The following is a 143,125-nucleotide window of genomic DNA, read 5'->3' as shown; positions in this document are numbered from 1 at the left end:
TGGTACAAACCCCCTGACACTCGGCCAGTGAACGCACACATTCAACATGTATGTTTATATATATAAGAGAGCTAAACCAAGTCGCCGCTCGCGGGCAATGCATCCTGGTACATGTAGGCACAGCTGCCACGGCTCTACAAGCAGAGGAACTTGCTTTCTCAGTCAAAATAGCACACACTGGGGAATGTATTTCTTCAGTGGACTACATATACCATTAGACTGATTGTACATTCACAGTAAAGGTGCCGAATGTTCCCTTTAAAGCTCTTTTGTGGTTTAGTTTAATGTCTATTATTACTGAGAATATTATTCAAACAGGATTATATTTCAAGAGAACATCTTTATTTATAGATCTTAAAAATAAAAAGGACCTCTTAACTGCTGTGAAGTGCATAAACATTCAGCACTGTACACTGGAATTTTGTTTCCCCCAAACAATTGCTGTATGTATCCTAAAATTATTATATATAATTTTTTTCCCTCTGCAGCTCCTGTGGCATCTAAATCACAGATTAATGTAGATGCAATCTTTCTTTTGCTTATGCCAAGGTACAATAATGTTAACTTTTTCCAAAACCGATATTTACATCATCCTTAATTACATAGTTGTGCATTTTTGTACCGTACACAAACTCAGACACCCGGCCCAGGTACGACCGCATCCCCCAAACCCCCTGACACTCGGCCAGTGAATGCACACATTCAACATGTATGTTTATTTTCCACGGTTTCAGCTGAGTGCAGACTGTTACACTCAGATGGAGCTCAGCGCTTCTGCAGCAGCAGATGCTCCAGCAGCAGCAGACGCTCCAGCAGCCGCAGCAGAGAAGTAGCTGCTGGTGTGTCTGTGGCCTTTGGCTCCTTTCTTCTAGCCCTTTGCTGTTCATCATTACTTTTTTATGTGACTTATTTTGTCACTCCATAACGGATGCAACTTTAAAGGTAGCGTACAATACTCAAATAAAAACCTGTGTGCAGAGGACTGAAAAATAACACCCATGTGTTCTTTTTCCCAGACATTTGAATGTGTCAGATCAACATGGACTCCCCAGTGATGGCTCAGAAGGCGAGGGTAGTTGTGGCACCAGCGGCAGCCCTTGATGGTGGCTACGCCAGGTTCATCCTGCTCTCCTGCTTCCTGGTCTTTGGCCTGACCTATGGGGTCATTAAGGCCTTTGGTGTATTCTACGTTGAGATACACAGACACTTTGAAACCACAGCAACAGGAACATCTTGGATTACCTCTATTGCCGTAGCTACCCTTCACTTCTTGGGTAATTATCACAATCTTTTTTTACTACAAGTGCTTATTGATTTGAAATCTCTGTGTACATTGTAGGATTTCAAGATTCCATCCTCTTTTTGACCTTGATGCCAAATATTTTAGATGACTGAATAAACACAGACTTTATAAGGTTCTGACCACTAGTAACTAATAGGAAAATACAATAAGATAGCTTTTTGGTTTTCAAAATAAGTGTGTGTGTGTGTGTGTCAAATACATTTATAGTAGGTCAATTTATTTGCTGCAAAAAAATCTTAAAGGGAAGGTTTAGCAATTTTCAAACTTATCTCTATCTATCTGAATATGGGAGATGTTTTTTGAAAAAAGCATGCTGTTATTTTCGATGGTCTCTGTGTCTCTGGGGCTCAGCTGGTCGCAGCCACAAAATCTCCTCTACTTCCGTCCTCCAATTATGTCACTGGAGGACAGAAAAACTACAAGATGCCACTCAGAAACAGAAGCTTCTTGTTGTCTTCAAGCATCTTGTATTGCAAACTTGCTACAGTTGCTAAAAGTGGAAAATGGCATCCCAAAATATGAGTGCAAGGATATTGTGGGCAAGGATACATTTTACAGCATTCAGATTCAGATATTCAGCTGCATTTATGCGAACCAGAGTACATGGCCAAAGAAATGCAGCAGAGAAAGGCCGAGGCTGCTGCATCTGCCCTGCAAGAGGATGGAACCTGCGGAACCTGAGCCACACAGAGCAAACACAGACTGGTGGTGCCATTGCTCAAACTGCCCTTCGAACCAACAGACACGGAATAATTCTGCAATGAAAGTCAGCGTGGGCAGTTTTCGCCATGTTTTGCTGGATACTGTTGCCATGATCATGTGGATGTATGCGTTATTGCATGTTTACTTGGACAGACAGATGTTTTGCTGGATACCTTCTTTAGGATCCCAAAGATAAACTGAAAACAACAACCAAGGCCAATAGGGCGATTTTGGAAGGCTTTTGTCTTCCTCCGAAGAAGAAGTAATGACAGCCACCAACGAGCCACTGTTAACCGGGCGGCTGCAGCCAGGACAGCAGAGAGAGAAACGGGGAAATACAGCGTACGGAACATATTTTTTAGTCTTTGAATTAATTAGGATTTATTTAGACAAAAGTGAACAGGTAATTAATCTTGTCTTGGTTTGGTAAAAGAGACAAACTTGAAGTCAAAAAGTGAACAGTTGTATTTTTCTGTTTAGGTGTAAAAAAATATTACCTTTTATGACATTTTGTGAATTTATTTTGTCAATTAAAAAGCTAAGAGAGCTAAACCAAGTTGCCGCTCGCGGGCAATGCATCCTGGTACATGTAGGCACAGCTGCCATGGCTCCGCAAGCAGAGGAACTTGCTTTCTCAGTCAAAATAGCACACACTGGGGAATTTATTTCTTCAGTGGACTACATATACCATTAGACTGATTGTACATTCACAGCAAAGGTGCGGAATGTTCCCTTTAAAGCTCTTTTGTGGTTTAGTTTAATGTCTATTTTCACTGAGAATATTATTCAAACAGGATTATATTTCAAGAGAACATCTTTATTTATAGATCTTAAAAATAAAAAGGACCTTTTACCTGCTGTGAAGTGCATAAACATTCAGTACTGTACACTGTAATGGGATTCCCCCAAACAATTACTGTATGTATCGTAAAATTATTATATATAATTGTTCCTGTTTCCCTCTGCAGCTCCTGTAGCATCTGCTTTGAGTGCTCGCTACAGCCATCGCTCTGTAGTAATAATGGGAGGACTGATGTGCTGTGTAGGAGTCGTGTTTGGGTCTTTTGCCCGTAACCTGAATGAACTCTACTTGACAGTGGGGTTCCTGAATGGTTAGTGATTTGATGCAAATACACACATACAACGCAAACTCAAAAAAACACACAAAACATGATATTCACTGGTATCTTTTGCTGCAGGTTGTGGCTATGCAATGACTTGGCCTCCCACAGTGACCATGCTGGGCTTGTACTTTGAGAAGAGGCGCCCAGTGGCAAACGCCTTGGCCAGCTCTGGAGAGTGCGTCCTTACCTTTGTCCTCACACCCTTATTACAGCTGTTGATTGACAGCTACTCCTGGAGGGGTGCTTTGCTAATCCTGGGGGGTCTGCAGCTTAACCTCTGTGTGTGTGGGATGCTGCTGAGGCCCCTAAAGGCCACCAGATACGTGATTTGTGAGGTCAAAGCAGAGGAGGAAGGCTTGTCCCAGGAATTGCTACCAAAAGACGACTCGGAGCAGAGCAAACCAAGCTTTCTAGATGCAGAGGAGCTGAGAGTATCTGATGGTTCTGATCACGGGACAATCAAGGCATTTCTTGAGGACCCTGAAGAAATACCTAATTCAACCATGAAAATACAAGACTCAAACAACAGGACTAAGAGGGCTGAACTAAGGACCAAAATCCTTCGCTACGTAGACTATACCCTCATCACCAATGCAAAATTCATGGTTTACTCAATGTTTGGGGTGTTTGCTGCACTGGGTTTCTTTGCCCCAGGTCTGTTCCTGATTCCATATGCTCGTAGTAAGGGGATTGAGGAGTACCAGGCAGCTGCACTCATGTCCATCTCTGCAGTGTTGGACCTGTTTGGAAGGGTGTTCTTTGGCTGGTTGGCAAACTTGAGACTGGTGGAGATGGTACGCTCAGTCTGGTAGTTAACCAGAGTAATAACATTTTTAAAATCACACATTTGAAAGCAACGGTATGGCCAAGCATGTAGCATCATACATGTGAAAATATTAAAGAAAAAGTTTGACATTTTGGGGAATAAGCTTTATCTGCTTTCTTGGCGTGAGTTAGATGAGAAGATTAATACCACAACCATGTCTGTACAGTAAATATGAAGCTACAGCCAACTGCCAATTAGCTTAGCTTGGCATAAAGACCGGAAGCAGGGGGGTCACTAATTAACTAAGTTATATCTTATTTGTTTAATCTGTTCAAAAGTTAAAAATGACCATTTGTAGTTTCACATGGGGTTATGTTGGAGTAATTCCTGGCCTGCAGCAGTAACTTCCGAGAGACTCTGCCTGGCGACCTTACAGTGATGACAAAACGGGGACTGCCCATTTCTCCTGCTCCTTTTTTTCCGACCTCTCAATAACCCGAAAAATTCCCTTCGGTCCTACAGCCCACTAGTCCAACGTCCCTTTGTTTCGAAAAAATAAACCCTCTGCTCCAACGTCCCATTGTTCCGACCATATTGGCTCTTGTGGATCACCTCCCATAACAGAGGGCAGGGGCAGCGGTCGTGGCCTCAAAACACTACCGGCCCACCGACTCTCCCGATTGCCACTCTGCTACTGGGTTGGGGTTAGGCATTGACCTCGAGTGGTTAAGGTTAGGATGGTCGATTGGTCAGAAGATAGGACCTGTACAAATGGGGTTACGTTACGGGAGGTGATCCACAAAAGCCTATATGGTTGGAACAATAGGATGTCGGAGCAGAGGGTTTATTTTTTTCTAAACAAAGAGACGTCGGACTAGTGGGCTGTAGGACCAAAGGGAATTTTTTGGATTATTGAGAGGTCGGAGAAATGACATGGCACTGACAAAACTCCAGGACTCCAAGAAATAGTCCAGTACATATGCAGTAGGCTGATTTTTTTTTTTTTTTTTTTTACTTTGGAACGAGCCAGGCTAGCTGCTTTCCCTGCTTCCAGTTCTTTTGCTTAGCTAAGCTAACCAGCTGCTGGTTGTAGCATCATATTTAGCATAAACACATGAGAGTGGTATCAATCTTATAATCTAACTCTAGAAAGCAAAAGAGTTTCCCAAAATGTTGAACTATTCCTGTAAAGAAGCAATGTCCTGCCTTTATGAAAAAAGTGCATAATGTGGAGGCCACTGTACGTGCAAACGCTGATGCACATATCTGTCTTCTGTGTCTCTGTTCCTACCAGGTGCTGCAGCTGACAGCAACTATGATTCTGCTGGGTACTGTGGTGCTCCTCTGCCCGCTGGCCTCTTCTTACTTAGAGCTGGCTGCTTTCAGCGCAGCATATGGCCTGATGTACGGTGCTGCAGTCGCCATCCACATCACCATGCTGGCTGAGATTGTGGGCGTCAATAGGCTCGGAAGTGCGCTGGGCTTCTTCTTGCTCATACGCAGTAGCGGAGGCCTGCTTGGACCGCCCATTGCTGGTGAGTGAAAAATATGCTTTAATAGATAACTGCAAGTTATTGTTGTTGCTGTAAAATTCCCTGTGATCTGTTCCACCATGCTAACTGGCTTCCAGCTCGATATAAACAAGAAGCTGCACAGAGTAGAATAGAATTGTACTTCATTCACTGTATGTTAACATTTCTGTTAGCTCAGGAAAAAACTCTAACCATTAATTCAAGGTTACAGTGTCTGTCATTTTCCTGAGCCTATTCTTCCAACACATTAAATCTCACACAATGGATGTGCTTATACACCATTCTGCATTGTAACCACAGCCCAGTGAGCCTATTCATCCAAAATGAGATTTTTATACCTTCATGACATGCAGCACCACCCTTCAGGTAATCAGCAATTTTGTCATCCGGTCCATCCCAAAGGACCTGAGGTTTTCATTCAGAGAGCAACTGTGCACAAATTACAATATCATGATACTTTATGGTTGTGTTAATTTCGTGGCTGATTGCTTCTCAAAGATTCTTTTTTACCCCTTTAAATGGAGTTTCTTCCCCATTGACTTTCCATTCTGTTACTTGTGACATTTGTCTAGATTCATACACTGTGTCCTACAGAACATGAGAACAGCTGTAATAGTGAAATGGCATAACAAGGAGTAGAGAAAACCAAAACTTCTTCTTGTTATTGCCAAAAAGGATTATTTTTTTTTATCAGACTTGTTCAAAACTGTGACTAAAGCAATAACTGACGCATATAACAATATTTGTAATCCAAACTAACAAACAGCACAGCAGCAGACAGCAGGCATTCATTTGAAAACGTGTTTCTGGCCACAGGTCTAATATTCACTCTCCTTTTAGCTCCGTTTTGGTTTCCACCTACCCTTGAAGGAAATATCTGGCTCTTCAGCTGCTTAGTACTCCACTATGTTCATCAGCTTGTTGCTAAGTTTTACAGTCTGTCTTTGGGTGCTGGGCAGGTATAGCGATCAGTAGGTATATCAAGGCTTACTCACTGAAAACAGTTGGCTGATGCGGCCGAAAACGACACTGATAAGAGCAGTGAGAGTATACTAGAACAGAAAAGTGGCAGGCTGTGAAACCAAAACAATGACCTGAAAGGAGAGCTGAGGGAAACTACGGAGTCAAGTGATAATTCTCTTTGGTTTCATCACTATGAGCAACCACTTCCACATACAGTAGTCATGTGATCCATATTGTAGGTAATATTAAATCAAATTAACTACTGTATAGCAGCTTTAAGCTGTGGGAAGATACATAAAACATCCAAATGTTTAATATTATCTTCCTGATATGGTGTTGTTGGATACACTACTTAAAGCTACATTGTGTAAGAATTTCTCCCATCTAGCGGTAAAATTGTATATGACAACCAACTGAATATTACTTTCTAGCTGTAGCTAGTCTGTGTTATAACTCCATTACTTGTGTTGTCTGCCAGGGAAATCACGACACATATGATTACGTTTATGTTACAAGGTAAACAATCATTTTTCATCATTGACGCGAGGAAAAGTATCCTAGATGTTGTTCTAGCGTTGTCCACAACCATGCTATAGTTAGCCAAGCAAGTAGGAACTATAAAACTTTGAATTTACACAAATACGCAGAATTACCTTTCGAGAAGAAAGCAGGCAACTTCGGTGTCCCTTTTAATGTTCCTTGCTCCTTATGAGCTCTTTCCATCTTGGAAAAAGCCACTCCAATATTAACTTTGGTCTTGTTGCTTTGCCTGTCGCGTTGTCGTTTTAATTCTCTTTTTAACTTCCTTCAAATCTGCCAGCAGTCACAAGTAATCTTCTCCCCCTCCCTCCCTGGCATTCGTCACAGTCAGTGCCACTGAGTGTAAAAGCGCTTTGGCTAATGTATTTTAAAGATGGAGGCGCTACATGGCGGCCGTCATTCGAGCGACTCGCTCGTATGTATTCTGAATGATTCTGAATGTCAGATTCTACGCTTACGAGAATACTTTGATTAGTTGGTGGAAGTAATTACACATGAATGAGCACAGATTTGTGAAAGAACAAAGTTTTTTTTTTTAACTTTTTCTCACAGTATAAAAATCTTTGTCTGCTTTTCATGTTGTACATTCCTCTTTTGTGATTAGCATGGATTTAGTAAGAAAAATGAACTAAGTATACATGTAGCACCTCCTATCCCCTTACCTGTGCATAACACTACCCCTCCAAAATACATTTAAATACATTTCAAAGTAAATACATTGTTTGGCAGCAACTGTAAAGCTTCTCAAATCTGTCAGGTACTTTGGCAATATGTTTGCAATTATCTTCATTAATCTATTCTGTTATGAAAATATCTATTACAGTAAACTGAAATGACCCTGGCGCTCACATCAAGTATGATACATCTTGTTTTACAGTTCTCTCTCTGTGCAAACTAACACGTACTGCAGCCCACCCACAATGCTGTCCTACAAACCAGTGAGCATTTGAACCAGATTACTGAGCTTATTATCCATTTTCACACACAACTCTAAACAATAGCAGTTAATACGGCCTGAAAAACACCCTGCTTGGCTTTGGCACCCAGGCACAGCAACCCCTGCCAGAAAGTGTCCTGCCTCTGAGCACAGCCAGCAGTAAATCAGATGGGGGAAACCTCTCAAACAGAGTGGAAAAAACACAGTCACATAATTGTATTTTGGATTCATCTGATGGTATTTATGGATTTTCAAGAAGGTTGTTAGTGTAGCAAAAACAGGGATTGAGAGTGATTTGATAATTAAAGTGAGACAGGCTGCTATTATTTCATTCAGGATGTAGGTGTAGAAGAACTTGGACTTTCAATTTTGCACAGTATATATTTGTAATTATAAATTAAGTGTGTCCATTTTCACTGGCCCGATGTGTGAGGAAAATGCTGAAAAACAACAAATACTTCTCATTACCCCAAGTCTCGGCGAAAGGTCACCACAGCTCCCGACATATCGATGGAAATCGACGGAGGCACGGAGGCCACTCAGTTCACCGTCCGATGCCTGCACACTGGCTAGCAGGATGCCCAGCAGAGAAGATCACAGCCGGTGTTCAATTCCTCCATGCTTTCCTCAGTGCCCCCTCTCTGTGCAAATGGATCCAGAAATGGTCTTGCTTGTCCACGTAGTCAGGATTGTAGCCATAGGTCCTTTTACTCTGGTGTTTACTCTGATGTTTACCTTTGAAAAACTGGAGACTGCTGAGTTGGTTTCCCTCATCCTGATGAGCGACTTATAGTCATGAGTAGAACGCAGATATGGTCTCCACCTTTTCCTCAGTGTTTACCTGATGTTTACATTTGTAAACTTGGCCTGCCAGCTGTCTAGCTAACCCAGGCTAGCAGAATCGGCATTAGGTTAGCAGAGCCGGCAGAAGACTGGAAAGTTGATTTCCCGAACCTGATGAGCGACTAATAGCCACATGCTATAACCTTCTAACGTCAAGCACATAAAGCACATAGAGGATAACTTATATTTATGAAGTAGACAATTCAGCATACATTTTATTCCTTATAGCCTTCTAGGAAACCACATGTAAATGTTAAATTTAAGATAATGCTAAAGGCTGACACTAACCTCAAATAAAGTAAAAGAGCTAATTAAAGTGAAGGTGGTGTCCTATTTTTAACTTAACATGGTCCTTCTGTCACAGAGGCTATTTCTAACTTATTTACTGCACCGTTCAGTACTTTGAGCACTTTGAAGACCAGGGAGTTGATGGATGATGAGGATTCATCAAAGCGCTCTATTTATAAAAGTTTCCTTCACGGGATGAAGGCGCTGGCATTGCCGCCTTAGGATAACATGAATCTTCATGCAATCCTCTCTTCCTTATCTCTGTTTCAGTCTTTTGACCCTTTCAGAACTATCTGTCATTAAATAAAGCCAAAATGATTCCATAATTAGTGTTTGGCCAGCATGGGTGCATTCCAATCAGGAATGAATGTTGACATTTGACAAAAATATTATGATAAAAAAAAAAATGGCTGTGTGAAAGCTGCAAATCACTCACACACACTTCTTCCTTTAGGGTTCTTTATTGACAAGATGAGTGATTACGGAACAGGTTTCCTCATGGCAGGAGTGTCTCTCATCGTCTCTGCTCTGTTCCTGCTCCTCCTCCATCAGATGAACCGCAGGGGTCAGGGCTCGTCTACCAACAACCACCATATGCATACAGACAATATGGGACAAAGCGACAGAGCTGAAGCCAAAGAGCTAAACATGACATGAATAAAGGCAAAATGGTTTCTGTCGCTGATAGGCTGAGGGCAGAATGGTCCTGTTTATTATCAATGGCCAAGCACTGAAGAGAAAAGAAATGTTGCGTGTCTCACATTTTACAAGCCTAAGGGACTGTACAAAAATTATTAGAGGCTGGTGGAAGGGGGGGGGGGGGGGGCAAAGCAGGCATTACTATTAGTATTTTAAATGTTACTGATGGGATCACTTTTGCAGACACGTTTTCAGTCCATGGGCGATTTGACACTTTATCATGAACCGTACTTCAACCAGGAAACCTAAAGCTTCCTTAATGTATTTCACATTGCATTTAAAAGCAACTTCCCTTATTCGTAAAACAAGAGCTCACTGTGGGGTAGCAGTCTTGTTTTAAACGTAAAGAGTGGCTGGAACACTCTCTACATTGTTTCTGAACTTTAAACTTAAAGAAGTTTTAAGTTACGAAATTCCTCCTTAAGAGAATCACAGCAGTTCCCACCTCCCTGTTCTTTCATACAAAATGTACATTATTGCATATGTAATGTATCATTTTTTTCCCCACAAATATGACTATTAGGGACTGTTCGTTATTTAATTAAGGGGTCACCGGAGGAGTTTTGTGGCCTCTAACCTAAAAAGACGTGACCCTCCCCTCATCAGTAATAATTTTCCTATGACCCTCCAAAACGATTTGAAAAAAAGGCATGACCCTCCCCTCGCGTGCAAGTTTGCACTTAGCAAAGAAGTACAGACACCAGTTGATTTTTACGGCCATGACGTACAGGAGTTAACCTCTGCATTCTCATCTTACACATCACACTCCTCTGTTATGGTGTGGTGGCCATTTCAGTAGATTTACTCACTAACATTGTTGTGGAAACACAATAAGCATGGAAACTAAATGCACACTTCATGCATTACTGCATTACTTCAAATACTAAGTTACTCCTCTAGTAAACTAGTATTCACATGAAATAAAACAATAAAACATTGAGACCATTCAGCAAAGGACGTTGGGATATAACCAATTCAACACTGGTTGCTATGGACTTGTCACTATCGTCATTGTATATTTTAGCACATAGGTAAAGCTGCCGAAGCTGAACATTATATTCCAAAACACATATGTTTATTTTTAAAGTTTTTAAGTTACATTGTAACAATTTAACAATTCGCCCTTATGAAATCCAATAGCGGCACGGCTGTTTTGGAACGCAATAGACAGACGCTTAAATTCAACTAAAATGTAACAGTGAACAATCAGTGTTGGACCTCCAGTCTGTTGAGATGCCTCTCCAAACTCACCATAAAATGTTAAGACGCGTTGAGAAAAAAAGATCCGTATTTTGCCGTAATCCAACGACACGAAAAAAAAGTAATCCACAGAGATAAGTAGATCCACAAAAAGGTAAATGACACAGTGTATCCAGCAAGGCCGATATGAGCGTCACATACGAGGCCTCTCCACTTCGCCGTTTAAACAAAGTGGAATAAACGTATAAAAGTCCAAATCTACACAAAACCCGCAATCAATTAGTAAGCTGACATCACATTCATATACATGGCATTTAGGAAACCGTTATTGCAAGGTTGGCACGGCAAGATGTCCGACTAGTGCAACAGTAACTTTCGTTTTTTTGCGTCCTGCTGCTCCCATCGTCAGCCAGGTAATATTTTTTTACTAAAGCAGTATATGAAATCAGATGTATTACCTATCACCATTTAGTTGTTTTGTGTTATTTAAGATATTTATTTAATATCTGGTCATGCCAGATGTAATTATTCCACTAATTTTTAAACAATGCAATTACCCGTTTGAGCCACCAGGGGGGCAGTGCTCCTCCTGCCCCCCCCGCAAACTCCGCGTATGGGGTCAGACCATCTGCTAGGGGGCCGAGACTGAGAGCTACATGGATAAATATGCACCAAACAAGCCACTTTGAAATTTTGCTCTTTTCATGAATAAAAAAGTTGGGTGACCCCCCCACCCAGACTAAAAAATGTTGGATGACCCTCCCCTCAGCAGAAAATAAAAAGACATGACCCTCCCCTATTTTCCTCCGGTGGTCCATTCCATAAATACCGAACGGTCCCTTACTCATTTTATGTTTAATGTGTGTATTGGTTGGTTTTACACTGTGAAAATCAATGTTTTATTAAGATATTCAAAGTATTAGGGTACTTCATCTTAAATTCTTTATTCCTCTTTAAGTTTTTGTTGTTGAAAGAGATTTACTGTTGTATTGTTAAGATTTTGGTGGTTTTGGTGGTTTTGCAGTATTTCCTAAGTGAAAGGGCAAATAATAATAATAATAATGCAGGTGAAGGGTCTTGCTTTTTTTAAAACGTGAAACATAAAGTTTAAGGCCTCCTCCCTTTACCTTGCACAGCAGCTGGATTCTCAAATATCACACGAAATTCCTAGCCTGACGACGTCATACTCAGATTCTGGTCAGAATAGGAGTCTGATACTGCTCCATTGGGCTGTGATTATGGGGCGTGTTTCAACCGAACCAAGAAAGAAAATGCCTCTGCACTCAATTGGATAGACCCCCAACCAATCAGAGCGCCCCATCTTCTTAGTGACTATCGGGACCAGCTGATAAATTAAACTTTTGCTGAATCCCGTAGGAAGGACGGCAAAAACATCTTTCCGATCGACAAATGCCATGATCGCAGTTCTCTGTTCTTCTTTTAAAATTAATGCGCTGTCGATATCTTCTATAACAGACGCGATGGCTTAATCTATACATCGCAATTCTCCAGCGGCAGCCATCTTTGTTGTAAACAAATTCAACCCAAGCGCTCTTTGGTGACATGGTTGATTACGTTACTGTTGATCATCTGTCCATCATCTTATAAAGCCCGCCCTGACAATTTGATTGGTTCGAACAGCTCTGTTTCGAGCATAGTTGATCCACAACGGATCAAGTCCAGACCTCAAATGTTGTGGGCGGGGCTAAGTTCGGCTGGCATCCAGGCTATGAAAATCCATCTTGTCAGGCCTCAAATCAAGTGTTTGTGTCTGAACTATCAGCTCCTCCTGTGTGACAGCCCCAACGCAAATTTGCGCGAACATGATAGACAGATGGTTCATCCAATCACCTGCCAGGTTTTATGTTTTTTAAAGTGCCTGCCTTTTTCCAATAACGGCTTCTAATGACGCTTTTCCATGACATGGTACCTGCTCGACTCGCCTCGACTCTACTCGCCTTTTTTGGTTTTCCATTACGAAAAAAAGTACCTGGTACCTACTAACAGGTACTTTTTTTAGTACCACCTCAGTCAAGGTTCCAAGCGAGCTGAGCCGATACCAAAAGGTGACGTGAAAGCGACAGACGGGGGTGTCCTGAACAAACCCGCCATTTTTAAATAGTTTAGCCAGCTGTTTTTTTTTTTGCTGCCTCCAGCATCATTTGAATCAAAATGTGTCTTCTGGCTGTGGCAACAACAACACATCCCTTCCACGTTCTGTGTGTGTGTCGCGTTAGGTCACAGCAGTTTACTGCGGTGCCGCTATGACGACCAGCCACACTGAGGCGGTACTAAAATCTGCAATGGAAAACGGACGCACAGTGCGTCGAGTCGAGTCGAGTCGAGTTGAGCAGGTACCATGTAATGGAAAAACGCCATAAGATGCTTCTGTGTAACAAACCATCTGGCGCGTCAGGTTATTCCTCCCTACCCCAGTAATTTCTGTACAGTCCCTACAGTGTTCATATTGAATATTGAATTCACTTTCTGAAATGCACTAAACTGTAGTAACATAACAAACTGCAGATACAGTTTATTTATGTCAGGAATGTGTCAATCATAGATTCTTATGAATTTTAATTGATTTCGAACAAGTTCACAAGTTGATTCAGAAAGCAAAAGCATGTGTTTTGCATACATTATACTGTCTTAAAGTCATACTTTGTTATTGAATGTGTTTGTCCTTTATTGCAGTAGTGTCATATATGGATGAATGCCGGGTTGCAGAGTGAAAATGTGACTGTGGCACCCTCCAGTGAGAAACTACTGATATTGCATTTGCAACCTTCACAACTGAAGAACTTAACTGAAAAGTGCAGATATACCCAGACATTACAATACAGGGGAAATTGTGGGATTTTACAGATTTAGACCAACCAACCAAATTACAATAAATTGCATCAGTTTTTCGGTTCAGTGCTCAACTGAATGTAGTATCATTTGCTGCTGCAAGTAAAATATGTGAAGCATGCTCCCATTAACTTACAAGCAAGCAATTGCTAAATTGCATTGGTGGAAAAAAACAAAAAGTTCCAAATTCTTCAATGAATTTCTTTCCAAGTTTAATCCCAATGCAGCCTGAAACCAGATGAGAAAAGCTTTTCTTTATTTTCTTCCACTGCTGCAGAATGTTTGGTATGTGCAACCATCAAGAAAACTAGCTTTCATAACCCAAAACCAACCAAGAGGCACCAGATAAACATCTTCAACCTGGTATACTGCAATATAACACATAAATAAACATGTCACTTTACATAAACCTGCAATAACAAACTCCAAACCAAGGTTTACAAACAGTGGCCCACACTGGAATCTCTCACACACACACACACACACACACACACACACACACCAGAGGAAAGAGACTGCAGAAACTGCCACAACAAGAGAGCTGGTCACAAAATACCACAAGCCTTTGATCTGCCAGACAGGAACAAAGCCATAATCCATGTTTCATAGAAACTCTACACGAAAACCAAACACAAAGACACTCACACACACACACACACACACACACACACACACACACACACACACTGTATGCCATGGTTGACTGCCAAGAGAGAGAGGCCACCTATTATCAGGGAAAGTTAGACTCTCGGTTGAAAACGATCAGTTATTATCCAGTGAACCTAAAATATCTTTAATATAATCTTTCAATTGCAAAACCCCCACAAACCTGATGATGTCACTGTGATGTCATCAAGGTCTTATCAATTTTAACAGAAAGCCTGAATTACAAACTGGATGTGCAGATTTTGAAAGAAGTGGCCATTTAGGACGCCAGAAGGGTCTTATAAAAGCTGCTATCGAGTTGCATCATGAGAAATTTTTACCTTGCACAGCAGCTGGATTCTTGCGATATCACTAGATCACGCGAGAATGGAGGATCACATATCACACGAAAATCCACCTTGTCAGGCTTCAAGTAATGCGCTTGTGCCTGAACAGCAGTGAACCAAAACAATCAGAGGAACTACTGGCAGCTGTGGGTGTGGTTTACACTAGGTGTGTGTGACGGCCGCGACTGTTAGTTCAAAACAACAATGGCGACGTTCGTGGTGATTGGATGAACCATCTGTCTATCAACGTGATAGACAGATGGTTCATCCAATCAGCCAGATTTTTTTTTTAAAGTGCCTGCCCTTTCACAGTTTCTGATTCAGGCTTCTGAGATGGTTCTGTGTAACAAACCATCTAGCGCACATGTGTCAAACTCAAGGCCCGCGGGCCAATTCCGGCCCCTTGCTAATTTTGATCCGGCCCCTATACATTTAGGTTCACAATACAACTGAGTTTGACACCCCTGATCTAGCGCGTCAGGGTTAGGGAAATGTAGGATTCAGCATATTTGGAGCTTGACCTACACAAGGGACTAAGGGGGGCTTTCACACCTGAAAGTCCGAACCAAGGTCCGGACCAAGGTTCATGTTTTTGTTACATTGTATACATTTGATCCAGTAAGTCTTGGTTTCACACTGCAGTTATGCAAGCGCACTAAAGATCTATACGTGCCGTCATCACATACGTGAGCTGCGTTTCCAGATACTTACAATTGATTGGTTTGTAGATGGGCTTCCTCTCGAATCCTCCTCTCATATCCTCTCTCTGTGTCGGAGTTTTTTCAACTGACTGCTGCTCTCCCCTACTGCCACGGCTCTTTTTGTTTTGTTGTGATGTTGAGAAGCAAGACACGGGAACTTTCTTTCTGGAGCATTTATTCAGAGACAAATGGAAACCTACACTGTACATTTACGAGGCCTGCCACTTAACAAGTAATCTGCTGATTTATATTCTGCTCTGATAGCCGACAGCTGTCTGCACTCTCTCTCTCTCTCTCACGTAGGCTATAAACTAAGCACTGAGCTGTTCCTTAAAGGAGCTTCCCCAGTCTTATAACACCACGATATCCTGCCAGAGCTTCCTGTATTTGGTCAGAAAGTCCGAACCATCCAAAAAATGCTTTCATACTATAAACGAACCGGACCATGGTTCAGTTTGATCCGGCCCGAGACCACCTCATTTGGTCGGACCAAATTTCAGCCTCTTGGTCCTGACCGTGGACAAGTGTGAAACCCCCGGGGAGGTTTCACACTTGTAATTTTGGTTCGGATCAAACTGAAAAGTCCGAAAGTCCGGACCAAATAAGGTAGGTGTGAAAGCCCCCTAAAAGTCAAGATATATTGGCCTCTGCTTTGATTTTGACCATTTTTTTCCCTTTCTGTTGTGAGCCCCCCTGAGCCTACTTTCTACTTGTGTGTTCAAGACTGTCTTCATTTGATCCTTTCAACATCAACTCCAATAAAGCAAAAAACACAGAGAGCTTTGAAGTCTAACTGGACTTATATAAGCGCCTCCCGGTCACTTTGACCCCGCACTGGAACCCCTGGGCTCAGGGTCGCTATAGAAACAGCTGAAACAGTTTTTTTGTTCTTTTTTTTTTTTTCTTTAGCCAACCTTGCTCCTGGGGGTCATATTGAGGAATGCTGCACAGCTACCTGTGTTAAAAGCGCTCAGAAGTGGGACGAGAAAGAGGACAAATGTGTGGCTGGAAGAAAGTTGGAGATGGTTGAAAAACATGAAAAGGAAGGAACAGCAGGCAAGCTCCAGCTGAAAAAAGTATATAAAATATATACTATATAAAATAGTCATGGGGGGCAAACAGTCAAGCTCGGGCATGGCTCTTACCTTCTCACTGATTAGAAGAAGAGACAGATGTGGTGGTAATGACTAATGATTATCTACAGGGCGTTTAGCTTAATGAGCTTTTTTTAGCGACCAGACCCCCACACCACCTCCACCGAAGATAGAAATGCATGCTGAAACATGTTACTGCTAGCCTGACGTCATCATACTCAGATTCTAGTCAGAATGTGAGTCTGATACTGCTGCATTGGGCTGTGATTATGGGGCGTGTTTCAACCAAACCAGGAAAGAAAATGCCTCTGCACTCAGTTGGATAGACCTACAACCAATCAGAGCAACGGAGTATGTGACGTATGTTGAGCGGCGCATAGTTGTCAACAGAACTCAACTGCACGCATGCTGGAAGAAGTAGAAGAAGAAGATGAGTGTAAACGATCTTTGCCGGTGTTTTAAAAATAATTTAAGGATACACGGAGTACTTACCAACACGATCATAATTTTTGAGAGAAATAGTAAAGGTGAATGCATATACCAACAAGTTTTCCGTTTAGGATTAGAACTCGATGACGTGATTGATTACGTTACTGTTGATCATCTGTCCATCATCATATAAAGCCCGCCCTGACAATTTGATTGGTCCAAACAGCTCTGGTTCGAGCATAGTTGCTCCACGACCAGACCGAACTTCCCGACCTCAAATGTTGTGGGCGGGGCTAAGTTCGGCTGGCATCCAGGCTAGGTTACTGCATCACACATGGACAGTTTGGTGGCCTGTTGCTGATCTGAGATGTCCTGAGGTGATCCTCATTTTGAAAAATATGTTTTAGATGACTTTACAGATTGGAATTCATAATCAAAAAGTCCACAGCTTCAGCGTCCAAAACATTGCCACTAAATAATGTGCAGAGATGAATATTTCACAGGTTTACTGTTCTTTATTTGGGGTGGCTCCCCATCTAAGTTCAACTACTGTAATATTTTCAGTTTGCAAGATGTTGGCAATTTAAGCCATACAAGCTTAAAAAGACTCCAGACGTGAGAGGCAAAGAGACGGTATCAATCACGTGAACTCCTCTTTGTCTGTTGTCAATCATTCCTTATACCCCTCTTTCTCCTTTTATCGACCCATCTGCATTACTTCTGTTCTCCAGCTTTTTTTTTGATTCCCTTTCCCCCTTGATCTTCTCTTATTTTTCCATCAGCTGGTGCCAGCCCGCATCTTTAAACAGCTGTCCCACTTTACCTCATCTAGGTCATTGTGTTGAGAAATGGCAGCATACAAAAGTATGAAAAAGCAACAACATATCCTATTTCAGACATCACAAATATGTGTTTTAAAAATCATAGATGCAGTGGTACATTATCGTATTACATGACCAGTTAAGAAACTTTTACATTTCTGTGTTGATATATCTTGTTGATAGTCTAGTAAAGTGGAGCGGATGGCCCCGGTTATACTCTCGTCTCTTTATAGTCAAATAAATCCACAACACAATCTTGTTCTTTGCATGAATCCATACTGTATATATATATGTGTGTGTGTGTGTGTGTGTGTGTGTGTGTGTGTGTGTGTGTGTGTGTGTGTGTGTGTGTGTGTGTGTGTGTGTGTGTGTGTGTGTGTGTGTGTTTTCAGTTGTATCACATCACCCAAACTCAAACTACGACAAACACACATCCCATTACTGACTAAAACAGTCATTAAGTCAGAGATTTATCTGCCCAAATGCCGGGATACAGCTGTTGCTCGGTGAACTTATTAAATGTGAGACAGTAAAACACAGCAAAGTAGATTTTTATTGGTATTGATATACTGCACATCAAAGGGACACAATCAGTTTTGATCGAACTGCGTGAGCCAAAGTGCTGTAAAGACTTGGCACAACAGTGCAGGATGAAATCACATAGGAGAATAAATACAGATGTAGTATCAACAACTGCATCCTGGCATTTGGGCAGATAAATCTCTGACTTAATGACTGATTGTATTCAGTATTTTAAATGTATCATACTGCATGTGTTGAGAGGTTACAACCTGTAAATCCTCTCCAAATCCAGCAGCCTAGTTCAGCCAACCAATCACAGACAACGCCTGACCCCTCAGACTGACCTCTGACCCTGTCTGACAGCCCTGATTTGGAATGAATGGCTTTGACAGGATTCTGCTTCATGCTTCAGCATCACAGCCCACCAGAGTAGCGTGGCCATAAACATTAAAGTGACATGAAAATGACAAATGCCCCGTTCACCTTGTTAGCTTGCTTTGTTGCATAGACTTACTTGAAAATGCCAAGACAATAATATTTTATTGTTAGCCAAACCAACGTCTCTGTGGAGGGCAACTGGTGGTCTGTTGGTCCTAACTGAACTATTGAATGAACCATAATGGCACTCGGAGAACGCAGACCTAGGCATGCACTCACAATGTTAATGCAGTGTGAATCTTTCTAGTCGGGAACTCAACACCCTATCTCGCAATGTTAACGAAATAAAAAAATATTTGGGTATCGGATTAGGATCCACTCCACACCCACATTGTATGGGTTCTTCTTCCATGGCCCATGTATCACACTTCTACCAAGTTTCATGAAAATCGGCAAACAAACCAACAATCTGACAAACTGAACTGAAAACACAACCTTCTTGGCGGAGGTAATAACATCTTGTACAGACAATCAGTGTCCCCAGAGGAGGAATTCTATTTACTTTGTTGATCCCCTGACTTTTCCTTGAGCGCCATCATGAGGTTTACTTTTTTTTGGTGAAATGTCTCCATCACTATCAGATGGATTGCCGTGAAATTTTGTGGACATGCATGATCCCCAGAGGATAAATCCTAACGTCTTTGGTTATCACCTGACGTTTCATTGAGCACCATCATCAACATTTTTAATTTCTCCAATACTTTGCTTTATGACCAAATACTTGCAAAAATAATGACATTCACATCTGCTTCAGCTGTACTTGGTGTTTAGTGTGAATTATATCAGCATGCTAACACGCTACACTAAACATGACCTGGTAAACATTAGCATGTTTGCAGGCTGACATTAGCATTTAGATCAAAGCATCGCTGTGCATAAGTACAACCTGACAGTGCTGCTTGCAGGACTGTAGAGTCTGCTACTTCACCCTAACAAAAACCTTCTCCATGACAAAATATGTATTCATAGGAAATAGTCCACAATTAATATAGCTGAGGATTTCTATGAAGCATGAATGAATTTGAAAGCTTTCAGCCAAAAAGGTGGTGAATAACAGAAGCAATCATTATCAATCCCAGGTGTATACACTCAGACATACAGTAGATACAATAAATGCATACTGTATATACATATTACACCTTGTAAATGTTTCAAGTACACAGACACAGAAACCACACACTACCAACGCATGTGCCTAAACCTCTGTTAATCCACAAAGCTCACATATTCCATCCAGATGCACAAACTGGACTTCATTATGTGACATATGCCCCACAAATTCCCATTTGGTTTGTATAAAATCATACATACTGTTCGTATAATCGTCACATGTGGCTGAGGAGCTGCCCTGAACTCTGAGCCAGATTCATCTCTGGACAGCTACCAACTATTACGCCATGAATCAGACTGGAATGAATCCTTACGATCGGAGAGTAGAAGCATGTGATGTGAAGCCCCCTGAGACTCGCAGACGCTCCACCCTGCAGAAACTGAGCAATAATGCGTCTTTGCCTCCAGAGAAGGCCTCTAAGATGAAAGGAATTCTCTCTGTCTCTGAACACACTGATCGTCCATCAGCAGACTCTATCTCTTCCTTCCTCTCTATCTCATTTCTGTCATTCATCTTTCCGAATTTGCATTCTGCTCTCATTCACAACTGTACTAATGGATGCCCTGTCCAGACTGAATGCCATGTCTGGGTTAGTTGTGGGAAAGGTTATGTGTATGGAGTTACAGTACAGTATGTGTGTGTGTGTGTGTGTGTGTGTGTGTGTGTGTGTGCGCACTTAAAGTTGTTGTATCCGTAGGCTGGAATGTGTGAATGTTTCACCCCTTATCCTGTCCATGAATGTAATTGTTTAGTTTACTTAATATTCATGTATACATTCCAGAATTAGGAAGGAGGCAGGATATGGATGATGTACGTGAGAACATGTCTGGGAATATTAGCACGCTGTCTACTACTGGAAACTGTGCAGCTGCAGTTTTTCCCTATTAATTGTGGAAGAACTGAAGATAACTGATAGTGTGGTACAGTACAGTACAGTTTTACAAAATCATGACAAGATAATACAATACAGAGCTGAATTTCATTCCACTCCACCAGGCCTATCTAAAATCGAACACACATTTTTGCCTCTGTAGACAATATAGTTGGTAGTACAAATGCTTTAAAATGATCTTCCACGTTTGTTCTTTCGTTTTGAAGCAATTCAGCTTAAAACATCAACATCCGATGGAGACAACGTTTTAGCCAACTCACTGAGCTAACGTTAGCTTAATTCGCAATCTGCTGGCTACAGTTGTAACTTTGGCAGTCGGCAGCTAGAAAGGAAAAGCCTGCTGTTGTCTACCTCTGTCAAAATTATTGAGGATTTTGAATGGTTCACAATTATCATGGTAATTTGCATTATTTCTCGTGCAAGAACAGAAGCAAGACAGGGACAGATCTTAGCAAACATTTCCAAAATATCTTAAATGCACCTCTGCACCATAATAATGTTGCTACCGATGGACAGGCTCACCTCTCTGGCTGTCTCACATATTTATTCATGAGGTCTTTCCACTATCTCTATATCTCCCCCTTTTCTGTTCTCTCGTTTTGCTCTCACTCTAACTCTTTACTCAGTCTTTTGTGTAAGTGAAGCCGGGGCCTCCCAGTGACATGAGCCCCGCTCCTGTAAAACTAATAAAGACTGAGATTTGTGCGGGCTTAGCATTCTTTCTCCCTTTCAGTGCAAGACACTGAGAATGGAGTGAGGGGAGGGGGCGACAAGGGGAGAAAGGTCTAGTGGTAAGGTGGGGGGTGAGATAAGGGGGAGATGTCCTAGTTTGAGAGGGTGCAACTTGGGAATTTGTGTAAAAAGGAAGACAGAGAGGCCCCTTTCCCTGAATCACACCACATCCTTTCATTATTTTTATGGGTCAATGCCACTAAAATCACACTTCATCCTCTCCAAACATATTACAGCAGTGTACACACATGGATATATTCATATACATTTAGGTGTGTTCAAGTAGTCCCTCCCACACATATATATCATATTAATCATGCATATCCTGTCCTGTAAGTAAAAAATCAGGAACGTAAACACGGATGTTGGACAGTTAATAGTTACGATTCATGCTTGAACTCTAAGCTAGCAGTCAACAAGTATTTTCAAACCCTAACCCTAACCCCCATACTTAGCAAAGCAATTTATTCCCCCTCCTACAATACCGCAAGCGAGAAAAACATGTGAAGCACAACCACAGAATATAAAATATGCCCAACCGCACATTGACACAACTCTGTCAAACTTGCATAAAGATCACCAGATGTGCAGTGAGATGCAACTAGGGGGCAAAGGGGGAGGTCTCAAACACACTACCCTATCTAATGCTCTCCCCTCCCACCTCCCTACTTCACCCCTCCTCTTTCCCAGAGACATGTGCGCAAGCTGTGCCAGCAGACAGTTTCAGCTCTCAACAACTGATGCACAGACAGCTGCTGTTTCTCCCTTCCCCTGCTCCCCTAACTATTCTCCTTCTTTCGTTTCTTCCCTACACTACCTTCATTCATCCCCTCTGTACTTTCCCCTTCCTTCCCTCTACTTTGTCATTCTGCCCTGCACTTTTCCTCAGGCGGACATAAAGGCAGGTCTCGTTGGAGGGAGAGGGCTTGTGTAATCTCTGGCTGCACATGAGCACCAATGAGTTATTGCTTCAGCTGAAAAGGCACCACGGACGTGTAAAGGACAAACTTTGGAATAAGGAGAGGAAGAAGGAATACCTCTGAGACAGGAAGGGAGGAGAAGGGAGGGAGACGCAGAAAGAGTTTGGAGCTGGGGTGCAGGATGCAGACCATGCCGGGCTCTGTGGTGCTGCTACTGCTGTCCCTGTTGGTCCTGGCCACAGGAAGTGATGCCAGGAGAATCAGGAAAAGAGGACTCAACCATAAGGTGGGACTGCTAACCTCACCTTTGACTTTTGTATTTGTGCACGTATGAGTGTGATGCTTTTTTGCTACCTCTATCTTTTGACTTCTTTCAGAATATACTCCAAAGTGGAAGTAGGTGAAAGCTCACGGCATTACAGCACAATACCAGCTCTGTTGCAGAGAGCTGGTTTCACACAGTCACAGCAGTTTTGTGGTGGAGGTGAGAGGTGGTCAAGTTGACCCGAGTGCTATAATCCAGTAGTGAAAAGAGCAGTGGTGTTCATGAACTAATTCCCTTTAATCAAGTACTGTACTTAAAGAAATAATTTGACATTTAGGGAAATATTATTATTCGTTGCATATATGAGAAGATCAGTACCACTCTCATGTCTGTCTAAATATAAAGTCCGTTTTACAGTAGCCACATCCAAGCTTGCACACGCCAATGTGACGTCAAAATGACGTAGATCTCGCTGGCACGCCAGGATTTTAAGTGCATGAGCAGAGGGCGCGCACCACTCTATTTTTTTCAGCGGTGCGCGACAAAGCAGAAACGGGAGGCCAGAATGAGTTTGCTGACAACCGGATGCCAGGACTCTCAGAGTGACTGCAAGTCTCTCTTGTAAACTTACTAGGTTAAGATTAGTTATTTTATGGTGAATGAAAGGCTTGATCCGACGAAGTAGGTCATCAAATCAAATCGAAGCATTGACGGCATGCTGCTGCCAGATCTGCTGTTGTTTACCTTTTTCTTCTTCTTCTAGTCCGTAGAAAGAGCAAAGTCGGTAGTGTTTCCTCATTAGTGCCACCTCTGTTCAGGAGAAGACTGCAACTAGTGTCGCGACCACCACGCGTGAGTATAAACAGTTACGGCGATCCTATGACGTCACATTTGCGCACGCCAGGTTGGGAACGACCAGTGTACTCTGCGTTTAAGGCTCCAGCCAACAGCTGACTAGCTAAGCTTAGCATAAAGACTGGAAGTAAAACAGCACGCAAAACAGCTAGCTGGCTCGAGTTTACTAATTAATAGGATTGTCACATTTAAACCTGGAATTCGGTAGCGATATGCAATGGTAGTCCTTTTTTTGTACTTCAATGTCTCTGTAATAACAAAAATGTAATTTCAGTTGTAAAAGAAATTCTCAATTTCAACACTTAAAATTTCTGATTTTGTTGTTTAATATTTTGCTGGACTCTGCAGTGACATCCAGAACATAACTGCAACTTTTTGGTTTATACGTGGATTAAACAAACAAGATAAAATGTACATGTCTTATTGCTACTTTGGTATTTGTATGGATTAAAAAAAAAACAGGCTAGCTGTTTTCCACTGTTTCAAGTCTTTAAGCTAAGTGGCTGCTGGCTTTAGCCTTAATTTACTGAACAGATATGTGTAATTAAGTGTGATATTGAATAGCGTGCACTTTACATCCACTTTATGATAATGTTAACTTTTTATAGGGAAAAATATTATTTTTTTCAGCTTTGTGTATTTGACAGCTCTAGCTGGTTTAAAGATTAAGATTCAACAAACAAAGTATATGGTCATCTTTTAAGGTATGATGCATAGCTAGAGACCACACCACCTTAAACTATATAAAGTATGCAAAATGAACACCATTTCAGCTACAAAATAAAAACGCTGACCACATGTTAATGCATCCCTAATAATGATGAAACACTTTGAAGAGGATATTCTGCTGAGTCCTTTTGATGCTATAATACATTTTACTGGCAATGTTTCTGTGGTTTTATGTCAAATTTGAAGGCAGGACCTTAACTTGTAGTGGAGCATTACTTCATTGTGATATTTCTTCTAGTAGAGGATCTGAAAATGTCTTCCACCACTGGGAAAAAAAACAGTTTGGACATGCATCAGTTTTGATGAGGAGCAGAAAGTGGAGAGTGCAGCAGGTTGGTGTAGTTGCTGATTTTCAAGTTTCCATATGAGTAATTGAAGGGCACACCGGATGTTTAACGTCTGTCTCTGTGTGTGTGTGTGTGTGGGTGTGTGTGTGTGTGTGTGTGTGTGTGTGTGTGTGTGTGTGTGTGTGTTTCTAGTGGATTATTAGGGCAGGAACTGAATTTGCAGACTGGGCCCCTGCTTGTTAACTCAGCTCAGTGTAACTGATTGATCATCTCTAACAAGGGCTCACTGTAGCGTGCTGCCTTCTCTTTCTTTTTCCCTCTCGTGCTTCAATGTTCTCACTTTCTAACTGGTTTATGCCCTCGTTGGCCCTTTTCTCTCTCTCTCGTTCTCTGTCTTTATCTCTTTTCCCTTCTCATATGAATCAGTTACCCTTTCGCCCTCTCTCTGCCCAGCTTTCTCATTCCCCTCGCCCATATGCATCTCTCAGCAAACCACCCCCTGTTTTCCCTCTTTCAAGTCTCTTTCTCTCGTCTCTTCGTGCTCTCAGGATGGGCCAAAAGCACTGTCTTGCTGGACTCTGCTTCAAAGCTGCTGTAATTGGAACATGCTGAGACGGCTGAGCAGACCGAGTTTGTCTCTTTCCCTCTGAACCTTTTCATCTCTATATCTTTCAATCTTTCATTTTTTTTAACCACCTCCCCCGCTCTCACACACACACACACACACACACATACACACACACACACACACACACACACTCACAGCCCGCCTCATTCATAACACCGGGACTGTGCAGAAAGACAAATTATAGTCACTGAGTATTTCACGTAGGCACTGTGCTATGGAATGGTGTGTCTTGAAAGGCAAATTGGTAAAAATGTTTAACAAACCCAAGACCACCAGCAGGCTCAGTACTTGTCATACATTCATCTGAATGATTTATTTATCCCAAAATGCATGTCTTATTTTATGTCTTGTTATTTTCAAATAGAACAGGTAAACAGATTTCGCGCTGTAGAATGTAAATGTATTATCAAAACATAAGCAGCCAATCTTTACATTTCATTATGCACGCTTCATCTCAATTCAATTCAATTCATATCAAAATGATTTAAAATTATGTTTTCTATGCTTCTTTATCTTACTGTCTGTTACTGCTTGCAGGCTGGGCCTTGACTTCATTTATCTGACTTACATATGTAAAGCTCTGACCAGAAAGTTGTCTGTTTGACCTGTGGGTGAGACGGTCTTGGAGATCAGAGTCATGTCCACCCTCTTTTAAGTAGACCTCCCCCTGGTACAAGGTTCAAAGGTCACCAGTAGCACTTTCCTAATTTCCTCTTTGTGTTTAACAGGGGGAATGCCTGCCTAATAATACATGGCATGTAATAAGGGTGTAGAGGTAACTTACAATCAAGAGAAAAGTGTTTGATGGGTAGATGGGAAAACAGGTGGAATGGGCAGCAGAAGTCGCACTCACACACACACACACACACACACACACACACACACACAGGTTTGTGGCACTATCTTTGTGGGGACCCGTCATTGACATAATGCATTCCCTAGCCCCTTACCCTAACCTTAACCATCACAACTAAATGCCTAACCTTAACCCTTACCCTAACCCTAACCATAATCTACCCCACACACACACACACACACACACACACACACACACACACACACACACACACACACAGACGAGATTATTTAGTCTCATACAGCCATCACAGTCTGGCTCAGACACCTGCCTGGGCATGTCAGTGAGCATGTCTGAGGCTACCACCATAAATCTTTACAGTTTCATTTATTTGATGTGATGTGGCCCATTCTGACAGCACCTGGTATTACTGTAAGCCAGGGGCCCTGCAGATACAATGTGAAACATGTGTACTTTCTGGCTGGCCGGCTGTTTGACTTGGCCTGGGGCTGCTTTGTAAAACAAAACAGATCCACACACTGCTTTTTCACTAATGGACATTTGTAGATTTTAAGGAAGTGATATTTTGTAAAGATAAGATAACTTTACCAAATGTAATTTACTGTGATGGCCACTCATGCTATCAAGTGAGAGTAAAGCAAGAGGTTCCTATCATAGATTGACTTAAAAGGAACATTTTCATTTTAATGGTTGAGAATCAGCGTGTATTTAATATAACTGAATTGCAGAATTACTTACTGACACACAGCCCTGCCTCAATGTCCTGCGTTATCTCTATCAAGAAAAAGTATGGTCAAGTTTACTCTTTTCAATGTTAAAGTTTGTCTGTGGTGATTTAACTTATTAGTAGAACACGATCACACAAGTTAATGTTACGTAATGCACTACGTCATGAAACATTATTTCTTTTTCTGGATTAATCAGACTGGCTTGCCAAATAATGTTTCATCAAATAATGTGTGATCGCATTCTACTAATACAGTAAGTTAAACATGGCAAACATAATATAAGTATTTGTTTAGTTGGCTGTACATTTCTGTTATGGCTCTACCTCTAATGTTAGAGATAAGGGTACATTGCGTAACCACATATCCCTACAACGGAACGGATGAGAGACACTTATATAGTCCTTTATTTACGGTGATGTCTTGCGCTACAATGCATATTTTATCGCGCTCGTGATATATGACATAATCCTGACGCCATAGTTATTGTAGTTAGTCAGTCAGCCGTCTTACAAGTAGTTATCCTGGACTGGTGTGTGTGGCTGTAAACAGGACTCATCCCAGTCAGAGGATGTGAGCCTGCTGGTCAGAAGCACATTACTGGACGGTGGAGACAGTGGAGCAGATCACCGATCAGTACAACAGACGCACACACAAACCAAAAAGACAAACAATTTTCACATCAACTACTGCTTAACTTTTTTTCACATGGGGCCTCTGATGTTCCAGACATTTCTTTTATTTGGCAACAGAGTTTTTGGATCATCACCAACAACAGAGAGAACAATCATAGCAAATCTGAGTCTGAGAATGTGAGCCCACAGACGTGTTCGTATCCATAACTCTGCATACAGCTGCACTACAAATGGAGTATAGAGGAGTAAGACAGTAAATGAGTTTAGGGGGACCTCTATCATGGCCATCCCTACTACCTCAGACTTTGACTGACAGTTAGCAGACGCTATTTCAGACTGTTTTACCAACACTAATTAGCTGCAGTCACAGTTGGTTTACCTCCCTCCTGTCAAGTAAACCAGGCCTCAAAAAGTTGCAGTCTGTTCGTCTGCATTTCAGGGTTAGAAATCCCCACTCTGCCAGTCTGTTCAAAGTTGAAGGACTGCTTTGCCCAGCTGTACATCAACCTGTTTGACTATCAGCATGTCTTCCCCATCATTAAAACTCTCATCTCTGACTGATTTACAGGCTGTGTGTTTGCCTCACAGTTTAGCCTGATGTGTCTCTATCTATTTGCACGTCTGTGTATCTTTATGTTAAACTGACTGCTGGTATAGAGACAGGAAATGAGTCCTGACAACCCAAAAGCTAACCAGATGTGTGCTGTGGGCTACTTCATTTAGTAGACATGGGAGATCTGGCACATTTGAGTTGACACTACGAAATAACACAGCTTTTCCTTGTGCACAACCTTGACCTACAACCTTGTGTGTGTGTGTGTGTGTGTGTGTGTGTGTGTGTGTGTGTGTGTGTGTGTATGCTTCCTTGCAGAAAACTCTCAGTATCTGTCTGAGATCTCTGTGTGGAACCATGAATGGCCTGATCTCAGTACAGTTATGGAGCCAGACAAGGTCTCCAGTGGCTTCTCTACGGTGGCCGACAGGGGCAGACGCCCTGCAACTTAAGAAAACACACGCAAATAGACAAAACACAAGCAAATTAAGAAAACAACTTCATTAATTTGACAACATATGTGCAGCATTCAGCAAACGCACTGCAAATACCACAACACAACCAAATACATAAACGCACTGCAAATAAAAAACGATGCAAAAAGAAAAACACGCAAACCCCGAAAAAAGAAGCGATGCAAAAAGAAAAACAACTTCATTAATTTGACAACACATGCGCAGCATTCAGCAAACGCACTGCAAATATCACAACACAACCAAATACATAAACACACTGCAAATACACACAACACAACCAAATACATAAACGTGCTGCAAATATGAAACGATGCAAAAAGAAAAGCACACCAACCCAGAAAACAAATGCAACAAAAAAACGCTGCATCCAGATTACACAACAGAAGTTCTCCAGGCCTCTAGAGGGAGCAGCTAGTGGAACAGCTGGATTTTCGACTGTTATTAACCAATATTAAATTCATATTATTATTATTATTATTAATAACATAATATATTATTAATATACAGTCTATGCTCCCGTCTCATGCCCTCCCGGCTGGTGCCGTCCCCAAGCTTCGGCTTTTCAAAATAAAAGCTCGCGTCTGGTCCGCTATGTGTTTGTACTTTGGTGTGTTGGATGTTTGTGAACTAAACAGTACGACAATCATACTAATGAATACAATAACTTTTTCAGCAGATGTCTTACTTACAACACGATGGAGTTAGCAAAGCAGTTTTGTGTTTATATGTGCGGGCGGGATTTATTCAGTTTGATAAATCCCACGGTAAATTGGCTGGTTTACTAAACAGGGAGGGACTAGAAATCCTGTCTGTTTTTTGTATTTCAAGAGCGAATTGTTCCACAATATGAATACAGATTGATCACTTATTTTGTTGGTAACCGTTGTTGTATAATCACAATATTACACTTGAGGAGGCCTACACTTCAGTAATTTCGGACCTCGAAATTAAACCCTCTCATGTAATATGGCTTAAACAAACGTCAACGTTAAACGCTGATGCAGTTTTAAATGTTTTATCACCACGAGTTTACAGACGTCTCTGCTGATTGAGTATCAGCTGACCTGAGCCGAGACACACCCACCAAACCAGAGAAAACATATCTCAAACATAGATTTAATATTTACAGTCTATGCAGTGTTTCTCTCTCTCTCTCTCTCTCTCTCTCTCTCTTTGGTTGTGTTGTGTGTATTTGCAGTGCGTTTGCTGAATGCTGCGCATGTGTTGTCAAATTAATGAAGTTGTTTTTCTTTTTGCATCGCTTCTTTTTTCAGGGTTTGCGTGCTTTTCTTTTTGCATCGTTTTTTATTTGCAGTGCGTTTATGTATTTGGTTGTGTTGTGGTATTTGCAGTGCGTTTGCTGAATGCTGCGCATATGTTGTCAAATTAATGAAGTTGTTTTCTTAATTTGCTTGTGTTTTGTCTATTTGCGTGTGTTTTCTTAAGTTGCAGCGCGTCTGCCCCTGTCGGCCACCGTACTTCTCCCCACAAACACCCCATAAACCACAGAGCAAGAGCACTAAAAAGAGAGACAGGGAAAGACAGATGGAACGACAGCCATCGTTTGAGATCAATCATTACAGCCACCATCATGCTTTTCAACACAAAAGAGATAGACATGAACATCCCACACAGGCCCGCTGGCAGTGTCTCTATAGGAGAGCAGCAAAGCAGACAGGAGTGTAAATAAACATTGTGGAACATCAGAGAGATGTGCCCAGGATTGTGTGAAAGAGCACAGGATGTAGACCATGACGGCTCTTCTGGCACATAAAGATATGAAGGCAGGGGAGAAGACACAAGAGGAGCCCTGAGAGTGAAGCCGTTACAGTAAGAGCTGAATGACATGCAAGGCAATAGTACAGTAAAAAAAAAAAAAAAATGTATGTAAGAAGTAGCACCTTCAATGTTGGCAAGTCTGAGGCTCAGGGATCAATACAGTGAACAAATATTAAGGCCCTGACACACCAATCCGACAGCCGACGTCAGGAGGAAAGGCAGTCAAACTGATCAGTCTCCCCGAGTTGGTCCAAAAAGTGCCTCGGAACACACTGATGCGACGCCGACTTGAGCGTAAGTTCTGCATGTGCGTGAGACGTAATACATCTCCATAACAGCAGGCGGCGCTGATCTGTATTGTTTCCCAAAAAATTTAAACCGCCAACTGATTGGACGAACACGTCACGTGGGTCTGGCTCCTCCCGGATTTTACAACCGAGCATAATGGCGGCTCGTTCGGAATACGATCTCATATTTTACGACGTTCACCAAAATGTGTTTCTGAAAACATTTTAAGCGAGAAATAGGCCGTGCAGTTGCTGAATCTGTCATAATTTCAGATCGACAAAGGTCAGTTTAAAAGATTTTCATCAGATTTTGAGAGACGTTTGTCACGCTACCATAAGTGCACTGCAGTGTTGGGGAAGTTAGTCAAGCGCGGGTTGAATGTACATCAGCAGGTCATCGGCATTACACGTTGTTAGTGTATACTATGTAATGTCTGTATCAACTTGTACCGGTCGCGCAGCCACGATGGTCTGTGCATTGTCCTAGACACATGCACGGACACTCTTTTCTGAAAAGTAACGTTGCGCCGAATTGAAAAAGGAACTACGTTTTGTTACCAAATTTTCAGTAGTAGCGTGTTACACTACTTTTTACATGAAAAAAGTAGTTACGTTACTGTAACGCATTACACCCAACACTGGTGCACTGATTCACTAGTCAAGGGCTAGAACTGTCAGATTGGTCATTGAGTATGACTGCCCGCCCTCCGACCCAGCAAGTCAGGTCGGCCAAAATGAAGGCCAACGGCCCCTCTGACGGACGACAGCACGGAACACACCAAACAGACTCGAGTCACTGACCTCGCCAGACTGTCCAACGGCCGATTATCGGGTTGGTGTGTCAGCGCCTTTAAAGAATGAATGGCTTCTGTAGTGTACAGCAGTGGTTTCCAGACTTTTTGGTCTGAGGTACCCCCACAGCCTTGCCAGATGAACTCATGTTCAACTCATCACTTCCCAATGTATCTCCCAAATACAAACAACACTTTTCATTATATTGTTAATGTTTTCAATCTTGTTGAACTGTCAGTATTTAGGCTGGTTTGGTTTGATCAGCAATCATGCTATTAGTAGGCTACTACTGGCAGTGAACCTGAATGTTTCAGCCATTTAGCCATTACTTTTAGCCATTTATTTATACCATTTATTCATTGCTTTAAGCTATCTGTTTAAAACTTCTGTGCTCACTTGCTAACTCATTTGCACGCACTGTTACATAGCTACAACATGTAGTGTTCAGGTGTTACAGCATATATGTTATATATTCATTTAATTCAATCATAATTTTGATTCATTCAATTTCGATTTTCAAATAAATTGAGCTGCTCCACAATGTTTCCACGTACCCCCCTAAAGTACCCCTGGTTGGGAATCACTGGTGTACAGTATTCATGTGTACAAGCAAACTCACCCTTAAACTACACACGCAGTCATATAAACAGGAAGGGCACACTTGACCTTTTGTAGGAGACGTACGCAGGAGACTTTAGGAGCAGATCGGATATGAGACAAGTGGGATAAGGGCAGTAGCCATTATGTCATTATCCAATCACAGCAGACTTGGTAGTCCTCATTCATAGATCTAATTGTACCATGGCTCCACTTCCCTCCTGAGAGCCATGAATGATGAGTCTGAGGACCCGTAGAGTACAGTGTGACCATGTACAAGCAGAAGTAACTGTAAAAATGGCATATAAGCCATAAGGGCTGGGTATTGTTTGAAGGTTTTGGAGACTGGTGTCAATACGACAACAATACACTTTTTCAATAACTCACTAAAGAAAATATTTTTTAAAACATCTAAACAGTACACTAAAATGTGTTTCTGCTAAACGACGCTTAAAAGCTATGTAGAGCTGAGAGGAACTGTAGTGTCTGTCAGGTGATAATTCTTTGTAGATTTCTCACTTTGAGTGGCACCTTTTACTTTACACATAGTAATTTGATCAATTTTTAATAAAAATATATTGATTAGGAAGTATCTAATCAAAGAATAAGTAAACAAGACTAAGAGTCTGACCAAGGCTTCAATGCCAACTTTCTGCCAATACAGTTTTCAAGACACATTTCAGCCAGGATCCAAAAAGTATTGAAATTTGAAAACCAGTCCTAGAAGTGATGTACAATCAAATCTGTAACTACTTACAGTAATATGCAGGAGAATTCCTGCTCCCTCCACGGTGTGAATTCCCCCCCCCAAAGAACCATCCACCAACTAAGCTCTCAGCTGCCAGAATAAATTAATGTGTGTTTAAAGTGAACACAGATACTGTGTGTGTGATACCACCGTCAGCGCCAAACATTTGCTTTCGTTTTTCCGGTTGGTTTGTAAGAGCGTTCAGTAAGCCTGCCAAACAAACAGCACAGTTTTAATGACCATGTGCAACCCACAAGCTGATTATCTAATTACTAATCTAGTGTAGAGAAATTTCTCTCTCTCTCTCTCTCTCTCTCTCTCTCTCTCTCTCTCTCTCTCTCTCTCTCGAACACCCTCCCAAATGAATGGCTGAGGCTGGAAAGTCAGAGGAATTCACCCACACAACTGAAAAGACATAAATTCTGAAAAACTGAAATTTGTGCCTGCTTTTCATTTACACATGCATGTGTTATGACAAACAACTCTGGGAATGTAAATTTTGAGGCACAGCCATAATGACAGTGTAACAAAGAATTAGATAACCAACCAGCTACATAACTTCCTGTGCAGTTCAGAGAGTTCAAAGGTAACACCTTGCACCCCACCAATGGCCTAATATCATTTAATTGTTCCTTGTTATGTTCTTCAGTGGGTACTTTAACAGTGATGTTAGACCAGCCAGTAAACAGCACATTGTTGCTCATTGCTTTTCACAGCAGTAAGAAGAAAGGAGTGGAATGAACTGTACACTTGATTCACTGGAGTTTGTTATAATATATAAACTTATACATTTTAATGAGAGTTAATATTTAGTCAAGGGCAGGAGTGCTTCTTGGGATATTGTTGTAATATTTCCCATGTGTAGATAACCCAGAACAAAAAATAGCTGCTTATATTGTCGCACAAAACTTGTGATATTTAATACCAGCAGTGTGAAAGCATATAAACCCACAAATTCTGTCCTGGACATGTCCAAACCAATGAGCAGGAATCAAGAGTAGCAGCTTTGTAAAAAACTATTTAACTAAAACCACAGAGACCATGGCTGTGTTACAGATCTCGTAATGTTAGCCTCTGTGATGCATGCATCTTCACAGCAACAGTGGATTGTGCCTTGCTGTTTGGGTACACACGCATGTGTGCTCGCAGGCCCACACTGTACGTTGCCAAAGCCGTCGAAGTGTGTGAAGTGTGTCTTTGCTTGGCTCAGGATCCTGTGGCCTACTTTCTCCCTCTTAGAATCAAGTGTTTGTTCCCACAGTGACTCACCTCCCAAGCCAGGTCAAGACAGACGCTAGCAGGCAGGCATGCATCCTGAAGCCAAAACCTCCTGTCTTTACTGTAGCTCTGAAAAGTGCTCACTCAGACCCGTGGCTGCCCTCTGGTGGCTAGAAAGTACAATGTATGTGCAATTTTACAACCACACTGTGTGAACATCCAATGAAGAGTCTTAGTTCGGAACTAAATGAGAAGTTTTATTTCTTATCAAGTGGCATTCACAAAAATCATTCATGACGTTTAACAAAACACTAACATTTTATGTTGTTGCCTTCCAAAATGACCCATGCTTATATGTGCACCTATGACATCGCCTAGTCAGGAAGCAACAGTTGTAACTATGTATAGATTTGGATTTTTAGCCATGCTGGTTCTACAATTGATGCTAAATTGTCCACGGATCCAGTCAAATATCTTTAACGTCTACCAGAACAAACCACATCTACATTTTTATTTATTTATTTCTCGTTTTCTGTCCCTCAGGACTACGAGTACCCCAACCACCCCCAGTCCACACAGCACCAGAAGAATGACCGTTGTCCACCGCCACCCCAGATGTTGCCAGAGAGAGCCTGTGAGGTGCCGGGCTGCCGCTCAGACTCAGAGTGTGAGCGCCATAAACGCTGCTGCTACAATGGATGCATCTACGCCTGCCTGGAGTCTGTCCAGCCGCCACCAGGTCAGCAGCACCAAAGGACAGACACACAGTAGTGTTTGGGTTTTAAGGTTGCATAGCAGAGAGAGTCAAATTGGGCCTTAAACTACTTGGAAGTTAGACTTTTTTGTTTTTCTCTTTAAAATATTTTGATGGCTGTGGTTCTGTGTGTGTTCCGAACAGTGTTGGACTGGCTGGTGCAGCCCAAGCCTCGGTGGTTGGGTGGCAACGGCTGGCTGTTAGACGGCCCTGAGGAGGTTCTGCAGGGTGGGTACACACACACACACACGAACGCACGCATGCACACACACACACACACACACACACACACACACACACACACCTGACCAGTCACTGAGGACAGATAAAACACTTGTAGTGCCAGATGGTCAGCTTGCATAAAAATACCTCTCACCTAACTCTAATCCTCCATCATCTTAGCCTTCAAAAATCCCTAAAATGCTAATGCAATCCAGCCTTTGCTCAGTGAGACCAAACAATTTTATTCAGCACATGTTGGTTTGATTTCACCATAGCTCTACCCTCCTGTCATGTGTGTACTCCTGATGTGATTTTCTGGGTCATTTTTTTGCCGTTGATTTAACTTTTGCAGTACATAAACCAGGAGATGTTGTCAGTGCAGCAGCAGTAAAAGTCACATTTTGGAGTCCATCCTTTAGAAATAAAGCAAGCCATCATACAAAAGGGGAAAAGATATTTCATAAGAAGAGGTAAAGAGACCAATGTCTCCACTGTCGGTAGTGTCTAATAAAACGCATCCACAAGATGAATTACAGCTGGGCATAATTTTTGTGTTCCCCTTGACTGAAAAAAACATCATCAGTCATCTGCTATTCCTCAGTGAATATAGAAGGTTCTTGCAGGTTTTTCTGAAGTTTGCACAATTGGCATGCTGGCATTCTGAGCGGGAAATGTAGACGTAGACATGACTTTGAGGTTAAGGGAGGATAAGTAAACAAAACAAAAAAACACGTACTAATCACATAACCACAAAATGACCCTGGTGTATTTCATGTTTGCAATTTCTTCTGATGCACATGGTGTATTTTCTGCCCACTAGCTGAGGCCTGCAGCACAACTGAGGATGGAGACGAGCCTCTTCATTGTCCTACGGGCTACGAGTGCCACATCATCAATCCAGGAAACCCTGCCGCTGGCATTCCTAACAGGGGACAATGCATCAAGCAACGTGGCAACTCCGGTATGGCTAGAGTACTTCTGATAACTAAAATAGCTGCAATGATTGGCCATGTGATTGGGATTTGGCTTTGAAGCCACGCCTTGACACACATCATATCCAACCTAATCTTATTTTTACAACTAATCTCCTGTTTATCTGATCTAATGGAACTTTTCTAATGGAAGTTTGTGCTCCTTTAAAGCACTAAAGGACAGGGGCAGTGTGCCAGCACTCTTTGAGTCTGGGCTGGTATCTTTTGGCAGATTACATGCTGTTAGGTGCCAAGTTTCTCCTATTAAATAGATCTAAAAATACACAAATTGGAATGACCTGGCAACTCACTAGATGGCCTCAATTTATGATCTATGGCTTAAGATGTGGGCAGAAATATTATTGTTATGATTTAATCAAAATAATATTAACTCTTTACTTTATAAGCAAGAACTCACAGTGCCATGTGTATGATATTGATATCAGATGTCAATCTTTTATTTTTTTTTTATTTTTTCATTCTGGCTCATTTTGTTTTTGAAAGATGGGCGTGGTCTGAGGCACAAATACTTCAAGGACTACAAGGACTACTTAGGTAAGTGAGGTAATGTGGACAACCTGAAAAAAATCACTATCACTGAATGAGAAATCAGCAGCAATCTGCCTGACACGGCTCTGTCACTGACAGGTACCAGTACGAACAATGCAGTGGGCTACGAAAAACATCATCACAAGCACCTGGGATGAAGTAGGTTTTCAGCCACTTTGAACCATGTAAAACCAAAGACCTGTGCACCTTTATCTCACTTTAGACAAAGCCTTATGTTTTCTGATGTATCTGCTCTCAGATCAACCAGAACTCCGCCTCAGCTACGACCACGACACAACTCCAGACATCAGTCCAGTCCTGATCGATCTGCTCTCATCACACCTGAACCAGGATCAGATCTGCCCTTTTCACCAAAACTACAGCTGCTAACTCCTCTTTGCAAAGCCCCGTATTGCAGCCTGTCCTCAGTCACAAAGTCCTTTTCGGAGACAAGTCTGACGTACATACTACATTCACAGCCAAAGAAATAAGTGGGGTTTTTTTTGTCTCTCTGTCTGATGTCTGTAAGAAAAGATGGAGCAGAGGGCGTTGATGGTGAAGCAGAGGAGAGGAGAGCAGGGCGTGCACCAAAGCTGTTCATCAAATGTCTCAAAAAGGAAATAAGAAACCCCAGCCAATTTTTTTCTTTTTTCTTTACAACCCCTCTCCCTCCCTGCAACTCATTACTATTCTCACCAACACATCTTTTAACCTTAAGGCTGGTCAGTGGAGAAAATCCAGACCATGTGTTACTTATTCTGTCTCTCTTGTTCTCAGAAAGGATGGTGCTCACATTTCCTGATCTAAAATCTGGAAAGTTTCATAGACAAATAGAAAAAAAAATCCAGCTGCAGTGGTCTCTGAATTAAATCCACATGATTAAAATAAGAAATGCCATACTGTATGAGTGTGTGGATTGTGTCAGTTTTAAAGGATTTGGAACAGCTGTAGATTAGTTCCAGCCAACAGATGCTGACCATGACTTCATTGCTGTGAAAATCAAAAGCAAAATAAGGAAAAAATATTTAATTTGAGAGAGATGAAGATTTAAAGAGATACTCCACCTGTGACAAAATAACAATTTTCACACTGAAATGTTGTCCCTTCAATATTAAACTCTGTATATATTATATATGTGATTACTTTCCTAGTCATACAACAACTATCTACTAGTGCAGTATGGTTGTGCACACATCTCCTAATTTTCAATAATCATACTGCGTTATTTCAAAATACTGGTCCTTCTATTAAACTTCCCACTATGCAGTGCAGCCATGATAATAAAAAGGGCTTTTTCACTGAACAGATATGTGTTATTCTAGAGCATAACTTGCTGCAGTCAGTTGTTTAAACTTAGGTTGTGTCTGTTATCAATTCAAATGGTGCTCAGCTTCATTGCTGCCTATAATAACAGGAGAATAAACTGTTCACATAATAAGCTGAAGGTGTCAAACAGAGAGCTGTAATCATTCTCTATGTGCAGAGCTAAAGTGATGTCTGAATATTGCAATCTGACCGGTGCTGTAACATTGCCTTGTTTATTCTGAATAAACCACATTGTTGAAGTCGGTCGTTTACGTTGTTTTTCTGTTTTCTGCAAGTGATTTTAGGATTCAACTTACAGATCGTGAAAGGAGTAACATGAGAAATCATAATGCTATTACTATTTATGAGTACACCACAAACTTCTCTTTGGGTCGTGTTAAGTGTTTTAATAGTGTTCCTGATCCTATCAGTATGCCATTATTCTTCATAATGCTTTATCAGTAGATTTAGGTGAAAAATAAATTAGATAAGTACAGTGTTTTCGTTTCCAATTACAGTAGCTTCTAAAATAATACCTAGATACATACATTATTCCACTGCCTAGAAATAAGCACAAAGCAAAATGTGCAAGAATGACTCTTTTAATCAATATTGTCCTTTTTCATGAATATTTACCACCACCATCAATTTCAAGTATTCCTTTTGGCTTGAAATATTACATTTGCATTTGTATGAACTGGGGTAGACCATAGACAGTATATAAACTAGACCAACAGATCTCGTTGCTCTGGACGGAGACCAGTGAAGGATATTAGAAGCACTTTTCCGGTGAGCACTGAGTATTACTGCGCAGCCTCCAACTGAGAGAGACGACGTAAATGTGACATGAGCAACCTGTCTGAAAGTTGGAAGTCTTCTGGTAGCTGTGCCAAGAGAAATCTCAATCATTCCCAATCTTGCAACGACGAAGAGCGTAGGTATATGTAAGGAGATAACATAGGCACAGGCTAATTATTGCTAACTAAAATGCTAGTTAACATTAGTAATTAAACTTAAACAGCTAATGTAAGTCAAAACTGCCTGCGAGCTTCTCCTGTACTATACGGTACTTCCTCTACTATGAGACAGTAAGTCGCGTGGTTATTACACAATCATTAGCCTATTTTTACAAAACTGCCTGCAACGGAGCCATAACGTGAGATACAAGGTAATGGAGGTAATTGTCGTGTTTCTTTAGAAATAAACAATGGACAAATAAAGTCTTTAAATGCTTCAGATGTAAAGTTATTCGCTGTCAAAGTGACGTCAAAATGAATGGCAGTCAATGGGATGCTAACGGCGGGTGAGTGCTTGTTAGCATCAAAATGGCGCCATAGGATCTACGGGTTGTTGACAGACGCTTACCCCCTTGGGGTAGACGCTCCATATTTATGCGCCATCTTGAAATACGTTAGCCAGTAAGGGACATACAGGACATACTGCTCCGCCTTTTGCGTTTTCGCTGTCACATGATAAACTCACAGGTGCTGCTAATGCTGCTAATGGGTATCGTAGCTTCCCGGCCCCGGCAAGTTTGAAGAAGGAAACATGGAGGACAACACGTATTCAAAATCCAAATGTCAGGAACAGGAGTCTTCTTCTTCTTCGCACAGAAAAAGAAAAAGGATATTGAAAAGAGCAAGAGACCGTCTTTTTGAAGCGTGAAGGCTACCGTAGCTGTAATACGTACTTTGAACTACGTGGTGCGAGAGAGTTGATTGTGATATATGATCTCAACGCTAGAAGGGACAAATTCCTACACATTGGACCTTTAAGAAATATATGATACATTTATGTGTACCCAATCATAAATTCAGTATCCCAGCACTGAGCATATCAGACATGCAAGTTTTGGTCAACCGCACTGAAGTAAAAGACAATGGGACACAGATGGTTCACATTATAGGGCTAGAGTTAGGTTTTTACAAAGCCACTGTAATAAACTTTGTCGAGCTTATTAAAGTTTATCAAAACAATATGTTGTTACAGTTGATTCTGGGGAGTTGCAGCTTTTCCCTTTCTATGGAATCTTCCTATGTTTAATGTCACATCCAGTTCTCGCTCTCAGTTCACATCCAGTTATCGCTCTCAGTTCATGTTTTGTTTGTTTCCCTGACTTCCTGTTTTATTTTGTTAACTTACCGTCTGTCTCTGTTTCAGGTCACTTGTCTTCCCGTCTTTGTCTGCCTTCCTGCCTGTGTGATTACCCTCCCTTCCCTAATGTGCGTCACCTGTGTGTAATCGTCTTCCCCTGTCCCAGTGTATATATATATATATATATATACACTCACCTTGTGTCATTTATCAGTTGCCAGATTGTTGTAGTACCTTGTATGTGTCACACTCTCCAGCGTTACCCCTAGTGTTTGTTTCACAGTGTTTTTGTAGACCTCTAGCTTGTATTTTTGACCATGTCTTTTGCCTGCCGATTTTGTACCTTCACCTGGATTGTACTCTTACTCTTACCTTTTACTCTCTGCTCTGAGTTGTGCATTTGGGTCCACTGTTGCTCCGTGACATTTAAACTATGAGTGCAAGTTGTGTATCTCCAAAGCTCGATGGTGTTTTAAGCCGCCAACGTCTCCTTCCAGGCAGCGCTGCGACCGCTGACTTCAAGGCACCTAACCCTAACCTTAACCCTAACCATAACAATTGCCTAATCCTAGTGCCTTCCAGGCAGCGCTGCCTGGAAGTAGACGTTGGGGGCTTAAAACACAGACAAAAGAGTCCAAACTGTGTAGAGAACTCTGCCCCCCTACTTTACAAGGACCAACAGTTCTGGTTTACATCAGACTGTGGTTCAATTTAACAATTTATCAGAGATACATCATTATAGAACTATAGGCCTTTCTCGTTTTGACATGTCACAGTAGCAAAAGCACAGGTAAATTAATGATTGCTGAATTCTATTTAACTGATTCAGATTCATTGTTAAAGATTATTTTTTGGGTTTTTCCGCCTTTATTGATAGGACAGCTAGGTGAGAAAGGGGAGAGAGAGAGAGGGGGGGGAAGACATGCAGGAAATGGTCACAGGTCGGATTTAAACCCTGGACCTCTGCGTCGAGGCATAAACCTCTCCTCTCAGTATATGTGCACCTGCTCTACCCACTGAGCCAACCCAGCCACATTCAGTTTCATTGTTAATGTTATTAGTAACACCATCTTTTTTACTGTGACAAGTCAAAATGCCTACTGTGAAAAAAAGATCTATAGGTGAAATATAAGGTTTAGGCTGTGAGGCAATAACTGCTGTTCTTTGATTGTTTGATTTAAGATTGTGAGGCTTGCACCAATTAGGAACACAACATCAAATGAGCTAGTCTTGTGGATGCTACATGAAAACTTGCAGTATAGACTAGCTCATTTCGAGATGATCATTTACCTAGACAGTGTCAGTCACAGTATGTAGTATCCTCTGAGTCATTAGAAGAGCTCTGTTTTGCCTTATAGCTTCCCAAGGATAAAGCAGCGTTTTATTTCACAATACAGAAGAGACAAATGCCTTATTAAAGATGCACACTGTATCCATTACAGGTGTTTGACTGAGTGCTTTCCCATCTAATGTTTTTTTTTTTTTTTTTAGCTTCAAATCACAGGCAGACTGGGAGAATGAATCCATACCTTTGTCGTTTTTAATTAGTCTTTTTAACATATATTTTCCCACTTTGTAGCATTTATGTTTGGCTAGATATATCCAATAGACAGAGAAAACGTGACATACCCTTTCCATTCCATTTCCTTAAAGGTCCTATGACATGCTGCTCTTTGGATGCTTTTATATAGACCTTAGTGGTCCCCTAATACTGTATCTGAAGTCTCTTTTAGTTTTTATTATACTAATAAAGTCTTTTTAAAAAAAAACAAAGATACATTTTTACGTGTAAGTAAGTATTAGCCTCACGCTAATTTATCAAGACTAGGCCTACCGGCTAAACTAACGCTAGCTTCATGGCAACCTCTACACCTGGCGAGTCCCCACTCCCCCTCAGGATTTCCTCGTTGTTCAATAATACAAACAAAGAAATTGCTGACCTCAGGGAAGATGTTCGTCGGCTTTCCGAGGACTTAAAAACCAAAGATGCTTTGTTAACCGCCTGCTTGGACGTGGCTCATAATCAGTCGCTCCGGATCTCATCTCTCTCGGCGGCCTTCCAGGATACCGCGCCATGGGACCCAGCTGCCTGCCCACGCCCATCGTCCTGCTCGACACCGGTTATCAAGCCACCCTGGACTGAGGTGGTTTGCGGCCGAAAGAGAGCCTCGGGTAGGGCTCCATCGCCTCCTGCCCTCAGCCTCTCCAACCGCTTCAATGCCTTGTCGGAGTCGGAGCCGGTGGCGGCCAATGCGGCTCACCGGGCTCGCTCCGCTTCAAAGCAGACTGACCAGCCGTCGTCACGGAAGACGATTGCTACCGCGCGGCGAAAGCTTCTGAGGGATGCGGTAGTCAGATGGTCCGGTGGCCTACACTGCCTGGATCGGCCAAATGACAACGTTCCTCAAAAACAATCCCCACAACCGAACGGTAAGCAATCTTCCTCTTCTTTTCCCTGCCCATCTGAAACCGACACTGACTGTTTTGCTCCCGTCACCGGCTATCCACACCCCCCCACTCCTCGTCCGCTCTTCCCCCTAACCACAGTAATTATTGGGGACTCCATCACTAGAGACCTACGGTTTCATAATGCTGTCACACACTGTTTTCCCGGAGCCAAAGTTGCAGACATCCTGGCTAAAGTTATGGACCTGATACCCTCATTTCCGACCTCTATCAAACGCATCGTGGTCCATTGTGGACATAACGACATGTCCACTCGGATTCAGGAGTGTGAGCGCACAAGGCGAGACTTTACCACTCTCATTGAGGCTTTAAAAAGCACTGGGAAGTCGGTTTTTATTTCGGGCCCACTTCCATCTCTAGGTCGCGGATCATGCCTCTTTAGTAGACTACTCTCCCTTAACACCTGGCTCCAGCTCACATGCAACATTCACAAGATAGGTTTTATTGACAACTTCAATCTGTTTTGGGAACGTGGCTCCCTGTTCAGCAGGGATGGGATTCATCCCAATACATGCGGAAGCCAGATGCTACGTGGAAATTTGCACCATGCCCTGCATACCCAGACCTCTGATTGACTGTTTACATCCCACTCCCACAAGCACACTGACCAGACACACTCTCCCAAAGTCAATAATCCGAGATACAGCGCTACACGCCCCTCTGTGCTCCCTTCAGAGCAATCACCCATTCATAATCCCATAACCACCGTGTCTGTCCCCCGACTGAGACCGTTTAAACCAAACGCTAACAAAAGAGGTGCTATACTAAACAACCTAATTGGAATTAAAACAACCACTGCAACGATAGAACAGAATAGGAAAATCAAATGTGGACTATTAAATATTAGATCTCTGTCATCGAAAGCATTATTGGTAAACGAATTGATATCAGATAACCACATTGATTTATTCTGCCTCACCGAAACCTGGCTGGGCCATGACGAATATGTTAGTTTAAACGAAGCCACTCCTCCCAGTCATAATAATACCCAAATTCCACGAGGCTCAGGCCGAGGAGGGGGAGTTGCAGCCATATTTGACTCGAGCCTGTTAATTAATCCTAAACCTAAACTAAATTATAACTCGTTTGAAAGCCTTGTTCTTAATCTTCAACACCCAACATGGAAAACAGTACAGCCAATTATATTCGTTGTTGTTTACCGAGCACCAGGTCCATATTCTGAGTTTTTATCTGAATTCTCAGAGTTTTTATCATGCGTAGTCCTTCAATCAGACAAAGTACTTATTGTAGGTGATTTTAATATCCATGTGGACGTTGACAGCAATAGCCTTAGTACTGCTTTCAATTCACTGCTAGATTCTATTGGTTTCAGTCAGAGGGTGCATAAGGCCACGCACTGTTTTAACCACACTCTTGACCTTGTGCTAGAATATGGCATCAAAATTGACGATTTAATAGTATTTCCGCAGAATCCTTTATTATCAGACCATTTTTTAATAACTTTCGAATTCCTACTACCAGACTATACGAAATTAAATAAAAGTTTCTACACTAGATGCTTATCTGACAGTGCTATAGCTAAATTTAAGGAAGATATTCCAACAGCACTTAACTCAATGTCATGCCTTAATATAACAGAGGACCGTTATGTTAACTTTAGTCCCTCCCAACTTGATAACTTTGTAGACGCTGCTACGGCCTGCCTACGGACTACTTTAGACTTGGTTGCTCCTATCAAAAAGAAGATGATGAAGGAAAGGAAACTAGCACCTTGGTATAACTCCCAAACTCGCAAATTAAAACAAATCTCACGAAAACTTGAAAGTAAATGGCGTTCCACCAAACTGGAAGAATCTCGTGTGGATTGGCAAGATAGTCTAAAAAATTATAGGAGGGCCCTCAGAAATGCCAGATCAGACTACTACTCAATACTAATAGAAGAAAATAAGAACAACCCAAGGTTTCTTTTCAGCACTGTAGCCAGGCTGACAAAGAGTCATAGCTCTGTTGAGCCATCTATTCCTATAGCTCTGAGCAGTGATGACTTCATGACCTTTTTTAATGATAAAATTATAACAATTAGAGAAAAAATTCATCACCTTCTGCCCACAGCTTCTAACGACTCACCATTGGGCACAGGAGGGCTAGAGAGAACGATAAGACCTGATACTTATTTAGACGGCTTTTATCCTTTAGACCTCCAACAATTAATGTTAAGGGTCTCTTCAGCTAAGCCAACTACCTGTCTCTTAGACCCCATTCCAACGAGGCTACTTAAAGAAGCACTACCCGTGGTCAATACCACATTACTAGATACGATCAATATGTCCTTATTAACGGGTCACGTACCGCAGTCTTTTAAAGTAGCTGTGATAAAACCTATTCTGAAAAAACCCACCCTCGACCCTGAGGTCTTAGCCAACTATAGACCTATATCTAACCTCCCGTTTCTCTCCAAAATCCTTGAGAAGGTAGTCGCTAATCAATTCTGTGACTTTCTGCATAGAAATAGTCTATTTGAAGACTTTCAGTCAGGATTTAGAATGCATCATAGCACAGAGACGGCACTGGTGAAAATCACTAACGACCTTCTAATTGCTGCTGACAAAGGACTTGTCTCCATACTTGTCTTATTAGATCTTAGTGCTGCATTCAACACTATTGACCATACCATCCTCTTACAGAGACTGGAACATTTAGTTGGCATTAAAGGAATCGCACTAAGCTGGTTTAAGTCCTATTTTTCTGAGCGATCCCAATTTGTTAATATTAACGATAAACCATCCAAATACGCTAAAGTTAGCCATGGCGTTCCTCAAGGCTCAGTGCTTGGACCAATTCTATTCTCCTTATATATGCTTCCTCTAGGCAATATTATGAGGAAACACTCAATTAACTTTCACTGTTACGCAGACGACACCCAATTATATCTGTCAATTAAGCCAGACGAAAGCGGTCAGTTAACTAAACTTCAAGCGTGCATTAAAGATATAAAATCCTGGATGAGCCACAATTTTCTGATGTTAAACTCAAACAAAACGGAAGTTATTGTGCTGGGACCCAAGCACCACCGAACTTCATTATCTAAAGATATAGCTACCCTAGATGGTATTGCCCTGGCCTCCAGCACTACTGTCAGAAATCTAGGAGTTATTTTTGACCAGGATCTATCCTTTAACGCCCACTTAAAACAAACCTCAAGAACAGCCTTTTTCCATCTTCGTTACATTGCCAAAATCAGGAACATCCTCTCGCAAAACGATGCTGAAAAACTAATCCATGCATTCGTTACTTCTCGGCTGGACTACTGTAATTCTTTACTATCAGGCTGCTCAAATAAGTCCCTCAAGACCCTCCAGCTGATCCAGAATGCTGCAGCACGTGTTCTGACAAGAACTAACAAAAGAGATCACATTTCTCCTGTATTAGCTTCTCTGCATTGGCTTCCTGTAAAATCCAGGATTGAATTTAAAATCCTTCTCCTGACCTACAAAGCACTAAATGGTCAAGCACCATCATACATAGAAGAGCTCTTAGTACCTTATTGTCCCACTAGAGCACTGCGCTCCCAGAACTCAGAGTTACTTGTGGTTCCTAGAGTCTCTAAAAGTAGAATGGGAGCCAGAGCCTTCAGCTACCAGGCTCCTCTCCTGTGGAACCAGCTCCCAACTTGGGTTCGGGGGGCTGACACCGTCGCCACATTTAAGAATAAACTGAAAACCATCATCTTTGATAAAGCTTATAGTTAGGGAGTGAGGAGTTGCAGCACAGTAGAGTAGAGTAGAGGGAGGCAGGAAGTACAAGCCCGTTCCGGCAGGGGAGAGTACGAGCCCGGTCCAGGGCCCCTCTCTTTAGCCTGCCTCTCTTAGTTATGCTATTATAACTCTAGACTGCTGTGGGAAGCTCCTTCCAAGGACACAATGAGCCGCTCCCTCTTCTCTCTTTTCACTTGTCTCCTTTTGTGTGCATCTTAGTCCCAGAAATGCCTGTTACTAACCTAGCTCTGGGGAGTTTTCTCCCCGGAGTCCCTTTGCTTCTTCTTCACCCAGAACATCGCCTTGGAATTGGGTGGCACCTACACCGGGGTCCTGGGTGCAGCTGACGCTATGGACTTACTACACCCTGCTACGCTCTGCGATTCCCCGCAGTGTCCAACTGCGTCCTGCCGCGTCCAACCGCGTCCACCCAGGCTGCTGTGCCACACTACACCCCGTAACGCCCTGCTGTGCCCTACTATGACATGAACTACTACGACTACCATTGTGATCACTGTTTCACTATCTTTATTATGACTATTATTGCCACCATTCACCACTCCCCCAACTGGTGCCGTCAGACACCGCCTACCAAGAGTCTGGGTCTGTCCGAGGTTTCTTCCTAACAAAAAAGGGAGTTTTTCCTTGCCACTGTCGCAATAGCTACTGCTAATGCTTGCTCTTGAGGCAACCACTGTAATAGTTGGGGCTTCGTAAACTACAGAGTTTGGTCTAGACCTACTCTATCTGTAAAGTGTCTCGAGATAACTCTTGTTATGATTTGATACTATAAATAAAATTGAATTGAATTGAATTGAATTTATATAGGCCTTAGTGGTCCCCTAATACTGTATCTGAAGTTTCTTTTATATAGGCCTTAGTGGTCCCCTAATACTGTATCTGAAGTCTCTTTTATATAGACCTTAGTGGTCCCCTAATACTGTATTTGAAGTCTCTTTTATATAGGCCTTAGTGGTCCCCTAATACTGTATCTGAAGTCTCTTTTATATAGACCTTAGTGGTCCCCTAATACTGTATCTGAAGTCTCTTTCCCACAATTCAGCCTTGGTGCAGAATTACAGCCACTAGAGCCAGTCCCACAATGAGCTTTCCTTAGGATGTGCCATTTCTGTGTCTGTAGCTTTAAATGCTATTGAGGAGGAGAGAGGGGGGGCAAGGTGGAGGGTGGGGGTGTGGCCTTGACCAACTGCTTGTTTTCAAGCCATGATGTCTCTCTCTTTCTCAACCTTGCTCCTTATGACATCATAAGGAGCAAGATTCCAGATCGGTCCATCTGAGCTTTCATTTTCTCAAAGGCAGAGCAGGATACCCAGGGCTCGGTTTACACCTATCACCATTTCTAACCACTGGGGGACCATAGGCAGGCTGGGGGAACTCATATTAATGTTAAAAAACCTCATGAAGTGACATTTTCAAGCCACGGGACCTTTAATTTTCTATCTCTTACTTTATCCCCTGCAGTACAGGAAATATATTTGAAAACAAAAGACAAAATGGCAACATTTCCAACATCTACATGAACTTATATATATTTATTGACATTACCTTTTTAAGAGAACATCTCGTAGCCTAGGCTATATGTTTGAGCATCTATTATATCTAGAAGTTCACATTCCAGATGTAAAATGAAGCTTGATTCAGTCAGATAATGGTTTGTTAACCCTTGTGTTGTCTTCCCGTAGACCACGCAACTTTTTGTTTTTTCTGGGTCAAAATTTTAAATGAAAACTTTTTTTTCAACCTTTTGTTGTTCTTTTGACACTTGTCACTTTCCCCGATGTTTTTGGCGATTTTTTTTCCAGTTTTTTTGTCACTATTTCATGATTTTTTTTTTTAATGTTTTTGTTGATTTTTTTCCTGCGTTTTGAAGCTTTTTCCAACATTTTGTCACTTTTTTTCAACGTTCTTTTGTCAAATTTGACCCGGAGGGTTAATGTTAATGCAATGCTACACCTACAGTATGTGGGAAATGTATAGCCCAGTGGGTGTCTGTCTCTCCCTTTGTCTCGAGCTCTGTCCCCTCTCCCTTCTCTCTTACACGCGCACCTGCCTAAAAAGCTGCGTCAGAAAAAAAAAATAAAAAAAAAATAGGGAGAATCAAATAGTCAGTGAGAAGCCTACTTAGTGTGGCGAAAACAGCCATTATGTTTTGGATAAGCCGGGGGTGGTGACGCTCCGCAGCACACAGGCTGTCAGTGTCGGCTGTGTGTCAGCACCGGCTCGGGGACTTCAAACTAAGTATTGGGCATGTCGCGCGTGAGCACTTCATCGCTGCAACCTTTATTTATTTCACCATGAGCGCGCCGAACAAATCATCAGAAAAAAGGTAAGTGCGACGTTGTCCTGTAAGTTTGTGGACAAGTCAAATGTTCGTATTTTAGTTTTTGTTACACACAATATCTTTGCATTATTCTCTATAGTCTTTATTCTAATATTCATTTAGTAGTCAACAGTGGTGTAGTGTAATGTGTAGTAGTGGGTATACTGTACTGTATATGTATATATATGGGCCAGAATGAGACTTTTTTTTTTTTTTTTTTTTTTGGGTGGGGGGTGCATATCATATTGGGGGGGTCTGGGTGCCCTCCACCAGGGAAAGTTTGAGCGCAAAGACTTCATTTCCTGCATTCTGATACACTTTATGAACCAATTTACTGTGGAAATACCTTTATTTAGCCTGTGCAAAGATAAAAAAATAAAAAAAACCCACAGATGACAATTCTAAATATATCAAAAATATAATGGAAAGTATGTTGTTGCGTGTCATTGGGCATTTTTAAGTGGGTATATGGAAATCCTGGAGCTTTCTTAGTGGGTATACTGCATATACCTGTGTATCACGTAGACTACACTACTGGTAGTCAAATTCATGTAGCCTAATATGTCTATTAGTTAGATGTGTTTACTTTTCGTCAGGTAGCCTTCCATTCACTACAACTTGTACTTTAACTATTTCACCATCTTATTAACCTGCACTGCGACTTTTAATAGGCTATTGTATCAAGATCTCCATTATGTATCTCAGTGATGTATTTTCTTTTTTTTTGTGTCATTGCTCATGCTTTGCATGGTTGCATGGGTCAAGAAAATGGCTATAATCTGTGTTGCTTGGCTGTGTTTTGTTGCTTGCATGGCTTCATGTCCTGAATGTGGATGCTGTTGATGTGTAACTTTATATGTTTACTAATGTCTTGCTGCTTCCTGTCGCTCTGCATGGCTTCTTGAGAAAGCTTATTTTTATTGCTCTAGCTGTCTTTATGGCGTCTTATAGACTTATGTCTGTAAATTTTAACCTGTACTAATGTCTTGCTGTTTTCTGTTGCTCTGGTCTCAAATAATCTGGCCAAAGGACTACAGTTGAAAATTAGCCGGCTGGCTAACACTGGCACATTTACAGAAATGTTGATTAATGTGCGTTGTCCTTTATAAATAAAATAACTTAAATTAAATTAAATTAAATTAAATTAAAAATTATTTATCTTCGGGTGTTAGCTTACTTGTTGAGACACTTGACCCTATTGGTAGTTGAGCGCCGGAAACTGTCTGACTGACTTGACACCTCCATAAAACAGGCCCAGCTCAATGTTTTTAATATTAGACAAATCAAGCATGTGCCCAGAAGGTGTCAGTGTAGCTTATGCAAAAGGCTGCACCAATTGAAAAGGCTCTTGGCCTTACAGCTGTGACTGTCTATAAGTGAAAACAGCTCACAAATTCATGTCATCTAAACATTGTGCTTTTTGATACGCTTCTCATCTCAGTCAGGGTCAAGGGCAGCAAGGACAACATTAGCTGCTTTTTTACAAGAGATTTTATTTTTGAACTCTGAAGCAATGAGTATTGACATCATTAAAGAATACTTTCAGTGCATGCATTCAGGCCTTACAGTATGTGCCATTATATTAAACTTCGATTTTTTCTTTGGACAGAATTGGCTCCAAAAATAAGCTGGGGAAGCTATTAAGGGAGAGAAAAAGCACCTTTCCACTGCTGATCAAGGTAGGAGGATAGTGATTCATTCCTGTATCATGTGCTTACTAAGTCGTTGATATGCTTGTGTTCTTGCAAGCCTGACCACTTCAATATATTACTATAAATTATTGTGGTGGCCGTGTGTGTGCCTCCCAGCAATTCTACACCCTGTGTTGATCTGCAGCCCATTAAATCAATGTTATTTAGGTGATTGTGTGCACTCAGCAGAAGTGATTTATTAGGGAACATACTCTGCCTTGTGATGTTCTTGGCCTGCACCACTGAGCCATCTGACCCAGGAGCCCTGTTTATTCACAAATGTTTGGAGAGCAAAACGACTCAACCCTGAGTCATTATAAGGTCAAATACTGTATCATATGTAACTTTATGTATGAGGTCATCTGCGCTGACACCACGTCATCTCCTCTTCCTGGAGAGTTCCACAACTTTAAGCTCTGCCCTATATAAGGACGCATTCACGCAGCAGTGGACTGATTCACCCCCTCCCTTCCTGCGTGGAGGGTTTAGTAGCAGTGATTCCCAACCAGGGGTACTTGTATCCCAGGGAGTACTTCTGCTTGTGCCAGGAGCTATGTGGAAAGATTGTGGAACAGCTCAACTCATTTGAAAAAAATAGATATCATGATTTGATTCATGTAATGTAATGTAATGTTATGTTTATTTAAGCAGGGACAATGCACACTTAAACATTAACCTTGTATAAGAACAAGGAGAGATGCATTGAACCAGGTTGTAGCACAATTGCTATTTTCCGCCCGTAGTCCCCTTAAACAGGTAGCTGATTGTAATGATTACACAAATGAAAAAATAAATCAATAGAAAGCTAAAAGTAACGCATAAGTGGCTACAATGGTTAGCCAAAAGTATTGACCAAACAGTTCAAATAGTCAGCTAAAAGTAAGGAATAAATGTTGGAAATAAATAGCTAAAAGTATTGCGTAAGTGGCTGAAATATATTTAGCTAAAACTACTGACTAAACAGTTTAAATAGTTAGCTAAAAGGAATGAACGGTTTAAACATTGAGCTTTACTCCCAAGTAGTAGTAGTAGTACGATTGCTGGCCAAACCAACCTAAATATTGACAGTTCAGTTGTCAACAATATCCACTTTTATATAATTAATAGTGTTATACATTTGGAACACACTGGGAATTGATGAAGGGGCACCTGAGTTCATCTAACAAGGCTGTGGGGGAACTAGTGGTTTAGATAGGACCTCCCTCACTGAGCTCCCACAGGACACCTTTCCACTTACTGTTGATTCAACTTTCAATACAGTGTGGACCTCTTTGCCTTGAAGGCAACGAGCCAGTGGAGCAGAAATGACTAAATCTCTCCGATGTTGAACATTTTACAGGGCCCTGCTGGTCGTCTCACTACAAAGCTTCCTGGGCTTAGGGTTTATTCAAGCTATATTTATAAGATAAGATAAGATAAGATAATTTCATTTTCATTGCATGATACATACAATGTGATTCAGGTGCACTACCTGAGACAGTGCTAAAAAATATACCTTTACGTCACATGCAACTCACATACACAATTGTCCACATATGCATTACGTAAAAAGTTAAAAGAGTAAAATAGTTTTATGTATTGCACCAGTTGTAATAATAAATACAAATGTAATACTTTTGCATATTGCACAGTTGTGTCTATACGTTTCAGAGCAGAGTTCAGTGTGGTAACGGCTTTTGGATTAAACTGCTCATCAATCTTGTGGTCCGATGGACCTGTATCTCTTCCCTGAGGGGAGGATTCAAACAGTTCATGTGCTGGGTGATGTGAGTCCTTACGCAGGCTTCGGGAGGTGTAGATGTCTTCCAAAGTGGGCAAATGTGTGTTGGGGATTTTCTCTGCCGTTTTTATGACTCTTTGCAAAGCCTTTTTGTCAGCTGCAGAGCTGTTGCCATACCATGCGAGTATCCCATAGGTCAGGACACTCTCAACGGAACAACAGTAGAAAGACACTAGACGCTGTTGTGACAGATTACTGTAACAGTTAACCAGTGAGTTTGTGTTTGTTGCCCATGTGATATCCTCTGAAATGTGAGTGCCCAGGAACCTTAAACTAGAGGCTCTGAGGAAAGAGATGAATTGGGAGGAAACACAATGTCGATAACATATGAATATGCTGCATGAGGGACATCAGATTCAAATAACAGAAATTAATGAATAGCTTCCATGTGTGTGTGTGTGTGTGTGTGTGTGTGTGTGTGTGTGTGTGTGTGTGTGTGTGTGTGTGTATACGTGTGCGTGCGTGCGTGCGTGCGTGTTTGTGTGTGTGTGTGTGTGTGTGTGTGTGTGTGTGTGTGTGTGTGTGTGTGAAGAGGATGAGTCACAGCACTAATATGCATCATAGCCATTGTCAGTAAAATATAGAATCTAAAACAAGTTTATTGTTCAGTCTCACATGTAGAGTATTGCATATACTGTAGGGTGCGTTGGCCAACTTTTGAATGCTTAATTCCATCATTGTCATTGTATTTGCTTTTATCACAGCACTTTAAAAAATCCCCCCCCCCAGCCCCACACACACACACACACACACACACACACACACACACACACATAGATATCATTATTAAGTAGCAATGGCACTGCCAACAGATTGTTAAGCCAAAAGACACTCAAGATAAGAACATCAGTGAGAAATTGGAAAGACCTGCCTCTGAGGCATCATTTGAAGCTGTTAAGGTTTATACTGTGATTGTCAGTTCAAAAGATTTTCTCTTTTTTTGATTTAGGATATCAATAGAGAGCATTTGCGTCAGACGCAAGCAGCTGCTCTCAGCAGATGCACCGCACCCCTTTAAGATGTGAAATGCCCTCAGACTGTAGTAGGCAGATTGTTTTTTTAATGTTTTGTAGCTTTTACACGATATGACTCACTACTGAAGTCCACCTTTGACATTTAAACCTTCTTTTATATCAGAAAATGCTTTCAGATCCTTCCAATAAAGTGGTACATTATACTGTCTGGACAGACATGACTTATTTTTGGGTATTGTGACTTATTTTTGGGTATTCATCCACTCGCTGAAGACTAATCTTGAAGATTTAATGCCAAAATATTAATACTGTAGTGCAGTGGTTCCCAAACTGGGCTAAGCTAATTAGAAACAAATAATGCATGGTTTTGCTGCACTGCTAGCAAAGAATCGACAAGTTTGTGAAAGGACTGCCAGGTATATGTAGAGCAGACGATGAAGCTTTACCACAATTTCCAAAAGGCAAGAAAATATTGCATTGTGTCTCGTTGACCATCCCTGTGCAGGGGGCTTGAAAATATTTTTATCTACAAAAGGGGGGCCCTGCAGAAAAGGTTTGGGAACTAGTGGGTCTGCAGCACTGACTTATTGCAGCCTTTATGCAGGATAACACTTTCTGTCCATGGATTTTAGTATATAAAGTTCAACTTGAAAGTTTGATCACACTTTACTTGAAGGTATATCTACATAAGAGTGACATGACACTGCCATGAACTTGTCATAAACATTATAAACAAGTCATAAACATTTATGCCATAACGCTTCTTTTAGTAAGTGTCATTCGGTTTTTGTCATGGAAAGTTACGGTTATGGTTAGAGTTATGGTTAGGGTTCATGTGTCATGACAGTGTCATGTCACTCTTATACTTCAAGTAAAGTGTTACCAAAGTTGTCTGCTGATTATTTTTCTCAATCTCAATTTATTTCATCTATCAATAGTTTGGTATGTAAAATGTCAGCAAATAGTGAAAAATGTCCATCACATTTTTTCAGAACCCAAGATGATGTCTTCAACAGTCCAAAACCCCAAATATGTTCAGTTTACAAAGGTATAAAACCGTTCAAAACAGGTAATCGTCTCACTGGAGAAGCTGGAACCAGAGGAGGGTTGGTGTTTTTGCTTTAACAAATGAATGAATTGATAATCAAAAAAGCTGCAGGTTCATTTGTCGACCGACTAATCTTTTAATCAAGCTCTACTTGGAGCCCGACTGTATATAAAAACAATGTCACCACACTCAGATCATGACTTTGATTATTTATTCTGCACTAACCTCATAACTTGCTTTAGAGTATTGTTTATCAGGGCAGACCCATGCACCTGACCTAGCCTTTACCCCCACCGACTGTGAAATAGGGAGTGTGCCATCCCATTATTCTGATGAACCCTGCCCCTGATAGGGTTTCTCATCACATCTTTGTCCTGTGTTGACACCGGACCCTCTGAATTAAAGGCGGCCATTTAGAGCTGAATTACACGCTGATATCGGTGTCACCGAGCACAGGGTTCACACTGCCACACGCTGTGTATGAATTATATTATAACCAATATGATGCTATCCTTTCTAATCACCTCTTTACTTATTTTTACATCCTCTGCATGTGTGTGCATCGAGATTATAATAGTTTAAGAAAGTTCACTTCAGTTTTTATGTGGTTTTAGTTTTAGTTTAGTTTCAGTTTTTCAGAAAGTTTTAGTTTTTATATATTTAGTTTTAGTTTTAGTTTGTTGTGAATACACCCATGCTAAAGTTGACTAAAAAGAGGAATAAAAAAAAACATCTTTTGGAAATTGATCTTAATGCCATAATTAAAAAAGTTTTTTAAGAAAAATCCAACCTTTAAGGACACCAATTTTCTTTGTCAATGAATAATGTATCGTAAATAAATAAATGTTCTTCTTTAAAATACAGGGGGCATAAGTAAGTACACCCCTATGTTAAATTCCCATAGAGGCAGGCAGATTATTATTTTTAAAGGCCAGTTATTTCATGGATCCAGGATACTATGCATCCTGATAAAGTTCCCTTGGCCTTTGGAATTAAAATAGCCCCACATCATCACATCCCCTTCACCATACCTAGAGATTGGCATGGGGTACTTTCCATAAAATCATCTCTCAATGCAAATCAAACCAGCTATTAGGCTAACTGAAATAAAACCATGCCAATCTCTAGGTATGGTGAAGGGGATGTGATGATGTGGGGCTATTTATTTACGATACATTATTCATTCACAAAGAAAATTGGTGTCCTTAAAGGTTGGATATTTCCTAATTTTTTTAATTAAGGCATTAAGCTCAATTTCCAAAAGATGATTTTTTTAATTCCTCTTTTTAGTCAACTTTAGCATGGGTGTATTCACTTATGCTTAGCACTGTACATTTGCATACAACTATACTCTGATATATTATAGCTTAAAAAAACCGAATGATTTACATTCGTTTTTTTATTTTATTTTTATTAGTTTTTTTAACCTGGCAATATAGTTAAGGTTTTAGTTTTTATTTAGTTTTAGTTTACTAAAACTATTTTTCACTGCTCATTTCCGTTTTAGTTTACTACATGTGTCTATGTGTGTATATGTCATGTGTGCAGTTTAAGTTGAGTTTGTGTTTATGTGTGTTTGCAAGCATTCACGTGTACCAACAGAAAGGCCTCTGGCTTGTTTGTCAGGGCCGTCACGTGGCTCATGCTTCTCTATCTCCATGTAGCATCATAAATAGAGCCAGGCATAGCAGCATCCTCTCAGCTGTGGATGACTGTTATCCCTCCCACGGGTGCACACAGGACTGTGAAAGCCTGGGCTGCTTTTCGCCTTTAAACTATCAAGGCTGAGCCTACTTGTGCTGCCAAGTAACAGTTGCAGGTTTCCATGGTGATGGGGTGCTCCAAAGAGGACAGCTGGACTGAGACACTCCCCAAGTCTGATAAACATTAATTTGATTTACAAAGAATGTTGGGTAAACAGCCACCCGGGGAGTTTTGTTAATGAGTGCCTGGCTTGGTTGCATGAAGCGTCTGTTTTCCTTTAACGGTGAGTCATGCAGTGCAGAGCTGCTAAACAGGGTATGCCAACGTCCTCCCCCGTCACACCCTCTCCTTCCATCTCCACAGGCTCTGGAGCATTGTTGTGTAATAATGTGTGAAGTATATATATATTAAATATTGTTATATAAGAGGATTGGTTGTTGGTACCTTGTTAGGCTCGCTGATTCCTTCATACATGATTATGTTGCAGTCATTTTGCAAACATTACCAGCACTGTGTCTAAACCAGCAAATGCTGCAACTAAAATGACCAGTAATACCAGCAACAATAATAGCATAAATACAATGAGCCCTGTTGTTTTGTGAAATATATATGGTTTAGAAAAAGGAATAGAAGGATAAACGATCAATCAATTTGCCAGCTGCCAGACAATTGTAGATGAATCAAATCCAGAAGCAGTTTGATTAAATATTGACTGTGACTGCACAATTAACCTTATGTAATCATATTTGATATTATATTATAATAATATTATATTATATTAGACTTGTTGAGACCTGTAATTTTACATCCACCCGAGTTTGTGGTGTTTAAAGTGTGTTGTATAAACAATTATTCTAAAATGAATTTTCTCCTTCAATCATAAAGACGATAGATAATTGTGTTACATAAAGGTGATCCCAAACAAATTCACCTCGTAGTCATGTCTGTGTCGGTCTCACAGGCCAGAGTGTGTCAGTATATACCTGTAGCATCTGTTGAATGAGAAAGGCTTGAATGCCAGCTGGGAAAATTACACCTGAGCCTTGGATAATAAAGCCATTAGAATCTAAGACAGGATCTCTTTTACAGACTCTATCTGTCCACTGTGTTTTGATGACACTGCGTGGAATCAAATAGCCTGGTGTATTTGGCACCCAAAGACAACAAGAGGTTTTGCCAAACATGTCATCAGATTAAATCCTGCAATTTGTGCTAATTGTTACAGTTTGAAGGCAGCGTATTGTCTATGTCAGTCTAGCTCGGACCTGTATGTGGTCTGTTGTATTCAGGTGGCGACAAAAGCGGATCACCTTGCAAGGTTGCTGTGGAAGGTGACAGGAGAGTCAGTGCTTATGGGGTCAAAAGAAGGCTGGACAACGCTCATGTTACCTGGGTGACAAAGCTCACCTCTGCCCATCACCCCTGTAGGGCAAATAGTTTCAGAGGGCAGAAGGGTGGGGTACAGGCAGGGACTGGCTGTTTTAGCTGGTTTTAGCAATGGCAGGAAGATTTGAAGAAAGTAAAAAGAGAGGGGGCAGATTCTTGAAAAGTTATAAATGGAAAATGAGATGTGGTGACTTGTGTTGCTGAGAGGTTTTGGTTTTGGCCCCAGAGATGCCAGGCCATCATCACTCACACAGGTCACATCCTCAGGTTCTCAGACCTGGCAGGGCAGAGTCTGGGGCATTCAGGTCAACACCTGCACTGCACATGATAGGGGCTAAAGCCTGCAGTGTTGTAAGCATATCAAGCACTAAAAATCTGTGACACACACACACACACACACACACACACACACACATTTTGATTATGGAGGTAAACGCACAGGCTTGAGAAATCTCATAGACACACATGCACCTGTGCAAGTTTAACGCTACACCTGCCTCAGCTGTCTAGCAAGTGTGCCAGTTATTTCACCTGATCGGCTGTATTGAAATAACAGTAAGGTTCTGCGGGCAGAGCAGAGCCAGAATATGGGGCCCTGGGTCGGGTCTCATTCCAGGAATGGGAAGCAGCAGATCTTAGATGAAAGAATGATAAATGAGGTAAGGATTCCATAGCTGAGAAATTTGGAGAGAACGACAGCTGATTATGTTGCTCTGAAAAGTATAGACGATGCTGTTTTAAGTAGAGGTTGTATTGGGAGCAGTTGAAGACGCCTCTTGCCTGTTACCGCGTTTATGAGATGATGAGTATTGACACTTTTTTTATATTTTCTCTTGGGATTTGAACAGAACAATTGAACGTATGCAAAACTGGCATGCCAGCAATTGTTATGGTCAGGACATCAGTGAACTCCTCACGGTATTACTATGTAGACATTTCTATGTATTGCCATGCTTGTGGAATTAACAGAATATATGGATATATGGAAATAATTAAAGTAAGAATTGCATGTCCTCTTGTACCAAGTGTATACATTCCTGTGTTACTTTACTGAATCCTTATACAAAAGAGTTTTAGGAAGTTTGGACTTTTCTTATAACAGCCATTCTATCTATATACAACACCGTAAAGCCATTGCCTTACCTACATGCTCTAATTTGAAATTTTAATGCCAGGGTCATACACACAGAAAACTCTCACTTTGTACTGGAGAAATGCTTTGCAAAAAGAAATTCAATCAAGACAAGGGCAAAAGAAAACGCTGTATCAGTGACATTTTTTCAGGTCATGTTTCTTTGATGGCTGCGTCTTGGATGGAGAGATGGTGAGATTGCAAACAGTAAGAATAGAGTTTCCAGAGTACTGACTGATTTGAGAACAGAACTATGAATACAGTGGCTGCGTGAAAGAGGTTTGTTTGTATATATTATAGTTATGGACCACAGGATTAGGTTTGTCTGTATTTAAAGTGACTATATGTAAGTTTTTAATGTTTCGCAAGCTCTGTCATTTTTCATACAATGATCTTAAATGACCTGTAACAACAAACGAGACTAACAGTGAAAAGAACGCTATTTTTATATAGTTTTTAGTAAGGCCTCTGCCTGGGTCTGATTTGTTCCGCGAGTCACAGAATGATTTACAGCAGGTAAGACAGCACTACAGTAACACATTCTGATGGGTCACAGATTTCTTTCTAACACCGGAAAAGCCTGTGTTAGCGTATCCAGACAGTTAGCCAGGTAAAAGGAAGCAGGAGATTTCTTTATATAGGCCTAATTATATTTTAATCTTATTTTAGAAGTTATCTGTTGTAGTTATGGCTGATACTGGGGCAGGACCATCACAGAAAAGAAGGAAATTAAATGAAGAACAACTAAAAGCTAAAAGGGAAAGTAAAAGACTGCGATAACGTGAGTCCCACTCGGTCAGGCTTTTAACAGATGGAGACAATTACGGGATTGTAAATTATTCAAAACCGACCCCGATTTGGCCCTGTATTGGTATTGAATTGGTATGTAACATGTCTGTTTCAGTAATAAATAACTTTATAATGCGCAATGTTGTTGTACGTCAGTAGCCGACATATAATTACGTCCCCCTTCCATTTAGCGCGAACGTTTTAGTCCTTTTGGTCCGTGTTTGTGTTGGCCTACTATTTTCTTTTCCCTTGTCCCCCTGTACCGTTACATGTAAGCATCTGTGGGTTTCAATAAATGCGCTATATAAATCTAAGTTATTATTACGTTGGTTGCTTCAACAAACTCCTAATACTTTGGCTCGTGACACAGTGACAGTGATAACGTTACCCGGTTTAGCTCATAATACATCCGAAGTTGGCTAAGTTACCGTATGCAACACTTGAAATGCAACCATGCATCTGTAACTTATTCTCTAATTGTAAATGAATTATTTTCTGGTTGAGCAAAACATTCGTCGCGACTATATGACCTCCTGGTAATGCTAACTCAGTAATCTACAGTGGGCAATAAAGCACCGTAAAGCTCAGCAGGTGTAGTAAAAACACTACTGCTTTTGTCCAAAGTGGCCGCTAGAATCAAGTTACACATAGCCACTTTAAGATAAGTCTCAAAAGTAAGGGATTCATTTGTCAGAGTCAGACTCACAGTTGGGGACATTTAAAGGTGCAGTAGGTAAGACTTATAAAACTAACTTTCTGTCATATTTGCTGAAACTGACCCTATGTTCCAGTAGAACTACATGAAGCAGGTCATTTAAAAAAAAATCCAGCTCCTCTGGCACCACCTACAGCCTGTAGTGAGATTTGCAAAAATCCACAGCTCCCTGTTCCGATGCACCAATCAGGGCCAGGGGGGGGGGTCTAACTGCGTGTCAATCACTGCTCATTCACACGCATTCATTCTCCCTTATGGGGGGAGGGGCTTAGGAGAACGTTTTGGGCTTCAGCGGAAAGGGGGGAGGGACTGAGAAGTTGTCGATGTAAGTCCTGGATCTTCACAATCCCACCTACGGCACCTTTAAAAAAGGCTATTGTTTAAAATATCACCACGGTCCAATCATCTGCTGAACTAGGCCAGGGAACGAGGCCTGTGGTGAGCTGTAATTCTGGCAATGTTTGTGACAGTCTGGGTCTCTGTCTGACAAAGAAGACAGACAGGAAGCTCTTGTATCTGTCTGTTTGTGGTTATTACAGTGCCTGAAGTGATGTGTCATGTTTTTTGAAGCACGGGAGGATTATGTGTACTCTGTATGAAAGTGGTCTCTACGGGCTGGCACAGTTGACACAAATATGAAATATTAGGTCAAACTTCACCTCCATCAACCCCCCCACCCAAACACACAAATACACAAAAGTGGTTATATATTATGGGGAAAAGTATTTATGTCAGTATATGTGACAGAAACAATGTCACTGCAGGCAAAGGTTCTAAATAAGAAGCACAAACAAATCGTTTCTAATGTAATCAAGACTATGCAATAATGCTGTGTTACTTATTGACTTTCAACAGAATCATATTGAGATAATGAATAATAATGTTATTTGTCCGCAAATTTCTGTTTTCCAAATTAAGGATACATGCTAAATTAGTTATGATTTTTTTCTTTAACACACACATAGTTTCTTACATGTAATACATTTTATTGTCCGACTAACTCAAACGAAAACACAAAGATATTCAGTTTACTACGATATATAAAACAGAGAAAAAAAATATGTTTTAAAAATGAATGAAACAATTACTTGACTATCGAAATAGTTGTCAATTAATGTTCTGTTGTCCAACAAATCGTTTCTACTACCTGATTGAGATCACCTTTATAGTCCAGCCCTACTTGGTTGCTAGTAGCAATGGTACAAAATAACTATAGAGGTGATAATTGTATGATTTTATAATGGCATTTTGATTGTTTGCAATCTACATTTTTAATGATTTGATCTATTTTTTTTGTCACAGTTATTTATCAAGGGGTGTAGTGAGCCACCATAATAACGATGCAGGTATAGCATGTGTCATCCACAACACAACAACTTGCTGTCACCCTCTGCTCTAACACAGTGGCTACATTTACGTATCACTGAAAAGCCGACACCCCACACAGTGTATATATATATATATATATATATAGAATGTTCCTTACTGAAGCTATACCCAGCAAACACTAGCCCATTTAGACCTTGACAGAGCTTTGCTACAATCAAACAGTGGCTTGTGCTACTGTTGTTGGACACAAAATGAATTAAGGAGTTTGTTTTTTTGACTCACCCTCTTCACCAAGGTGGAGTGAGCCTCTCCAAATCGCTAATGGGATTTGGCTTGGCCTGAGCCCCGCTTAATTTTCAGCTGTGTCTATGCTCAGGCCCTTTGATAGAGAATGAGGATAATAATCAGACAAACATTCAGAACTTGACTTGATTGTAATTACTTTGCAATAACAACAGCTCATCGGATGTTCTTTTAATACACTGACTGTGTGGGTTGTTCATCAGCTACCATTCTGACAGTTCTTCTAGTTGAGTCATTCGTCCCTGTGCAAATATGAACCCATGTGGCATTGAAACTCCCTAGTCTTCATATAATAACCAATTTATAACAAAATGTTTAAGTTTTGGATTTATTTGGTATATACATTTGCACAATTTGTTAAACAGACAGAGAATTGACCTCAAACATGACTTTATGTCACATGTGATTAAAGGGTCCTTCAAGTCTTTGCCCACTTTATTATCATTCATAAATAGCAGAAACATTAGCTGAAAACACTGTTGTTAATCTGCCCTTCCTGGCCGATTTCTATTGCCAAGCACCATTACCATGTCATATGTAAGCCACATTGAGCCTATAAGTGTCTGTGCATCTGAGAGTGTGTCTATGTGTGTGCACTTGTGTCAACTTGTGAACTCGACCCATATCTCACATGGTGACAGGCTGTCACTGAGAAGCTAAAACTGCAGATGCTGCAGTCCACCTGTCAGACAGGTCAAACCCACGCTCCTCTCTGCCAAATGGAAGGAGACGCTGATACTGTCTGTTTTGGCTGGCAGCTCACCTCGCTTTACTTTGCCTCGTCTGGCACCTGGCAGCGATTAGCCTGGGCCCAACAGATTGTAAGGCACCAGGTTATGGTCCTCTAAGAGGAGGTCATTTGGCCCTGTTTTGACTGAGTCTCATCTGGCCTTGTGTAGCTTCTCCAACCACCGGCTGTCCACTCTACCCGGATCTGACCTGATGGTTCAAACACGTGGAAAAGGTGTTGGCCAGGAGGCCAACAGATTCTGCTACCGTTGGGATTAGAGCCAAAAGAATAAATGTTGAAAATGAATAACCCAAAGAAATGTAGGAAGAAAAAGATACAGAAGCTAGCACTCTCAATATAAGCATCAAGAATGGCTGACAGGGCAGTAATGGAATACATTAGCCTGGTGCTTCATGCTACAGAAATAGCAACATTTTTCCTGTCACCAAAACAAGGCGATGAGCAGATTTTATTTTTGGTAGAGGGGCAGAATTTATGTTCTGGTCACTAAGAGGACATGCCCTTTGGTTTGACAACATTTAAAGTGAACTTACTTGAGGTAGAGAGTTGGTACTTAATCACCCTTTAACTCCTCCAGTAAATCATTTAATCATCAAAAATGAACAAAAAGATGCAGAGAGGTAATTACAACACTTTGCTCCCCTATGAATACCTGCAGTATAAAGCTCATACTCAGCCACTGTGTCCTGTCCCGCTGTGGACTCTGCAGTTCCCTGCAGTTCCCTGCTGCTGTGTGCAGAAGGCAGGAGGCTAGGGGCAGCCAGGGTGTGGTGGGATAAGATTTCACCTACACACTATTTGTCAGCAAGACTGTAGCAGCCCACAGGGGCTGGTGGCAGCACAAAGCAGGTGGAGAACTGTAGAGGAGATGGATGGGGAGGGGGAGGGGGGATTGGCAGCCCCTGTGGCGATGTCTCTAAGATACAGAAGCAAGTGAGAAGGCGGAGGAAAGTTTCAGACGTATGTTGAACCACATGGGAGGCCCATTAGAGCTACACCTCCTCCCTGTCTGAGGATGATGGGATCTGCATCTACAGGAGCTCTCTGTCTCATGTCCCACATGCCCCTCCCTCCAACCTGCACTCCCAGAGGCCTCCTATACAGGAAGCAAAGTGCCGGGCCCCTGCTGCTGTGTCTCCGGCTCAGGATGGGTCCCTTGTGGAGTCCAATCCATACGTCACTGGCAGCGGCAAAGACAGAGAGCACTCCCTCCTCGATTATATCAACAGCACAAAGCAACAGCATCCTCTCACTGTCTGTCTGCAGCCTGCCTCTCTACTCTGCCTGTATCCCGGAGCAAAGATAAATAGTTTGGAGGAAGCTGACAAGGAGGAAAACAACGAGGGCGCCAAGATCTCAACCAACCAGAATGTAACCTTATATGAATATGAGATGCAGAGTCCAGAGTGTAGGGGAGAGTTGTGAAGAACCACAGGAAGTTAAGACGTCATTCATATGTTCAGGATTTTGTACACACCTACAGAAGACAATGGAGAGTGAGCGTTACTGAACTTTGCAGTATCAAAGCTCTGTTATTTGGTCATATGGAGTTAAGGAGGAACACCATGGCTTACAGTTTCTAGACTAAAAGCAGGAGGGAATGCAGGCCTGGCATCATCATCATCATCATCCTTCAGTTTGCTTCTGAGGATTTCTATCTGATCTCTGACCTGCTGAGAAACTTCCTCCCCTCCGGCTGGAAATGGTGTCTAGAGGCTGAGGTGGGCTTCAGGGTGTGGTTGTGGCAGCATGGGGGAGATGTGTTATGTGGGAAGACGGGACCTCGCCTGCCTGCTGTGGTTTTAGCCTCCTCCTGGGCTGCTGCTGGGGCAGAAACAGGAGGGTCCAACCGGAGGTAGGTTTGGAAGCAACAGAGTCAAGACGGGACATCAGGCAACCACCCACACCCAAAACATATCTACATGCCAGCACTCTGTCTTTCTTCCTCTTTTTTATTTCCTGTTCAGAGCACTTAAGTCTCTATTTTCAGAATGGCTTACCAGTAGCACAGTCCTCCTGGTTTTAGTTTATGTCAGGGTTAGGGTTACTGTGTTAGGGTAAGTGTGGCGCTTTCTTTTTGGTTGACATAGAGATATACTGTATCTGCATTGTTGTGCTTACCAATGCGTTGTCACCTGGGTGACAAAATGCACACTGCATAATGACTCCCCCAGGTGAACTGTGGCGAGGTTTACAGTGGCTGACTTGCCTGCGGTTTGATGATGTAGGGCTATTTGATCGCTCCTATACTGAAGATACTGTATAACAGTTTAGAGTTTGAGGATGACTTGCACTTTTCATTTGCATTTTTCGATATTAAATGAATAGTTTGACAGTTTTGGGAGATATGCTTATTTGTTTGCCTGCTAACATTGATACCACTCTCATATCTAAATGCTAAATGTGAAGCTACAGTCAGCGGCTGGTCTGCTTAGTTTAGCATGAATACTGGAAACAGTTAGCCTGGCTCTGTCTAAAGGTTAACAAGACTAGGTCAAAATCTAGTATATGGCTGGGCCAAGTATGGTCAATGTGTGTTCATTTGTTCACATGTAGATCCTGCTGTCCGTGCTGCTAAACCCGTATTACAAAGCTGACACGGTGGTGGCGGCAACAACAACAACAACAACAACAACAACCGTGTATTGATGAAGTTAATCAGATTATTGATGGGCGATAGCGGAGGTGTCGCGCTAATACATTTTGAAAGCGCAATGGCCAGTTGAACACTTGCGTCATCACACTCACTCCGACCAATGGTGGAACTTCATCACTCAGTGACTCAGCAACAGAGGGACAGAGTTTCAAGGTCCAGCCAAAATGTTTCTCTAGTCTTGTCATTACTGGGATTTAGCCGAGGAAATAACCATAAAACCATGACTTTTTACACTTTTACACTTCAATTTCTGCACAGATTAAAAAAACAAGATATAATGTGTTTATTTGTGAGTTTAAGAGGTGCTGCTAGGCAGATTTTATTACCATTGGACAGAGCCAGGCTACGTGTTTCCCCCTGTATCCACTCTTTATGCTAAACTAACCTAGCTATTCATTTAAACTAATTATTTCTGTGGTTCTACAATAATTGTATTAATCATATTCACTATCATTTTTCCTATTATGTTACAGTGTGGACATGGACATACAATTAGATGCAAAGTAATGTGTGATCCTGTCTAACATTGTTGCAGTATTTTACAAACAAATATAAAGTCTGGTCTGTTCTGCTCCGGTTGTAATCTAGGTTGTATAAGATGAATGCCTCCTGCTGCAGCCCTTGTTGTTATTAATGAGGCCAGATTTAAAGGAACCTCCCATCTCTGACCCTGTCCCCATCTTGCATCCCCCTGTTCCCCCATTCTCCAGAAGGGCCACTCCACCAGCAGGGGCCGATCACAGTCCTAAAATCGTAGAATCTTGCATTCTTGTTAGCTGCAGATGTCTAATCTAGCTCCAGTGATTTAACTGTGTTTTTTTTGTATGGTTAACTTGTTAAATGCAACAACAGGTTAGGGAATAAGGGAATAGATTAGGAGCAGAGATGGAACGTAATGAATTACAATGTTTGTTTACTTGTTTACTTTTTATTAAGTACGAATACCGAATCCACTGGTTAAGATTCTGTCAAATCCGAAACCGAATACCGAATCCTACTCCCATCCTCAGTCCATTAACACAGTAAACACATTAATGAACTAAACAACGTCCACAGCAGTGTATGTTTGTCCTTTTCTGTCCTTCCTTTGCCGTACCTGAAGTTGCTGCATTTTGGCTGCTGTCTGTAGATTCCTTCATGCACAACTCATATTCTTTTGGATGTTTTATACCAAATGTTGTAACAGCGGTGATGTTGTGTATTGTTTAGGGTCCTTGCCACCACGAGACAAATCGGTATTGTAAATTGAACATGTAGCTGGACTTTGAATGGCCTTCTTTTGACTGAAAGTACTGCCAAACTACACTTTTTCTGCTCACAAGTTCCATTTTTACTTTCTCACAGCCTACTGCATTGAACGCTCCACCTACATAAACACCTTCCCGTAATCAACGGCGCCGCCATTACGTCGACCAGCGTAGCATGCGTAGTGCAAGCGTAGGGTTCGGTTTGGTGGAAAAAAATTCTAAGGTTTGTCAGAAACCGAACCGTCAAAAAGCCCAATATTCGGCCAAATCCGAAGCTGAAGCCTGGATTTGGTGCATCCCTGCTTCTTAATGTACTTTTTAAAGGTCCCATGACATGGTGCTCTTTGGATGCTTTTATATAGGTCTTAGTGGTCCCCTAATACTGTATCTGAAGTCTCTTTTATGTAGGCCTTAGTGGTCCCCTAATACTGTATCTGAAGTCTCTTTTATATAGACCTTAGTGGTCCCCTAATACTGTATCTGAAGTCTCTTTTATATAGGCCTTAGTGGTCCCCTAATACTGTATCTGAAGTCTCTTTTATATAGACCTTAGTGGTCCCCTAATACTGTATCTGAAGTCTCTTTTATATAGGCCTTAGTGGTCCCCTAATACTGTGTGGGGGGGGGGCAAGGCGGAGGGTGGGGGTGTGGCCTTGACCAATAAGATATGTAAGTATAAATTAAAAAAGTATACCTCCCCCATCGCTGTTAAAAAGTGATTAAATAACTTTTACTCTGAGTACATTTTAAATGAGCTACTTTTTTCTTTTACTTGAGTAGATTTTTATACCAGTAATTTTTCTTGAATTTTACTTTATTTAACTTGGTGCAGAAAAGGCACAAATTGTTGCAGAAAAATTCACCAAAATGCAGAAAATGAAGTGTTTGAAATGCTCAAAATTTCCATTTTGCTCAAAAGTGGAGATCTCCAAATTAAGCCCTTGGGAGAGTGGAATAAGGAGGGCAGGTGCAGCTTCTTCGATAGCAGCTCATCCTGTGCTGAGGCTGATTACTGTTGCATAACAGCTGACATCTAATCATATTCAGCTCTTGGACAGTAGGCTACCTCTGCTCCTCAAGGCATGGATCAACTGAGCTGTTGCCTGCAGTGGTTTAGTGATTAGTCATTGTGAAACAAGGGAAGCTGCCATCTCTCTTTTTTAATTAGGAATTATTCTATTTCATTATTATTATTAAGGCCAACATCTTAGCAAGATGGGGAGTGAAAGAAATCTATTTCTTTGACAATAATAGCCTAGGTTTGGGAGCCCTGGCACATAGTTTACTAAAATGGAGCTATAAGGAATTCTATAAGAGAAAGGAAAGCCTAACAAATAAAATCTGTTAATCAAGTGATATAATGTAACTTGTTTCCAATGCAATCCAACTTAATACATCGTTATTTTGTTGAGTGGCCCATCTTATATTCTGTTTCTCTTTGATAGTATACATTGCGGATCCTTCGATATAAAACACTTGAAACAAGTGAGCTTCGCTGGAAACGAAATTGTCCGAATTTTTTCCAATGACGGAAGAAAGATTAGTTTTTCAGAATGACAGTGAGACTGCGTGGACCATGACACCATTTGTACATAGCAGAGGATCTCTGGATCTCCGTCTGAGAGAGCGAGCAGTCTACATAACAGTTACTGTAAATTGAGTGTGGCCACGACATGCGTGCGTCGGTGTAGCCTATATGTGAACCCTTTCTGTGTACAGCGTCGGTGTTGGAGAGCGCATCAGTCACACAGCGTGGTGTAGGTGGACGACAGCAAACGGATAATAAACAAATCTATATCGGGAAAGCCCCGGCTGTCAGCGGCAGAAACCTGAACAGGTGGCTGCCTAATGTCTTAGCGGTGTACGCGTCAAGGCGCACAGACCCTCACCAGCTTGTCTCGCTCACTAATCTCCTCTCTGACGACAGCTTGTGCGCGTAAAAGCAAACAAAACCAGGAGTACGGCAGGTTTGGCTCGGTGGATCTGATCAGTCATCAGGATTGTACTCATCAGTGTTGATTCAGTCCTCTTCACGAAGTTGTGGAAAGTGCGTCTTGGTTTTGAAGCTGGACTAACAGAGTTGGATACAATGACTCTTTCTTGGATTTTGTAATCTCTCCTCTGTGTTTGTCTTTGGATTGCCAAGCAGCTGTAAAGGCTGACACTGATAACACAGCATGTTGCCAGAAATAAATAACAAGGTGAGGCGCTTTGATTTGTTGGCAAGTTGGTTGGTTGGTAAAATAGCTATTTCCCGTTAATTGTACTGTATGTATACTCTTGTCCATTTGAAAACAATGTATGGTCAATCAGAGTGTATCTATGATTTTCTAATTATGGCAGGGCTGGTCTGCTTATCCAATCAACAAGAGAGTTTTAATATTGTTATTACCATACTTTATCTCCCATAGTATCACTTTAATATTCCTCTATAGTGAACTTGCGGATATGCTTTTCTATGGAATAAGAATTTCTTTTGCCCAGATACAGGGCTTCATTCCAGGCTAATTCCATTTTGGAAAAACCCATTCCACAGGTATCCATTTACAATGATAAACTCAAATGAAAGTATACCATTTACTGTACATTTGTTTATGTATGTGTATTGATCCATGCCAAGAATGTGAAGTCATTCTCACTTTGGAATTACTTCCATTTCTTCTCTATCCCACTTGAATGCTTATTTTGTAATCTGGCCCCTGTCTCCAGACCGCATGCCAAGTTCTGATGAAAAATCTGATCCATTTCTATTTCAGTCGTTGTTTAGCCTACTTACTTCAGTGTTTGTTGTGCTGACAGATTCTGTAAGTCTATATGCGTTCTGGTGTATTTTTTCACACCTTACATGGAAAGTGTTGTAAATTTAACCCTCACCGTTTTGGGATCATAAAAGAATTTCAACTCTTTTTTTCTTTTTTCTTTTTTTTTTTTTTACTATTTTTATTAACAATTAATAATAATCGATTGTTTGCTTTGACAAACCAATTATCCTAACATATAACATATAGTCATTTTGATCACGTGGATTGATTAGTGATCTTCCTGTCACATTTGGTGCCAGCCTGTTTTGTGCAATGAAAAAGACAGGGCAGCGTGATTATCCATTGGAAAAGGACTCTAAATGTCTGACAGCTGACTGAGTTTTACAGCTTGTTGATGTTTACCCTCAGTTACTCCTCAGTTTTATTGCTTTGCTGACACTCTGACCAACTGACCCTTGAGGACCCAAAGCTGCTCTCACACCCCTGCTGTGATGACCGTGTTCTCCAGCAAAGACCCCCAGTCACGCAGAAACAGCATTGCTCCTGACTTCTGTTTCTCGTCTTCACTTCCATTCATCTATTTCTGTAACGTCATTTAAACTCGTTGGCACATTAGGAGCAAATGCCCTCTTTTATGTGTGTTTCATTTGAGTGTGCAATTATGTCTACACAGGAAAGATAATTTACTATATCATACAGTGAAATTATATCCAACACTGTGTTTGAAGTATTACAATATGTCTTTCACTTTCTTGTGCAAACCTGGTTTTTAGGCACATATAGTGAAATTGACAAATATTTTACCCCTGCTGTTTTGAATCTTGAGAGAAATCTCATTATGTCATGTTATAATAATAGGAGAGGTGGAACATACAGAAAAGTGTGCACTTGGGCACGTGCAATGATGTCACCTGGTTTCAACTGGGCTAAGTGCTCATTAGTAAGGCTTAGAGCAGACCTTTACAGGTGATGTTTTAGAAGCCAATCTGTCACAGTGACCCATGGCTCCTGGTGTCACTCACAGAGATTGTAACATGACCACATTATTGTGTCATACCCTTCTTTGGCTATGTCTTGTGTGCCTGTCTTACTGAAGAATTATATCAACTGTATTGTGAATGGCAAAGCCAGTGAGTGTATGCAGGATGTGTTTACTTGTATCCAGTGACCAGTACAATTTTACAAAGTCAGTTCAGTGTTTCATCCTCCTCATCCTCCTCCTGCAGACGATGCTGTCATGACAGCTGATGTTGCTTTTGCTTCTCAATTAGAAGTTTTAGTGTAAGGTTATGATTGTGAAGCTGTCTCCTATCCAGCACCTGTGGACAACACCCCACCCATCCCGTCTCACCCACCCACTCCCTCCCTCGCTCCCTCCCTGACTGCCAGGCTGAGGGAGTTTAGCACGTATACCCACATGGGGCTAAGCTTTATTTCACCCATATGGTGTCGCCCTACACAGCTGCACTCTTACCCACTGATTACTAAGACACGTGTAAGCTGGCTTGGGGTCGGAGAGAATCGTGCACAATCATTCCAAATGCATGTGACACTTTTCTTTTTAGAAATCAGGAATGTTTGCTTTATTACAACATTTAAGGCTTCCCTTTAACACATTGAGGCAAGTGGATCTCCAGTGTCTTGGATGCGCGTGTACACCCACTGCCAGGCACATGGATGTGCACATGTTCACACACCTGCACAACCCAGCAGGTACACAGAAATTAGTGGTGCTGGTTTTTTTTTTGCAGAAGTAATCTATTTTTGGTACCTAAGGTGCCTTATTTCTGGTTGTCTCGCTGCAATCTCGCTCAGCTGTCCACAGGCTGTGTGTTTTTGAGATTGGGGGTCCAGGCAGCATGAACACAGGAAGCTATTCAATTGGAATTATTTGTTATTCTTTATGACTTTAATCCATCTCTCATGGTGTCAGGATTTCTAAATCTCACATCGGAGATCATGTTGTTATGCATAAAAATGTGCATTTGTGACCAAAGCTTTTTTTTCTCATCTTGTAGCGCATTTTATGAATTGCTCTCATTCCTCCCACAGACATCACGACCGGAGGCCTTCCCTCACCCTCACAGACTCCCAGCAGAAGGCAACCGTCTTGGAACAAACCGACCCTGCTCACAGGTCAGCGCTTCCCCCCTGCTAGATGCTGCAGCAGCTGACCCCTTTACCCACAACATGTATCAACTATGGCATCTTTTCCCTTAGTGTTTGAGTTATTTGAGGTGTACTGGAATCATTGCCTAAGTGACATTATTCATCCTTTTCTTCTTTTTTTTCTCTTTTCATACACATGCAGTGAGCTACACCAGAATCCTATTAGACATAAAAGGCTGTGACATGCATCATAGAGACTTATTCCTATGTTTTGAATATTGACACAGCAGCTCCCCAGAAAAGAAGAAAATGTCTGCGGCGAGCTTCCCAATTCGAGCTTTCTATATTGACATGTATTTCCTCGTTAGAAAAACATGAATGTGACTGTACACATCTGTCTGCACATGTGGTCATGTGTAACGCATCACTGATTTTCATTGATACAAGTGCATCTTATTAAAGCAGCATGGTTATGTACAGTCACGTAGCTGCGTTTACTTCCTTTGCCCTTTTGTGGCAGGTGCCTGCAACTATATTTAGCCCTATCTCTATGCGTCATAACCAAGTTGGCAGATCCTGCAGCAGCTCTAAACACGTGAGATGAAATATCAGAAATATCCACAGCGTGGATAGGAAAGCTTTTTTTCCTGGAATGCTGTTAATAATTAATATCAAATAATTTATTATGTTGCCAATATAGTACATTTCGGAGGGCTACATGATAGCATGCAAGGTGTAGGGGCAGCTCTGTTTTGAATTTTTTCCATGATATTTGGGTTAAACTGCAGCCCAGTAAGTGAAAACGTGTCCTAAATATACTCTATAATACCCCTCTTGATGCTGATACACGTCCGTAGGATATCTCATTTTTCCCAGAGAGCTTAGCATAGGACAGAGGTCTAACTTTGCCCATCATTGCCAGGGCAGAGCCTTGCAAGGTAGCGACACATGTAAACGTGCTCTCAGAGCAAGCAGGATGGCAGCCAGTGAAAAGCAGGTTGCTGTTCTTCACCTCCCCCACAGAACCAGGCAGACAGACTCTGTCAGGACCCAGCCTCACAGGCTTTGTCCCCATTTCACTGTCAACCTGATCAGTAATTCCAGCCACTACCTGCTGGGGGTCCTGGTCACCTGAGCCTCTGCAGATGAAATGCATGTGGAAGGGATGTAGACCGCTAGCTGAGAACATAAAACCAAAACTGCAGGAGGAGCTGCAGCCCGACACAGACACATACTCATGAAAAAATGAAAAGGGGATGTAACAAACTTGTAGCTGCACTGTAAAAAGAATAATCCCTTTAGACTTCACACTTACAGTACTGGCCCACTCTCTACAGATGCTTTTGTTTTTGTGGATGTGCTGCACAGTGGGTTATTCCCCACAGAAATAAAGATCTTAAAAGCCTTCTAGCTGGGGAAGGTGGACAATGTCTTTGTTGATGTTTCTGAATAGTCTCTTTTTTTGCCGAATATACTGCAGTCTGCCTTCATCTAAGTCTTTAGTCACATTGCTATACATTTTAGGCTTTTGGAGTTTAAAAAAACAGACTGAAATATCTTCCTCCATCATCTGACTCTATCTTATTTTTGTCACTGTTAAAAAAAAAAAGTATGTTTTGGTGTTTCTAACGTTCATTTCTTTAATCATGGCTGGAAAATTAAAACAATCCCTCTGATTTACAGAAGTTTGGCCCTGGTGTAGGGACCCTACCTCAGCTTGAGCCACCGGTGGTCCAGGTGGTGGTCAGCAATGCCAAAAACCAACATCAGCCGTCAGACAACATCCTGCCCCAAATTGCCAACAAAGGGGTCCAAAACAACTATCAGACACACCCGGTGAGGCTCTTGTACACCAGCAGCCTGTAATATCCTACAATGGCAGTTAGTTCTGAATCATAATGCTTTGTGATGTTTCTGATGGGAGGAAAAAAATGTAAGCATCTATATTTCTCAACAGTAGCTTATTTAACTCAAAACTAGTAGTTCCAGAGACACGGCCCACTGTGAAAACATTATGAAGGCCACGCTGTACTTTGCTGTGTTACTTTATCTTTTCTTTGCTCATAATTACAATATAATTACAAATGTGTGTGTGTGTGTGTGTGTGTGTGTGTGTGTGTGTGTGTGTGTGTGTGTGTGTGTGTGTGTGTGTGTTGTAGGATGAGAGGCTGAAGCCCGCCCAGCAGTTCAGCATGCGGTTTGGTGCAACAATGGATAAAGTATCTGTCTCCCGCAACAGCAAGATTATCAGCAACAAGCTGGAGAAAGAGAAGGCCTACGAGGGGCAAAGGTTACCCATGTCTCCCCTAGGTATGTAATCCTGGATAACAATACAATACAACATGATAACAGTAATGTTATTTCACATTTTGAATCTTTAAAGGGTGTTTTTTCAAGACAGGCATGTAAATAAGTAACAATTTTGATGTGGTAAAAATAGCGTGCTGACATTTAAGTCGATCGTTCACAATCCTCTGCTCTTGGCAGAGGTGTAATCAATATGATCGTGACTCATCCCACCCTCCTCCTCTTACTTCCTGTTGCAGAGGCACTGAAGAACTTCCAGGACCGGCTGACGGAGTTTGAGCAGGAGGAAATCATGGACTACGCAGAGATCTGGTTCCTTGGTCAGGGCTCTCAGAAGATCGAGGGTTCCCAAGGAACACCGCAGAACTCTGGATACGATGACGAGCATGGAAGCTACGTCAGGGTAAGACGGGTGGCCTGTCACTATGAAAATGAAGTCTGTTTTTTGTAAGCATTAACAAGCAGAGACCTTTTAGAAAAGTCTTCCTCATTACTTATGGCAGGTGTTTTTTTTTATTTAAGCCAAAAAGCAGTACATATACAAGCTTTCTGGTTGAAACCCAAGCCTGGCACACCCATTTCAATCAAACATCATGGAAAAGATATATGTAAGAGATATATGTAAGCATCTTGGACTGAAAAAGTTTTGCAACTCCTAACATCTACAAAGTCTTAGATGTTAACATGTCCCAGAGGCATTTAAACGCACCAACAAAGAGTTTGCTAAACAGTTGCTGAAGTCAGCTTTGATCAGTACAGAAAAATACTTTCGACAGGTGAGTAGGATACAGGTTACTATAGAGGGGCTGTATTGATATTTAAGCTCTGTCTATAGTAATGGGTATGTAAATGAATGTTGTGTATTTATGCCTGATTTTATGTGGAAGTTGTTGATTGGTGCCCCTACAAACTTTTGGCATCTCAGGATGTAAAACCATTTGCCTGAAGATGATCCAGTACCAAAACATTGCCTATTACTAAAACTTTATATTTTTTAGTAAGACAGTGTGCAGGAGTTTTTCTTTACTTAAGTCTTTACTATAATTTTGTACTCTAGCTAATTTGAAGAAAGTTGGTTAAGTAAGTCCTAGAAAAAAAACCTCACACTGTAGCTACAGGTATGGAAGAATTAAATCTTAAAATGTAGGGTATCATTCGTAATGTGGTCAGCAGTGCTGTCAATCATGAGAACATTTTTGTTTATCATAAAAAAAAAAAACATGGTAATTCAGAGTTCATGTCAGCCCAATTTAAATGTACATCTACATGTGTGCAATTGTGCGGAGACATATAAATGAAATAAAATAAGAACGTGAACTGAAAATGTGTGAAGACAGACACACACGCACACACACACACACACACACACACACACACACACACAGACACATACGCAGGCTTTCAAGCTGCCTGAGCTGCCTTCATATGACCTTAATCCAGCAGCTGCAGACGTGAACCCGCCATCTGTTGGTTGACGGGGTCAGCCCTATGTTCCTTTTCTTTTCTAAGATTGTTCTTAAAATTAGGCCCTATGTTAGGGTTAGGGTTACATTCCATCTGTAGTCCAATGGTACTGGATAATAGTTTGGGTGTAATTGGCTACCAAATTGGGAGAAAGGGGGATAAAATCTGATACAAATTTATGAAAAAGGAAATATGGGAACATAGGTCCTAATTTTGGGAAAATAAATCTTAGAAATGTGGGAACTGTGGGAACATAGGGCCTAATTTTGAAAATAATCTTAGAAATGTGGCAACATAGGACTGTGGGAACATAGGGCCTAATTTTCAGTGAAAAAAATACTTCTTAGAAATGTAGGGAACATAGGGCCGTGGGAACATAGGCACGCTCCCGGTTTGACTTCATTGTTTAATACTGTACACAATAAACTGAACTGAGGTCATCAAAGCCTGTGTCAACAGGCTGAACTGTCAGGCGACTGACAGGCAGAGCTGATTAAGGCTGAGTGACTGACCATTGTTTAGACTTGAATGTCTCTGTTGAGGCTCATTGTCACAGGCTTGAACTGACAGTTACAGCAAAGTACAGGTATATTACAAAGTATTGTATAGATTACAATTCTGTAAATTACAAAATTGCAATTTGTGGATGTATTCATAATATAGTTAATTTTGCTGTGTAATTTGAGTGATGGACATTTTTATTTCAGTAAAAGCATACGTGAAGTCTGCTTTAATATCCAGTGCTCTTCCTCTTGCTTTTCCAGGTGCTGCATGACCACATTGGCTACAGGTTTGAAGTGCTTGAAGTGATTGGGAAAGGCTCCTTTGGGCAGGTCCTGAAATGTCTGGACCACAAGAACAACGAACTCGTAGCCATTAAGATGATACGCAATAAGAAAAGGTACAAGTGCACAAAACACATTTCATTGTGATTTATTTCATTCATTACATTTCACTCTGTCCAAGTCCCCTGCGATTGAACCTTTCCTGGAAAATATCTTAAATATTTTATAAAATACATCCTGTATTACTCTTTCATTTAGACAACACTGTACCTCACTAAAATACTCTATAGAACACGTTATTTCTCACATTGGAGGAGTCCATTTTTGACAATTATTTGAGATCTGATTCCCTGTTGTGAGGTTTTCCCACATGCCTGCGTCATGATCACTTTACATTTAGAAGTCTGCCAAACCGCTGAGTTCCTGATTTAGCTTGATAGAAGTCGGTACCCCGTGGTGTTATCTTACCTGTCCTTAGTTACTAAAGATCACAGTGTGGCAGCGTCTGCCCGGGTCCTGTAGGTTCACCCACTTCAATAATGCAGAAAACAAATGGTGCAAACTGCCAGAGCAATGCCCCAGGAGAACTCTGCACTGCGTTAGCCGATCTTATCTGTCCCTGGGGAGGATTGTGTATGGTTGACGTGAAGAAATGTCCAAGGATTTAACCCTCATGTTGTCCTGGGGTCAAATTTGACCCGTTTTCAAAGATTCTATATCAGAAATAGGGGTTTCTTTTAACCAAATTTCCCAAAAATAACATGGATGGTTCCATACGCTAATTGATGATCACTACTTAATGTATAACCGGGTGAAGATCTGTGATAATCCATAAACGTATGTTCCTCTGATCTTAACTATTAAATAAGATAATTCATAATTTCTGCTTATTTAAAAAAAAATGAGGCATCATTTCAAGTAAGTAAGGTTTATTGAACATCAATTCCAAAAAGAAGTGTAAAACTAGTGGTAATAAGTTATGACATTGGCTAAGAAGCTGTAATCCAGAATTGGGTGATAATTTATAGGCTACTTTATGCTTTATAAACAGGCAAACCAAACCGGAGGACAACAAGTGCATGGTCGACGGGAAGACGATACGAGGGTTAAGGGATTGATGTGACAAAAAACAAATCAACAGCAGAAAATGTTCATATAATAAATCAAAAATGACCAAGGAGTCCTATTTATCGCCATTTCGGCATGTCAGAAATCAGAACGGGAATACATACTGTACACATATTTATTCTAGCCCTGCAATACCTGGAAAATCAGAAATGCATGGTGTTGAAATCACAAGTGCTATTTTCTGAATTTCAGTTCAATCTAACACCTCCTGTTATGTCATGTGTTTATAGGTTTCATCACCAAGCTCTGGTTGAGCTGAAGATCCTGGATGTGATAAAGAGGAAAGACAAAGACAACCTCCACAATGTCATCCACATGAAGGAGTACTTTTACTTCCGGAATCACCTCTGCATCTCCTTTGAGCTTCTCGGGTAAGTACGCTCACTCGCATTCTGCATGCAGGCAAGCAAGCAGCCCTGCATGTTCAGAAGTTAGTTTGACAGGAGACTATAAAGACATTACTGAATAATTCATCTCTTAATCAAAGGTATTCAAGGTTAGCCACCTTCCCCAAGGTACAACAGCACGGTTAGATCATTGTCTCTATTCATTCTAACACTGCATGACCGCAATCAATTAGGAGTTAAGTGATCACCTGTGTACCTTAAAGCTATCTATGTTTTAACACGGATGGCCACTGATATCTTATATATTTGAAGGGAGATAGTTCTGTGTATCACTCAGGCTGAATGACCTTTCAAGGCCGTCTTGGACTGCCACCTTGTCTAACATTACTGACACTGAATCCTTTAGTTAAGGCCTTGATTGAGGCCCTATCTCTTACCCCTTCTTGCTTCATGGTGTGAAGGCTCCCGTTACACAGTCTAAAGAAGTTTATGCTTATTACAAGTAGCAAGAAATAGCAGGAGGACACATTCTGTGTCTCTGTCTCCCTCTGAATGGCTGTCACAGATTATTTAAGTGTGCGCTTGACAGTCAGTGGAGGGGACAGTCAGGGTAGTCCAAAGTGTAGAGTGACATCAAACTTAGCCGCCTTTTTTTCCCAGAGCGTTTATTTGTGGAACAGGAAGAAGTTCTTCATGTGGTGCATCTTTTTATAAGTGAATCCGCATTGAGCTCACTGTGCTATGTAACGAACAAAGTACATACTGTAGATAGAAAAAGAAAAATGTAACAGTATTGTAAAGCTGAAAAAAAACCACACATCCCATTTTATTTTTTCTCTCGTTAGGGTGAACTTGTACGAGCTCATCAAAAAAAACAACTTCCAGGGCTTCAGTCTCGCTCTCATCCGCCGCTTCACCCACGCTCTTCTCAGGTGCCTGCAGATGCTGCACAGGGAAAAGATAATCCACTGTGACCTCAAACCGGTACTGACTTATTCTTATACTTATTCTTGTGATATAGAATATGAAAAACAATTTAAAATATAGTCAACAAAACCTGATGTGGGCCACACCTTTCGACTGAATCACTGTACTGCTGCTGATGAATTGAACTGCAAAAAAAGAAGTCCCCAGAACAACAGTGTGAATTTTGCTCCACCTTGTGGAGCAGTATAATATTGCAGCAGCATTATATAAAAGTGTTTGTGCTTCTACTTGTGAACAGGAAAACATCCTTCTGTCTCAGAGAGGGCCAGGGAACATCAAGGTGGTTGACTTTGGATCAAGCTGTTACGAACAACAAAGAGGTAAGAGCATGAAACTCAACGAAGAGAATAATGTAACTATACTTTTTATTATGGGTGGGGAAAAATTGCGTCATGTATGTATCGTGATTTTTTAGCGACAATTTTTAAAATGAATTCTTTCCTCCAGAATCTTTTTTTTTTTTTATACCAATAATTCGCCTCAATATTTTCTGTTTATACGGTACCGTCGACAGCGACTACATAATTTCCATTTCCAGCAAAACAGACAGAAAGCAGAAACTGCAGAAAATACATGTTATGTGCTTATTTACAAATGAAATAAATGTCAGACTCACTGACTGACATGTGATGTGTATTATTTTTAGAAAACAATTAATTTTTAGGATTGTCTCATGATATATTGTCTCCATTTGTTTTTGGTAAAGAAGAAAAAGAAAATCGCAATACTCAGTACTTTTGCATCGCAATACTTCTAGAATCACAATGAATGAAAATAGCAATACAAATGGAATCGGCACCCATGTAGAGTGAAGGAATTGAATCGGGACAACAGCATATCGTCCCAGTCCTTCTTTTAACCATGTCGGGATATTGATAGAAATGGTCCACAGAACTTCTATCTTCTATATTCTATCCTGAGACCTCCCTCACAGTCTCTTCTGTCTTTTCCATTAGTGTACACCTACATCCAGAGTCGCTTCTACCGCTCTCCTGAGGTTATCCTGGGTCACCCCTACAGCATGGCCATCGACATGTGGAGTCTGGGTTGCATCCTTGCTGAACTCTACACAGGCTATCCTCTCTTTCCAGGAGAGAGCGAAGTGGAGCAGATCTCCTGCATAATGGAGGTGTGACATGGAAATAATTGTGTGTCCACATATATTTTTGCAAATCTCACAAAATGTGAAGGCATAACAATTTTCCAATATGGGCTGTTGAGTTGCTTCAGTGTGTTAAGGTGTCCTGATGTTTTTGATTCACAGGTTTTTGGGATGCCTCCTAATGATTTTGTTCAATCAGCATCGAGGAGGAGGTTGTTCTTTGGTGAGAATTTATCTTCAGTTTCAGACGTTTTTTTAATATCTTATTTCGGTGGATATTTGATATGTTGCACAACAAACAATGTAGACTAGATAAATGAATAACTAGGCCAGTACTTTGCAGAAGGTGTTAGATAACGCTATAGGAACAATGTGCCAAGACAGTAAATCAGTACTGTGTTTGACCATTGTGTGCAGACTCAAAAGGAAACCCCAGGAACATCACTAACAGTAAGGGGAAGAAAAGGAGACCCAACTCCAAGGAGCTGTCAGCTGCTTTGAAAACGAATGATGCTTTGTTCTTAGACTTCATCAAACGCTGCCTCACGTATGTTCACCCTAAACATCTTTCAAACCACTTTTTATCAAGTATGCTTCAGTGGTACTTACTTAAAGATCAAATACAAAATCTGCACTTGCAGACTTACATTTTTTTTCTGTGTGTTTTCAGTTGGGATCCAACCAAACGTATGACTCCAGATGAGGGGTTACAGCATGAGTGGATCCTGGAGGGAAATTTCAATAAAGTCCGCCCGAGAGCCAGGCCCACAGTGAAGAAGGCCTCCGACAGTTCGACCAGCAAGCCCGGTAAGAGTACTGTCCGTTTCATCAGCCATACTATATACTTCAGATAATACCCACATTATCCACAATACCCACAGCATTTTGAAGTAAAAGTAAGAATTATAAATACAGCTAAAATAGAGCAAAGACTTGCCTTACAAATCTGTACAGTTCAGGTTGAATGGGTACATTCTGCTCACAATCAGCAACTATGATCTGATGCCATAGCAGCAGACGTACCGGCAGAGTTGTTTTGTATTCATCTTGAGCTGACATGTAATGTTGTTTGTTTCCATGGTACAGTGGAGAAAGTAAGCTCAGAGAGCAGCACAACTGACAAGCTGGAGAGAGAGGGCTCAGCCACAGGAACAACGATGGCCCCTACCGAGCGTTTGCGGCCCATCGGGGCCTCCGCGGAGGAGGAGGTGTGTGAGAATGAGGATACCAAGCAGCAAGAAGGAGGTGGAGAGAGGCCTGTTCACATCATCATCAAGCCTCAAGAGGAAGTGGGCACAGAGAGGAAAGACAGCCAGGGGCCGTCTCAGTGTTTGCCCCCCATCATGTAACAGTCAAAAGGGAATTGTGCTGCGTTCAAGTGGCAAGTGTTCCGGCTCTGTGTCCCACTCCCCACCTGAGAGAGATTGAGTTGGTGGAAGTAGAAGTGAATGGACCGCTGAGAGAAAGTCGCATTTGTTTGTCCCTGCACACACAATAAATGTAAAGGTCCTTCATGTTCTCATTTATTACAAACACTGCCATGTTGCTTCTGTGTCGACATGACGTCACAAAACAACATGTTAGAGAAGTCCGAGAATAGTCCGAGTTGATGTTTTCTACGGACAGGTAGGAAACCAACCCGTTCCCACATTCTCTGAACAGAATATATGGATGTATGGAGGAGATACACTGATCAGCTGCAAAGAGGGACATCTTCTATTTATTGTTTTAAGTATACAGTCATAGTGTTTTATTTTATTCTGTGGAACTTTGAGTTTGTATGACAGTGAAGTCCATCAACCAGTTGTTCTTTTTTTTTTATAAAGGACTTAAGGTGCAGTTGCAGGCATTCTGTTTAAATGTGTCACGATTAAGACACCAAGCTGTCTGCCACATAAGAATGCACATGTTGAATTTAGATCAAATGGTTGGAAACCTACAGCATCAACTTTTTGCAAGTCGCTGTCGCCTGTTTTAATTTAAAATTTAATTATATTTAAACTGTTCATTGATCCCCAGTGGGGAAATTACAATTTACACGCTGTTTTTTTAAATCACTACACACAGGCCTGAAATACACACACATGCTCAGAACCTATTCATGCACAAATGGAGAGTGAGTGGGCTGCCAGTGCTGGACCAGCGCCCTGAGCAGTTGGGGGAGTACGTTTTTTACGTCTCTTGATGCCTTGCTCAAGAGCACCTGGCAGTGCCCAGGAGGTGCATTGAAATCTTTAATAAACAGGTAAGACCATAAATACTTTTACTTTTCTCAGTCTTCATGTTAAAACCCAAGTAGGTGATTTTAAAGGGTGCATGTGTATAACATTGATCAAATCTTTGTTTTTGCATTTTATTCTTTTACACAATTTAGCATTTCTTTCATAATGGTAAAATATATTTAAGAAGTGTGTGCAATAAAGGCTGAGCCAAAAAAATGTTGTTTTTTTTAATCATGTTAAAGAAATAATTGTCATGTTCTTTTTAATCGTAGAATGTAGTTGATGACATATAGATTATTAATGGTTTCACGTATTTATTGTGGAATATGTTTGATCCTGTTGCATATTTGTTTCACAATTGAATTCAACAATCATAACATATGTATTTGTAATAGAATGTATTGTATATATTTCTGCTGTCATTTCCTATGTATGTGTAATACAGAACATATTTTAAGAAAATATTTCAGATATTTGTTGAGGGTTTAGACAAGGTTTTACTTGTTGAAAATATTTTGTATGTCTGTGGTATTCAAAACATGTTTTTATATATTAGAAACAAAAAGACAATCCTGTTATTGATAGTTTGTGCCTTGCAGTATTAAACATCTTGCACTTTACTACTGTGTGTGTACACCTGAATTAGAAACCACTGGATTCTTCTTACCTGTCAAACAGACAAGGGTTCATACTACCCTGCCAGGTTCCCTTTTATTTGACAAAATGATGTCTCATCTGATGTGACAGAACATGATGAAACAATTGTTTCATTATTAAACATCTTTTTTATAATGATTTATGTCTTTAGTCGTCAACAGAGATCGAATTTTAATCTAATATAGACCTGTGCCCTTACTATCTATCAGCTAAGCAACAAGAGATCCCGAGAGGGGGATTGTAGCTGAAATAAGAAAAGTTACCATACTGTAGTTATATACATCTTTATGTCTTTTTGTCTTTTATGATTAAATAAAAGGTTGTTTCAAAGAGCATATGCTTTCATATTTCATAATTTGTATCCTCGTTTTTGTGTTTGTGTTTTCACGATTCTACTTGAAATGATACTGAGGCATCGTTGGCACATTGTTCAATTCTGAATCAGACCACAGACTACATGCAGTTTAAAACCGTACCCTTTAGTTGTAAGGTGTACAGTAGTAGGCTAATCGTTTTCACATCCTAAAACGTTTTTGAAATGACTGCTGCTGCTGGCTACAAGTTAGCAGTCAAACACAATAAAGGCTGTCACTTAACGGCGTTTTGAGCTAACGTTAGCAATCAAACAGTCATAGATAGCTACAACGTTTTTGAAATGACTGCTAGCTAAAAGTTAGCAATCAAACACAACAAAGGCTGTCACTTGAATGGCATTTTGAGCTAACGTTAGCAACCAAACAGTCATAGATAGCTACAACGTTTTTGAAATGATTACCATCTTCTGTTATTGTATGTAAAGAGAAACGTTTATTATTTTATAGATTTCACAAATTTCAGTACGACACGTTATGCCGTAAACAGTTTAAATCTGAGCATGCGCGACTCACATCTGCACTCAACTCACATCGGGCAGTGACAAACACAATTAAACATAACTGTTTTTGTGTGCCAGCAACAGGAGCTCTGGTTGGCCAGTTGTTACCTATGTGGCATTGTGCTACCACTGGCTGCTGTGTGCAGGGACACTGTCCCTGGGACAGGTAGTGGCAGAAGTGGCTTGAGCCCTTATTACTTTGAGTTATTCGGTGCATCATAAATGCTTATTTAAAATCAATACATCTATTTATTATAATTTATATAAGATAAGAAGATATGATTGCAATGGTAGGTCTTCTATTGCTATGGCCTATACATAGCCTCAAGTGGCACACTCCAGACTCCATAGTGTGGGGTCAGTCAGATACAATTTTGGCTGAAAAAGCCAAAATTGCCAAAAGCCAAAAGACTGGGAGACAGAAATCATTATTTTTTTACAGTGTATGATCTCCTAACAACTTCATGTGTGATAGAAATACCTAAATTCCAGACGTCCTCTTAGGCCTTCTATAACATGTGTGTTGCCCATTGACTATGATAATTAGACATTTTTATTTAAAAACCTTTTTCATTGTTAAACCTGAGGTTGTATTTCTTAGACTTGTGTCTGCATGTTGACATAATTTTTTTAGCATTGTTAGGACCACGAGGTTTTTTTTTAAGTGTGCGCTACGCTACGCTACAGCTCAACAATGATTGTCAGTGTACCACTGCCGTAAACTGACGTGTGAGTATTTTGACCCGCACGCTATGCCGTAGTCGGAAAGATGGCGACCTTAGCGCTGGTTAGCCGTCCTGTGGGTGTCCTTCCAAAGATTTCAAGTGAGTACTGTCAAAACAGTAAGAATTTGATAATTACTCTACTATCTTAGAATATAATGTTGTGATTTCAGATCTTTACATATGTGTCATGCTAACCCGGCCTCACAGTTAGACCACACACTCGGCTCGAGTGACCTTGCTAACAACAGGCTCGGGGCTTTAGCTAGCTAGCTAGCTAGTAAGTTAGCTCACATTTGGATCTTTGAATAATTAAAATATTATCAGCTAAGTTACCTGGCCATATAACCCCCCGCATCACTTTGTGGATTAGCGTTAATAAATGAAGGACAATAGGATGAGCTTTCCAGTTGGCTTACGTTGCATTGACCTGACGTCTGTTATAACGTTAGCTAGTGGCTCAAAAAAACATTTGCTGTTTTTATAAACATTGGTAACGTTACCTTAACGTCATGATAGGTTGTTACTCAGGAAATAGCTAGCTACATCAACGGCTTTGGATGAGTAGCTAACTGACCTGTTGTTTTACAGCGAAGATGCTGACAATAATATGCGGCTGACACAGTGACACTGAGCTAGCGTTAGTTCCTGTCAACTGATTTTCTTTATTATATAACTTAGTATTTGTCCACAACAGTCTAAGGTTACTGTTAATAATGTTATTATTCAAAAGGAAACATAAAGCCTTTCAAGAGGCTTTCTTGCTTATGTGTTGTTGATTTGTATCTTGTCAGTGCATACAGTAGTTAACCAGTCTACAGCTAGAGAGAGAGAGAGAGAGAGAGAGAGAAACACAATGTGTGCAAAGCAAGAAATATAAAGTACAATACCACTACAGTACAATGCACTGTTACACTGAAAGATTTGTTTCTAATACCTATCCACCCCATTTATTTATACCTATTAGGTTAAATTACAGTGAGCATTAGTAACACCGCTAAGTGTAATGCCATACAATTAAAGAGCTCCACAAACCTCTATAAAACGGTTTCAACGACTATTCTAGCCATCATGAAGACAGGTTTTATTGCTTGAATTAGTTTTAGGCAATCATACAGCTTGATGTGAATCAAAAGCCGTCGTGTTCCTCTCATCTTAATAGGTAGCTGCTCCTCTGCTGTACTGTCAGCTGCCTCCGTCACCACAGTCCCGCAGAGGAAGCTCCACCATGCTGTCATCCCCAAAGGGAAAGGAGGACGCTCGTCCTCCAGTGGAATAGCGGCAACAGTGTTTGGTGCCACAGGTTTTCTGGGTCGATACGTGGTCAACAGGCTGGGTGAGTTGAAAAATATAGCGTAAATACTGATGTTAAGTTATATATGCACACTAATATTGACTTAACATTCAGAAACCTGTGTTGTTGTTTTTTTTAGTTTGTGCTTGTAAACGTCACATCCTGTGTCCCGATATCCCACATAAGATCTCATCTCAGCAATGAGAACAATTATATATTGTAATGTTGTCTGAGGCTATGTTTAGACGGAAACGATCTGAAGAGAAAACGCAAAAGTGGCGTTGCGTTCTCACTGTTTATAACAAGAGTTTTGGGGGGAAATCTGCGTGCATATGGTGACGCAAAAGTGTGTGAAATTCGATGTAGTATGCATGCCAGGCGGCTAGGTGGCACTGCCACACAACACCTTCCTTCTACTTCTTTCGTTAGTAGCGCCAAACCAAAACATGTCGAAGTGAACGACAAAAGCTTGTCTGGAAAGACGAGGAGGTGGAGTTGCATGTTTGTCTGATGATGACCGGCACAGTCGACCGTGATAAGCCACAGCACAGCACCCACGGGAGCACTACCAATATCCTGAGCCTCGCAGCCCTTCAGCCGCTGCTTGAGAGCGAGAGGCAGCGGGCAGAGGAGGGTGAAGCAGACCCTCCTCTGCCCGCTCGCTGCCACTCGCTCTCTCTCTTTCTCTTCATCCGCAACGTTGTCACCTACTCTGGCTCAAATGAATAGCCTACATATGGTCATTGAACTATAACAACCTTATCCACATTGAAAATCTTTTAGATAACAGGAGCCTATAATTTCTGTAGCCTACTCCGTAACAACTAGACTACCTGGACACCTTTTTCTCGTCACTCTCTACAACGCTGTCTTCAGACTATTGCGTTTTTACCCTTTAGACGGGAACGCGACGGTGGAGCGTTTTTAAGATTTCCACTCTGGAGGGTGGTTTCACTTTTTTGCGTTTTTAAGCCCCAAAAACGCCGTCGCCGTATAAACGAAAAGGCACATCTGATAAAATATTTTTTCCTTTTCACCCGCAAGCGTCATCGTGTAAACAGGGCCTGCGATGTCAACATGTTATCCCATTAAGGAGGTCCTACTCTAGAGTTGTTTGACTTGCATTCAGTAAATGATGGGGTATAGAGATACAATGATATTTAAGAGCAGTTTACCCAAGGGGAATCTGAACAGCCTGTTTAAATCAAGACAGTAAATGTAGGAGACAGTATCCAGAACAGGATGGGTATGTGAAGACTGTGGTTTTAAAACTCAATAGCTGACATGAGCTGCTTGGTATTTTTCCCCCCACAAGGTTTTATTTTACTTATTGATACCCAGCCAAACATTTAAACACAAATATAGCCTCTAAGACACATTCAAATGTTCTGGGGCCCATCACTGCAGTTCATTTATATGTTGAAATTTGTTTAATGTATTATTGCTATCAAATAACAAGTTACCTATATGTGTGCGCCTTTTGTGAACTCATGACACAAAGATGTGATGGTATGTGTTTATTAACTGATCATTTGCAGGTCGGATTGGCTCTCAGATTGTACTCCCTCACCGCTGTGATCAGTATGACATCATGTACCTCAGGCCCATGGGTGATCTTGGACAGATCATTTTCATGGTAAGATGCATACAGAGATCTTGCAATGTTAGAATCTTTAAACCGCATACCTAATATAAATAATCAATTCAGAGCCTTAAAGGCAGGGTTGGTAAGGTTGAGAAGCTAGCGAGATTTGAAAGTAGCATCTCCTCTGGGCTCTGTCTAACCCCTCCCCTGGGTGCACCTTTTTCAGAGCCTATAAGTTATTTATAGCTGTCGGGGTGTAAAGACCATTTCAAAAAATATATTAGAAAGTGTATATTGGAAAACGTTACAAATCCTACCTTTTAAATCAAATGCAAATGTGTCGTCTCTGTTCTGTCTTGTTGCAGGAGTGGGATGCCAGGAACAAAGAATCCATCAAACGGGCTTTGGAGCACTCTAATGTTGTCATTAACCTAGTGGGCAGAGAGTGGGAGACAAGGTACACATGTATGCTGAAGCATCTGATTTATGATATTATGATATTGTTCTCATGGAATAGAATTTGAAGCTTGCTTGGAGATGAGGTATAGGTGACTTTGCCGAATGGGCATGTAAATTGTAAGCAAGCATTGACATGCAAGTATTTCTCCTCTTTTTGTTTACAGCAACTATCGCTATGAAGATGTCTTCGTGACCATCCCTCAGCAGATTGCCAAGGCAGCCAGAGCGGCCGGCATCACAAAGTTTGTCCACATGTCTCACCTCAATGCTGACATACGCAGCCCATCCAAATACCTGAGGAACAAGGTAGAGAGCTGTTTTTCCACACTGCACATCTCTCTTACTCAGTCAAACTAGTGTGTCAGTGTTTCTGTTGGACGGTATACTGTTTAAGCCAGTGAACGTTAACCTGTGTTATTGTAGTTGATCATTGTGTAAAATGTCCCTTTACCATAGGCTGTAGGAGAGGCAGCAGTGAGAGATGAGTTTCCTGATGCAATTATCATGAAGCCCTCTGAGATCTTTGGGCGTGAGGACAGATTCTTCAACTATTATGCAAGTAAGACAGTTGTTTTTGTCCGTTAAAACCGGTCACAGACTGTAATCGACGAGTATGCCAACGTGTCGGTCTCTGGCTGATAGGAATGTGACACGTTTGTGAATGTTACTCCAACCTTTTTCAGTGGTTTGGTGATGTGCATTAAGTGGACGCTCCAACTTACTTGTTCCACAGTATGGAAAATGTTCCCTTTGATAATGTGTGGCTTTAATCCATTTGTCAGACATGCGCTGGTTTGGCAATGCTGTTCCACTCATATCGCTGGGGAAGAAGACTGTGAAGCAGCCTGTTCATGTAAGTTTGTTGAAAGGAGGCAGCTATTCTAATATTATAATAACTTGAAACTTCCAGAAATATTTTCTGAAACTTGTTCCGATACCGGTGCCTGAACTTAAAAAAAAAAAAAAAAACACAAAACACACACGTGGCTTAAGCTACCAGTTTTAAGTGAACTTGCCGAGCAGAATGTTACGTTCCGGTGTTCCTCTACAGTGAAATACAGTCACAATTTACACCGTTTAACGTTGGCTGTCAGCATTTTAACCGTGTTTAATCCAACTAATAGCTAACGGTAGGCTAACGATATCTGCTGTCAAGTGTAATGTTTACTAGCGTCACATGCAACAATGTTTCTGTTGCCTGTAACATCCGTTTCGGAGCATCAGAGAGAAGCGCAGGCATTTAAGTGCCACCAAAATAAGGGGCCGAAATCCGCGTTGCTATTCGGTCAGGTAGATACCGGTTGTTGGGCACTGGTGCCGTATTAGCACCAGATTTGGGAACCCAACCCTACTCACGAGCAGATGATATCATTGCACGCGTGCAGATATTACTCTTCACGCACAAATTTCAACAATCAAGAGTTGAACAGGCAGCTGCGAGTCTGAAACAAAAAATAGCTAAGTAGCTGATTCTGTGTAAGGTGCCTAACTGAAGGTAGCGTCTGCATTTGATTTGGACATTAGTGACACACCTAGTACTTTAAAACAAACTGTCTAATCAACTTAGGTTTCCAATATTTACACTTGTCCCATTTTGTCTAAAGGAAACAATGCACGCTGAATAAGTACTCACTGAATGTGCTTATCACATGAACCCAAATAATTATTTATATGAAATTTAAAAAAAAACACTAAATATATTAACACATCTCTGACTACCTTAACAATTTATCTTATTTCCCTTACGCAATTGTTTAATAGTTTAATAAATACTCAACAAAACCGCAAAGGAAACTCTGCCACAATGTGCATGTTTTCTATGCTAAAAGTATATATTTATAATAAGAGACTGCACCAAGCAGACGGACATAGTTTCACTAAGAATTTGTGTATTTTGCAAATGGCAATACATTATTTTAATTCTTTTGGTTTTTGTCTAAAGGAAACAATGCACGCTGAATAACTCTACTCAATGAATGTGCTTATCACATGAACCCAACTAAACCATTTCTTTTCTCCCTCAGGTGGTGGATGTGGCCAAGGCCATTATCAATGCTGTCAGAGACCCTGATGCTAATGGAAAGACGTATGCATTAGTTGGGTAGGTGGTTAGCAATTAAATAACTTTGTTTGAAATGCTGTGCCTTGGAGTAGAGCAAATGCTGACATTTGAAAATGGGTAACACAAATCATTTATAAATTTAAATGTATAGCTCAATCAGCCATAATCACCATAATTTGTACTGAGCAAGAAGTCCTGGGTGCAATTTACTGAATTACAGAAGTACATTACAGGGCAAAGCATTGCGCTTCATTTGCAGTCTTAAAGGTTTGTCCACAAGAAAAAAAGTTGGAATTTAATTCAACTTACAAGAAAGGTGAATGGCAGCCTGGGAAAACCCTGACCAACTTCCGGCAAACTTGAGATTTGCTCTGCAAGTCAGTCTGGCCAAGAGACCATTCAAGCCCATTTCCAATTTTTCCAAATCGAGGCACCAATCGCAATCGTTTAGGCTGCGCTATATAGCGCAGCGACGGTACCCAGAGGCATTTGAGCGGCGTCTGTTGGTGACGCCCCTTTGGAAATGAGCTGTGAATGAACCGTCCCCAGACCCACTCTGTTACAACTGAGAAGGGTCTGGTGTCACCCAGGCTACCTGAATGGCAGCAGTGCACTAAAAAAGACACGTTCAGAAATGTGTATTTAACAGTCGTACTATTTTCATTTTACAAAACAAATCTTGGAATCATTTTCATTAGTAAAAGTTTTAAGTTTGGAAAGAGAGGTGTTAACTTTAGACAGGGATGCATGTAAGTGAAAGCTAGAGAGTACCTTGTTTGCATGCAGTGCCTGCACAGAAATGGCCTATTAAAGGATAGGAAACCTTGTGTCAACATATGTTGGTGTGTCGTCCATGCCCTGTATTTGTGGACGTTTGAGCACAGATTTTCTTGATGAGGGCTCTCCTTCTTAAATTGTTTTTGTCCTGTTTTCCCTTGTCTTCTAGTCCCAACCGTTACCTCCTTCACGACCTGGTAGAGTACATCTACGCAGTGGCACACAGACCTTTTGTGCCCTACCCCCTTCCCCGCCCACTCTATCAGTAAGTGCATCAGGGTTGTTTTGGTTTTTTTTTTACAAAATTTCCAGAGAAGAGGCATCTTTCATGTAACTAACTTAAGCATTAAACAACACAGATGGCATGTTGGTGAACAAAACAAAGGAGATGGTTAACTGTTGCTTGCATTGTGTGTACCCATATGTGCTACAGTAATAACACACACACAAGCAGTTGTTTCTCACAGATCCTATTCGACATTCTGAAGAAATATATTTAACGTGTCACTCGCTCATCAAAATATTCCCCTACAGAGCCACTAGGTCTCGTGACTGTACAATCATGTGATAGTTTCTGATTTTTACTTTCAGCCTTGCTGCTCAGTTTTTCGCAATGAACCCATTTGAGCCCTGGACAACCGCAGACAAAGTTGACAGGGTAAGACAACCAAGATGTTGATATACTGTCACTTGAAACTTGAGGATTTGTGCCACCAACTGTTGCACACTAATTCTGTGCTGCACTTTTATTTTCCAGTTTCACACAACAGACCTGAAGTACCCAGGACTTCCTGGTCTGGAGGATCTTGGTATCACTCCTTCCACTGTAGAACAAAAGGCAATTGAGATTCTGCGTCGCCATCGCCGATTCCGTTACCTGGAAGCTGACCTGGATGAGACAAAGCCAGCCAAGACCGTCAACTATTAAACTACCAACAACACCAGGGCAGCCAGAGGATGTCAGTGCCTCTGATTGTCTTTAATTGGTCTTTAACTATATTCTGTACATACATTAAAAAAAGATATCCTCTAAGGGTTGTCTTGAGGGTTTTTCTTGTTTGTTGCATATTGTTTTTATTAGACATGAACTTTACCATTACAGTCCCTCTAGAGCAGGGGTCTTCAACATTTTTTTTTGTTGAATGGAGTAGGGACCCCCTACTACATACAGTATACTGTATAACATTGAGTTGCATATTAAACTGCGTCAGATGGATATAAATGAATGGATATTATTACATTATTTAAACATGTTTTAATGTTAAACATACATGTTAAATTGAAATTTATTGTTAAGAGGGTAACCCCTTGAGATGAAGCATCTCGTTTTCAAGGGGGTCCTCAATGTGGAACAGTTTTCTTAAAGGTCCAGTGTGTAACGTGTTTAGTTGTTTATTATCAAAATCTGTGTTGCCCGTTCACAAACTTGTCCTTTTTCATGAATATTTATAAGTATTCCTCTTGGCTTGAAATTTTACATTTGCATTTCCATGAACTGGGGTAGACGCTCCATATTCATGCTCCATCTTGAAATACGTTAGCCAGTAAGGGACATACAGGACATACTGCTCCACCTTTCGCGTTTTCTCTGTCACATGATAAACTCACAGGTGCTGCTAATGCTGCTAATGGGTATCGTAGCTTCCCGGCCCCGGCAAGTTTGAAGAAGGAAACATGGAGGACCACACATATTCAAAATCCATATTTCAGGAACAGGAGTCTTCTTCTTCGCCCAGAAAAAGAAAAAGGATATTGAAAAGAGCAAGAGACCGGCTTTTTGAAGCGTGAAGGCTGCCATAGTTGTAATACGTACTTTGAACTACGTGGTGCGAGAGAGTTGATTGCGATATATGATCTCAACGCTAGATGGGAGAAATTCCCACACATTGGACCTTTAAGCTTAACTATATGGCCGCCATAGTGGCTACCTTACCCATGGTAGCCTAAGCTTATCTTCAATGTGTAAATTAAATGTTTTGTGTATTCACAAATAGGCCAATTTTTGGATTAAAAAACTATTTTAGTATTTTAACATAATATGGTGGCCCCCCCTGCACTAATTTTGAGTATCTCCTGTTGACCATCTCTTCTCTGTTCTTCGTGTTCTCAGCGAGAACCCATTGGTTTTTTCCATTTTATTGTTGAACACAGAAACACCGTGAAAGCTGGAGGTGGCGTGCTGCTGCAACGATTCTTAACCCTACTGCACTTTCCTGGAGGGGTCAAATTTAGGTTCAGACTTCAATACAATTAAGAAATGTAACAGTACTGGGCGCCCAGGTAGCTCAGTTGGTAGAGTGGGCACCCATATATAGAGGTTTATTCCTCGACGCAGCGGGCCGGGGTTCGACTCCGACCGGCGGCCCTTTGTTGCATGTCATTCCCCTTCTCTCTCCCCAAAATACCCCAAAAATTATCTTAAAAAAGAAACGTAGCAGTAGCCTACTTAGCAAGTATCTGACAGAGCTCAATCAGTTTAAATTAAAGTGCTTAAATGTATAAAGCTAATAAAGTACTTTATTCATTCCTAAAGAAAATTGCAGTGTAACAGCAGCCAAGTCACATCAATCACAAAAATTAGCTAAACAATAGAAGTAAAAAGCTAAATTATGTACAATAAAATAAAAACTATACTTTAAAATAATACATACGTAAGTGGAACAGTGACTGCCGAGAGGACCATAATCTTAATTGTAATATGTGTACAATGATAGTTCACTCTCAGTTGAATTGGAGCGCAAAGAGTAATATCTGCACGTATCAAATGATATAATTTGCTCTTGAGCATGTTTTATCGCGCTCGCGAGATATTTCATTTCATTTCATTTATTATACAGGAAAATTTAAAAGCAACAATTAAGTTACAATAAACGGGCCTGACTCAGTTTAAAAACTGGTTTACAGCAGGTTCCTGTTCTGCAGCAACATAGAACAATGAACACAATTTCGGCACATTTATACAGGACGTTATTACTGACTAGACAGATGCAAACAAATAAAACATTAAATACAGAAAAACAAGACTAAAAACAATACATGAACAAGCAGTGTGTGCAATTATGACTATCAAGAAGAAACAGTTTATATGACTTTTTGAAATATGTGATGGATGATAATGTTCGAATGTGATGGGGAATGTCATTCCAAATTTTGGTGTAAATATAGAAAAATGATTTCTGACCGTAGTTTTGTATGGGGGAACTGGAATGAGTGCCCGTGAGACTGATCTAGTGAAGCGCAGTGGTCTCATATTGTGTGTCGGAAGAAGAACTGTAAGTGCTGGTAAAGAGCTATTTTGAATCTGAAAATAAAATGCAATAGCATGGCTGTTTACGTAGTTCTGGTAAGTCAAAGCATTTGTGTGTGTGAGTGCACTGCAATGATGAGACCACTTTGGAAGATTACTGTGGATCTTAAGTGCTCGGTAGTATAGTCGTGCTATTGGTTCAGTAATGTCCTTAGTGGTAAGAGACCAGATATGACATAATCCTGATGCCATGGGTGTGTGCATGGCAGTAACAGTCTCTCACTTTGTGAGGTTGTTTACAATGAAGCCATCATTGCCAGTACAACCTAAAGTGAAGCTAAGTAGCTGAATCTGTGTAAGGTGCCTAATTGAAGGTAGTGTCTGCATTTGACAACAGGAATGTTGCAAGACCAAATACAGTGCCAACGTTTTTTGAAGAAAAAAATCCCCGTGTCCTGAAGTAACCAGTGTGACATTTTGCCAAGCCCCGAGTTATGTTAACAAACAACAAACGGTAAAGCATGTGGGCTCTGAAGGGACTTCATGGTGTATTCAGATGCACCTCGTTAAACTCATGGTGCATTCAAGTGCACCTTGTAAACTCTGATGAACTTAAACTGTTGTTGTAAAGCACCCTTCTGCCATCTAGTCGCTATTGATGTGGCATTGCCGTCACTGCTGATTTTTTTTATTTTTATTGAATCAAATTGGGATCTTAAATCTGTAAGTCAAACCGAATCGTGGATTTGGAGAATAGTGACAAACCTAGTACTTTAAAACAAACTGGTTGTCTGATTAACTTAGGTTTCCAATATTTACACTTGTCCCATTTTGTCTAAAGGAAACAATGCACGCTGAATAACTCTACTGTGTGATGTGCTTATCATATGAACCCAACTAAACCATTTCTTTTCTCCCTCAGGTGGTGAATGTGGCCAAGGCCATTATCAATGCTGTCAGAGACCCTGAAGCTAATGGAATGACATATGCATTAGTTGGGTAGGTGGTCAGCAATGAAATAACTTTGTTTGAAACTCTGGGCCTCGGAATAGAGCAAATGGCGACATTTGATAATAGGTAACATAAAGCATAGTCTCGCTTTGCCACACCATCCACACGCTGCGGAGCGGAGGAGGGTCTGGCTAATCCACACAGAATTCCAGGATGGGAGAAAAACGTGCTCTGGCACTTTAACATTTCCTGGAGAGGTCAAATTTAGGTTTAGACTTGAATACAATTAGTAAATGTAACAGTACTTAGAAGTAGCTGACAGAGCCTGATCAGTTAAGAAATTAAGTGTTCGGATGTATAAAGCTAATAAAGTACTTAATTCATCCCTAAAGAAAATTGCAGTGTAACAGCAGCCAAGTCACATCAATCACAAAAATGAGCAAAAAATACAAGTAAAAAGCTAAATTATGTACAATAAAATAAAAACTATACTTTAAAATAATACATAAGTGGAACGGTGACTGCCGAGAGGACCATAATCTTAAGTGTAATATGTGTACAATGATAGTTCCAGTAAAGTACTGTATATAAGTATTGCAAGTAATAAAGACTGACCCACATATGCTCCAGGTTGTCATTGATAAGATATTTGCATGTTGTAAAACCAAACATGATTAAAATCAAGGTTCAACATGCTTGTAGGCACAGTAAATACTGGTGTACTTTGTCCACCCTCAAGTCAGCAAGGTACTATTAGGCTATAGGTGCTTTCCGACCAGATAGTACTTGTACTTTTTAGAGGAAAAGTACACTTCTAAGCAGTTCTAAGAACTACTCTCCCCGAAAATCTTTTTTTCCGTTTGCATTCCCACTGGCCAAGTGGCCATAGGGACTGGTAGGAAGGGTAAGGGAGTGACACAAGCACGGCAACGGTCTTTATAGCATCGTCACTAGACCTTAGCGCCACATACATCAACAACAACAAAGCAGCATGGAGGAAGTATGAACTTTTAGCAAGTGCACGTATGTGCAAACAAACTATTTTTATTTGTATATTTGTAACGCAATGTTTTGCTCAACACAGACGGGGCTTTATTATACTCGGAACAGACCCCGCCTCTGCCTGCTGCGCTGTGGACGTGTGTGTGTGTGACTGTGTGTGTGTGTGTGTGTGTGTGTGTGTGTGTGTGTGTGTGTGTGTGTGTGTGTGTGACGGTCGGCGAGCCGCAGGACACGCTTGTGGAGTTTAACTCCGAAAAGACAGTTAACCACAGGTTCCCGTTAATCTTGATGGACATGTGTTGTGATATTTAAACAAACGAACCGTCAACGGCGAAATAAAAGCCTCTTATTTACGAGAGCGGTCTGAGAGACATCCAGCTTACCGCGAGGTGTCTGAGCGTGACTGGCTGAGCGACGAGCTAGAGGCCGGGGCAGGTGCTTGCTGGCTGTCGCCTCACTTCATGGAGGCTCTCAACTCCGAAAACTTTGAAGCAAATTGTCAATTCGGCATCAATTTTCGCAAGACTGCCTATATTCAAAATCTAAACAGTTAATTTCTCGCCTAAAATGTTGTCAGAAGTGAATTTAATGATGAATAAGATGGTGAAAATTGTTAAAAATGTCCCGTTGTTGGTTGTTGCTCTGTCTGCAAGTTCCGAGTTGGCAGTGGGCGTGACTTATAATTTCGACCAATCAAGTACACCTAGGAAAAGGGAAAAATGAAAAGACCCTGCTCTGAAGTAGGAGCTAAAAAAGTACGCTACTGCGGCCAGAGGAACTTAAAAATTCCCACATTTTTCCTCTCGGAACACGACGAAAAAAGTGTTCTAGGAACGTTTGGTTCTAAGAACTGCAAAAATCCCTCCGGTCGGAAAGTCCCTTATATGTAGATGTTGTAGTTCCCCTTAAAAGCAGTGTGTTGACTCTGTTCTTATATCAGCCTCATTAAATCATGCTATTTTGTTGATTTTAATTATAGGCATTAAACCACTGTAAACTGATAGTCATTTAAGCTGCACTTTGTTCAGCCTAGGTTGGTTTTAAATGTGCTCTATAAATAAATTAACTTGACTTGACTTGCATATGGTAAGCAATGGTATCTTTAAGATAAGATCTGCTTTATTGTACAACGTATCTGTAAAGCTGCTGCCTATAGAGAAGAGACAGAATAACTAATGTAATCCTTTGTGTGAAAGCACAATGAAGACATTGCGAGGAGCTATAATAACTGAAGACTTTTTAATCTACATCATAATTTACATGATCGTGAGTTGGAGAACAGGCATATCTTTTACAGAGCGAGTCACAGATCGAGAGGTTGTGAGGAGGAAACTGGACAGGATTGAAAAGATCCTAAATAAGCTGGGTGAGTGCCAATTCAGAAGCAACCTTAAAAAAGAGTTAAACGACGAGTGTAAAGTTCTGGCTTTGTAATCGCATAACAACGGATTGGTAATGAAGTAAACTTATTATATTAAAGATCTGTAATCGAAAGTAATTGAAGAGGAAGACATTTTTATTGCAAACTCATGCACACGCACGAGTGTAGCTGAAAGACCACATAAATGTTGTTGTTGTATGCTAATGGAATTGTGTTGGTTGCAGTGAAAGAGGTTAATTTACAAGAATTGAAAAAGCACAGATTATACAGGTTAGAAAGCAATTTGAGCAGCAGAGCAATTTATATTTATAATATATACGTATATTTCTAATTGGTTTTGTCTTTAATGAAAACCTGAGATTTTCAGAGGGACTTGGCAGAGTCAGCAGGACAAGCATTAGCTTTAGGGTCTGTGATGATGTATATAATGAAATTGTGACCTTGGTTTTCATAAATTTATGATTCAATGGTTCAATTTTTTGCTGAAGGAGTAGTGGGTGGTAAGGATGCCGCTGACTGAGGAGCTTTCTTGGGATGCATAAATATAGTGCTAAGCAGGCTACTGAAGGGGACATGGGATAGGAGTCATGTTTTGTAAAGCGGAGATGTGAAATAGTTCGGCTGTGGATCCGCCGGAGGGCTATTTCACAAAACCTAGATAGTGGATTAAGCCGGGATTTCCCAGTCATCCTGGATGACTTAAGCCTTGACTCGGTTTCACAAAAGCAGAGGCAGATACATTACCATGGAGATTTATTCTGTGTAGCTAGCCTGCCCAGGCTAGCAACCTTTTCTGTTCACTCAGCAGTGGTTTTACCTTATTATTATTCATTTAAGTTGGCTAAACGGCTGGTCTGCAGCATTAACGTTTCCTCTGACACCGCCTCTGGCGTCTACTCGTTCAGATGGCAGCAGTAGGCAGTGCCGCGGCTTCGGCCTATGTTCTTGCAGGCTGTTGCCATCCAAACAAGGAGACGCCGGAGGCTGTGTGAGAGGAAGCGTAAACAAGACGGTGTTCATGCTAAGGTAAAGGCTAACCCGAGGACTGTTTTCACAGCAAATGTCGGCTACCTGGGCAATAAACTGGACAACTTTTTTACACATTTTGTTGGATCACAATAAAGTATCTCATCTAATAGTTTAGCTTTGAATTAGCTGCAGCCCTGAGTCTTTGGCTACGGTTAACAAGGAACGTGCATGCGCAACTGCATTGGCAGAACAGCCAATAAGAACACTTTGATTGACCTGTGATTGGCCATTCTCCCGTGACGGCTAGAGTTGAATAAGATAAGATAAAACTGTCTGTTTACACAGAGAATTTTCTTGCATTGTCTGCTCCAACAATCTACAGAAGAACATCCTAGTCACGCTCAAGTAAGTATCAACAAGACATGATACAATATAAACAAACATCGGAGTCACCTGTCCGTTGTGCACACAAACACAAACATTCCACATCCAAACATGTCATATTATTTATAATTAATACAGAACCAAGGACGAGATGCAGGAGTCAATTTTTCTATCAGACCACTTGAATTACAATATGCTGAAAGATTATTGTGGAATTTTTGCCTAACTACGCCAAATATACTGCCTCCCCCAGCTTTAAGAAAAAAGACCAGTAATAAAAAATCTCCTGGGAAAGTTAAGGTCCTACATTGAAAACACCCAGTTTTACTGTCTATTACAGACATTAAGGGACACCTTCCAGCTAATCAGAATGGTGAGAATTCTCACTGTGTATGGTATAAACTGTAATGTTCTGACTTAATGCAAAAATTTAAAATGACAACAAATCAACAAAAAGTGAAATCACACAATGATGCTTCGGCAGGGAAAACACAAAGAACAGAAGTTCCTTGTAAGTTTTAAGATGTATCTGTCACACAAGTATGTACACTGATATCTAGCTTCCATTAATGCCCATCTATAATATAGATAGACATTAATGGAACATTAGACACAATACATCAGGGATCGCCAACACAGTGCCTGTGAGCGCCTAGTCGCCCACAGGAAGCTAATGGTCACCCTCTAAAAAAATGGCATAGGTCACCGATAGAGTTCGATTTAAAAATAGCCTTAATTGTATTACTTATTAATTGTATTGTACTATATTAAATATAGTTGTTGTATTGTGTCGAATATTCAAACAGTGCAGCATTGAAATTGGTGTGGATAACACCAGGAAAAAAAACTTTTAAGATGTTTTGTACTATATTTGCTCGACTGAGAAAGTGTTAGAAGAGCATGCAGCACTGATAAGCTTACCATTCCTTTCAGCAAACAGTTTTTTTAATTTCCATTTTGTCTTTTTATGAACACAATCCAAAGTAAAGCTGATAGAAGTACAGTATATGGTCAAAAGAGCTCTATCGATGGACCTTTTTCAAATGTGGACCAAGAAAAAGAGAAGATGTGATGCCAAAGTTATATCCACACTCCATCCTGTTTGCACAGTGGGGTGATGGTCTGTCTAAGGGGGAACAGAAGGAGGCCGAAGCTCTATTTCAGATGTATGGATACTGTTGGTACACGATCTGTGCTGCCCGCACGAACCGTCATGCGCATGCGCAAGATGTTCGCGCATGCGCAGATGATAATCCGTTTTACCGAGGATACGACACTGCACGATCTGTTCCGCGCTTCCGGTCGTAGTTGTAGCGGTCTGCCGTTAGCCTCCACCGGGAAGCTAACGTTAGTTTAGCTAACAGCTAATTCGGCTAACCGCTAGCTGAGACAGCATGTAATAACTTTAAAAGACCCTCAAAATAAAACCTGAAAATAACCGTTAAAATATATAACAGCTGTTACGTCAGTTCTACTTGTGCTCATTTAAAATACAATCAATCAATACTTGTCTTTATTGTTATTACTGTAAGGTCTTAATTTAGCTGTAGCCTGCTTTTCCAAGTGTTTAGTTTGAGTTAATGTTATTTTAGACTGAATCAAGCTGTCAGCTAATGGTTAGCCGAAATTAGCTGTTAGCTAAACTAACATTAGCTTCCAGGTGGAGGCTAGCGTGGAACAGATTGTGCAGTGTCGTATCCTTGGTAAAACAGGATTATCATCTGTGCATGCGCGAACATCTTGCGCATGCCCATGACGGATCGTGCAGGCAGCACAGATCGTGAACCGACAGATGCACTAGGTAGTTTATAGTTACGTTTAGAAGTCAGAGAGACTAAATCCGTTCAGATTACGGATCACCTACAGTGTGTTGTTAATTAAAATCAGCAACAGATCGCATGTAGAGCATTTTGACAGCTACTCAGTCATAATAAAAAACAACTGGAGACATGTGTACAAGCTGATATATGGGTCTGATAACATTTTATTAAATCGGAATCGGACCACAGTGTTTCTGTGACTTCCTGTTCAGACTGAAGGCTGCTGGAATCGGCTGGAAACTGTCGCCTGCTCTCGAGGCGCAGTTCATCTCGAACGTGCCTATTGTCTTCCTGAGTAACCAGTTGCCACTAGACAGGAAGCTTCCAGATACAAGAGACCACAGGTAACTTTTGTTCATATGGGTTTAACTATTTTGAAAGGGGGTTTGATTATTTTGTGACCTTTGCCTTGTATGTACCCCAATTTAATGTCTTCTCTGTCCTACGGATGTTACTATGAACTGACTAGTGTTTTACATGCAGCAAATCTAATAAATCATAAACAATATTGTGAAATTTGAATTTAGTTGCATTTTGAATTATGTAAATAACTGTGCCAATGCAATATTGAGTCAGAAATACATGTATTCAACATGACATGATAACTGTCACATAATAGCACCCTTTATCCAGAATAAGACACAGAACCACAAACCCACAGCACAGACCGCAACAAATACAAGATCTAACCTCTATTTCTTTGTTCTTTGTTATGTCAAGCCTGCTTAAACAATTGCTTGTGTTAGTATTTGAGCATTCATTTACTAAGTACTGTGTTGTTAATGTCACAAATATTACATTGACTTGTTGCTAATATATATAGCCTATATTCAGTGGTGGAAGAAGTATACAGATCATTTACTTGAAGGTGCCGTAGGTAGGATTGTGAAGATCCAGGACTTAGCCAAAACATTTGAACATCAACAACTTCTCAGTCCCTCCACCCTTCCTGCTGAAGCCCAAAACGGTCTCCTAAGCCCCTCCCCCCACAAGGGAGAATGAATGCGTGTGCATGAGCAGTGATTGACAGACAGTTAGACACCCCCCCTGGCCCTGATTGGTGCATCTGAACAGGGAGCTGTGGATTTTTGCAAATCGCACTGTTTTCACATTTTTTTTAAATGACCTGCTTCATGTAGTTCTACTGGAACATAGGGTCAGTTTCAGCAAATATGACAGAAAGTTAGTTTTATAAGTCATACCTACTGCACCTTTAAGTAAAAGTACTAATACCACACTGAAGAAATACTCTATTACAAGTAAAAGTCCTGCATTGAAAATGTTACTTAAGTAAAAGTATGTAAGTATCATTAGAAAAATGTACTTAAAGTATTACAAGTAAAAGTACTCAATCCTAACATTCCAAACTGTTCTGTGTTTAATCGGCTAATCATTTCAACTCTACTTGTAGGCCTATATATTTTTGTGTAGTAAAATTTATAATAAAACATCGTATTTTATAAGCTACATGTGTTTTGTGGGTTAAAATCTTAATTTGTAAAGTAACTAGTAAGCTGTCAGATGAATGTAGTGGAGTAAAAAGTACACGTTTTCCCTCTGAAAAAAGTACTTCAAATTTGTATATATATATATATATATATAAAAGAAAAAAAAAGCTTACCTGCCGTCTCTACCTTCTCACAGTTTCCCCTAAAAGTTTTCTTTATTTGTCAATGTATTGTAAGAGCTTATTGTAATACATTTTCCTTCAGCTGCAGTTACGCATTTGACCACACGGCTCAGCCTGGGCTCAGCCCACTATTGGGAATACCTGCGCTTATTAGGAGCAAGTAATACAGGAAGAACAGGTCTCACCTCACTGCTCACGCACATCCAAATAAACAATGCCACTTGTCTGGTTGAAGCTGTCAGTCCAGTAGCCTAGTCTAAGGTCGCTGCGCGCGTGTCTTTCAAGGTTTTCCATTCCCTTGCTGGGAGTTCAGTCTGTGTGTTATCACTATGAGACGGGTGTCGTTCAAGCGGTCAATCGTCATACTGGGGGGGATCGGGCTCCTCGTCTACGTGGGCATGTTTCTAAAGGGTAGATATGAGCCTGAAGATGAGACTGACAAACAGCTGGACACACCGCGTATGAGCAGGAGTTTTTCTGACCTGGAGACAAGCATCAACAATCTCCGTGAGTTGAAGCAATGGAGATGGGGAAATGGACAGAAAGTCGGGTTCTGTATGATTTGTTATGGGGTGGTGGGTTACAGAAATGGGTTATTGACTTACTTAAAACGCAAATAAATAAATAAAAGGATTTGGTACGTGTAAAATTAGAGATGTATTGTTGTGTATATTGGTTATCCTGTTGTAAAAATATATGATATATAAAGGAATGAATTCAAGTTGAATGAGAGGTGGGAAACATCACAAGCTTAGGCTTCATCCTGCTCCTTTTCAGACAGTTTTTGAAAATATTAATTGCAATAGTATTTTTAATATTATTTGTAACACTGTATAGATGTTCTTTTTCCTTTGGTGTGTTGCTACGCACTTTTGTATTTTTATATTTTATTTCAAACATATATATATATATATATATAGGTTCGAAATAAAAAAAATGAAATTTAACTTCCGTGACATTAACATTCCTTCAGTGTTAGAAAGGTAAGCAAATAATTAAATGTCCGTTCACTACACAAGTAGTTACTCAAATGTATTTTATGCTTTCAATCATCTGACAAAATGATATTGCATTAAAACAAGATAAGTGTCACCAAAAGAATAATTGCAGATGTGGAGTCAAACATTAGATGAATGGCTTCTAATGGAACTTTTCTTGACGTTTGCTGTCTATTATATTTTTTGTGTTTTAATGTATTTAAAAAATTTTTTTTTATCCTTTTGTATTTAGTCTCTCTCTTGTGCTTCCATCTGGGTATCAATACCATTTTATTTTATGTAGAATCCATCTAGAGAACATTCATCTCAAGAAAAACTGTGGTTACAATTTACTTAAAGGTAGCATCTACATAAGAGTCATGAAGGTGTCATAATGGGGGCGGCCTCTAGCTCACCCAGTTAGAGTGTTCGACCCGTGTAGGCTGAGTCCTTTGCAGCGACGCGGGTTTGAATCCGACTTGCTGCCCTTTGCTGCGTGTCATCCCCCATCTCTCTCCTCCTTTCATAATAAAGGGAAAAAGCCCCAAAAAATAATCTTAAAAAAAAAAACTGAACGTGTCATAAACATTATAAACAAGTCATAAATGTTTATGACATAACACTTCTTTTAGTAAGTGTCATTCGTTTTTTGTGATGACAATGGTTAGGGTTGGGGTTAGGGTTAGGGTTGTCACTCTTATGTAGATACCTTCAAGTCAAGTGTTACCAAAAATGCTTTATTTTAAATAAGAAAACATGTAGTCATCAGTAATCATGCTGCTCATTTGACTCTGTCCTTGTCATCCTTTTGTCAAGACAATGTAGTCAGAGCTTTTGAGAAAAAGCAGGACACCATGCAGAAAATGCTCGAAGAGGACAGACTCAGATGGAGAAAAGCTGCAGAGGTCGAACAGCCAGCTGTCAAAACACAGCCAGAGCAGCAAGAGAAACCTGAAGCAAAAGTCCCGGACCAAGAGAAAAAGTCTAATAAACTGTTTCCCAAATCTCCCCTGTTCGTGACGTGGGGGGAGAATCTCTCGGAGGATGACCAAAGAGAGGCACAGGTTTTGTTTGACAAGTATGGATACAACGTTTTTCTCAGCGATCGCCTTCCTCTAGACCGAGCTCTTCCAGATACCAGGGATCCAAGGTACAACAATTTCCTATGATGCCAGAGCTGTCATTTAAGTCATATACAGATAAAAGATAAAGACAGGGCCCCTCCTATCCAGTTCATTGTTTGCTGATTATCCTTCAGCTCTCTGTTCACATGGTTTGTCTTTAGATAAAGCATTTACACAGCTTACTGATGGAAAGACGGTGGTTTTAGAAATCCTTCTGTTTCTGAATAGGTGTCTGAAAAAGAGTTACCCAGAAGACTTACCAAGTATTGGAGTAGTATTGATCTACCTGAATGAGGCCCTGTCTATTATCAAAAGAGCTATGCGCAGCATCATTGACCGCACCCCTAAACACCTGCTGAAGGAGATAATATTGGTGGATGACAATAGCTCTGAAGGTAAGTTAAGTGCAAATGGATGAGATTGTGCAAACATGTGTCATAAACACGTTGATCCATTATGTACATAGGCTACTGTCATACTATGAGACATGACAGGCTGAAATCATGTTTCATTGTGCCACTGCTGCTCATATTCTAACTTTTTTTAGGCTGTAATCTATGTTATGGTTGTTATTTTGTGATTGTATTTTTTTTGAATGTAGCTACTTTTCTAAGCAGTCTTGTAAAATCTCCTAAAATGCATTTTGTCACATGAACTTTTGGATTTAAGGTAATAGTTTTGGGAATTGGGACATTTTGGAAAACATATGTACCGGTATTCACTTTCTTGCCAAGAATTAGATGGCATGCCATGGTTGATATTACTATCATAGAGGCTATGTATGGTAAAATATTATGCTACAGTCAGCAGCTGCTTAGCTTAGCATAAAGAGTGGAAACAGCTAGCCCGGCTTTGTCCAAAGTTAGAAAAAAACAAAAAACAATCTGCCTACTAGTACGTTTAAAGCTCACTGATTAATATGTTACACCTTGTTTGTTTTATCTGTTCAAAAAAGTATGAAAACAACAATTTTTTTTTTTGTGCCATAGATATGGTAACAACAAGAATTTAGGATGGTAAAGCTCCAGCACATAACCCCCAGGAAAACCATACATTGGCGTTTTTATATCACGGTTATTGTACACATTTAACAAATACTGTATGTGTTTATTAGTGAGCTTTAGAGTTTCGGCAAGGTGGACTTTGTGAGCTTTGGACAGAGCCAAGCTAGTGGTTTTCCTTTGTTCCCCGTCTTTATGCTAAGCTAACCAAGTGCTGGCTGTAGCCTTATATTTACCAGACAGACATGATAGTGGTGCCGATCCTCTCAATTCTCAACAAGAAAAGGCAAATAAGCATTTTACTCCTTTTTTTAAGAGCACATAAACCCCAGTATGATGTAACAGCATTTAGTCATTTCAAAACTGTAATTAGTGGTGGAGTGGCACTGGATTGCAATATACTAATGGTGTTTCTCATTCTTGTCCATCCTAATGTACATGCATGGGTGAATAAAACATTAGAAACACCTTTTTAGTCAGTACATCATCACTAACTACAACTTCAAATTGGATACCGTCACAACATCAACTTAATGTTTAAATTTCATTTCAATTGCATCATGTAGTTTGTGAGCATGTGAGGCACATCTACGATCACAACTGTTGCTCTCAAAATTTTAAGTGTACTTTGCACTCTGGGTAATCGGTATGGAAACTGGTGTCACTGCCCCGTCTAAACTTTCTATGGTAAAAATATCTGTCACACCCCTAATCAAAAAAATAAATAAAAAAATAAATGCCCGCATTTTCTCTCAATTTAGAAAACCTGAAGGGTGACCTTGACATGTACGTGAAGTCGCTCGAGCAGGAGGACCCCAGTCTCTCTATTAAAAGGGTGAGGCACAATGTGTCTTATGGCCTGTCTCACGCCAGGGCTTCTGGCTGGAGGGCTGCTACTGCTGACGTGGTGGCCATCCTGGATGCGCACATCGAAGTCCATGAGCTGTGGTAAGAATGAGGCAACAATAAATCTTTTATGCCTGGTTTATGTATACCATTTTCACTGGCATGTATGTCATTTTTGATTCCACATTAAAGGTGCTATAAGTTTACCATGTTTACAGTTATCAAATGGTATGCAGGGAAGTGTCTATACCACCACCAAGTGCAAACTGACTCTGGTGAGCTGATGCCAAAGTTGGCGTACCTCACATCTTAGCCCTTGATAAACCACAATATGTTTTGCTAACAACAACTTTTTTCGGAACGCCCTGTTTACACATTTGCAACAGCCCAGTCCAAGTACAGACTTATCCCAGTACAACCACAGTCGGGTGTACTGGCATTACCACGTAGGCAATGAGGGCATTAAAGGTCTTGCACAGTGGTGGTAACGAGGGTAGGGCGAGTGCTGCTCAGACTTGCAACCTTCTAGTCACAGGCTCATTTATACTGCAATAGTAAGTTTGGCAAGCTGACTTTGTAATTGTGCTTTAGGCAAAACAAAACAGTCTAACTTGGGTAACATTAACTAGATCTCTGCATCAAAATTGAACATTTTTCAGTCTGAAGCTCCCTCCACCTTCCAAATGCTGCACCAATGTTCCCTTGGGTTGCGTACAAATGAAACTTAATGTACAGGAGATGGAAGTATTCAAAACCATTTGGATGTGTTCTGTCTGTTTGGAATGCTTGATCTCAGCAGCCTCTGATCAACTAAAGGAGTGAATGGCACGTCAGAACACATGCCAGCTCCCATTCCGGAGTTACAGTCATTTCATAGAAAGAGACAGGTAAACAACAGTTTAATGAAGTGATGGGTAAGTCACCTCTCCTCCCTTCCCCTCTTTCAGGGCGGAACCCCTGCTGACGCAGATCAAGGCTGACCGAACGGTGGTGACATCCCCTGTGTTTGACAAAGTAAACTTTGATGACCTCACGGTTATTCCATACCAGCCAGCATCACACGCCTTCGACTGGGCTTTATGGTGCATGTATGAGAGTTTTTCAGACGAGTATTACAAACTCAAAGACGGCTCGTTGCCTGGAAAGTAAGTTTTAAGTGAAATTGCTCAGTCTTGTTCCAACTTACATATGTGTCAAACATATCGTATACATATACGTATCTTGGATAAGGCATTATTAATGATCTGAAAGCTTTACTTTTATGCTTATGGTGATTCAACATGTTTTTAAATTATACAGTAGTAACGGGTCTCTTCTTTCACTCCAGAAGTCCATCGGTCATGGGGATCCTAGTTGCTGAAAGAAAGTATCTGGGAGAAATCGGACTCCTCGATGAAGGAATGAAAGTGTACGGTGGAGAAAATGTTGAGCTGGGCATTCGAGTGAGTAAGCTTCACCTATCTAACACCTGATGGCACAGTCCCGGGCCAACTTGTAGCAAGTTGATCCACGGGTTCAGTACAATTGCCCCTCTTACTTAGTAAAACCAGAACTGGTTACCTCACAATCGTTGGGACAGATTCCTGCCGTAATATCTTTCCAGATTTGTATAATCCTGTATCATAGTATTATTAACAGCTGTGCAGTGTTTGCGTCTAATAAACCTTGAAATACATGGATTACTCGATTTAGACTTAACTGGATCATGTTTTGTTCACTTTCTTGCTGACAGTTAAATGAGATTGATACCACTTTTGTGTCTGTATGGTAAATAACAAGCTACAGCTAGCATCCACTTTGCTTACTTAGCATTAAGACTGGAAACAGGAAGACAACAGCTAGCCTGTCTCTGTCCTAAGGTAACATAATCCACCCACCAGCACCTCTAAACCTAAATTATTTAACACAACACAAGGCATTATGTCAGATTTTACAGGAGAGCCAAAATAGATTTTGACCAGAGTTGAGTCCTATTGCCATGTAATGAACACAATATTTGATCTTTTTGTGTTATAAGATGCTCACTATTGCTACAGTTAAGGTTTAAAAATACTTATCAAACATTGTAAAAATGGCAAAACAGTGGGATACGCCTTTTTAGCACAAACATTTTCCAGACATACTAATGAATGTACAGAATAGTAAGTAAATGTTTATATAAAAGGTTAATGCACATGCGGTTATATAAATAGTGTATGTGTTAACGACGGTTTTAAAATTTTAAGAGTAAAAGCCTTGATGAAAGTTGCTGAGCATTACTTCAAGATGAAGATATTTGTTCTTATCTTTATTCAGTGTGGATTGAAGTGTAATTAATGCATTTTAAATAAAATGAATGTGGTTTACAATTGCTTACTTCCATAAGCCCATATTCTGAATCATATTGGGGAAACTGTTTGTGTCAAAAAGGCCCACTCTTGTCATTTTTAAGATCAATAAATAGTTTTCAATCTAAACTGTAGCAATATTGTCTGTTTATGATAATGTTCAATCTGATAACACAAAATAATCAAATATTGTGTTCAGTACATGGCAATAGCTGCTGATTCAAGTTTGATCAAAATTTGTTTTGGTTCTCCTGTAAAGTCTGATAACGCACCCCGAGTGTTGTTAGCATGATCTACCCACCTTTTAGCACAGCGTTAAGCTCACTTGAGCCATTTCACTGTTATGCCTTGTTTTCTATTTGTCATTATTTCAGTTGTGTCCTTTTGGCACTCATATATAATATAATATAATGAAATCTGTACAAAAATTCCCCTGAGGGACTATTTGTTGGCTAGGAGTAGTAACTTCCTTGAGTCTCCACTGGTTCTCTGGCAAATGTTCTATTATTATAATTATTAACTTTATGGGTCAGCTGCAGGGGTCTCCCAGAGATGGAGCCCTACAAACTGTTAAGTGCATATAACAAGTGGCGGTGCTACCCACAGTTTGTGAATTTCTAAGTAGCTCTTATTAACTCTTAACCTTTGTTTTTATTCATGCTTTGCACTTGCACAATTATCATTGGTAACTGATCAATTATTCCGTTTTTATCAAGTAGTATAAAGCTAAGCTTTTTTGTTGCTCATATAGGTGTGGACATGTGGAGGCAGTATTGAAGTAGTTCCATGCTCCAAGATCGCCCACATTGAGAGGGCCCACAAGCCCTACATGCCTGACCTGAGCAAAGCCATGAAGAGAAACGCCCTGAGGGTAGCAGAAGTCTGGATGGATGAATACAAACACAACGTCAACTTGGCTTGGAACTTGCCGTTTGAGGTACTTCAAATGTAGTCAAGTACAACAAAAATAATGACGCCCTTTCTATGGAATACTGCATGCCTCATACACACAGGATGCAGAATGAACGTCCAAGGGTCCATAATGAAAAGCTTATCTTATGAGTACAAATGTGACAAACAAATCATGCCTTATTCTCTGCAGAATCACGGAATTGACATTGGGGATATCTCTGAAAGGAAAAAACTGAGGGAAAGGTTGCACTGTAAACCTTTCAAATGGTATCTGGAAAATGTGTATCCCAAGTTGGATCCCTTGACTGACCTAGTTGCCTATGGAGGAGTAAGTTTAGTTGTATCTAATGTATCTTTGTATGTGTGTTAGAGGCAGTACTGCAGGGTGTGCGCGCCACATGTGCACTGCTACATTATATTGTGTATTTTAATGATACATGTCATAGTATTGGATACATTTTCATTGGGTTTGATAAAATGATGAACTCCCCCATTTATAGATGAGGAATCTTGATGCTGACAGGTGCATAGACCAAGGACCAGTACCAGGTCACACACCCATTGCCTACAATTGCTACTACTATGGACCTCAAGTAAGTAAAGCAAGTGGTTGTCAAGATTAATGATTATAGTCACTGAAAAGTTACCAGTGGCAATTGGAAATATTGTGTCTTTGCTGCCGTTTGGCTTATTTACAGTAACTGACCAATCTGCTTTCTGCTTGACTTTTAATTATTATTATTTTTTTTTAGATGTGTTATTATCGGTCAGATGGTGAGCTCTATATCGGCGGCATCAAGTCCCACAAGTACAATGACAACCGGTGTTTAACTGACCCGGGGAAAAAAGAAACGGAGCCTGGCCTTCATAACTGCAAAGAGGCTAAGCAGAAAGGAATGGGGATTTACTGGGACTTCACTCAGGTATTACACGTTGTTAAACTATTATTAAAACAAATAGCAAAGTATATAAAAGTCAGGGAAGAGCTGTGGCAAAAGGATTTTTTTTTTTTTATTCCAGTAAAATAGTAAAAGTTAAAAGTCAGTGTGTCTCACCCTTTTATATAAAACATAGGGTGGATGAGTTCAGGGTGACTCATAGCTCAAACTATCGACTGATTGTCTAAATATTGTATGACAGGCTGTGCGTTTGCATATTTGACACTTATTTTTCTTCTCCAGGGCAAAGAACTGAAGAACAGAGATACAAAAAGGTGTCTGGAGATTAAGAACGGCCTGCTTCTAATACAGGAATGCTCTGGCCAAAAATGGGAAATCCAAAACATAATCAAAGCCTTTTAAAGCGTGTGGCCAACAAGAAGTGAACTTCTCTGCTCATTGGTCAGTGAATAATATCACCTGAATGTGTAAAATGGACATTTGCTCAACAGTTTATGAATGGACAAAGTCATTATTTGTACTATTTATTATTCTGCCAATAAAAAAAAAAGAGTTATATAAAACTGAAGAGTTATATTTGCTAATTGGACCAGGGTACTGTCAAAGATATGCAAGCTGTCTCCCAGGAGGTCTGTCTATATTACAGTTATTGTGTGGCAAAGAGCATTGCTGGGATCGCTGACACACATCATCTTATAAATACTGCTTATGAAGGAGATACCCAAAATTATGCAATTTATAAATGCATGTTGATCCTTTTTCTTCCCTTCAATCTTCCACTCAAGGACACCAAATATATTCTATCAAGCAGAAAAGTTAATGCAAATGTTTGGGTTTTCATCAGATTAAAACCTGGGGCATAGCATAAGAGAGGTTACACACCAACCAGACGGCCGACCGTCGGCAGAAAAGGAAGTCGGACTGATCAGTCGGGTCCCCGAGGTCCAAAAAAATGCCTCAAAACACACTAAGGCGACGCCGACTTAAGCGTACGCTCTGCGCGTGCGCGAAATGTAATACGTCTCCATAGCAGCAGGCGCCGCTTCTCTGTATTGTTTCCCAGAAAATGAAAACCGGCAGCTGACAGGACAAACAGGTCACGTGGGTCTTTTTTCTCCAGAAATTCACAGCCAGACAGTCATGGCAACTTGTTCAGAATACGATCTCATATTGTACTAAAATAGTTAACCGAAACGTGTTTCTCAAAACATTTTAAGCGAGAAATAGGCCATGCAGTTGCTGAATCTGTCTTCATTTCAGATCGACAAAGGTTGTTTCAGGGTGAGCCCCAACTGCCCTGTCTCCGACTGAGCATGTCAGGTCAGCCAAAATGAAGGCCAACGGCTCCCCGAGGTCCAAAAAGTGCCTCGGGACACACCGAAGCACAGTCCGACTGCCTTTTCTTGAATATCACTCATCCATGAACCACTTTGTTTTCTGAATCATGCTTTTTATACCACAGTTGTCCTTTTCTTTTTTGTTTGCCTTTTTCTGCATGGAGGCTATTTCTGTCACAGATGATAATGCACAGAAAAGTAGAAATAGATTACTAAGAAGAACATTTATATTTTTCAAACCTGAAATTTACCTAACAGCACCAAACCTATTGCATTAAAATGCCTCCAGATGTAGTATTTGTAATAGTTGGCCAATTGTTATAGAACTAAAACCTTAAAGCTACATCTTATTGCCCTGACACACCAACCCGATAATCGGCCGTCGGACTGGTTACTATTCCAGTAACCAGTGGAATAACTGGTTACTGGATCATGGGTTCATGCAAAACTTGAGAACCAAGCCTCCTTTATGGTTTGACTGGTTTGATTGGATTCCCCAATCAGTTTTAAACTATTGTATTGTTGTTAGTACTTTTGTAGTTCTGATTATTAGAAAGATACAGTACAACTTGTTCAGACGTCTAATGTTGTTGGAAATGTATTGTAATTATGGGAGTTCTGGCTAGGCGAGATTCCACATGGAAATACTATGCAACTATTGGAGGTGTGGCTGGGTGTCAAAGGTCCCACTTATGCAGAATGTATGGTTGAATATACTGTGTATTACCTACGTAATTATTATAGTGTCAAGAAAAGTGATAGCCATATTTGGGACTTAGTTATGGATTTTACAGGCCGTGGGGTTGGTATTGCAGGCCAACAGAATTTTGTTTTCTTGTGCTGAGACAAAGGCCTATGTTTGAAATAATGTCAAATATTAATCATTGTTTTTTATCCTCATTTGGAAATAAAGCATATATATATATATATATATATATATATATATATATATATATATATATATATATATATATATATAAAACTGGTTGATGTTTGAATTGTGATGATTTTTAAGTGAAGTTATAGCCAACCATCTCTTAAAGCTGCCCAGGTGCTCAACATCACAACATGCCCTCTACAGAGTAAGAAGTGTACCGTACAAATCTGGTCATTCTTGAGAAGCTCAGTTGAACAACTATAGCTCAGTTGTCTGTGTTCATTGTAAGTTTGGAGAAGATATACTCGAAATGATCACCCTTGAATGGTATATCACCAACAACAACATAGTTTCATAAGATCCATGCTGCAGCTGACCACCAAATTTGCATTCTGGCAAAAATGACCATGTGTCACTGAGGACCTGGTGGAAGAACAAGAGGCCTTTTGTTAGAAGCAGTCTTGTATAAAGTACTTGAAAGCAGTACTTGAGTAAAAGTACAAGTATCTTACCAGAAAAGTTTGTCATTTTTTAGGGGGTGATCGATATACGGCTTTCATGCCTTAGGGGCTCCGTATGAAGGTGAAGCCAAAAATGTTCTTCTTAGTAATCTATTTCTACTTTTCTGTGCATTATCATCTGTGACAGAAATAGCCTCCATGCAGAAAAAGGCAAACAAATCATAAGGGGATAGAAAAGTAAAGAAGAAAAGGACAACGGTGGTATAAAAAGCATGATTCAGAAAACACAGTGGTTCATGGATGAGTGATATTCGACAGTACAGAGGTCTGTATCTGTAGGTACTGGATCATGGGTTCATGCAAAACTTGAGAACCAAGCCTCCTTTATGGTTTGACTGGTTTGATTGGATTCCCCAATCAGTTTTAAACTATTGTATTGTTGTTAGTACTTTTGTAGTTCTGATTATTAGAAAGATACAGGACAACTTGTTCAGACATCTAATGTTGTTGGAAATGTATTGTAATTATGGGAGTTCTGGCTAGGCGAGATTCCACATGGAAATACTATGCAACTATTGGAGGTGTGGTTGGGTCTCGTGGCCTCGAGATAGTATCTCATGGCCTCGAGATAGTAAAGTGTCTGACACATGGACCCTTTGTTATTAAACTGGACCCTGTAGTGTAGTGCAATACTTCACATTCTGTGCAATATTCTCTGTTTTAATATTCAGTGTGCAATATAGTTTGCTGCAGTTGGAAAAGATGGAAAAACAAAACTATGAGCTTCGTTTTCTCGTTTTTCCAATGTCCATACAAATTAAAAATTAACTGGAAAACTGCTTGTTTTTCAACTGTTGTTTTTTTGTTATTCATGTTTCCGTTTTAACCCAAGAGCGAGAATACGGGCTCATTTTTATAATGTGCATAATCATTGAAAATCTGATGGAACACAGGTCTCGTTTATAATGTTATTTTGGTCTTACGTGTTAAGATCAAAGTTGACTAAAACCAATGCGCTCTGGACAGGAAGTAACATTAACGTGTCAAAATAAAAGTATGAGAACTGTAATAACTGCCAGAAGAACAATGTACTTTAGCTTTTGCCTGTAGCTTGTCAGATTAAGCTATAGTTAATTATTTAGGGTTATATAAAATATTTAATTGAGCAACATTCATTAATAGCCACAAAGGGAGTCAGAATGGATATTGTTTTAAAATAGAAATAATTATACTAAAGACTAAAAAAAGATTATAATAATTTTAAAATCACATTTTAAATAAAATCTGCATTCCCCTAGCATTATGTGTGGCGTTATTGACTACCTTTACTCTAATCTTACACCAGCCAGTAAAAAAAAAGTTATTATATATTATATATTATATTATATATATTATATTATTAAATTATAAGGGCTTTTTTAAATTGCTCTACAGAATATTGTATGTGACATGGTTGACCACATTAGCTGCCAATGAACATGTCAATGTGATGAAGAACATACATTAACAAGTAAAAGTGTACTGGAGACTCTCTCATTCTGGTCTGGTCTCCTCAGGCCCTGCAGACTGGACCAGAGTTCATGGTGAGCATGGTAGACCTCCTCACTGCTGGGCCTGTGCCTGGATCACCCAGCTCGTTAGATGTTCACTGCTCATACTAAGCCCTTGAAACAGTAGTTGGCCAATATTGGATAATAAAATATAATACATGATAGGTATTGTGTGGTTGAATTACAATAAGGAATGGTCAATGGTAAGCACTGTGGCCTCACAGCAAGAAGGTACTGGGTTGGAACCTTGGTAAGTAATATAAATATTTACTGCCGTTGTATTGTTGGAGCAGCAGCAGATGACACAGAATCATGCAAACGTTTAATGTTACAACCGAGATCTCTCACTCTCTCTCTCTCTCTCTCTCTCTCTCTCTCTCTCTCTCTCTCTCTCTCTCTCTCTCTCAGAACATACACTTTCACAAAGGCTGGTGCATGTTTATCATATATTGTATGGTGCTGTAGATTCAAGTGGTAAATCTGAATCAGCAAAGTGGCCTACTGTAATATTCTAGCAGTAAACCACAAGTGTGGTCCAGTCTGGAGAGCCTGAAGAGACCAGGATGAGAGAAGCAACATGGCAGTTTCCTCACTAATATGATGAGAGGTTTGCAATGTGGCCCAGTTGTATCTGCAGGAGTTCTTCATCACACTCAAAACTAATGGCAGTTAAGTTGGTCAACCATGTCACATGAATATTCTGCAGAGTTGCAATAAAAAGAAGCCTTTTCATTTAGTTTCTTTTAGGAAGAAACCTCGGACAGACCCAGGCTCTTGGGCGTGTGTGTGTGTGTGTGTGTGTGTGTGTGTGTGTGTGTGTGTGTGTGTGTGTGTCTTTCTGTCTGTCTGTCTGTCTGTCTGTGTATGTGTGTGTTTATGTGGGTGTGTGTCTTTCTGTCTGTCTGTCTGTCTGTCTGTCTGTGTGTGTGTGTGTGTGTGTGTGTGTGTGTGTGTGTGTGTGTGTGTGTGTGTGTCTTTCTGTCTGTCTGTCTGTCTGTCTGTCTGTCTGTGTATGTGTGTGTTTATGTGGGTGTGTGTCTTTCTGTCTGTCTGTCTGTGTATGTGTGTGTTTATGTGGGTGTGTGTCTTTCTGTCTGTCTGTCTGTCTGTGTATGTATGTGTGTGTGTGTGTGTGTGTGTGTGTGTATGTGTGTGTGTGTGTGTGTCTTTCTGTCTGTCTGTGTGTATGTGTGTGTGTGTGTGTGTGTGTGTGTGTGTCTTTCTGTCTGTCTGTCTGTCTGTGTATGTGTGTGTTTATGTGGGTGTGTGTCTTTCTGTCTGTCTGTCTGTCTGTCTGTGTATGTATGTGTGTGTGTGTGTGTGTGTGTGTGTGTGTGTGTGTGTGTGTGTGTGTGTGTGTGTGTGTGTCTGTGTCTGTGTGTACTTGTAAATATGCACAGGTCCTGTGTGTTTATCTTCTGTAAAGCTCAATAGTGCCCTGTTGCACTACCAGGTAAAAATTTGCCCGGGAAGACCATAACTGCTATAAAATTGAATAAAACACCCAAAATTTTATGAAAGTTGTGAATATGAATTTACTTGCGAAGAGCATGGAAGGGAACAATGCATGTTATTTTTGGTTAATTTGGTTGAAAGAGTGTTAGATGCCTTTTTACTGGCTGGTGTAAGATTAGAGTAACTAGTCAATAACTGCCATTACACATAGGCTAATAATAGATGAATGTAGATTCCATGTGATTTTAAAATTATTATTATATAATTAAATACTTTATATAACCCTAAATAGCTAACTTTAGCCTAATCTGACAAGCTACAGGCAAACAATGTTTTCATAAAGTGCCTCATTCTTCTGGCAGTTATTACAGCTCTCATACTTTTATTTTGACACGTTAATGTTACTTCCTGTCCAGAGCGCATTGGTTTTAGTCAACTTTTGACTTAACACGTAAGACCAAAATAACATTATAAACGAGACCTGTGTTCCATCAGATTTTCAATGATTATGCACATTATAAAAATGAGCCCGTATTCTCGCTCTTGGGTTAAAACGGAAACATGAATAACAAAAAAACAACAGTTGAAAAACGCGCAGTTTTCCAGTTAATTTTTAATTTGTATGGACATTGGAAAAACGAGAAAACGGAGCTCATAGTTTTGTTTTTCCATCTTTTCCAACTGCAGCAAACTATATTGCACACTGAATATTAAAACAGAGAATATTGCACAGAATGTGAAGTATTGCACTACACTACAGGGTCCAGTTTAATAACAAAGGGTCCATGTGTCAGACACTTTACTATCTCGAGGCAACGAGGTAGTATCTCGAGGCCACGAAATAGTTATAATTAATTTTTTTGACAAAGTGAATTTAGTGGTGAAATAGCGGACAAAAATTAGAATTTATTGCTTTTTTATAATTTCCATCTGCTATTTCACCACTAAATTCACTATTGAGACTTTTTTATGCGACCAATTAACTGTGTAGAGTTTGAATATGGGCAGTTTTACAAACATTGATGGCCAACTGCACATTTTCTCCGATGTTGTCAGAAGCTTCAGTCTGACGGGACAGCCAGCTGGTGGCGGCCGGGATCACCTCCCTGCTGGCCGGCCAGTGATGCTCACAGACACCGCTGTTAGCTGGAAGTCTCTCAATAGAATCAAGTTTATTTCCTGAAATATGGCTCGTTTTCCGTTTGAACACTTGTCATCAATATTAACAAGGTTTAAAATGACCCATTTTTCAAATTTGGATGTTGTTTCAAAATCGGAAATCAAATGAACGAAAAAGTAGCCTACACGGGCTGTACAAAAGGCCGTCAATCAGGAGTGATTGTTGTGAGTACGTGTCGGAGAATAGCGCGGACACGCACCTCACACCGCACGCACCACCCGGAGAAAAAAGTGAGAGAAAGAAAAAGGAGAGGTCGCAGTTCGGACGATGACTACCCGGTTGAGATTGTGTGTGTGTGTGTGTCCTCGAGATCTGACCACACACAAACACACATAGCAGAGCTACCCACACCCATGTTTGTACTGTTCTTAATTAAATAAAACATCAAAAGAGAGAAGTTGTCTCCGTCCGTGTTTTAACAGACACACCTGGGACGAAGTTGGAAACCAGAATCAGCTTTAAATACAGTCCTAATCTAGTCCTCACTAACACGGGCCCAATTATAGTAAGGGACTGTTCGTTATTTAATTAAGGGGCCACCGGAGGAGTTTTGTGGCCTCTAACCTAAAAAGACATGACCCTCCCCTCGTCAATAATAATTTTCCTATGAACCTCCAAAATGATTTGAAAAAGAGGAATGACCCTCCCCTCACATGCAAGTTTGCACTTAGCAAAGAACTACAGACACCATTTGATTTTTACAGCCATGACGTACAGGAGTTAACCTCTGCATTCTCATCTTACACATCACACTCCTCTGTTATGGTGTGGTGGCCACTTCAGTAGATTTACTCACTAACATAGTTGTGGAAACAAAATAAGCATGGAAACTAAATGCACACTTCATGCATTACTGCATTACTTCAAATACTAAGTTACTCCTCTAGTAAACTACTATTCATATGAAATAAAACAATAAAACATTGAGACCATTCAGCAAAGGATGTTGGGATATAACCAATTCAACACTGGTTGCTATGGACTTGTCACTATCGTCATTGTATATTTTAGCATATACGTAAAGCTGCCGAAGCTGAACATTATATTCCAAAACATATATGTTTATTTTTAAATCAGATTTTAAGTTACATTGTAACAATTTAACAATTCGCCCTTATGAAATCCAATCGCGGCACGGCTGTTTTGGAACGCAATAGACAGACGCTTAAATTCAACTAAAATGTAACAGTGAACAATCAGTGTTGGACCTCCAGTCTGTTGAGATGCCTCTCCAAACTCACCATAAAACGTTAAGACACGTTGAGAAAAAAGATCCCTATTTTGCCGTAATCCAACGACACGAAAAAAAAAGTAATCCACAGAGATAAGTAGATCCACAAAAACTTTCGTTTTCCTGCTGCTCCCGTCGTCAGCCAGATAATATTTTTTTACTAAAGCAGTATATGAACTCTGATGTACTACCTATCACCATTTAGTTGTTTTGTGTTATTTAAGATATTTTTAAAATATCTGGTCATGCCAGATGTAATTATTCCACTCATTTTTTAAACAATGCAATTACCTGTTATAGCCACCAGGGGGGCAGTGCTCCTCCTGCCCCCCTCAGCAAACTCCGCCATGAATAAAAAAGTTGGGTGACCCCCCCACCCAGACTAAAAAATGTTGGATGACCCTCCCCTCAGCATAAAATAAAAAGACATGACCCTCCCCTATTTTCCTCCGGTGGTCCATTCCATAAATACTGAACGGTCCCTAACTACATGAAAACTTCACTGTTGTTGCATGAAATGTGGTTTGTGTTTAGCCTACATCATCAGTTTCTATCATGTGAAATAAGAGGCTAAGCCAGCCTGGTGGCCAAGCTGCAGACAGATGCTCCTCAACAGTGAGCTCCCCAGCAGTCAGCTCCCCCTGCTGGTCATAAGGGGCCTCTGCACCCCTTTTGTTTCAGACCCTCCCACCAGCCTTTGGGCCACACCTCCTCATTTACATTGACATGTGTCAAGTCCAAATGAAAAGCCAATGTTAAATGGAAATTCAAAAGCCAAATATTAAATCCAAATGAAAATCTAATGTTAAATTGAAATCGAAAAGCCAAATATTAAATCCAAATTAAAAGCCAATGTTAAATTGAAATTGAAAAGCCAAATATTAAATCCAAATGGAAAAGCCAATGTTAAATTGAAATTGAAAAGCCAAATATTAAATCCAAATGGAAAATAAAAAAAAAATAATATTTTTAATTTGATCAATGGAAAATTAAAAAAAAAATAATATTTTTAATTTGAACTCGCTTCGTTTTCTCTTTGAACTTTCAATTTCTCATTGGACTTTCAATTTGAATTATGAATAAATATTTCCTCCATAAAAAACAAATCTAAAGTTTAGTTTCATGTGCACATGAAACTTAACTTTAGATTTGTTTTTATGTGCGCCGCTTTGAAACCCATTTGGCGCTGTTATGAACAGAGCCAGTGCCACAGTCAGCAGCGCTGCAGCAAAAAACTCCGGTTAGAAAGGATGGCGGCTAAAGATGAGTTTATATAGATGCCAAAAGGCTTCAATTTGTCATAACAGTCTACTAAGGGTGACCAGACGTCCCGAAAAATTCGGAACAGTCCCAAAATCCAAGCAGTTGTCCCGAATGGCTGCAGATGTCAGGCTGCATGCTAGCAGCAAACTACATAACTATAACAGCACAACTGTACAGACCAACACTTGGTGTTTGTTTTATGTGTTTCATAATGTCACTGGAGTTCATGATTTTAATGATTTTTTATTTGTATTTTCGGGTTTACATGACAGTTGAATTCCTGAAAAAAAAATAATAAATCATTTTGGTGCGGAGTTTTGAAATTCATGTCATGCCAGATGTTTGTAACTGTTCATAAATAAAAGTAATTGCCCGATCCAAATCGCTGTATCCCTTGCAACCCAAGAATTTAAAATCCGTTTTAAATGTCATATCGAAACAATATAATGGTGACGACTTGCAAGCAAAGCAGCAATGTCCTTATAATAAAGACCTAGATTAAAATATAGTGCAACTAACTCCTGTACTGTAGTCATTTCTCTAGCTGTCACTGTCATGGCCCAGGCTACATCAATATATGGCTTTCATGTGTTCACACAAAAGTTTTGCATGCTCACATGAAACTTCCTTGTGCCTTCGTAGCTCCACAGGAATCCTCACAGATGCATGTGTTATAACCACATATCTGCAATGGCTTCACCTGGAACCTCCAAATCTAAGTAAGTCTGTTTATCTTTGCCATTGTTTTCACGTACAAGCAGGCTGGTTTAGTGTTAACTTTTAATGTAGGCCTAAGCTGTGCTGTTTTGGCAGAGGTTAGAACTGTTCTCTACATCCATGGTTAGCTCACGTCAGCTAACTTGTGGCTAATTGTAGCTAAGTCTCCTGCCGGGGATGTCAATCTATTTTCTATAATCTAGTATTTATAATAACAGTAATTCCTGTACTTTAGGAGTCTTAAGGCCAGTGTTATTGCTGGTGCACAAGGCTTGACTCGCTTGGGTCTCTCATTAGCCTTAGTAGTGGTATTTTGTCATTTTAAAATAACAACAAAATGGTTTTCCTGTGTTATCCTGCCATGTTTATGTGCAGTGTTGGGAGTAATGCGTTACAAAAGTAACGCAATTGCAGTAATGTATTCCTTTTTGCTGTAACGCAGTAATATAACGCATTACTAATTAAATTTCGGTAATAGTATACTCGTTACAATCTCAGTAACGCGAGTTACAACGCATTTTAACGCAACATTTAGTGGTGCATTGGTTTTTTTAAGAATTCACCAACACAGGAAAAAAAAAAAAGCCGTATTATTTTCCTGTCGCTGTATTCAATGGTTGAGATGACTGCAGAGACAAATACATTTGCGAGATGGATATTATTTTCAGGAGTTATTACGCTGCGTTGAAGTGAGCTGTCCTGTTTCTGTTCCCGTGGTCAGAACCAGAGACAGTACGGACAGCATGTATGTCCCAACAGGTGACGGTACGGACAGCATGTATGTCCCAACAGGTGACGGTACGTCAGCGGCTGACAGATATAAACATGTCGGGAATTAATGTTGAGGCTTGCTACACGTAAATATCATTGCATTTTTATCAGCCGTGGAGAGTAACTATGCCTATAGTGGAATGGCTTCGAATGACGACCAAAAACGCTTGTCTTTTACTGTGACCATTTATTGTTCAATATGTTGCAGTTTTACAAACAAGAAAGTGAACAACTTGAGCCTGATGGACATGTTGCTTCTCAGTAAGCTAGCAAGAGTAGGCTACACAACAGACAACTTCCGTGTAGCCTACTTCAAAATAAAAGCACTTCCTGTGACGGTTCGCAGTAAAACTAAATTACTGTTAAATAAGGTTGTGTAGGCTACCTTTTCACAAATCTGTGAAATGCTCAAATGTTAATAGTGAGTTTTAATCACACTATAATTGAACATTTCCTTTAGAGTGTTTTAACCTAAACAACATGAATTTCTTATTGAAGTGCTATAAACAAACATTTTACAACAATGCCACACTTTTGAGTATTTTCATTTTCTCCTACTTGCCTATTATATGTTTTACTTATCTATTTTGTATAGCTTTAGTTACTTTGCATTTATATTAATTATACAAAATATGAATAATCTATGATGTATTAAAGTGGATAAAGACGAGACTTTATTGATCCGGTGGTGAAATTCACAAGCTAGCTGCCAAATCAAACTTCCCCTGTTATTTTGGTGAAAGTAACTCAAAAGTAGTGTAACGCATTACAATTCAGAGACAGTAATATTGTAATATAACTAATTACTCTCAAATGACAGTAACTAGTAATCTATAATGTATTACATTTTGGAAGTAACTTGCCCAACACTGTTTATGTGTGAACAATCACATAATTAAGTGCAGTCTTGTAAAGCTATCCGCCATTGTCCTAGGAGGGAGTCACATGGTTAATGGCTGCCTTCAGTTCTGCCATAGTCTGCGGCCTCAGAGGGCACTGGATGGGTGGTATCTTCTGTCACTGTCATGGTCCCCCTCCAAGAAAAGATCTTGTATATCCTGTAATTGACAAGTAATGTTAAAAGACTGCAGTTGCTTTTAGAATACTTCACAAAACAATTACACTTTTTTTGTGTAAATGAAATGCACACTGTAGGTGTGCATTTATTTGTTATGCACATATGGCCATAATAAATATCCAAAACAAAATAAAAAAAAGGTTTAATTGAACATTTTGAAGCTGCACAGGGTCCTGGAGAACACAAGGTCCCTCTGGAGGTGTGGTACAAATATATAGTGGGTACAAAATAAATGCAGACTGTTGGAGGGCTCTAGCAGGCGACCCTCTTAAAGACTGACACATCAGTGCACTATTAATATCACTTTAAACCCCCAAGTGGGCTAGCTGATGTGGTATTAGCTAGCGTTAGCACTTGTTCAGCTAACCGCTGCCAAAACAGCACAGCTAAGGCCTACATTAAAAGTTAACACTAAACCAGCCTGCTTCTATGTGAAAAGAAATGGCAGAGATAAACAGACTTACTTGAGATTTGGAGGTTCCAGGTAAACTTGTGGAAGCCATTGCAGATATGGGTAATCTGTGAGGATGCCTGTGGAGGTGCAGTCCCTCACAGTATGCAAATTATATGCAAATTACCTGTAAACCACGCCCCCTTTGTCCCTTCCCTCTGGCCCCTCCTCCTTACGCCAAAACAGTGACAGAAAGTTGAAACTGAAAACCAGTGACATTGTAAAAATTCTGACAGCATAAAAAAAAACTGTCACTGAAAAAAGTCAGACATCAAGAAAAAATGTACACTGACATTGAAAAACCTATCATAATGCAAACAAATGTCAAAGTGAAATAAAATAATAGGATTGAGAGATTATTAATTTTTGATGTTTGTGTTTTATATTTCAGTTCAACATTTTTCAGTGCCAATATTTTGTTGTTTCAATGCCAATTTTTATTTTCAATACCACAGTTACTGTCACTGTTCTAGCTCCATACGTATGAAGGTGAAGCCAAAATATGTAAAATAACTTGTGGGAGTGTACCATGGTTTTGCAGGGCTTTTGATCATGCCAACGATGAGTAAAAGTGTGCTTGTTTGTTTTTGAAAAGCGCTTCAATAAGCCTCTTCTGCCACCATGTGGTTGCAGGCGTCCTCCTCTGGTTTCTTAGCAACCAGTGTGTTTAAAGTGTAGCAAAGTTTGTCGTGTCTGAGCCCAAGATAGGACAGGAGTCCGTTTCAAGTTTAACACCGCATACTATTTTTAAATCAAAAATGTTTAACGTTGACGGCGTCGCTGGGACAACTCTGCAGAGGCGTCGCTACCGAGAGACTGAAAGACAAGAAAGGATTTTTAATGACAAAATGAGGACGGTCGGGGTAAGTGTTTTATCTCTGTTATCAGAGGAATGCTAACGCGTAATGTAACGTTAGCTATCTTTGTTCTCAACGACCATTTAACTGCGCGGTCCCGACCGTGGTCTGTTTTATAGGTTGACACGGAAGCCTTAAACATGCAGATAAAGGAAAAAGAGAAACAAGAAGAGGCAGCAAAAGAGGAACAAAACGCTTATCGTGAGTTAACGTTAACTAAACGTCGTTTATCAATGTTTCCTGACTTCGTCATTGAGTGTCATGTGTTCTAGGACGACAGAGATACAGTTGTAAACATAAACATTCGGTTACACTTTACTTGAAGGTATCTACATAAGAGTGACATGACACTGTCATGAACGTGTCATAAACATTATCAACAAGTCATAAACGTTTATGACATAACGCTTCTGTCATTAAGTGGCATTCGGTTTTTGTCATGACAAGTTAAGGTTAGGGCAGCAAAACTGTCCTGTTAGTCCTGTGACTCCCATGACTGTCCCGGGACAGTCAGACACTGTCCTGTACACTGTCCTGTGAGTCACAGGACAGTGTACAGGACACTACTAACAGGACAGGACAGTTTTTGCTGCCACTGCTTCTCGGTTAGGGCTAGGGTTCATGTGTCATGTGTTCATGACCGTGTCATGTCACTCTTATGTAGATACCTTCAAGTAAAGTGTTACCAAACATTCTAAATGTCCCCAAATTGATTTCCTGTTGCAGTGAATGACATTCATTCAAATTCATTTACAATATCAAGGCATAGAAAACATGACAATAAAAGGATACATTAAAAAGTATAGAAATAAAATGTTACCAATTATATTAACGAGAAAAAAATAAGAAATAAAGCACTTAGTAGAGAATCTTAATGTTGCTAGCACTTTAAGAATAATGAAAGGGAAACATGCAAAAGTTCTTCTTCAAGCTTATGAGACCGGTGTTTAAGGGTCCAGGCTGTTGCCTAGCAATGGAATTCCATTGAAAAGGTCTATAATGTCCTACCTATGGTCCTACCACTCACTGATAGAAAATAGTATCCAATCATAAACATCCACATACATATTTTTGCCACTACGGTGTGTATTATATTTTTAGGCAGTCATCATTTCTAATGAAGTTCATTGTGATGTGTGTGGCATGTGTTCTCCATACAGATGCTGATATGCTCCATAATAGCAAAGTAGCTTGCCTCCTCCAAAGCAGAGAAGCGAAGGAGAAGCGTGTGATGGAGAAGGCCATCGTTGACTACTGGCTTCAGTACCAGCAGCCTCGGTGCCAGCAGGAGTTTGACCTGACTGACCCAGAACACTGTAGAAAAACAGACCTGGGTGATGCACAGATGATGCCCCCTGGCCTGCTGGGCGAGGACCCCGATAGTGAGAGCAGGCGACAGAGGCAGAGGGAGCAGCTCAGAGAGTGGCTCATCCAGCAGCAAAGTGAGCTGGCAGCAGAAAGGCATCAACGAAAGATTGAGGGTAGGTTTGTCTGATCCCGTACAGAATACAGATAATCAGTCCACACACACAAAACATAACCCCGCTTCATCTTCTCTACTGTTTCTTTAGAGCAACGCTATGACCAAAGCAGAGTAGACATGGACAACAAAGCTCTGCAGCTTCAGAGCACTGAGATGGAGAGGAGAAAAGCAGCAACTTTAGCCACTAAAGAGTACAATCTGGCCAAGGTAAGTCACCTTGGTAATCGTAGTTAAACTTGCTTGGAAAACATGGACGTATAATTTCAAATAACAAATCCCTAAAGCACCAAGGGAGGGTTAAAGCTTGGCAATACAAATAAGCTCGGCAATACTTAAATGTGTACATTTTAGCTGCATGTACCTTGAATGACATACAAGAGCATACAATGGAGTTCGATTTTGGTCTTTGGTTATACTGGGCTTAGATGAAAATTAATGACATAATTCAAGTTTTTGTATTACGTTTAAGCTAAATCTAAGCAGCTTTTGTTTAAGTGATATATTCAATTTAAAAGTTAGGGTTGGCGATGCAGTAACCACACTTTTATCATCCTTATTGCTTGGTCTGGATGGGCAAAGATTGAAGAGAAGCGTCACCAGGAAGAGGAACACAATGATGAGGGTGTAGATGTGGAACCCACCCTGGGCATGGTGGGAGTGCCTGGTCTTTGTCCCAGTAGTGATAGGAGAGCCCCCCCGGAGAGCCTGCAGCACATCATCCAGTTCCAGAAATATCAAATTGAGGAGAAAAAGGTAAAACGGGCACAAATGATACTCCAAACACATGCTCTTCTTGATCATTTAGAAAGCTGTTCACTGATGGTCGGTCTGTTTTATCCGTGCATCTGCAGAGGGTAGAACAAGAGAGAAAGCGAGAAGAGGAACAACATGATCGCGTCCGCTTGGACTCGGCTCGCACAGCTCTGTTAATAGAGAGGCAGCAGGCAAGACTGAACAAGCAGCTGAGACGACACCTGGACAGCACCAACGTCAAGCTGGCCGAAATACACAAACAGCAGTCAGTAGCACTATTCACTCACTTATACACACACACACACACACACACAGTATATTTAAGCACGATAAAGAAAAAAAAAATATATATATATATATATATTGTCTCACTAGGTTTTTTTTTTAAACTGGTGTCATTTTAAGGAAACCGGACATTGAAAGAGGATGCATTGACGACAGCTTCTTCTCCAAATTCAACACCTGCAGCCGATGATGGAAGGCACGCTGCACTGATGACTGGCTCATCACAGTGGCTTAGCACTGGCAATGGTGCTACGCCAGAAGAACACTGAATAAACTGAAGCACACAGTTATTGAACACTTTTTAATTATGGAAAAATTAATTTCACAACATTTATTGATGTCTGGATGATTCTGACAGCTGTTGATATTGTTACAGCCAGGCTTTTAGACAGGACAAATACGTGAGACACATGGGTATGCTAACAAAGTAAGAAAAGAAAGTCCTGGCTGTTAATTAAATTCTTTTTTTAAACCGATAACACAAAATGTGCCTACATGAGCAAAAGGTCAGCTATATCCCTAAAAAAAAAAAAAAAAAAAAAAACCTTTGTTTTTTAAGAACAGTGTTTCTAAGCCCACACAATTTAACATCCATATCAAGAAGCTATGCATTACACTCTTAGAAAGCACAAACACACTACGAAGAGAAGTCAAACATTTAGCACCTCAACCAGTTAACAATGTCCCCAAAAACACAGGCAAACCTGAATCTTAAAGTGCAAATACATTAACAATCCTTAATACAACTAGACATAACAGATGCCTTTGATTGAAGCCATTTCATATGTGTAGCTCTTAACGCTTATGTGTTGTGTTTCACACTGGCCAGTTTATTTACTTTAGACAGCCAACTCCACTTTGGTATCGTGTAACAATAGGCCTTTTTCACAGCAGATACAACTGGTCATAGTAGGAAAAGCACAGGTGTTACTTTTAACATTAAGAATGACTCTGTTCTATGATAGTCATCATTCATTTCCTTATTCATCATGTTTAACATGCCAAATTGTCATTTGTGAAAAAGGACAATCTCTGACCCCAAACTAGCTTTGTTGTCCCATATTTGTCCCATTTCTTTGTCATGACAACTTGACATAATGTCATCCTGTTTAATGTCAAGTTGTCTTAATAAGGACATTCCAAAGAAATGTAATGTCAAGTTGTCATAAGAAATACATCTTCTGGTAATGTCACTTGGATTAATGTCAAGTTGTCATTATCAAGACAACCCAAACAATGTCAACTTGTCATGACAAAAACCGAATGACACTTAATGACAGAAGTCATAAACGTTTATGACTTGTTTATAATGTTTATGACAAGTGTCATGTCATAGTTATGACAGTGTCATGTCACGATTATGTCAATACCTTCAAGTAAAGTGTTACCAAAATATCAGTTTCTTTCTTAAAAAGCATTTTCGGAGACAAACTTATCCCATCTTCTCTGCCACAGAGCCAGGGCTCTCTCCTTTTGCTTTGGAGTCAAAGAACTATACCTGCAAGACAGACAGGGAGATAGATGTCAGTGAGCGGTCTGCTGAGGCACGATTGAAATTTGTAAAATCACATTCTCTCGTCATCTCAGCTGAACCTCACCTAATAGAGTTTATGGCCAACTCTTTAAGGGAACCTAGATGGGAGCTGATCCCACCAAAGCCCACAAAAGCTTCATAGAAGTCATAAGAGAGTCCAGAGGCCCCGAACATAGCCGGGTCATCTGAACTGATGACCAGTGGGTGGTTCTCTGCCATCAGTGCAGCTGCCGGATGGTTTCGCAAATCATTTACAAGCTTCAACACCTGAATGAAGATAGGAAAGGAGATATTTGTGTACAAGATTAATTCAATTACAGCCTTCTTATTTCATAGGACTTTAAATATTACACTCCAGTGGCAGGAAAAACTAAGTAACTTTATTGTACAGTATGGTTTACCAGATGATAGTGTACCTGGTTGGAGATAGGGCACACTTCCAAAGCCACCCCTCTCTTTCTGGATAGAGCTTTGGCCACTGGGTGGCGCGGCAAAGCAAATCCATGGCCAATACGGGAAGTGTTTAACAAAAGAGCGTCCAACAAGTTCTGGTCCACCTCTGTGCCCTCAAGATCTACATGTAAGTAGAGAGAAATCAAAATGCATGTTATGAGGCGCCCTGGTAGCTCACCTGGTTGAGCGTGCGCCCCATGTATTAAGGCTCAGTCATTAACGCAGTAGCCAAAACCCCCCCCCCAAAAAAATACATTCCACTCCACTCTTGATAAAGATTTAATTTGTTCTTTTTTTCTTTTTACAAATCTCTGACAGATATGTTTATAAGGTTATTGTAGTACTTTTTTGTTGTTTCAGGGCTATCACACTGTCAACAGTGAGGAAATACATGTACTTCTACCTCTCTTTGAGTGTCTGATAAATAAACATTCAAACACTACAACTGATTTTGTCCTATGCGGACTCTTTGACTATAAACATCTTGATGACGTGTTACAAAGTTTTCCTTCGTATCCTTTTACCTAAATAAACAACATTACAATAGTAGCCCGTTTTTGCTTAAAATGTACACATTAACATATGTTATTGTTGCACTTTGAATCTTATTGTATTTTACATCACGACAGCATCCAGACAGCTACTATTTCACACAAATCTTTCTGGATAAAGTTGATTCTCCCTAAACCTCATGTACTGATTTACCTCTGAGCCTGCAGTATGTGATGTGGAATGCTGTAGCTGTACAAACTGAATGCTCATAAGCTCACCGGTCTCTCCAGCGTGGAAAAAGAAAGGAAGCGTCACCCCTCTCTCTACTGGCAGCGACAAGGCATCTCTGAAGTACCACAGGGGTCTGCCTCTGTCCTCACGGCCCACCTGTACACGCAGAGATTTTTGTTTCAACAAATAGAGAAGTCTTGCCATCACATTAGACATGTTTAAGTCATGTTGCTTTCACTGATTCAAAACAGTTGCATTTTAACCATCCACATTGTAAGTGAGGCTAAAAATCAGTCAGTGACAAACTTGAGCAAAGATTGTTGCTTCTCACCAGGTCAAAACCAGCCATGACATCTGGGAAGTCTCTCTGTAGCTTCATAGCCTCCTCCACAACTCTGGCCATCACGGATGCATTTACTCCCCTGAAGCATACAGGGCAGCGTGTCAGATATGGCGATATTCTTGTCCTAATACCTCGATGTTGATATTATGGCGATCTTATAGGGTTGACAATTGGTGCTTTGACAAAATATCTTCACAATGAGATTTAACCCTTGTGTTGTCCTTCATGTCATGGGGACTTGTTTAGTTTATGTACTGTCCTACTACCCTGGCGTTGTGCTTCGGGTCCCTGGACCCTTTTGTGTGTGTGTGTGTGTGTGTGTGTGTGTGTGTGTGTGTGTAATAATCTCACATCTCACACAGCAGACACATGCCAAAGGGTTTTTATTCAAAAGATTTTCAACAGTGTTGTTCATGTCACTTTGTTGCACCTGTTCACATCTCAATAGCACACACTGTGTGTGCGTTGACTTCGCTCGTCTCTCGTGGTGTTCAGTGTCAGGCCGTAGGCGATTCCAGGTCGACACGGTCAAAAGCACGAGCGAGACAACGGGTGTCGTCGTCGTCGTCGTTGTCGTTGTTGTGTTTGTCTGCTCGTTGTTGTGCAGAGCAAAGCCCAAGCCCAAACCGGCGGCGTTCGAGCCAAGAGGCTACAGTCCGCGCACACATTCCGCGCAGTTGAGCCGCGTGCATCTCCCGCAGATGTATCTCTTGCAGGCCCCGCACGCCGTGTATGTCTTGCGGTCCTTTGTCTTTGGACAGAGCTGACACCTCTTCCTCTTGCTGGCCACTCTGGGCGCGGTCGGTTCCACATCGTCGTCGTTGTCGTCGTCGTTGTCGTCGTCAACACCCTCTCTGTGCTCTCGAGCGGCCGCGGCCCTGCTCGTCAAGGCCTTGACGAGTGCGGCGGACGCTTCCGTGCGAGGGAGACGCGAGCGTCTCTCGATGAGCGGAGTCACGAGCGCCCTGCCCAGCTGCTCCAGGAACACGCGCCTCCTGTAGAGCTTGCCGCGCATCCACTGGGGCCTGAGCTCTCGCCAGAGCACAAAGGCGTTGTAGGCGGACACGTCGAGGATGTTGTGGAACACGGCGAGGGGCCAGCGCGTCGTCTTCCTGCGGCAGCTGTACGTGCCGACGAGCTTGTCCAGGTTGTCCACGCCGCCCTTGGTGCTGTTGTAGTGCAGGATGATGTCGGGCTTGGCGTCCCTGGTGGCGCGGACGCGCGCCTTCCCCGTGTGCAGCGTGCTCAGCAGCAGCACGTTCTTGTGCCTCTTGGGCACGTAGGACACCAGAGTGACGGTGGGCGTGAAGGCGAACCTGGACGAGAAGAGCGCACGGCCCTTGGTGTTGAGCAAGGCGCGCGGCAGCTCGGGCTTGTTTTTGCGCATCGTGCCCACCACGGTGAGGCGCCTCTCGATGAGCAGCCGCCGGGCCAGCTCGTAGGAGGTGAAAAAGTTGTCGCACGTCACGTTGCGCGGACCCCGCAGGCCCTTGGTCACGTCCAGCACCACGCGCGCGCCCAGATTCCTCTCGGGCCCGCCGCTCGCCGACTTGCCCGTGTACATCTGCATGTTCCACGCGTAGCTGGACGCGGCGTCGCAGGCCACCCAGGACTTGAGTCCGTACCTGGCGGGCTTGCTGGGCATGTACTGGCGGAAGGAGCATCGACCTTGTTGTCGTTGTCGTTGTCGTCGTCGTCGTCGTCGTCGTCGTCGTCGTCGTCGTCGTTGTCGTTGTTGGCGTTGGAGGTGTTGGACGTGTCGTCAAAGAGTGAGAATGAGAAAGACACGGAAAAAGAACTCGGAGGAAGACAAAGAAGGGGGGAAGGAGGGAAGGTGAAGAAGAAGAAGAATGAGATAGAAATTGTAGATGAGAATACAAGCACACGAGAAAAGAACAAAATGTTTAGAAACGTCCGCATGCGCACACACACACAAAAGCATTGTAAACGGCGAGCTGGAAAAAGACCAAGAAAAAGACGAGACAATTGTGCCACTGCGGTCGCGATACGACGATAATGAAAGTAGCAGTTGCGGTGACAAATACCCACCTCGAAAGGGAACCAGCTGCTCGTCCACGGTCACGTCGGGGCCCGGGTTGTAGAGGCGAGGCAGCCGCCGCACCCAGGCGTCCCACACGTCTCGTATGGCCGCCAGTTTGTCCGCGGCTCGTCTGGCGGCTCTCGTCTCGCGGTCGTCGAATCGCAGCAGTCGCGAGAACGCGTGGAAGCGCTTGAGCGGCATCGTGGCGCGGAAAATGGCCCTGCCGCTCTCCTCGTGCCACAGGCTCTCCAGGGCCTCGTTTCGGGACCTGTACACGCCGGCGAGGAGCAGCAGCCCGATGTAGCCGCGCAGGTCCGTGGCGTCCATCAGTTTCCAGCCGTTGCCGCACTTCCTTAGGCCCTCGATGTTCGTGGCGGTCACCACGATCTCTTGTATGTGCCGCGTGACAAACAGCTCGAAAGCGGAGAGTATATCGCGGACGCGTGTTGCCGCGTACTCTGTGGGTCCTGGGCTCTGCGGAGCGGTGGCGCGTCTGGCCGGGTCTTGTTGTTGCCGTTCGTCTTGGTCGTGTCGTTCGTCTTGGTCTCGGTCACGTTGGTCTTGGTCTTGGTCTTGGTCTTGGTCTTGGTCGTTGCCGTCGTCGCCGTCGTCCAGTTGTTGTTCCTCGTCCTCTTCATATTCGGCACGACGGCGGCGACGAGGTCCAGGGCGATGGGGATGATACGTCGTGGAGGACCATTCGATCTCGCCGTCTCTCGACGCAAACCTTTCGCTCTCCTCCTCCTCCTCGTCCTCCTCGTCCTCATCGTCTTGTTCCACATCCTGCTCCTCGTCGTCGTGGCCCTCGTTGTCGTCATCTCCCCTTTGCCGTCCACCCTCCTGTGGCGCGTTTGCCCCTCGTTCTTCTCCTCGTTCCTCGTCCTGCTCGCCGTCGTCGTCGCCGCCGTCGCCCTCTCTGTCTTCATCTCCCCTTTGCCATCCACCAGCCTGTGCCACGTTTGCCCCTTGTTCTTCTCCTCGTTCGTCGTCCTGCTCGCCGTCGTCGTCGTCGTCTTCGTCGTCGTCGGCGTCGTCGGCGTCGGCGTCTTCGCCCTCTCTGTTTTCATCTCCCCTTTGCCGTCCACCAGCCTGTGCCGCGTTTGCCCCTCGTTCTTCTCCTCGTTCTTCTCCTCGTTCTTCCCCTCGTTCTTCTCCTCGTTCGCCTCGGTCGTCGGCGTCGTCGTACTCGTCTTCTCCTGCGTCGTGGTCGTGGTCGTGGTCGTGGTCGTGCTCGTCAGCGTCGTGGCGGTCTCTTTCTCCGTCATCGTGTTTGTCTCGGTCCTCTTCTGACGCACACCCGCCGGATGACCATTCGGAGTCAGAGTCGGAGTCGGAGTCGGAGTCGCTGTCGCTGTCGCTGTCACTGTGGTCGTCTTCTTTTTCTTCTTCTTCTTCTTCTTCTTCTTCTTCTTCTTCTTCTGCTACTACTAAATTTTCCACTTGGGGGCCATTGCGTGCCACGTGGGCGATAACCCGATGCAGCTCCAAATTTAGAGTCACACAGCGGGCCATGCCGGCGTCGCAACCGGCTGCTGAACCGAGTACAAAGAGTACAAAGGTCCAGAAGAAGAAGACGAAGAAGACAAAATCTGTACAATATACATGTATATGTATATACATTTGTGTGTGTGTGTGTGTGTGTGTGTAATAAAAGTGTTTAGTAGGACGAGAACGAGGTTTGTTTCTTTCCGCTTTGCCTCACCCTGTCTGTTTTACTACTACAAGCCAGGCCAGGGTCCCCCGAATACCATGGAATGGGTCACAGACACCCGAAGGCCAGAGCCGCGGTAGTAGACAAATACCATGGAATGGGTCACTGTGACCCGAAGGCCAGAGCTGCGGTAGTGGAGAAATACCACGGAATAATGTACGGGTCACATAGACCCGAAGGCCAGAGCAGTGGTAGTGGAGAAATACCATGGAATGGGTCACATAGACCCGAAGGCCAGAGCCGCGGTAGTGGAGAAATACCATTGAATACTGGCCAGGGTCACAGTGACCCGAAGGCCAGCACTGCGGTAGAGGAGCAATACCATTGAATACTGGCCAGGGTCACAGTGACCCGAAGGCCAGAGCAGTGGTAGTGGAGAAATACCATGGAATAGTGGCCACATAGAATCCGAAGGCCAGAGCCGCGGCAGCCGTGGAGAAATATCACTGAATACTGGCCAGGGTCACAGTGACCCGAAGGCCAGAGCCGCGGCAGTGGAGAAATGCCATGGAATAGTGGCCAGGGTCACAGTGACCCGAAGGCCAGAGCTGCGGTAGTGGAGAAATGCCATGGAATAGTGGCCAGGGTCACAGTGACCCGAAGGCCAGAGCTGCGGTAGTGGAGAAATACCAGCGAATAACGCACGGGTCAGAGAGACCCGAAGGCCAGAGCCACGGCGGCCGTGGAGAAATACCGTCGAATAACGTGCGGGTCACAGTGACCCGAAGGCCAGAGCCGCAGCGGCCGTGGAGAAATACCACTAAATGACTGGCCAGGGTCACAGTGACCCAAAGGCCAGAGCCGCGGTAGTGGAGAAATACCAACAAATAACGTACGGGTCACAGTGACCCGAAGGCCAGCGCTGCTCAAGTGGAGAAATACCAGCGAATAACGCATGGGTCAGAGAGACCCGAAGGCCAGAGCTGCGGAAGTGGAGAGCAATACCATGGAATACTGGCCAGGGTCACAGTGACCCGAAGGCCAGCGCTGCTCAAGTGGAGAAATACCAGCGAATAACGCATGGGTCAGAGAGACCCGAAGGCCAGCGCTGCGGTAGTGGAGAGCAATACCATGGAATACTGGCCAGGGTCACAGTGACCCGAAGGCCAGCGCTGCGGTAGTGGAGAGCAATACCATGGAATACTGGCCAGGGTCACAGTGACCCAAAGGCCAGAGCTGCTCAAGTGGAGAAATACCAGCGAATAACGTATGGGTCAGAGAGACCCGAAGGCCGGAGCTGCGGTAGTGGAGAAATTCCACGGAATAACGTGTGGGTCACAGTGACCCGAAGGCCCGAGCTGCTCAAGTGGAGAAATACCAGCGAATAACGTATGGGTCAGAGAGACCCGAAGGCCGGAGCTGCGGTAGTGGAGAAATACCACGGAATAACGCGTGGGTCACAGTGACCCGAAGGCCCGAGCTGCTCAAGTGGAGAAATACCAGCGAATAACGTATGGGTCAGAGAGACCCGAAGGCCGGAGCTGCGGTAGTGGAGAAATACCACGGAATAACGCGTGGGTCACAGTGACCCGAAGGCCAGAGCTGCGGTAGTGTAGAGCAATACCATGGAATACTGGCCAGGGTCACAGTGACCCGAAGGCCAGAGCTGCTCAAGTGGAGAAATACCACTGAATACTGGCCAGGGTCACAGTGACCCGATGGCCAGAGCTGCGGTAGTGGAGAGCAATACCATGGAATACTGGCCAGGGTCACAGTGACCCGAAGGCCAGAGCTGCTCAAGTGGAGAAATACCAGCGAATAACGTATGGGTCAGAGAGACACGAAGGCCGGAGCTGCGGTAGTGGAGAAATTCCACGGAATAACGCGTGGGTCACAGTGACCCGAAGGCCAGAGCTGCGGTAGTGGAGAGCAATACCATGGAATACTGGCCAGGGTCACAGAGACCCGAAGGCCAGGGAGAAATATACGGTGGCTCTGAAGGGCAAATCACGACGGCAAATAGGAAAACACGACGGCAAATAGGAAAACACGACGGCAAATAGAAAAACACGACGGCAAATAGAAAAACACGACGGCAAATAGGAAAACACGACGGCAAATAGGAAAACACGACGGCAAATAGAAAAACACGACGGCAAATAGAAAAACACGACGGCAAATAGGAAAACACGACGGCAAATAGAAAAACACGACGGCAAATATGAAAACACGACGGCAAATAGGAAAACACGACGGCAAATAGGAAAACACGACGGCAAATAGAAAAACACGACGGCAAATAGGAAAACACGACGGCAAATAGAAAAACACGACGGCAAATAGAAAAACACGACGGCAAATAGAAAAACACGACGGCAAATATGAAAACACGACGGCAAATAGAAAAACACGACGGCAAATAGGAAAACACGACGGCAAATAGAAAAACACGACGGCAAATATGAAAACACGACGGCAAATAGAAAAACACGACGGCAAATAGGAAAACACGACGGCAAATAGAAAAACACGACGGCAAATAGAAAAACACGACGGCAAATAGGAAAACACGACAGCAAATATGAAAACACGACGGCAAATAGAAAAACACGACAGCAAATATGAAAACACGACGGCAAATAGGAAAACACGACGGCAAATAGAAAAACACGACGGCAAATAGGAAAACACGACAGCAAATAGAAAAACACGACGGCAAATAGAAAAACACGACGGCAAATAGAAAAACACGACGGCAAATAGAAAAACACGACGGCAAATATGAAAACACGACGGCAAATAGGAAAACACGACGGCAAATAGAAAAACACGACGGCAAATAGAAAAACACGACAGCAAATAGAAAAACACGACAGCAAATATGAAAACACGACAGCAAATATGAAAACACGACGGCAAATAGAAAAACACTTCAACAAATCACAAAACACAACGGCATTAACTTCTACCGGAAAAGGTAGGGCCTATCTAGCAGTGGACGGACCCTCCTGATTGGACAGACGCACTGTCTGTCTTTCGCGCTCCCAAATCACCCACAATCCTATGCGCGCGGCTTTGCCGGCTCGTTAAAAAAACAACAACAATGGCGGACCTAAGTGGGAGTGGGAGCGGCATCGCTGATGGCACAATTAACATTTAAATGTAAGTATATTTAGTGTTTGCCGTACATTTGTTATCACCGTTAATGTGTTACATCAATGTCAAGCGTTACGCATTAATGCTGGTACAAATTGCTATTATAATTAGGTAGATACACCCCGAGCTAACGTTAAGCTAACTGAACCTATCATTTAACATTAGGCTGTTAGCTAGCTAGCTGTGTTGCTGTCTTTTATGCCATTTGTGTTCGTAAAGTTTAATGTCCGGTGGCATTTTCATCTCTTTTTGTAAGCCGTTACTGTATATGCGTAATGTTAGCAGAGATTTAGAAATTGGTGTGTTTATCAGTTGTAGCTGCAGGATTGGAGGTAAAGCTGCACCTTGTTATCTTCACTAGCAACGTTAAATGAAAGCTAAAATGTATGAGTAGTTTCCTATGTAACAAGTATAACATTCCGTTATAGCATTTATAATGATAAATATATTTTTCTTGTGTTTGCTGTCTTTTAACAGGGACTAAGGAACAAATGGAGGCTGCACTACAACGCTGAAGTTGGCATCCGATTCGCAGCTTCCGATTCGGCAGTTAAGGGGAAATTTAAGGGGAACTTAAAACTGTCCGATTCAGCAGGGAAACATAATTTACATTGCTAAGTGACTGATCCTCCGTTTTTTGAACCTCTTACTGTATTGAATGAGTGTTAGTCATTAAGGTAAATTATTAATTATGTCTAAAACACACTTTTAGATTTGTGAAAGCTTTGTCTTTATGAGAACACAATAAAGGGAGATTTCACCGTTTTTCTAAACTTGTCAAATCAGGACTAAATTATCCCAGAGAGTCTAAGGAGTCTTAAAAACACAGTTTGAGATTTGTGAAAGCTTTATTCTATTTGTGAAAATGCAATAAAGGGAGATTTTACTGTATTTTTCACATATAGACTACATTGGACCAGGTCCAGATCCAAAACACAATACTTAAGACTTGTCAAATCAGGACTAAATTATCCCAGAGAGGCTAAATAAACTGTTTTATTTTATTGCCACAGCATGGCCTTTGCTAATTGACATTCAACGTACAAGTCCACGTCTCTCCATGTCATTTCTTATATCCATGAGCAGGTCTTCCTTCTCACTTCAAAAGAAAAGTAGAAAGTTATTTTTACCTTTTGGAAATCAATCCAAATATCGTCAAAGATTTGCCAGTGGTTTAATTTACTCTTCAAATCCTTCTCCTTCAACATAAGTGTTGTTTTCTCACCTTTCCTCAGAAAAAGAGGCAGGACTGAGTATTAAGATTTTTTTTAATTCATTTTAATCATAGGCCATTGTCTCAGGTGAGGAGCAACCCCACTTCTGGGGAACGCTGGGTCCCGATCTTCTTTGATGATGAAACCCAGCTGGACAGGATTGTGAAATACCTGTCAAACTTCCTCGACAGCTGTGACACACTCTCTGATAAAGTGTGCACCATGGTGTCTTCTGACAGGATCAAATACATCCTAAATGTGTTGCTGTCAGAGATAGGTCCACAGCAGTTCCACATTATATTCATGAAGACATTTTTTTCTATGACTTAAAGTGGCTATATGTAACTTTCAGTTTGTGTTAATTCTAGCGGCCACTTTGGACAAAAGTGGTAGTATTTTCACCACACCTGCTGTCGTAAAGGTCTTTTCTTTACGGTGCTGTATTGCCCACTGTAGATTACCAAGTTTGCGTTACCGTGTTTACACAAGTACAGGGGAAGACCTGCTCATGGATATAATAAATGACATGGAGAGAGTGAGTTAATTCTTGTCCAGTTTTGACAAGTTTAGGTATTGTGGTTTTGGATGTGGACTTGGTCCAATGTGGTCTACATATGCAAAAAACAGTAAAATCTCCCTTGATGACATTTTCACAAATAGAATAAAGCTTTCACACATCCCAAACTGTGTTTTTAAGACTCCTTACTCTCTGGGATAATGTAGTCCAGATTTGACAAGTCTAGGTGGATCTAGACCTAGTCTAATGTGGTTTATATGTGAAAAAAAACTTTGTGTTCTCATAAAGACAATAAAGCTTTCACAAATCTAAAAGTGTGTTTTAGACATAATTATAAATTTACCTTAATGACTAACACTCATTCAATACAGTAAGAGGTTAAAAAAACAGTTTTAAGTTCTCCTTAACTGCCAAATCAGAAGCTGCGAATCGGATGCCAACTTCAGCGTCGTGGCTGCACTAGCGTCACCAGAAGGGAGAGATGAGGAGGAGAGGGAAAGCAAAAGACAAGCAGGGAGACAGAGGCCAAAAAGAGATGTTGAATAGATTATTTGCTATATTAGAGATTGCCATTCAAAAATAAATGCATTAAATTAACTAGTTTGTCTGTGACTTTTAAGTTTTTGGATGTGTATATAATATAAACTGTTTTTCAATGTTTATTTTTCCATCAAATTATGACCTGGACACAGGAAACTTCTAACTGAGTAATTATATTCAGATGCTACCTGTTTTAATAACTAGTTAGGTATACAACCTCTAAAAAGACATTAATGAAACGTGTATCTTTATTATAACATTTATTCAAACATTACTATATACTGTACACAAGTATATTCAACATGAAGCGGCGATCAGACTCAGCTCCCGATGATGGTGTTGCTTCCGGACTGCAGACAGAAGGAGAAAGATTAGGTTAGTCCAGTAGTTATCCAACCTGTCCTGGTAAGATTAGAATTGTATCATAAGTATATTTAAGCATACTGAAACATGAAGGTACTTCATGTAACTGTGTAGTGGTGTCGTTTCTTCATCATGGTCTTAACTGACAACTGTTGACCATTTAACACACTTACACCTACCTTTACTGTATTAGTGGGTGTTTATCAATGGAGGTATTATGACTTTTCATATGTTGGTTGTAGCCTTGTAGCTTGTGTGTTTACAGTACTATTTACCCTTTCTCACTTGCAGTTTAATGCATATCATACTGCCTGTGGTAGCTCATTAGCTGGTAGCGTTTACCTTGTAGTTGCTGAGACATATTTTGCACTGCATTTGTCTGAAAGCTAGAAGCTACTGGACAATGAGCTAATGTTGCATACATGCAGTAAACTACAAGCTAATGTAAACGGTTAGCTACTGCAATTCTCCTTACCGGTAAGTGTTATGACTACTGTACAAACATGAACTCCCACGAGTTTTTAATTTATTGACATGGGATAAATAAGACAAAACGACTATTGCTTACATTAAAGCCTATCGGTGTCGGTAACGTTACCTACCTTTGCACATTGCGAGCAAAGTTCCTGACAGAATATTCTCCTCCTGCAAGCAGACTGACGCCGATTCACCAACAGCACAGTTCATAGTTCCACATCCATTTCGTCCAGTGTTTTGAAATGAGAAACGGCTAGTCCGTCTGTTAAAAGCATAGACAGTGAGGCACTTTTATTTTTTCACCTCTCCTTCCTGTCAAAAGACAGACAGTGCGTCTGTCCAATCAGGAGGGTCCGTCCTCTGCTAGATAGGCCCTACCTTTTCCGGTAGAAGTTAATGCCGTTGTGTTTTGTGATTTGTTGAAGTGTTTTTCTATTTGCCGTCGTGTTTTTCTATTTGCCGTCGTGTTTTTCTATTTGCCGTCGTGTTGTCGTGTTTTCATATTTGCCGTCGTGTTTTCATATTTGCTGTCGTGTTTTTCTATTTGCCGTCGTGTTTTCATATTTGCCGTCGTGTTTTCATATTTGCCGTCGTGTTGTCGTGTTTTCATATTTGCTGTCGTGTTTTTCTATTTGCCGTCGTGTTTTTCTATTTGCCGTCGTGTTTTCATATTTGCCGTCGTGTTTTCATATTTGCCGTCGTGTTTTCATAATTGCCGTCGTGTTTTCATATTTGCCGTCGTGTTTTCATATTTGCTGTCGTGTTTTTCTATTTGCCGTCGTGTTTTCATATTTGCCGTCGTGTTTTCCTATTTGCCGTCGTGTTTTTCTATTTGCCGTCGTGTTTTTCTATTTGCCGTCGTGTTTTTCTATTTGCCGTCGTGTTTTCCTATTTGCCGTCGTGTTTTCATATTTGCCGTCGTGTTTTTCTATTTGCCGTCGTGTTTTTCTATTTGCCGTCGTGTTTTTCTATTTGCCGTCGTGTTTTCATATTTGCCGTCGTGTTTTCGTATTTGCCGTCGTGTTTTTCTATTTGCTGTTGTGTTTTCATATTTGCCGTCGTGTTTTTCTATTTGCCGTCGTGTTTTCCTATTTGCTGTCGTGTTTTCCTATTTGCTGTCGTGTTTTCTTATTTGCCGTTTTGTTTTCATATTTGCCGTCGTGTTTTCATATTTGCTGTCGTGTTTTTCTATTTGCCGTCGTGTTTTTCTATTTGCCGTCGTGTTTTCCTATTTGCCGTCGTGTTTTTCTATTTGCCGTCGTGTTTTTCTATTTGCTGTCGTGTTTTCCTATTTGCTGTCGTGTTTTCTTATTTGCCGTCGTGTTTTCATATTTGCCGTCGTGTTTTCATTTTTTCTGTTGTGTTTTCCTATTTGCCGTTGTGTTTTATGATTTGTTGTTGCGTTTCTCTAATTGCTGTGGTGATTTGCCCTTCAGAGCCACCGTAGAAATACCATGGAATAACGTATGGGTCAAAGAGACCCGAAGGCCAGAGCCTCGGCCGTGGAGAAATGCCATGGAATAACGTACGGGTCAGAGAGACCCGAAGGCCAGAGCCGCGGCAGTGGAGAAATACCACGGAATAATGCGTGGGTCACAGTGACCCGAAGGCCAGAGCTGCGGTAGTGGAGAGCAATACCATGGAATACTGGCCAGGGTCACAGTGACCCGAAGGCCAGAGCTGCTCAAGTGGAGAATTACCACTGAATACTGGCCAGGGTCACAGTGACCCGATGGCCAGAGCTGCGGTAGTGGAGAGCAATACCATGGAATACTGGCCAGAGCTGCTCAAGTGGAGAAATACCACTGAATACTGGCCAGGGTCACAGAGACCCGAAGGCCAGGGAGAAATACCATGGAATAACGTATGGGTCAAAGAGACCCGAAGGCCAGAGCCTCGGCCGTGGAGAAATGCCATGGAATAACGTACGGGTCACAGTGACCCGAAGGCCAGAGCAGCGGTAGTGAAGAGAAATACCACTAAATGACTGGCCAGGGTCACAGTGACCCGAAGGCCAGAGCTGCTCAATTGGAGAAATGCCATTGAGTAACGTGCGGGTCACAGAGACCCGAAGGCCAGAGTCTCGGTGGCAGGGAGAAATACCATGGAATAACGTGTGGGTCACAGTGACCCCAAGGCCAGAGCTGCTGAAGTGGAGCAATACCATTGAATACTGGCCAGGGTCACGGTGACCCGAAGGCCAGAGCCGCGGCCGTGGAGAAATACCATCGAGTAACGTATGGGTCAGAGAGACCCGAAGGCCAGAGCCGCGGCAGTGGAGAAATACCACGGAATAACGCGTGGGTCAGAGAGACCCGAAGGCCAGAGCCGCGGCCGCGGCCGTGGAGAAATACCACGGAGTAACGTATGGGTCACAGTGACCCGAAGGCCAGGGCCGCGGTAGTGGAGCAATACCATGGAATACTGGCCAGGGTCACAGAGACCCGAAGGCCAGAGCCGCGGCCGTGGAGCAATACCATTGAATACTGGCCAGGGTCACAGAGACCCGAAGGCCAGAGCCGCGGCCGTGGAGAAATACCATGGAACAACGTATGGGTCACAGTGACCCGAAGGCCAGTGCTGCGGCAGTGGAGAAATACCATCGAGTAACGTATGGGTCACAGAGACCCGAAGGCCAGAGCCGCGGCAGTGGAGAAATACCATAGAATAACGTATGGGTCATAGTGACCCGAAGCGCAACGCCAGGCCAATACAAAAAGTCAACTAAACTGAACGGGTCATTGTGACCCGATGGACAACATAAGGGTTAAACGTGCATAGATGCTAAATAGTTATCTGCAGTCGAGTTGTGTGATCTATTATCAATTTCAGTTATAGCATTACTATACTTACCAACCAAAAGCACACAGTAGTATCGATGTTCTGTTGAGAAAAGAGACAAACTGTGAGTTAGAGTGTTCAAGCTCGCAGTGTACAAACAGAAAGACAAAAAAAACTCAGTAAAAGGCTAAATTCTGCTCTAACAGTAAGTCTGGCTATGAGGCAGAGCAACTATTTAAAAAAATAATATAATATTTATTTATGAATACATGTATTGTTGAATGCAGCTGATAAAATAAGATAAAGCACATTTACTGTAGTTAGTGTTATTACACAATTGAGTGGCTGGTGATGTGAACATTTACTAGCAATTTGCCTGGTCCACAAACACGTTAATTGTGCTCATTTTATTTAACAACAAACAAACATAAGCCACAATGTCAGTTACAAGCTAAACAGTTTAAAGATTAGGTTCATTGGCAAAAGGCAGATTTAAGAGGACTGGTAACTTTAGCTAAGTGCTAATCTTTTGCAGTTATGCTTGCTCTAAAATTTCAGCCAGAGATTTTTATTAACAGTATTATAACTCACTATAAACACTATTAAAACTCAGCATCAACTGTCACTCTCACAGAGTACAGCTTACCATACATCCCTAAGTACATTCATGTATTTTCTTTTATTGTCCATAGTATTCTATTTTATCATCCTGTTTATGATGTACATACCAGTATGTTGTGTGTGATGTTTTTAGGCTACTGGGACCTTGAATTAAACCTACCTACCTACCCACCTAGCTAGCTTGCTACCTACCTACCTACCTAGCTAGCTACCTATCATTAAGTGGGGTCTAGCTAACAATGTGACAGAGCAACATTAGCTAGTTTGTTTATCCATTGGCAATAGCTAAACCACTAACAATGTGTTTAATGTCAGTTAAAAAAGCTAATATTATCTAAAGATAGCTAAAAATGATTTAACCAAGCTGCTATCATTAGCTAATATTACCATCAATGCTAATGCTAGCTTAGCTAGCATAGCGTTAGGATTGTCGCTAATATTAGCTAAAGATACCAAGCTGCTATCATTAGCTAATATAAGCACCGATGCTATTTCTAGCGTAGCTAGCTTAGCGTTAGCATCGGCGCTAATATTAACTAATGATAGCTAAGTATAATTTACCAAGCTGTAAAGTTACACAAATATTTCGCCCTTAATTCATTCATGTTTGTATTCTGTATGAGGTGGAAACCAATGCACAAAACCTGTATTTCTACCGTTCAAAAACGTTATTAGATAACAGACAGGGTACTGCTACTTACCAGAGAAAATTCCAGAACACAATGGCGACACTGTGCTGAGCTGCGCAGTTAGATTTTATTGAGGCGTTCAGGGGAAGTCAGAGATTTCTGGCGCCAAACAAAATACATTAGTAAAGTCAAATTGTGTGTGTGTGTGTGTGTGTGTGTGTGTGTGTGTGTGTCTGTTTTGTGTGCGCGTGTCCGTGTGTGTGTGTGTGTGTGTGTGTGTGTGTGTGTGTGTGTGTGTGTGTGAGTGTGACATCAGACATATACATAGAACGAAAAAGCATCAATCTAAAATGAGATTAGATGTGAAATATATTGCCTGAAAAAAAGGGATCTGAACAACTTTGCATTGAAAACGAAAAATGAAATGCAATTATGACAAGGATGTTGAAAAAAACATAGTTTGATTCGTATTAAAGTGCCCATATTATGAAAAAATCACTTTTTCTGGGATTTGGGGTGTTATGTTGTGTCTCTGGTGCTTCCACACACATACAAACTTTGAAAAAAATCCATCCATGGTGTTTAGAGTGAGATACGGTTTCTGAATGTGTCCTGCCTTCAGTCTCTGGGTGAGCTGTTCAAAATCAGCACGGCTTGTGATGTCACAAGCCGAAACGAGCAGGCTAACCGCAACCATTAGCTCGTAGCGTTAGCATGCTAACGCTATGGCTAACGCTAGCATGCTAACGCTAGCATGCTACCTCGTTCTCAATAGCAAAGCACTGCTACAACACACACAAGTTCACCATAATCTACAAAAGAACTACATACATGTGCGCCCTCATTTAGAAGTCTCCCAGCTAATCCTGCCTTGTAACTGAGCAAAGTTGTAGAAACAGCCTTTCTTTTACTGTCTATGGAGCTAGCTAGCTGACATGATCTACATCTGAGCTACTGGGCATGTGCAGTGCAATCAAAGATAGTACAGAAGAAGAAGAAGAAAAGAGGTCTCACTCTGTAGCTAAAACAGAGACCAGCTGAAAAGAGGATCTGCAGCAGTGGGAGAGAGCACTGCAGTACAACACAAATATGGTGTTTTTTGAAAATTAAACCATGTAAACCTATTCTGGTACAACCTTAAAATACAATTATGAACCTGAAAATGAGCATAATATGGCTGCTTTAAGGCATCGAAATTGCTAAATATGGATTGCTACTTTATTATGTGATCTGAAGTTTACTGAAACAATGTAAGTCTAAGGTCTTTAAATTAACTTTTAAATTATGTGTGTGGTGTGTGTGTGTGTGTGTGTGTGTGTGTGTGTGTGTGTGTGTGTGTGTGTGTTTGTGTCTGTCTGTGCATGTGTGTGTGTGTGTTTGTCTTTGTCTGTGTTTGTCTGTGTGTCTGTGTGTCTGTTTGTGTGTGTGTGTGTGTGTTTGTCTGTGTTTGTGTAAGAGAATATATGTGAAATATGTTGCTTCAAAAGAAGTGGGCTGAACAACATTG

General features: G+C 41.3%; 8 protein-coding genes across 12 annotated transcripts in view; 6 read left to right on the top strand and 2 right to left on the bottom strand.

Moving 5' to 3' along the window:
* si:dkey-246g23.4 (uncharacterized protein LOC559426 homolog) overlaps positions 1 to 9,775 on the top strand; it is a 10,785-nt gene extending 1,010 nt beyond the window's left edge. Inside the window, exons 2-6 of the mRNA XM_031304952.1 lie at positions 1,017 to 1,274; positions 2,974 to 3,117; positions 3,205 to 3,923; positions 5,190 to 5,430; positions 9,453 to 9,775. Coding sequence (XP_031160812.1) covers positions 1,025 to 1,274; positions 2,974 to 3,117; positions 3,205 to 3,923; positions 5,190 to 5,430; positions 9,453 to 9,655 — 1,557 coding nt within the window. The 5' untranslated portion in view covers positions 1,017 to 1,024 and the 3' untranslated portion in view covers positions 9,656 to 9,775. The remainder of the gene's footprint in view (positions 1 to 1,016; positions 1,275 to 2,973; positions 3,118 to 3,204; positions 3,924 to 5,189; positions 5,431 to 9,452) is intronic.
* Positions 9,776 to 22,164: 12,389 nt separating this feature from the next.
* Positions 22,165 to 37,854, top strand: wfdc1 (WAP four-disulfide core domain 1). 2 transcript variants are annotated; one of them, XR_004105946.2, is made up of 7 exons: positions 22,165 to 22,685; positions 34,334 to 34,529; positions 34,689 to 34,772; positions 35,587 to 35,727; positions 36,242 to 36,301; positions 36,386 to 36,445; positions 36,546 to 37,854. XR_004105946.2 is itself a non-coding variant. In XM_031304979.2 (7 exons), exons 1-6 carry the CDS (start codon positions 22,581 to 22,583, stop codon positions 36,442 to 36,444), a joined length of 636 nt encoding a protein of 211 aa, XP_031160839.1. In that variant the 5' UTR covers positions 22,165 to 22,580; the 3' UTR covers position 36,445; positions 36,546 to 37,854. The 2 variants fall into 2 exon arrangements, 1 of the variants encoding a protein (XP_031160839.1); XM_031304979.2 differs by having other exon boundaries at positions 36,242 to 36,292.
* Positions 37,855 to 48,182: 10,328 nt separating this feature from the next.
* Positions 48,183 to 81,918, top strand: dyrk4 (dual-specificity tyrosine-(Y)-phosphorylation regulated kinase 4). 3 transcript variants are annotated; one of them, XM_031304974.2, is made up of 16 exons: positions 48,183 to 48,214; positions 49,818 to 49,887; positions 70,528 to 70,611; positions 72,268 to 72,420; positions 72,744 to 72,894; positions 73,131 to 73,294; positions 75,120 to 75,256; positions 76,499 to 76,639; positions 77,461 to 77,599; positions 77,841 to 77,922; positions 78,559 to 78,731; positions 78,867 to 78,927; positions 79,122 to 79,251; positions 79,375 to 79,511; positions 79,791 to 80,707; positions 80,925 to 81,918. In XM_031304974.2, the coding sequence occupies exons 1-15, from the start codon at positions 48,183 to 48,185 to the stop codon at positions 80,051 to 80,053; spliced, it is 1,917 nt and encodes a 638-aa protein (XP_031160834.1). In that variant the 3' UTR covers positions 80,054 to 80,707; positions 80,925 to 81,918. The 3 variants fall into 3 exon arrangements, with proteins under 3 accessions (XP_031160834.1, XP_031160837.1, XP_031160836.1); XM_031304977.2 differs by lacking the exons at positions 48,183 to 48,214; positions 49,818 to 49,887; positions 80,925 to 81,918 and adding an exon at positions 67,382 to 67,914 and having other exon boundaries at positions 79,791 to 80,053; XM_031304976.1 differs by lacking the exons at positions 48,183 to 48,214; positions 49,818 to 49,887; positions 80,925 to 81,918 and adding an exon at positions 70,123 to 70,188 and having other exon boundaries at positions 79,791 to 80,053.
* Positions 81,919 to 83,149: 1,231 nt separating this feature from the next.
* ndufa9a (NADH:ubiquinone oxidoreductase subunit A9a) lies at positions 83,150 to 90,389 on the top strand. Its single transcript, XM_031304971.2, has 11 exons — positions 83,150 to 83,281; positions 84,342 to 84,515; positions 86,012 to 86,109; positions 86,424 to 86,515; positions 86,682 to 86,823; positions 86,974 to 87,076; positions 87,300 to 87,370; positions 88,542 to 88,618; positions 89,526 to 89,621; positions 89,948 to 90,014; positions 90,114 to 90,389. Exons 1-11 carry the CDS (start codon positions 83,227 to 83,229, stop codon positions 90,282 to 90,284), a joined length of 1,146 nt encoding a protein of 381 aa, XP_031160831.1. The 5' UTR covers positions 83,150 to 83,226; the 3' UTR covers positions 90,285 to 90,389.
* A 5,380-nt stretch (positions 90,390 to 95,769) lies between these two features.
* LOC116053824 (probable polypeptide N-acetylgalactosaminyltransferase 8) lies at positions 95,770 to 109,389 on the top strand. Of its 2 annotated transcripts, none has more exons than XM_031304970.2 (11): positions 95,770 to 95,922; positions 102,534 to 102,867; positions 103,070 to 103,236; positions 104,604 to 104,790; positions 105,636 to 105,833; positions 106,016 to 106,130; positions 107,767 to 107,952; positions 108,118 to 108,255; positions 108,428 to 108,520; positions 108,680 to 108,850; positions 109,109 to 109,389. In XM_031304970.2, the coding sequence occupies exons 1-11, from the start codon at positions 95,817 to 95,819 to the stop codon at positions 109,226 to 109,228; spliced, it is 1,815 nt and encodes a 604-aa protein (XP_031160830.1). In that variant the 5' UTR covers positions 95,770 to 95,816; the 3' UTR covers positions 109,229 to 109,389. The 2 variants fall into 2 exon arrangements, with proteins under 2 accessions (XP_031160830.1, XP_031160829.1); XM_031304969.2 differs by lacking the exon at positions 95,770 to 95,922 and adding an exon at positions 100,962 to 101,247.
* A 12,420-nt stretch (positions 109,390 to 121,809) lies between these two features.
* Positions 121,810 to 125,011, top strand: LOC116053831 (RIB43A-like with coiled-coils protein 2). The gene is made up of 7 exons (XM_031304981.2): positions 121,810 to 122,060; positions 122,174 to 122,255; positions 123,215 to 123,535; positions 123,626 to 123,744; positions 124,117 to 124,290; positions 124,389 to 124,555; positions 124,696 to 125,011. Exons 1-7 carry the CDS (start codon positions 121,956 to 121,958, stop codon positions 124,763 to 124,765), a joined length of 1,038 nt encoding a protein of 345 aa, XP_031160841.2. The 5' UTR covers positions 121,810 to 121,955; the 3' UTR covers positions 124,766 to 125,011.
* Positions 125,012 to 125,023: 12 nt separating this feature from the next.
* On the bottom strand, positions 125,024 to 127,999 carry LOC116053834 (adenosine deaminase 2-A-like). Its single transcript, XM_031304984.2, has 7 exons — positions 127,980 to 127,999; positions 127,617 to 127,752; positions 127,333 to 127,441; positions 126,526 to 126,683; positions 126,174 to 126,376; positions 125,970 to 126,073; positions 125,024 to 125,631 (listed from the first exon to the last, which is right to left on the bottom strand). Exons 1-6 carry the CDS (start codon positions 127,997 to 127,999, stop codon positions 125,983 to 125,985), a joined length of 717 nt encoding a protein of 238 aa, XP_031160844.1. The 3' UTR covers positions 125,024 to 125,631; positions 125,970 to 125,982.
* A 278-nt stretch (positions 128,000 to 128,277) lies between these two features.
* On the bottom strand, positions 128,278 to 131,181 carry LOC116053822 (piggyBac transposable element-derived protein 4-like). The gene is made up of 4 exons (XM_031304966.2): positions 131,124 to 131,181; positions 130,856 to 130,955; positions 129,678 to 130,741; positions 128,278 to 129,296 (listed from the first exon to the last, which is right to left on the bottom strand). Exons 1-4 carry the CDS (start codon positions 131,179 to 131,181, stop codon positions 128,278 to 128,280), a joined length of 2,241 nt encoding a protein of 746 aa, XP_031160826.2.
* Positions 131,182 to 143,125: the final 11,944 nt, after the last annotated feature.

The sequence above is a fragment of the Sander lucioperca genome, chromosome 7, assembly GCF_008315115.2.
Source record: "Sander lucioperca isolate FBNREF2018 chromosome 7, SLUC_FBN_1.2, whole genome shotgun sequence".
Taxonomy (NCBI): domain Eukaryota; kingdom Metazoa; phylum Chordata; class Actinopteri; order Perciformes; family Percidae; genus Sander; species Sander lucioperca.
This window is presented reverse-complemented; position numbering and strand designations above follow the sequence as displayed.

What these genes read in the sequence shown, in the direction of transcription:
- wfdc1 (XM_031304979.2), top strand. Translation starts at nt 22,581, where the DNA reads ATGCAGACCATGCCGGGCTCTGTGGTGCTGCTACTGCTGTCCCTGTTG. An exon ending in GTCTGTCCAGCCGCCACCAG is followed by an intron (nt 34,530 to 34,688) that starts GTCAGCAGCACC and finishes TGTTCCGAACAG; the next exon opens with TGTTGGACTGGCTGGTGCAG. An exon ending in GGACTACAAGGACTACTTAG is followed by an intron (nt 36,293 to 36,385) that starts GTAAGTGAGGTA and finishes TGTCACTGACAG; the next exon opens with GTACCAGTACGAACAATGCA.
- dyrk4 (XM_031304974.2), top strand. Translation starts at nt 48,183, where the DNA reads ATGAGCGCGCCGAACAAATCATCAGAAAAAAG. An exon ending in CTGTTACGAACAACAAAGAG is followed by an intron (nt 77,923 to 78,558) that starts GTAAGAGCATGA and finishes CTTTTCCATTAG; the next exon opens with TGTACACCTACATCCAGAGT. An exon ending in CAGTTCGACCAGCAAGCCCG is followed by an intron (nt 79,512 to 79,790) that starts GTAAGAGTACTG and finishes TCCATGGTACAG; the next exon opens with TGGAGAAAGTAAGCTCAGAG.
- ndufa9a (XM_031304971.2), top strand. Translation starts at nt 83,227, where the DNA reads ATGGCGACCTTAGCGCTGGTTAGCCGTCCTGTGGGTGTCCTTCCAAAG. An exon ending in GGCAGAGAGTGGGAGACAAG is followed by an intron (nt 86,516 to 86,681) that starts GTACACATGTAT and finishes TTTTGTTTACAG; the next exon opens with CAACTATCGCTATGAAGATG. An exon ending in CCGCAGACAAAGTTGACAGG is followed by an intron (nt 90,015 to 90,113) that starts GTAAGACAACCA and finishes TTTATTTTCCAG; the next exon opens with TTTCACACAACAGACCTGAA.
- LOC116053824 (XM_031304969.2), top strand. Translation starts at nt 101,070, where the DNA reads ATGAGACGGGTGTCGTTCAAGCGGTCAATCGTCATACTGGGGGGGATC. An exon ending in ACCTAGTTGCCTATGGAGGA is followed by an intron (nt 108,256 to 108,427) that starts GTAAGTTTAGTT and finishes CCCCATTTATAG; the next exon opens with ATGAGGAATCTTGATGCTGA. An exon ending in GCTACTACTATGGACCTCAA is followed by an intron (nt 108,521 to 108,679) that starts GTAAGTAAAGCA and finishes ATTTTTTTTTAG; the next exon opens with ATGTGTTATTATCGGTCAGA.
- LOC116053831 (XM_031304981.2), top strand. Translation starts at nt 121,956, where the DNA reads ATGTTTAACGTTGACGGCGTCGCTGGGACAACTCTGCAGAGGCGTCGC. An exon ending in AGAGGAACAAAACGCTTATC is followed by an intron (nt 122,256 to 123,214) that starts GTGAGTTAACGT and finishes TTCTCCATACAG; the next exon opens with ATGCTGATATGCTCCATAAT. An exon ending in AAGAGTACAATCTGGCCAAG is followed by an intron (nt 123,745 to 124,116) that starts GTAAGTCACCTT and finishes GGATGGGCAAAG; the next exon opens with ATTGAAGAGAAGCGTCACCA.
- LOC116053834 (XM_031304984.2), bottom strand. Translation starts at nt 127,999, where the DNA reads ATGTGTCTGCTGTGTGAGAT. An exon ending in TTTCCACGCTGGAGAGACCG is followed by an intron (nt 126,684 to 127,332) that starts GTGAGCTTATGA and finishes ACTTACATGTAG; the next exon opens with ATCTTGAGGGCACAGAGGTG. An exon ending in TGTGCCCTATCTCCAACCAG is followed by an intron (nt 126,377 to 126,525) that starts GTACACTATCAT and finishes ATCTTCATTCAG; the next exon opens with GTGTTGAAGCTTGTAAATGA.
- LOC116053822 (XM_031304966.2), bottom strand. Translation starts at nt 131,181, where the DNA reads ATGGCCCGCTGTGTGACTCTAAATTTGGAGCTGCATCGGGTTATCGCC. An exon ending in GGTTATCGCCCACGTGGCAC is followed by an intron (nt 130,956 to 131,123) that starts GCAATGGCCCCC and finishes GGTGTGCGTCAG; the next exon opens with AAGAGGACCGAGACAAACAC. An exon ending in GCAGCTGGTTCCCTTTCGAG is followed by an intron (nt 129,297 to 129,677) that starts GTGGGTATTTGT and finishes AACGACAACAAG; the next exon opens with GTCGATGCTCCTTCCGCCAG.